Source organism: Talpa europaea (genome assembly GCF_964194135.1).
Source record: "Talpa europaea genome assembly, chromosome: 5".
Classification (NCBI taxonomy): domain Eukaryota; kingdom Metazoa; phylum Chordata; class Mammalia; order Eulipotyphla; family Talpidae; genus Talpa; species Talpa europaea.
In genome coordinates, this window is record NC_140071.1 from 48784093 (window position 1) to 48898811 (window position 114719).

At 37.2% G+C, this 114719-nt stretch overlaps 1 protein-coding gene across 1 annotated transcript; it reads left to right on the forward strand.

Moving 5' to 3' along the window:
- Positions 1-34470: 34470 nt before the first annotated feature.
- Positions 34471-110162, forward strand: ANKRD31 (ankyrin repeat domain 31; the record flags this gene model as incomplete). The annotated part of the gene is made up of 23 exons (XM_084232935.1): positions 34471-34592; positions 45350-45423; positions 47034-47077; positions 50929-51560; positions 52863-52902; positions 53445-53713; positions 58873-58982; positions 60214-60369; positions 63934-64076; positions 66831-66975; positions 67865-67917; positions 68880-70404; positions 70913-71083; positions 74057-74194; positions 77172-77314; positions 77702-77864; positions 79516-79631; positions 86100-86187; positions 87914-88010; positions 90465-91458; positions 95344-95484; positions 102875-102977; positions 110017-110162. Exons 1-23 carry the CDS (start codon positions 34489-34491, stop codon positions 110160-110162), a joined length of 5595 nt encoding a protein of 1864 aa, XP_084089061.1. The 5' UTR covers positions 34471-34488.
- Positions 110163-114719: the final 4557 nt, after the last annotated feature.

The following is a 114719-nucleotide window of genomic DNA, read 5'->3' on the forward strand; positions in this document are numbered from 1 at the left end:
CCTGTGAGTCCTGTCTTCTGGACAAGGTTGTTAGCTCTTCCCACATTTGCCTCAGCTGGACTGAACTGAAGCTCTGGTTACTCAAGTTTCTTAAGCCCATGCCCTCAGGGCCCCACTGAGCACTGATAAATCTTCTGACCTTGGTTCATTTCTAAGATCTTACTCCCCCACCCCCCCACCCCCCCCACCCTTCTCCATTTGCACCTTCCAGACTTTGGGTAACTTGTGCTACTTCAATGATGGCATGTTTTGAGATGTTCTTGGTAAAGTCTGCAGAGCTGGCTTTGAGTATCTCTGAAACTAATCTTTTTTTCTTCTCATAGAAAGTAAATAGAATTAGCAAACTATACACTCTTCTCAGGAAAGGTATTTCCAAGGTCTCTGTGCCTCTTCCAGAAAGATAGGCTATTCATCTTTCCCAAGGGAGAAAACACAAAGTACCTGCAAAGATTGCTTGGTGCCTCTCTGTGTAGAATTCCCACTTGCTTGTTTTTTGGATGTATATGTCTCTGTAAATAATTTAGGAAGAAATTTGGCCCATGCACACCAAGGAAATTTTAAGAAAATTATAACTGATGTCACAAACTGATACAGGGCTATTACATTTTTCCCTCAAGGAGGTAATGAAAGCTGGTAGGACCCCCTCTGCACAGCATGGTGGGTTGCCATAGAAGCCTTCGTATTCCTTTTACTTTCCCATTGGGCTTCTTTTGATTATAAGCCCTAAGCTATTTTAGAAGCTGCCCTATTCCCCTTGAGATTTTTATATTTCTTTCCTAATGCCTAGGCAGCAATATTCCAATTGCAAACCACTTTCTCAAGGCCTCCTATTTTTTTGCTCTGTTTAACCTTGATCTCTGAGTAAGCTTGTTCCCCATAACTGGTGGCCAACTAGAGTTGCATATACTCAAGCATGGAAAGTGATCAATATATATTTGTTGATGATTCTAGCAATAATGAAACTATGATTCTTATTATAAATACTGCTAAACAGGAACTTGTCTAGTCAAATGAAGTCAGTAATTTCTTATAGTAAGTATTTCAAAGAAAAGACAAGAGAACTGATGGGCAGTTACATAGGCATTCGTGAAGTTTCTACATGTAGACTTACTGTTTCCAGTTTCTAAATTCTCATCTCTGCTGAACAGAGGAGGCATATTGTTTGGGGGAGTTAGGTTCTAAAATCAGTGCGAAAACTGAACTCCAGCAGGATCTCGAAGTCTTTTAAAAAAAAAAAAAAAACTATGTTGGGAGAGAAAATGTCAGTGTCAAAAATATTCTTGAAATGTATTTACATTTCATAAAATACAGTGTGCATATTTTGTTTTTCACACGTTCTGACACAAATTAGATTTGAAACGTCCCCCTCCACCCCATCTATTTGAAGAGTCTGTTAGTAGTTAAACATTCCAAACTTTCTGCCCATAAGATTTAACAATTGCATCCTAAAATGAATGGGAGTAGATTTAACTATTACATCCAAAAATGAATGGGAGTTAGGTAGTGAATGCTGATATGTTCCTGCTCACCTGCAGGGTTGTCTAATTTCTGTCACTGTAACTCCTCTGTAACAATGGCACATATTGTTGTATTTATCCAGTATTTGTGATATATTTTATATTTTCTTCCAGTTCATTAGTTGTCTTTTGACTTTTCTTATGGTGATTTTTTAACCATGCATAAGTTTTTTTAAAAAATATTTTTTTAAAAGATTTATTTATTTATTTATACAAGAAGCGGGGTACAGGCCAGACGCGTGGGAGGGTGAGAGGATTCACCAGAATCAGAGCAGGGAACAGAACAGGCAGACTAAGTGAAACACACTGCTGAGGGGAGCAGCAGGCGAGACAGGAGAGGTCTGCTGCACCATGTGGGACCCTCGCTGGCCGGCCGGGATCGAACTGGTGCTACAAAGGCTGGGGACAACTTCACAGCATGGCGCTCAACCACCTGTGCCACCAGGGAGGCCCTAAAAATTATTTTTAATGTAGTCTTTTATTGAATCTCAATTTTGAATTACAGGTAGAAATTCTTTTCCCACTCCCAGATTATAAAGAAATTCACCTGCGTCTTATTTTAATACTTGCTTGATTTTATTCTTTACATTAAAATATTTGTAAAGATTTTATCTTGTGCCAACTGGATATATTCTGACTTTCTAATACTCAAAACACTGTGTTCTCTACATCCACACTATTTGTAAGTTCTTTCTTGAGGAGAGTCTGTGTATAGTGAATCATTTTATTTTATTTTTTTAATTTGGTTTCATACACTACTATTTGCCAAAACTGTTTATAGTTTCTGAGAGTATACCTTAACTGGAACTGCCTCATGAAAAGAGTACTGTTTTTACAAAGCACGTTTCTGTCTGTCCAGTATTGCTCAGATATTATGGACATTTAAATAAGGGTGATAATATGATTCCTAGGTTTAAGGAATTCAGTTTATGGAGGTACATGTGGAGTGACTAGAAAACAATTGAGGTGGCATAGAACTAGTGAAATTTACATTTTTAACGACTGCCTGAGTACCAGCAAGTGTATCTCTGCTCTAGAGTAACTATTCATTTCAGCTACAGATAATGGAGAACCTACCTCAGAGAGGCTTAAACGTCCCTTCCGCTCTTATATCAGGAAATTTGGAGGTAGGTAGTTATTAGCATTGGCTCAGCAGCTCCACAGTGTCACGGCAGCACCTCAACACTCTGATGGCCTTTGACACATGGTTTCAAGATGACTGCTGAAGCTCCAAGTGCCACATCTGGGTTCTGAGGAGTAGCAATATGTGCCACCCCAAAACATGCCACTTTGGCATAATGATTATTTTGAGGTAAATAACAGCAAGTGCAAAGACACTCCGACCTTCCCTTTTCATCCTCAGGTGGTGCTCACTTTGGTTAAACTGAAATGCGACAGAGAAGATTAGCCTGGCCCTGCCCAAGGATGACATGCAAATCTGTGAAGTGCCCCATATTTTTTGTTAGACAAAAGGTAAATCAATAAAATATGATTAAATAATCCTTCCATGTGAAAGGTGCCCTCCATACACAAGGAAGAAAAGAAAATTCTTGTTACCAAAGATGGGGAGTTGAGGCCAAGAGAAAACCGTAGGCAGACTTTGTTAGTAAGAAAAAAGTCCTCCTCTTCCCTTAGCCTCTCCACGTATCTTGGTTACTTTCCCTTAACGACGACTCTTTGCTCAGCATACATCTAACTACTTTATGGGTTTTCAGCTTCCTATTAGAAGTTCCCATGTAGTCGCCAAAAATAAAGTACATATACTTTTATCTTTTTATCCTGTCTTATGTCAACTTAATTCCCAGACCCATCAAAGACCCGGTGGACTGAGGAGAAGTATGGACTTCCTACAGTTCAAAGGAGGAGTGAAGTGAAGGGACACTCGCTGCATCTCTTGTGTCAAACAAGCAAACAAACAGAAACAGTTCCCTAAGCTTCTTCAGATGACTTCTGCTTATGTCTCTTTGACCAGAACTCTATCACAAGGCCACCCTGGTTATAAGAGGAGCTGGGAAATAGAATATTTAAGTTTATAAATTCTATTGCGGGAAACAGCGAGGGAGTGGGGAGTGGCTCCTCAGTTAGCCACGGAGTATCTCATTCTGCTTGTCAAAAATATTACATGATATGAACAAATCTGAAAACGAGGCATCAGAACTTATGAAATCTAAGAAAGAAGTTAAGTAAGTAGGTTTCAGGTTGGGTAGGGACCTCAAAACCCTAAGTTCAGGGAACTTTTGGTTAAAGCTCTGCTATTTACGATGTGCAGCTCCCAATCCTAGTCTCCATGCCCCACAAATCAAGTTCATGTGAAAGGCACCGACTGGTTCAGCTTGCTTTAGCTGCTCACTCATAACACATTCACAGGCAGGGGACTGATGTGCACTAGGGAGGCCGGGCAAAGGATGGTATATTTTATCACATATGAGTAGAAATAACAGAAGTTCTAACAACTTCAGGTGTGTTGGTATGTGATGATTGCTAGTATGTTGCAAGATCCCGAAATCAGAGAAGACAAGTACCCAAGTAGAGTGATTGTGTATACTATTAGGGATGGATATCTTGAAATTTAGCAGGTGATGCATTGGCTGCTTTGTTTTTATTTTGTTTGGGATATTGAAATGTAATGAAAAAAATTTTTGTTCCTCTTCCTGGTTCCTCGCACACAGTAATAAAACCCTTGGAATCTCCAGAGTGATGAGAATGTGCTAATAAGATGAATAGTGTCTGAGGGAACCCTAGATAGCATCAGGATGAGGGCTGGCCACCAGAAAGACCAAGACATGATTAGAGGGTTGGAGGGGGACTAGAGATTAAGCTAATCACCAAAGGGCAGTGATTTAATCAGCTGTGTCTATGTAATGAAACTTCTGGGTTGCTGAGCACATCAAGGTTTTGGGAAGGTGGCATGCCAGGGTGATCATGGAAGCTCTCCGCTCCTCATCCCAAGCATTACCCTATGTGTCTCTTCCATTTGGTTGTTTCTGGATTCTATCTTTCATTATACATGGGTAAATGTAAGTGTAGTGTTTCCTAACTTCTGTGAGACATTCTGGTGAGTTTATGGGAACTCCTGAATTTATAGCCAGTTGGGCAGAAGTACCTGTAAAAACCTGGGAACTTGAAACTTCTGAAGTGAAGGCAGTCTTGTGGGAGTAAGCCCTTCATGTGTGGGTCTGACTTCCAGGTAGACCATGTTAGACTGGAATAGAATGGAGTTGAATTGAAGGACACACAGCCGGTGTCACAGTTAGATAAGTGGTGTTAGAAAAGACTCCACACATTTGGTGTCAAAAGAATTGTGAATACAAACATCTCAGAGATACCAAAAGAGCAAAAGCTGGAGAAGACCAGTTAGAATGACCCTGAAGGCCTCTCCTACGACAAAGGAGGGCCTGCTTGCTCAGTCAGAGGGTGGCAGCCTTCATGTGGAATAGTGAGTCAAAAAGACAGATGATGGTGGAGTTAAGAACAACAATGAGGCAATGTCTCAGAGACATCAAGGATGACAGTTATGGATTAGAAGGAGTTTAGAAAGGCTTAAAACACAGACAAGTAGATTAAAGGTAAATGCCTTTGGTCAGTTGTGGGGATTAGGTCAGAGGCCTAAGAAGTAGAATAGGAACTGGAATAGATGCTGGCAGTGTCAGAGCCCAGATAGGTGACATAGTAAGGGTCAGAGTAGGTGACTGTGGAGCTGTGTCTGGGAAAGTATCTGAAAATAATTTCTTCAAAAGTCAGTTTGCTAATTGACCATTTGCTGAAAGTCACCAAACACCCCAAATAAGTCTGCCACATTATAATGTTCCTGACTTTTGGAAACCAGAGCATGGTCAGATGTGGGTCAGATGTGGGTCTGACCAGCTGATTCATTCAAATCCCAGACTACTCCAGGTGGATAAGCCACTGGGTGAACTCCAACATACATCTAATTGCCAAATTATTTTCCAAGAAACGTACGATAGCTTATATAGCTAAGGCCATTAAACAGATAGAGAAAGTTATAATTTTTCTTAAAAATTTTCAGAACATTTTGGGAACATCAGTGCTTGGGAAGCAAATTCAGAGAAATTGCTGATGCATTTCCTGTCTCTTTATCTTCTGCTCTCTTGGTACACAGCTCCAGCAGTGTTTCCCATCTGCTTTAGGCCAACTTTATGTTCTCTCAGGAGCTACAAATGAAGGGAAACCAGTGAGCCAAAGGCAGATAAAGATGACACTTGTGGAGTTGACACTTTCCTGTTTGTGAGAAATGGAGTTCATGTCTGGCTCCTAGCTCTGTGTTTACTGAGCCTAGCAAATTGCTATAAGTTCCAAATGTTGCACTTACAGAGAGTGCAGTGTTTTTGTGGCTCTTTCCTACCAGGGTGCTTTGGCTTCTGACTAAGCTGTATGGAGATATCTCTCTCCTCAGCCTTCTTTCCTGTTGCATTGTGAGATGGGAAGGCTGTGTCTATTGACAAATGGTGCCTTCTGACCTGGCCTTCCCACTCAGTAATCATTAGTGAACTTAAGTGTTTGGAAAGTGCAAAGGTCTGCCAGTGATCAGAACACGCCCTGCGCCCAGCTGTGCTCCATCCATGTTTGAAGGCAAAAGACTAGACTCAGATGCACAGAACCTTGTGGATTCCTCCATAGATTTTGAAAACTACCTGAGAAGTAGACTGATTTGTCATTAAATAGAAAATAAGGCAAATTGAGAATAAGAAAGGCAGAGCAGGGAAATGGAGGAAGCCTAAGGAAGTTCAGGGCAGGAAAGCTGGGCTTTCGAGAAAACATATCAGACATCTCCCCCTCCTCCTTTCATCCAGTGTCCTTGCTCTATAAATAGCTAAGGAAGCAAGGTGGATTTTGACTGGGACAATCTTAAAACAGACTGGATTAGAGACAGAAGTATTACATGCCTCAAAGAGAAGAAACACTGATTAAAGGCATATTAAGAAGAGCCGTCCACTAAGTAAGTATGATTGAGGGAAATCCCTGAAAACCTTGTTTCTCTCCTAGATTTGCCTGATTTCTTCAACAAGAATTCTATGTGACTTGCCCATGTCATAGCTGATTCTTCCTATTTCTGGTAGGTGATATTTATAAGCCTCTTTGAGAAAAGTTTCACCTGGTGTGTGTGTGTATGTGCATATATAAATAATCTAGATGAAATGCAGATCTAAATGTGAAAGGCATAGGAAAATACTGTTACAACTTCAGGGTAAGCACAATATACTGGCCATAATAGAAGAAATTGATACATTAGTCTTCATTAAGAGTAAAAACTTCTGTTCATTAAAAGATACCATTAAGGGCCTCCCCTGGTGGCGCAGTTGGTTGAGCATCGTACTGTGAAGCTGTCTGCAGCCTCTGCAGCACCGGTTTGATCCCGGCTGGCTGGCGAGGGTTCCACATGGCACAGCAGACCTCTCTTGTCTCACCTGCTGCTCCCCTCAGCAATGTATTTTGTCAGTCTGCCTTTTCTGTTCCCAGCTCTGTCTCTGGTGAATCCTCTCACCCTCCCCCGCATCTGGCCTGTACCTCGGTTCTTTTATAAATAAATAAATAAATAAATCTTTAAAAAAAAAAAAAGATACCATTAAAATAATGAAAAGGCAATCTACAGAGGAGAAGATAACTCTAATAAATTTGATAAATAATTCTCATCTATGATATTTAAAGAACTCCTACAAATCAATAAGGAAAGGAGAGAAAACAAAACTTAAAAATGGACAAGATTATTGAACAGGTGCTTCACAATATAGAACATCCCAGTGGCCAATGCACATTAAGAAAAGGTACTTAATAAATGCTCAGATCCACTAGAATGATTAAAAATTAAAAATATAAACAGTAGTAAATGTTAAAGGTATAAAACAACTGGAACTCCCATGTGCTTTTGTTGGTGGGAGCATAAATTGATACAATAATTCTGAAAATATTCTTTGGCATTACCTGCCAAAACTTAATATATGCATAGTCCATAACTAAGCAATCACACCTAAGCAGATATCCAAAAGAATTGTGGCTATTTGCTTACCAAAGTATAAATACAAGAACATTTTTAATAACTACAACATAGAAGCCACCCAAACTTCTGTAAATAGTAGGAAGGATAAATAACTTGTTATATATTTATGCAGTGAAATTCAACACAGAAATGAAAACAAATGAGCTGCAACCATATGCAACAATGAAGATAAATTTCACAAGCATAGCTTGATCAAAAACAACCAACACAAAATAATATTGTTACCGTATGAATCAACTTCTATGATGTTTTAAAACAGGCAAAACAAATGTGTACTGTTAAAAGTGAGCATAGTGATTACATGTTCAGTGGCAGAGAGTAGAGGTTGCAAGAAGAGGCTTCTGGGAATTGGCAAAGCTGCTTTTCTTAAATTGGTTTCATACATATCATTTTATGAAAATTTTTATATCTATGATTTGTATACTTTTCCTCAGTGATTAAACAACCTCTAAACTGCATAGAGATACTACTGTTCATCAACTAGGTCAGTAAAAATTTAAAAATAAGGCAAAACTCTGATGGGAAGGCGGTGGGGGTAAAGCAATCCCATACACTGGTGGTGGTATAAATTTACTTTGGTATAAATTGTTGTAACTCACATGTAAAGCAACTTCATATAATCTGATTATGAAAGCGCATACCCTTTTACACAGAAGTTTTATCTCTGGAATTTACTCAAAATTATACTTGTATGTGAAATGATTTATGTATAAGGTTAGACCTGGCATTATTTTTAAAAATAGCAAATTGTTGGCAATAACCCAGATGCCACAATATTGATAGATATCAATAATATATCGTGGTACATTCACACAAAAGAATACTATGAGGCTGTTAAAAAAAAAAAAAACAAAACATGAGCTATTTATTTACTAAAAATATTACATATCAGTTTAACAATGTGACTTAGGGCCTAGTTTCTGGAGTTGCTCCTCTCTCTGTTTTCACATCTGGTTCCACTACTTACTTTTCTATGCCTAAGTTCCCTAAATACACGTATACCCAAATTGTGGAAAGTGAAGGACAGTTTTGAAACAAGAATTACTCTTAGCTGTCCCTAAGACCATGGTGCTGCGGTCTGGATGGATCAAGTCAGTCTTGGGAGTCCCAAGCCTCACTTACCAAGCAGGTGAGCGGAGCACAAGACTCAGCAACAAGCCCTAACCCACTCTGCAGCGGCCAGAGAGGATCAGTCAGAAACAGTGACATATATTGCCAGTATTGCCAATAATGTAGGGATCCTCTCTGTTTTCTGGGGTGCCACATTGGCAAACTGGTCTGTAGTTACAAAAGGGCACTAGCTTACTGAGACAGTACCCCTAGCACAATTAAAAGAGAGAAAGAATTATTCTTAGAGATTTCCTATCTCAAGTCTCCCAGTGGAAGGTCGAGAGAGGTTAAATGACTCACCCAGGGTCGGCCAGATTAATGACAGAAGCCGACCTGAAGAAAATCTCATGTAAGGATCCAGCTGGTATGTAATTAGTGGATATGTTATAATAATGGGCATGGCACTGTGTCTGAGTATCTAATTTGTGACTTCTCTGAAATATTTTAGGCCTCCAAAATTGTCTAGTAAAGGAACATAAATGAATCTGTAAGTCACTGAAGATAACAGCTGTTGTATAAACTGATGGACACCGGGAGACATGGTAGCAGTATGGGCTGACTAGTGACGACAGTTGAAGTTGAACATAATCATACAACTTTAACCTGTATTAATTAATGTCTAAGTAAGATCATGACATTGGAACTATGAAGATTAATAGATTTGAACAGAAAAATAAGCATGAATAATGCCTTTAAATAAGGCATATAATTACAGCCTCTCAAACTCAGATTCTTGTATGCCAAATTTGGATCTTCTTGACACAAATTTTATGTTAAAAAGAATTTTTTTTAAGATTTATTTATTTTTATTTCTTTATGCATGCAAGAATTGGGGTCTAGGCCAGAGTCGGGGTGCAGAGGTAAAAGGATTCGTCTGCTATGCCATCTGTGGGTTAGCTCCCTGGCCTGGATCAAACTCAGGCCAGCAGTAGCTTGATAGCCCTGAGACTTTAATCCTGGTGGCCACTTTAACCAGGGAGGCCCCTTGACACAAATTTTAATTATACAGCTTTCACAACCACCACATAACCCATTAGTAAGGAAACTTGGTTGCCCTGGAAAAGTGGAAAGAGATATAAAATTTTCAGTGTTCTAGGCTACAAGAATTTAGGCCCCTGTGGTTTAGTCTTAGCCCTGCCCTAACAAGATGTGTGGGTCTTGAACAAATAACTTCAACTTTAGAGGCCTCAGTTTACTTATAAGTTAGGAATGTGCTTTAATCTCAGAGGATTGTAACTTCCTATTTTAAAATCTCGTTTTCATCACCTGTTTATAACAGGCAACATTTATAAGTAGGCGCTGATGAATTAACTGAAGCCAAAATTTGTCCAACAATGCCAGGTGGATATCAGTAATCTGGTGATTAAAGATAGGTGAAGTGTCCATGTGCCTCTCTCTCATGAGAATCTTACTTCCAGGTAATAAGTTACGATGAAAGCAAACTACATTTGCAAACAAGCAAACACAAAAGCAAGCTTCTTATAAGCTCAGGGCGGATCTTACTGACTTCAAGCACTCTACCTAAAGTAAGAGGTTCACCCTGAGTAGACTCCAGGGCACTCACTCTCATTCCACCCCCTCTGTCTGTTAGTGGTTACTGATCACTGCCAGAAGTCAGAGGTCAGATGGTGACAGGTCTGAGTAGTTCCACGTGCGTGGTCAGTGCATTGTGCCAACTGATTTCCTTCTAGATGGTTCAGCCACAAGATGTAGAGGGCCTGTTACCATGTTTGTAAAACAAACAAATAAAAATAAAAACAACACCCCAGCAACCTAAAAGCAAAAAACCCCAGCAGCAATAGTGAGGTTTGTGTATGTAGTACTGGTGATGGGAGGTGTTTTATTTTAATATTTATTTGCTTTGGTTAGACCTTTTTAGCAAACTGTCAGGCTGACTTTCCATACAAGTAAGTGGTTTTTTTTTGTGTGTCATGTAAATTATCAGGCCACCAAAGTTAATTGAGAAAGAAGAGAGAAAATAGAAAGAAAATCGATGTAGCAGAACATTTTTGTTCTTTTACACAATTCCTTACACAATGTCTTCTAAGGAAGGGGGACAGTCTTCGGCAGGTTATTCTCAACTTTAAAAGAATACATAAACCAGTTATTAGCAGTTATTAATCATGTTTTGGGGGAGATTGGGAATTGGGCAGATTTGGGCAGTGGTGGGAGAAAATTGCTTATATACATATACACATAAACACACCAACACACACATAACATGTATATATATATATATATATATATATATATATGCACACACATATTAGTTGGCTCTTCATGTTTGTGGGATTCATATCAGTTAATTCAACCAACTGCAGATCAAAAATATGTACAATGTAGAGTTAAGCTACCATGGTTACATTCCCTACTGAACATAACAACTTTTTCTCATCACTATTCCCAGTGCAATATGCTATAGCAACAATTTACAGCATTTTTACATTGTATTTTATTATCAGTTATCTAGAGATGATTTAAAGTATATGAGAGGTACCTCCCCATGAGAACAAGCTTCTCAAGAAGGACTTCCTCATTCCTCTGCAAAAGTGAAAAAGAGGAAACACAAGAAGTGCCTGGCTCAGAGCTCCAATCCTTCTTTCATGGATGTGAAATGCTCAGGATGCTATAAAATCATGATAGCTTTTAGCCATATACAAATAGTTTTCTGTGTTGGTTGTTCCTCTGTCCTCTGACTACAGGAGGGAAGGCAAGGCTTACAGGAGGATATTCCTTCAGCACCCCAAATCAAAATTAATGGGAAACCATCCCAATAAACACATTTTGGATTAAAAAAATAATAAACTACATGGGAGGCTGGTTATATGTAAATATTATGCCGTTTTATATTAGGAACTTGAGCAGCGTGTGGATTGGTGGGGGGTGGGGAGATCCTGGAGCCAATCAGCTATAGATAACAAGGAGTGACTGCAAATATTATATATATATATATAAACATATATATATATATATATAACATAACCATTCTAAAAATTGTGTATGTATCCTCCTTGTCCCACATTTCTGCTGACAGTAGTTTCCTTCTTCCCTTTTATTAGCAAATTTCATAGTGGATTCCATTTCTGCACTGCCTATAAATATACTATTTAGCCCTCTGCTCTCTGCTTTTTGGCTACCACCCCTGCTATGAGATTCCTTTCACTTCCTTGTCAAAAAAATCCCACAGACACTTTTCAATCCTTTTCTTATTCTACTTCTTAGCAGCCTTTGATCCGATTGACTCTCTCTTCCTCTTAGTCTCACCCACATCTACCCTTACACACTGTGGCCCAGCCCCACTATTTTCTTTCCTCTCTCATACTTCCTTGTCTTAAACATATTCTATCAATTTTGTCTAAAACAGTGTCTCCCTGCCTATTATCTGCACCATCTCCTTTTCATGTGGCAAAGTCTAACCCATCTTTTAGTTGTCTATTTAGATGTCACCTCCACTAGGAAACCTTCTCTTGCCCTTAGATTGCATTACCTCCCATAGTACCAGGCACTTCCTTTGTCAAACAGCACTTTTCACACTGTAGTACAATTGCTTGTCTGGTCTCCTAACTCTGCTGCTAAACCCTTTGTTCCTTGAGGACAGGGACCTTTTCTGCTTTGTCCACCATTAATGTTCCACTTCACTTCTGAGGATTTAATAAGGCCCTTCAGAGTTGAAGCTCTAAGAAACTACATGTTGAATTATACAAGCCAAGCATATCTTACAATAAGAGTCAAGAATTTCCCTTAGATTTTGATAAGACAAGATATGTGGTTCACAGTACTGACTCTCCCCTCAAATGTTGTAAACAGACCCAAAGATAGTCTTAAAGTCATGAGACATATACTCTCATTCTTAGGAATGGATATTTAAGAAATACTGGATCTTTGATGTAAAAACTCCACAGAATTGTTGACACATTTTATAGAAGACTCTTGAAAAATCTACCTCATGGAGCCTTAGACCCCTTGGTATCAATTTGTTATTATTTTTTTTTAAAGGATTTTTTTTTTAAGATTTATTTATTTATTTATATAAGCACTGGTTACAGTCAGAAGCGTGGGAGGGTGAGAGAATTCACCAGAGCCAGAGTGGAAAGAAGAGCAGGCCGACAGACGAAATACACTGCTAAGGGGAGCAGCGGGCGGCAGGAGAGGTCTGCGCGTCATGTGGGACCCTCACCTGGTGGCCAGGGATTGAACTGGTGCTGCAGAGGCTGCGGGCAGCTTCGCAGACCAGTGCTCAACCACTGCGCCACCTGGAAGGCCCCAATTTGTTATTATTTTACAGTCTCTGAGAAGCAAATGTATCAACATGGTCTTCAGTTCTTAAGCTGACTATGTTAGTTTATGTCACCTTTTATGTGTACCAGAGTGCAGTGTACATGTAAGCACTAATGCATGTAAGGCCCCTGAAAATACCCTTTTGTTGAAAAGTCATTTTTCATGCATTCTTTATTGCTACCAAAATTAAGGAGGAGCTTGACTCTCAGTGTCCTGAGTTAGGTAAAAGGCGATTATGTTCAGAAGTTATATGGTACACAGTTTATGCCCTAAGCAAAATTTTGTATTTGTATACTTAGTGTTCTTGGTATGTGTGGTTGCTAGGTTATGCTCACAGAGAACAGTATAGTACCATTGTTGCTGATATTTAAGTTCAAAAATTGAAGAATTTATGCCTCCAATCAGAGAGCAAGAACAATGTGAGCAATAGCTGAGCATTCCTTTGTACTACATTTGATGAGCATGGGAGAGTAAAACCCTGTAACCGGTCTTTTGCTATTTGATCATTAAAAAAAATAAAGGGCAACGATGTAAAATATATATAAATAAAAAATTTGTTTTATTGTGTTCAAAAGACTCAGAATATGACTTTTCTGTCAAATCTTAAAGGAGATTCATCCTTAATTCTGGCAGTTTATAAAAATTAATTCCATAAGTGGGCTTCCCCTGGTGGCGCATCGGTTGAGCACTGGGCTGCAAGGCTGCCTGAAGCCTCTGCAGCGCTGGTTCGTTCCCTGGCTGCCAGGGAGCATCCCACGAAAAAAAAAAAAATAATTTCATAAGAAAAGCACTGAACAGGATACGGCAATAGTAGGCACAAGCACACAGATGCTCTAACTCTAATGTAACTTAGAAGATTCCTTGGCTTTGAGTTTGGAATAATAGCCACTGATTGCCAAGGAGTCAACATAGCATATGACAAGGTAAATGTTACATCTCATGGCTGCCAAATCCTATCAGCATTTAATCTAAGACCCCTCCTGTGCAAGGAACTCTCCAGAGTGGTGTGCGGTTACCAAGAAGCACTAATTCAATATTGCCTCATTGACAATTTGTGAGAAGACTGGGGATGGGTTAAAACAAGATAATTGCTATAATTGTAGTACCAGGTGTTTATTGCTGAAGACAGCATTGCATGGTGGTTAATTCAGGAAGATGGGCACTTGTGTTGGATCTACGACTTTCCAGCCATTTTTATACAAGTTATTTAACTTCTGGTTAACATTGTTTTTAAAGGGGGCCATAATAAATTGCAAAAGGATTGGGTTGTGAATTTCCTATTAGTGCTTGCAAGACACTCCATACATACATTCCCCAGATAGGTTGAGTATCATTTGGCATTGGATTTGGTCCTGGGACCAAAGTAGGGGAATAACTTGCACCGAGTCTGAACTTGTTACCCACATAATGCTGTTAGCTAAAATGACAAAAACAAACGAAAAACCAAATGAGGTTTGCAGCTTTCTATCTCTGTTTCTATAAACAATGTAACTCAAATGAAGCTAAGAAAGCTGATTAATACATTTTTTATTCCCAGTAGAAACAGGGACTTGAGAATTAAGTCAACTGAAATTTACAGAGAAATTAAGTTAAAGAACCATAACAAACTGGAAGTCTGTTCAGTTGTTTAGTAAGTAGCTCTCTAGCACACTCAATGTGGTATATGTTGACTCCACCTAAAAAGGCCTACCAGGGCTTCCTTGGTGGTGCAAGGGATTAAGACGCAGCAGTATGAAGCTGTCCACAGCCACCGCAGCATGAGTTCGATCCCCAGGCCAGGGAGCTGTGCACATGGTGCAGCAGACCTCTCCTGTCTCACCTCCTGCTCCCCTCAGCAGTGTATTTCACTAGATCCGCCTGTTCTGCTCCCCACTGTCTCTTGTGAATTCTCTCACCCACCCACCCCCCACCTCTCTGGCCTACACCCTAGCTCTTGTATGCATAAATAAATAAATCTCTAAAAAAAATCTTATAAAAAATAATAAGATAAAAAGGGCTACCAGACATTCTGCCTCTGACAGGAGTAGGCATGTAAGGGTTCAGCTGTTCCTTATGTAGGCATCTAAAGAACTTACTAATCGTGGCTTAATAGAACAAAAAATACAATTAGTGTGGTGGACCTGTGTGATACCTTACAGAATTCAAGACAATCTTGCTTTCTATTGACTGATTTGCAGACGGCAGGTAAATTGAAATATTCCTGAGGCAAGACTGTGAAGGTGCTTCTTCCAGATTTAAAAAAAAAGGGAGTCCTGCTGCTGATTCCCCAAATCCAGAATCCCTGGTAAATAGACCCATATCAATACATTTGGCCTATCTCCTTTGTCAAATATCCTTACAACGCTTCATATACTTATTCACCTGGTGTGTGCTAAGGTAAATTAGCAAAATTTTGCAATTATTTTATACAGTAAGCTATGCCCTCCTATTCCAAACCTTGCACTTATCTCTTTGAAGCAATCTGAAATCTAACCCTAGTTATAGGTCTTGTGGCAATAAAATAATATAGTGGGGGCAGAGCTTGAGAAGAACTGGAATCCCTTTAAAAAGTAATCACTTCAGGTAACATTGTCATAGATTATTTAAGCAAGGAAGGCTTAGCTACTCAAACAAAGGAGAGCAAGATGTGACTTAAGAATTCAGCAATCCAACCTCATCCTAATGTATACATTCTACTCTTCCCCAGTCACTCTTCTAACTTTTACATGAGAGATTTGGTGGCGACAAGAAATTTTAAAATTTTGGGGCTACCATAGAAGATCTCTGATTTTATGACCATGACTTGAACTGAGAGTTTGAAGTTCTGGGCTTATTTTCCTTCTGTAACTGTTTCTGTGCACTCAGAAAATGTGCTTTGTCACTACATCATCAGTCATCCTTACTACTATGACAATATCAACCATAGGTGATAATTTGATAAATTGTGATATTATTGAATACAATGTAATAGACACATTATAAATAATCCCTTTCCCCCCATGGGTTACACTGTTGTTTAATTGCTTCCTGGTGTGAAAGTGACATCTGTCACTTGCTTGTAACAAATAGAATGTGCCAAGGGGATACAATATTATCTCCAGGATCACTTCATGCTATATAAGATTGTTTTGGCTGAGGCTTAGAGAGGTTGAAGATGTAAGCTGCTATATTGTGAGGGGGCCATGACAGAGTCATGTGGCAGGGAGTTTCCAGGGCCCCCAGCAGAGAAAGAGCCAGAAAAAAAATGGGGAACAAGTAATTCTGCCTGAGCTTGGGAAGGGACCCATTATGTGTTATACCTAGACTCCTCACCCATAAAACCAGGAAGTAATAAATATGTTGTTTAACTTGCTAATTTGTAGTCATTTCTTAGGCACAATGGAAAATAAATATGGACTTTGGTACGAGAAGTGGGATGATGTCCTAACATACACTTTAAGATAGAGGAGTGGCTGTGGAGTCTGAGTGAACACATACTGGGAGAATTTTAAGGAGGATAGAGAAAGCCAAAGTCACAAATTATCTGTCAGTGGGCTACACAGTAAAAGAAAACAAATGTCTGTAGATGACTAGCATTCTCTCTCTCATTGGTAAGGAGCTCAGCATTGCAGTTCAGTCTAAGGACAGACATGACTCAACCAATCCAAAAGTCCTATCCTTGAGAATCTGTTTCTGAGGTGCATTCCTGGGACCAACTTGCAAAGTTTCAAGATCCAGTTAGGAGATATAAACCACAGCAATTACTTTAACAGAGAAAACACAATATAAAGAATTGTTAACTAGGTATAAATTTGTTAACACATAGCAGAAAAGGTAAATCAGAATGTTAGGGTATCATGGGCACAGTTATTTCTCCTAAGGCTGTAAAAATATAAGAAAGGAATCACTAAAACGTCAAAGTTTGGAGTAGGGGTCTCATGGAGGTAAAACTCAAACCTCTGAGGAAGGGACATTGGCTAGTCTGTACTGATGTCTCTGAGTTCTGGCGGTGGTCCCGTGGGGGATAAACCCAAACCTCTGAGGAGGGAGCACAAGCTGACCTTTGCTAGTGCCTATGAAGGGTGTGAAGGAGCTGGGTCTATGAGTCTTGGAGAAATTGCAAACTTGCTTCAACTTCTGTGATGGGAAATAAACTGCCATTGTTAGAGTGCAGAGGTTTGTTGCGGTAACCTCACAGGAAGAGGAAGCAGGCAGGGAGTTGAGAGGATGACAAGAATAAGAAAGTCCCCTTTTCCTCCTCCAGTCTTGGGGTTTCCCTTTAGAGTCCCTTATAGGAAGATCTTCATAGGGAGGGAGCTAGAAAAGCAAAAATATGATTTATAGGGTTCCAGTACTGTACCACAAAGTGGGATATATAAAAGGGGTTTGAAGTTGAGAGATGAAGGTTTAATGACTGGCAGTCATATAATTCCATACCTCAAAATTGCAAAAGTCTGGAATGAATGAAATTATTTTAATAGCAAGTCAATTACTGACAGGAAAGGCTCAAAGTTTCAAAACCCAGATTGGGTATCCCTATTTTTTTGTTGTTTGTTTTGGTTGATATTTGGGTGCTAACTTTCCTCCTGACAGCAAGACATAATTTACTTACTATTCCCATAAGGGAATCAGAGGAATGTGTCAATTCTGCTTCTGAAAGCAAAAATTATTAACATTTCATTTTTAACATACAATTGAGGAGAATCAACTACTCTTCCAGTTCTTTTTCTTCATCTTTTTTACCTCCTGTTCCACCAAAACAAAACAGACCAAAAGGATTCATGTTTTTTTGAGAAAGAGTATAAAATTTTCTAAATAATAAAAAGTGCCACTGGTAGAGAGAAATAAGATTTTAAGAATTAGGCCTGCTGCCTGGTGGTGCAGGGGTTAAAATCAGTGCTATCAAGCTATCACCAGCCACTACAGCATGAGTTCAATCCCAGGCCAGGGAGCTAATCCACATGGCGCAGCAAACCTGTCCTCTCTCACCGGCTGCTCCCCTCAGCAGTGTGTTTCAGTAGATCTGCCTGTTCTGCTCTCCATTTGGTCTTTGGTGAATCCTCTCACTGTACCACCCCTCCCCCCATACCTCTGGCCTGCACCCCAGTTCTTATATGTATAAATAAAAATAAATCTTTGAAAAAAGAATTAGACCTGAAAAAAGTGTTTGGAAATTCGGTGTGTGTGAACTTTCTCAGGATGCAAGCAATTGTAGATGGATGGCGTTGAGCAGAGTCAATGTGTATGTCCTACGAATGCTCTTCAGGCAACTGGAGTAAAGAATGGAGTCCCTTGTTAATTCTGTTTGGTTATTTTAGAATAGAGTACTTTAAATGCGATTCTGTACTTAATACTGGATGATATGGGCTCCTAGACCTTTGAGAGTTGTACAACTTTCTTTTGCTCACAAATGTGTTGCCTGAAGTAGAATTCTCACTTACAGCTCTTGGAAATTAATACAATTATTTTTTGCAAACGATATCATAGGGGAGGTAGGCAGGGCAACGGTTATCTGCTCTAATGACATGCTGTATTGTGTCTTCTGCTTCTGTTACTTTCTTGTGCTGCATTCAAGGTGTCAGCTGGACTGCAGTCATTATAGGGCTTTACTGGGAAGAATACATAGCAAGCTCATTGTTAGTTGTTGGCAGGATTCTGTGCCTCACTAATGGCTGCACTGAGGCCTCAGTTCCTCATAAGTTATTGGCTGGAGGCTTCCGTTGGTTTCTTGTGATGAGGGCATCTCCATGGAACATTTCACAATATGGTGCTGGTGTCATCAGTGTGAGCAAGCAAGTGAGCAAGAAAGATGACAGCAAGAAAGTGCTGGTAAGACAGATATCTAATCATGAAAGTGACATAGTTTCACTTTTGATATTTTATCCATTAGAAACAAGTCACTAGACTAGGCCACACTTGAGAGGGAATTCACAAAGATGTGAATACCAGGAGGTGGATATCTTTAAGGGCATTTAAAAATTCTGCCTACTAAAGAAGGTGTGGAGAAAGGACACAGAAGAGGAGGTGACTGTGGGGATGGAGAGCAGGAGGCAAGGGAATTCTAATAGTCAGTGATAATGAATAGCTAGTGGTACTGAATAAAGACAACAACAAACTGATAATGTAAGAGGAGGAAATCCAAAACTCATTTCATCTCGTACAAATATACTGATAACTAGAACTTCTGTGAACTACTCTCATTTATGTCTAGTTATGATAAAGTCTAATAATGATTGTGGTTATAATTATGATGTGACAAATACTTTATTGAAGTGTTATTTTAATGTAACCATAACCTTTATATGATATACATGTAAATAAAGACTGTTTCTCTAATTGTAACAGATACACTATTTTATTGTACAAAATGAAGCTGCAAGTCTTTAACATTCCAATGGTTCACTCTCTTTTGTAGTTGTTCATTCCACAAAGTCCATTAATAACATATCTACATAAGTAAATAACTAAATGAATAAATAAATTATCCTATGTAGACTAATAAGACAATCAATTTACCCAGTGGAAATTCTGATTGCCATTCTCTCATAAAGAGAAAATCAGAAATTTGGATTGGTTTTTTATGGCTTCTGTTTCTTCTTTCATGCTGCAGCAACAACCTGTACGAGGGTGTGTGCGTGCATGTATGTGTTTGACAAATATACATTAGGAAGGTGAGGGAAATGCTTTTTCTTTGTTCCTGATGTTCCCTTCCATATGGAGGCAATTTTACTTGTATGTTTTACTTGTATGTTTGTCCCTTCCTTTGATCCTCCCTAGAAAGGATGACCCAATAGGTCAATAGGACTGAAAAATAAAAACTGGCTACATTTTGCTCACTTACATCCTCAGTTATACTCTATCCACCAGAAGCTCAAATACTGCTGTTTTTCCCTACTCTGTGAGGTTTTTGGGAAACGAGGAATGAGAAAGTTGGAAGGGGTAGGGCAACATGGTATTCCAGTGCTGGTTGGGTAAGTTCTTTGAATTACTGGGTTCTGAAACTGATAGTCCATTTGTTTGCAAATATAAGCCACTTTTCCAGTATTAACTTTATTATTAATAAGGGCAGTATTGTAGTGCTCTGAGTTATTATTTTATTTCTTATTTTTTCATAACATAATTAAGGAAAACAAGCATGTGTTTTATTAGGTTCTCTCAATTTCCAAGTTTACCTCTTTTTAATTCTCACAACCATTTTCTGAGATAGTCAGGGATGCATTTTCACCCCCAATTATAGATGAGGAAACTGAGACCCAAAGAAGTAAAACCCATGGTCTAATAGAAACTTTCACTTTAGAACAAGGGAGTAGGCAGTCAAAGAGGTGAATAATGGGCATACATAAATACCAAAGAACTTTACTCTGGAAACCTAGGGCAGGAAGTACCCCCATTTGACTGCATAATTATTTGTTATGCTTTTCTCTGTTCATCTTGTGTATTGCCTTCTTTACTGAACACCACATTTTAAGGAATTCAACAGAAAAATACTAAGATTGGATAGATTCCTGATTTTGTCCTACCAAAATCAGTCCACATCCCAGTTTTTGACATGCTATGCTATACCACTTACTATCTTTCAAATCCAAAAGGAAGGTCACATCTGGGGAAAATGGAGAGGATGCTTGGGTAAGCAATATCAGGGCTCCATTTACCTCTGAAACAATTTTGTCAGCTGAAGCTTTTGAAAAAATAAATGGACCGAACACATAACTTGTGCCCCCAGTCACTGTGCAGAGACAATGGGCCCAGCAGTCCTTTATTCTCTCAAGCATTTGCCTCTGGCCTGCTTAGTGTTCCTTCTGGTTTCTGGTGGAGATAATTGCCCTGAGAAGCCTGTTGTTCGAGTCTTATTGTCATTTTGATATGAGCTTGGGGCAAAGGAGCAGTTTCAACTCTGCACTTATTTGTGTTATGACTTTCTCTTGTTTTCCTTTGATTAGAGCAAAGATACATGGGTCTTGGTAATCTTTTCTCCTCTTTACTGAGACATTTTAACCAAATGCCTGATCTTTTACCCAACATAGTGCTGTTGCACTATCTGGGTTCCCTCCTCCTTGCTAACCCTGCTGCCCTACACTGGACAACTTGGAGGAAAATATGATGACCCAGGCCTTTTCCTTCTTTCCAGATTCCTGTGTTGTCTCCACGACTTTCTTCCTAATATTTCAATGTGGGTTACACAAGATTGTGAAATATATAATCGTGATCATAAAATTGTTTTATGGATAAAAATGGTTAAAACATGGTATGTGGGATTCTCCTCTAATCAGTTTAATTGGCTGATGACTACCTCATTTACAACCTCAGTGGTAGTCCTTAGTAAATTTTGACATGGTTGTGACAATGTTACTGTTTAAATGGTCTTATTAACATTTCCCCAGCCCAGGGTGTGTGGGGATATATAAGAAATTCCCACCCAACTGGGTTTCTGACCTCCTCCCCCATCCTTTTTTTTCTTTTCCCTTGTGTTCTGGAGTATTGTTGGGGGTTGCCCACTTCTAATGTTTTCAGAGACCACCAGAACAATTCTGAATGCCTCTTGAGATCTCTGCTACTACCATATAATGGCTGTCTTTTAAGACACTTTATTGAGGTAGTACTGACATGTTTAATATATATAACTTGACGAATTTGAACAGATGTATATGCCAACAATCTTTACCATAAACATATCTATCACCTCCAAAAGTTTTCTTCTGCTCTCTTTATTTATTATTGTTATGTGAGAATATGCAATAGAATCCTTACACCGTGTGGGATATTTGGAATATACCAAAAGGTCTTAAACTAGGCCCAACATTGATCCTGGGTTAATCTGCATACAACTTGACTAGGCCTTAGGCCACTATCAATCATTCAACACACCTTAACTTACCTCTGTTTATAGACAGGAACTCACAAGAGAGGAATTTAACAAACAAACAAGAATGAGGAAAACCAGAACCCCCTAACCCCTGACCAAAGCAATCATGAATCTGCAAACTTATGATATACACCTCTTTCACACCCCACCCCAATTAATTCACATAGTTTCCCTGCTTTCTGCATGTAAATTTCCCTATAAAAGAGCTTATAGCTCCTGAATCAGGATGGTAGATTTGAGGATTGCTTCCCACCATTGTGGCCAGTGCCTTCCAGATACATTCAGAGTTTGATTTCCGGCTGTATGCCAGCCCTCCACCAGTTCTTACTGGCAACAGGCCTCCTTCTGGCAGTGCTGAGCTTTTAAGTGCGTAGTCTGTGAAGTTGTACCTGGCAGCAAATGCATTCCCTGCCTCCCCCACTCCCCTCTCTCTACTGCTATCTCTACACCTTGAGGCAAATTGCTTGAGTTTTCTGAGGCTCTTTCCTCACTTGTAACATCAGAGGAATTACTTTGCAGGGTTGTGTAAGGTTAAATGTGTACATAATAGTTGGCATGTTAACACTCAATAAATAGCAACGACTTTAACTGCGTCTTAGAGTATTCCCCCAAAAATATCTTCTGAATTTTCTATAATGTAGCCATTTGTCAACTTTCAGACCGACAATACTCCTACTCTTTGCTTTAATGTCTTCAGACTGTTTCATGCAGTCATAGCCCCCAGAGTGGGAGCATAAACAGTATTTGTCCTGCAGGTATAAGCAGTTCTCAGTGTGGTAGAGAAAAAGGGCCTTGAGAAATGCAAAAGTTATTGGGAAACCTAAGGAGTTAAGGTGCAATAGCTTGGTCTGAGAGAAATGGGCCTCTTACAAAGGAGCAATTCTAATGTCATTAGGAGTGGGTTGAACTTACCTTTTCCAGGGACTTGAGGAAAAGTGGAAAAGGAAAATAAAATCTGTGCACTTAAATCTCAAAGCAACTCTGAAATCTTTGACATACAAATAGCGAGAAGTGTCAAAGACAGGAGACCTGCCAATCCTGATTTGGGGGATCTGTGAACTCAGTGCCTGGGTCTCCAATGTCTCAGAACCTGGGGTGGAACCACACAGTAGCAGGCAATGTCAAGAATTGGCTCAGGATCCTCTAGCTAAGGACACAGGAAGATGAATTCCTGTACTATTTGAAAGGGATTTGAATTGATGGAGAGAGATCATTCACTCAATTTACCTAGCGCAGTTAAGCAGAGGACTTTGATTTCAAATTATTTTAGCCCTGATCCTACCTGGCTTGATTTGGAGAAAGTGGGTTTCCTCATCATCTGATGCCAGATTAATACAAGAAAAAAAACCCAAAAAACCCTGTTACGACCGCTTCCTGTATTTCGCAATAAAATTGCCTTGCAAGCGTCACACAAACTGTGCAAATGAATGTTGCAATGGACACCTGGCTTCTCTTTGACTTGTATTTTCAGGTCCATGGAGAGACACTGCCATTGGGTTGTGCTGGAAAAGTTGCCCACTAGATTCTGGTTTTGCCATCCATTTTCTTTTTATGTGGCAATTTGGAGAGATTAAAATATGGTACGGCCAGTATTACTTTCACCTTGATTTTCTTAAAGATGTTACATAATCTGTGTATCTTTAAGTAATGTATTTTGAATAATTTAAAATATTTCTTTGAAAGTTATGTACATAGGCACATTCATACCTTCCTTTATTGGTCAAACTTTATGTTTCTGAGTCATTCATGTTGATACTTATAACTATATTTATTAATTTTTGTTGCTATGTTATATGAATATAACACAATTTATTTATTTCCTTTTGATAAACTTACTTTCAGTTTTTGCTAATTATAATAAATAAGACTTTGGTGAATATTATGTACTTATCTCCATGTATAAATACACATGTATAAGATTTTCCAAGGGAATATACAATACCTTCATAGAAGTAAAATGTTATTACTTTCAATTTCAGTTTGAATTTTCTTTTATTGTGAAGGAAGTTGAACATCTTTTCATGTGCTTAACCACTAACCACGTTTCCCTTTTGTGAAATGCCTCTTTGCACATTTTCTATGAGATTGTTTGAATTTTTCTTACTGATTTGGAAGCGTTCTTTTATTCTGGATATAAATAATTTCGTAGTTATTTGTTTTGCAAACATCTTCTCCTTGCAGAATTTGTGGATTGCTTTTTTTTTTTTACTCTTTCCTTGTCTTATCAACCTTTTATTTATGAATTTTACTTTTTGTATCTTATTTACAAAACCCTTCCCTTCCTTGAGTTTATAAGGATAATCTAGATTTTCTTCTAAATGTCTTAAAATTTCTTTTTTCCATTGATCTGTCTGAAATTGATATTTGTGTATAGTTTGAGTTATGGACCCAAATTTAATATTTTGTATATGAATAATTATTCTAACATTATTTTTTAATTATTTCTTCTTTTCCCAATTGATGTGCATTACCAGAAATTTCATCCATGCATGGATCTGTTTAGGGGTTTCTCATTTTCTTTCACTGAGGTATTTATCTATCTTTACTACATCATAAGACTACTTCAGTTAATAGAGACTACATAAGACTATTTCAGTTAATAGAGCTTTAAAATACATTTGATATCTGATAGAATAGTTTCTCCCTGAACTCCATTTCATATTTGCTGCCTCCCTACCTCAAGAATTTTCCATAATATTCCTATTTCCCTCTCCTACGAGCCAAATTTGAACAAAAATGGTCCAGGATTGCTGAAGTAGGGTTACCTAATTCACGTAGAGCTCTTAATTTTTTGGTAAAGAGAACAATGACTAGACTGCAATTATCTTAGGAAAAACTGCTGTAAGCCCAGCAGTTCTGATGATTTTATTTTATATAAAATATATATGATTATATATTCCTCTTCTTCCTCTGCTTCATCCCTACCCCTTCCCTCCTGTTCCTGCTCATCCCTCGCTCTGCATTCCTGGAATGTATCTGTTCCTTACAGATGCCATTCTGTACAAGGTCTTTGTTTTTGTTTTTGGAGGTGCTCACACTTCTCTGATACTCTTAGAACTTGTCATGTAATTCTTTTTGATAATACTCCATGATATAATGTAACAAATACTGTTTCATTCATGGCAGGCTACATGAGAAAATGCCAGCTATATATTTTTTTAAGTGTTGACATACATACCCATGCATGTAAAGTTATTTAGTCACAGAAAGATTGTATTTATCTTGAAGATTTAAGGCCATTTCTCTTTTTTTGCTGTCAATTTGCCTTAAAATTGTTATTCTTTAAATTATGTAGGAAAATATTTGTCTTGTTCTATCTTATACCCACTAGATGTTGCTCTAGGGCTGTAGAAAAAGCACCATTCTCTCTCACCCAAGGCCTTTTAGTTACTGAAATAAAGCTCAAAGGAATCTTTGAACTGTTGGAAAAAATAAGGATAAAAGCCCAAACATGGAGACAGAAAGTATGTCTGGAACTATTGGAAAAAATAGGATAAAAGCCCAAACATGGAGACAGGAAGTATGTCTTCAAAGTATAGCAAGGAAGTAAAACTGATTAAGAAGGACGAATATGCAATATTCGCATAGTTAAAACATTCATTAACATTTGACATCTGTTTGTCAACTAAATAATAAATATTAAATCTTTAAAGATTATTTCTCCAAAGGCATCTGAAACGTGGCTGAAATTCCAGGTCAGATTTCAAAAAAACAGTACAAACATTCTGGGCACCCTAAATTTGTTTTATTTAAAAAATTACGCTTTTCTGATTATAAAAGTATTATATTACCACTTAAACAACCAAGAAAATGTAGAAAACTGGGGCCTCCCTGGTGGCGCAAGGGGTTAAGATGCAACCTTTGAAGCTCTCCACAGCCACTGCAGCACAAGTTCGATCCCCAGCCTGCCAGGGAGCAACCCACATGACGCAGCAAACCTCTCCTGACTCGCCTGCTGCTCCCCTCAGTAGTGTATTTCAGTCAATCTGCCTGTTCTGTTCCCCACTCTGTCTCTGGTGAATCCTCTCACCCTCCACACCTCTGGCCTGTACCCCAGTTCTTGTATACAAAAATAAATAAATCTTTTTTAAAAATGTAGAAAACTATAATGGAGAAAACAATTACCCAGAATTCTACCACTCAGGGTGATTATCTGATAGCATTTTGGCACACCTCCTCCCTTCCAGTTTTTTTCCTTTCCCTTTTTGTTTAATGATAATATAATTATAATATATCTAGCAACATATCACACATCACACACACCTATACATGTATCTCTCATGAAAGCTGTGAGACACAATAGCAAGCACTACACAACTCAAAGCAAAGTACATTACCAATTTTTCTGAGTTACTGTGAATTCTTCCCCATACACCATTCATCTTCCTCTCCCAGAGGGGTAATCACTATCCTGGTTTTTCTTTTTAACTTATCCTATTATTTTGAGGTTTTTTTTTTAAAAAAAAGATTTATTTATTTATGCATACAAGAACTGGGTGTAAGCCAGAGGTGTGTGTGTGTGGAGGGGGGGTAGTGAGGATTCACCAGAGACAGAGTGGGAAGCAGAACAGGCAAATTGACTGAAATACTCTGCTGAGGGAAGCACTGGGCGAGTCAGGAGAGGTCAGCTATGTGGGTTGTGCTATGTGGGTTGCAGTGGCTGGCAGGAGCTTAATAGTGCTGTCTTTAACCCCTGTGCCACCAGGAAGGCCCCTATTTTGAGTTTTATCACATGTGCATGGATCCTGATAACATGTTATTTAGTCTTATTTGTGAATGAATGTTAGATACAACATTCATCTAACATTAGGTGATTGAGAAAAGGAGTGAACTTGTCAACATGAATGTTAGAAAAAAATGAAAAAAGAACCTGTCCCCCACCTTAGTACACACACACACACACACACACAAATTTGAACGGCAGCTTATCATCCAGTGATTATCCTCCTGGAGAAGCTCTGAACATTGGTACCAGGACACATGCACAATATTTCACAATCCCAGAGTGAGAACAACTAAATTGTCCCTGCATGGGAGAATAACAGTCATCCATGTTGTCATTGATTCATTCATGTTGACAAGTTCACTCATTTTCTCAGTCATAAGGTAGTCCATCATATAGGATATCACAAATTATTTATACATTCTCCTCCTGAAGAACATTTAGCTCTATTCTTCCATAGAGGGACTATTTAGTTGTTTTCACTTTGGGATTGTGAAGTGTTGTGCATGTGTCCTGGTACCAATGTTCAGAGCGTATTCCAGGAGGAGAATCACTGGATGATAAACTGCTGTTCAAATTATTGTGTGTGTGTTTATGTGTAATAAGGTGGGGGACAGGTTCATTTTTTCCTCCATATGGATATCCAGTTGTTTCAGCACCTTGTGTTAAAAGAATAGCCCTTCCTCATTTAATTGGCACTTCCACTTATTTTTAAGTCAGAGCATGTTCCCTGATTATGTCAACACCAGAAGTAAATATTGATAAAACGAAGACAATAAGGTGAGTGTTGGCCTTTTTTTTTTCCCTCATCGGTACTATGAGAAAACATGAATGTGTATAAAATATCACACATGAACAATGTTTCTGAAAGAGGAGCTGTGGCTCAGTAAAGGAAATCATTAAAGTAGATTAAGGGAGAGTGAGCAGTTTTCCATAGAGAAGGGAGAAAGGACATTCCAGGTGAAAGTCTAAATGTCAAAGCACAGAATGGCATAAAGCTGGGGCTGGCTTTTCAGATGGTAGTGTATCCCAACCAGGAGGAAAAAACATGATTTCTTTATGGGAGTTCAAAGTTGAGGCTCAGTTCATCATTTTACAAGCTAGTTACATGGTTATAGATGTAGTTATCAACCCGTGTTGGCAGGCGTAGGTTGAGGCGGTTTTGCACAGGCAATGGCTCTCTGTGAGCAAAATCCAGTGGGGCAGCCACAGCTCTGTCTTGATGCCTCTCCGTCAACAGTCATTTTACCTTCTGTTTTACTTTACTCTTCTACCTTTTACATATTCTTCCTAATATAATGTCTGTATATATTTTAAAATATTTATTTATTTATGCATACATACAAGAACTGTGGTGTAGGCCAGAGGTGTGGGGGGGTGTGTGTGAGAGGATTCACCAGAGACAGAGTCGGGAGCAGAACAGGCAGATTGACTGAAATACACTGCTGAGGGGAGCAGTGGGTGAGAGAGGAGAGGTCTGCTGTGCCATGTGGGTCACCTCCCTGGCCGAGGAATAAACTCGTGCTGCAGTGGCTGCTGATAGCTTGATAGTGCTGAGACTTAACCCCTTGCACCACCAGTGAGTCCCCTAATGTCTGTATTTTTGAATGAAAATTCAAACTCACTTTCTCCCAAGTAGGACTCTCAGAGAAGTGGCATTTCCAAAATATATTACACAGATTATTTGTTCTTTCTTGGTGGTCCTCTTCTCCTTAGCTAACCCCAAAGTTTGACCTCTCCAAGATTGGAGTGTGGGGGTAACAACAAATGGGGGCAAAGGAGGCAGCAATGCTCTTAAAACATAAAACAAGACAAGACAAGACTGAAAAAGAATAGTTGTCCAGACAGAGACTGGTATCTGATTCATACCGGAGAAACTCAATGGATAAGAAACCATGGCTGGCTCTTAATAGTAGAACAAAGAGCGCGACCAGGGTGTCCTTCCAAAATTTGTTGGGACAAAGAGCTAGGTGGGGGATGTGCTCAAGAGAGAACAAGCCTGGTTAAATCCTGACCAGAGGGCAGTCTAGAGGGAGAACAGTTCCGGCAGAGAAGATGGGGATGGACTTCTGTAGTCTATGTTCCAGTGATGGAATAAGGGCTCACCAAATGGATTACGTACTCCCCTAGTAAGGGAAGTACAGGTGAGGGATCACAGTGGTGGGTCAGGGCCCCAGAAACATCATAAAATCACTCTTGAGTGTCAATTTCAAACAAAATGCCAGCGAGAGTCATTCTGGAGCTAATTTTCACTTTTGTATGAACTGATAGCTGAATTTTCTGAAATGTGCTTAACATTAACTTAGTGTTTTTAAGTTAAATTGGTAATGGACAAATAACATTAAAAACAAAGGCAATAATTTGCAAAAACAAGGATGGAACTGGAAGGGATTATGGTAAGAGAAATAACTCAGGAGGAGAAAGACAAACACTGTATGGTATCACTTATATGTGGAATATATAAAAATAAACAATGAATCAGAAAAAGCCAAACCAATAACAAACCCTAGAAATCTGACTGTAAAATTGAGGCTATCAGAGGGGGAGGAGGAAAAAGAGGAGGAGAGAGAGAAATGAGAAGAGAGCACAGCTGATAATAGTGGAGGACTATGGGTGTCTTGATGGTGCGTGTGGTGTGGTGATAACCTCTAAATCATATGCAGTATTGCAAACCAATTTTACCTAAAAAAATAAAAATAAAAGCAGTAAATACCAAACACTCATCACTTCCTAATTATTTGGTTACATTTTATTATGGTGTCAGATTTTGTAGTAAACTAAGTAGAGGAGGAGACCCAGGAAAGGAAAAATATTGCACAGAATAAGTTCTGGAGTAAGTGCACCACAGAAATCTGCAAATTCTATAAATCAGGATATCTCCCCCAAAGGGCTAGTTGTTAAACATTTATCAGCATAGCAAAAGTGACATTGTTCTAAGGACCCACTCTCTCTGTCTGGCATTTTGTTTGAAGGTGATGCTCACGAGTGCTTTTATGATGTTTCTGGGGCCCTGACCCACCACTGTGATCCCTCACCTGTACTTCCCTTACTAGGGGAGTACGTAATCCATTTGGTGAGCCCTTATTCCATCACTGGAACATAGACTACAGAAGTCCATCCCCATCTTCTCTGCTGAAGCTGTTCTCCCTCTAGACTACCCTTTGGTCAGGATATAACTGGACTTGTTCTCTCTTGAGCACATCCCCCACCTAGCTCTTTGTCCCAACAAATTTTGGAAGGACACCCTGGTCGCGCTCTTTGTTCTACTATTAAGAGCCAGCCATGGTTTCTTATCCATTAAGTTTCTCCGGTATGAATCAGATACCAGTCTCTGTCTGGACAACTATTCTTTTTCAATCTTGTCTTGTCTTGTTTAATGCTTTCCACTACTGAGTCATATCATTCCTTTCTTAATCATTGCCACACTGTAATATTTTAAAGTAAAGGGCACACATTCACATTTTTCCATAATACCCTTGGAAGAAGAGCCCACATTCACCTTACAGTGTACTCAACTCTAGTCTAACATATAGTCTATGCTTTATCAATATTTAACCCTGGTAGTTTTCATCTATCAGGAAACATGCTGTAACTCTTTAAAATAAGTGGAAGTGCCAAGCCAATTAAAAAGAGGAATGGTTAATCTCTTTAACACAAAGTGCTAGAAAAACTGGATATCCATTTGGGGAAAAAAATGAACCATGTCATTAAACATGCCAAATGAAACTACGTCGTTAAAAAGATAAAAAATAATTTGAGATAAATCATAGAACAAAAATGTAAAGTTAGAACAATAGTATTCTAGGAGGAAGGATATCTTTATGACCTTGAATTAAACAAAGATGTATAACATAAGACACAACAAATACTGTAGTGGGTTGTTTAGTTTCTTCCTATACCTCAAATTCATGTTCTTCTAGGAACCTCAGATTGTGACCTTATTCTATATAAAACTTTTTTTTTTCATTTGCAGCTTTTGAGAAATGGTCTCAGATATCCTAATTTTTTTATTACATATTTGTTCATTCACATTGCTTATTCCTAAAAGTTTTTATTTGTGATAAACACCATGTGAATTGCTTGGCTAATGATCAGCAACTAATTTCTAAAAATTGTCTCAGTGAGAGAAAGTAGTTTCTTCTTGGAAATGTATTTAAAAATTCTTATCACAGACTACCTGATGAAAAATTATATATAGATTTATTTGTGGGGTATTATTCAGGTGAAAAGTAACCGTTGAGTTGAGACTCTTAAAGATTCATGTTGTGTTATATCTGTAATAAATCAAATTTTCCATAAAAGTCTCATTTCTCACAGCTCTGGTATTTAAAGTAAACTAGATAGGCTGTAAATGCAGTAAAACTGTTGTCAGAAAAGAATTTTAAGTATGAAAGCAAAATATATGTGTAACCACAAAATAATGAGATTTCTTTTTAAAATTTCACACTTCCAAATCGACCATTATGCCTAGTGCATAATCTACTCTCTGTTTTGTGTTAAGGCCTCATCTCACGTCATTCTATTCTGCTAGCTCCAGGCATGTGGGCCTCCTTCTAGTCCTTATAGGAAGTGTCAGAGACTGCACTAATAGTTTAGGTCTTAGGTCACCTCCTCAGAGAGACTATCTCTGACCATGTTCTCTATCTCAGTATCTTATTTCTCTTGGCACACATCACTCTCTAAATTATTTCATTTATTCATGTACTTGTTATTGTCATCCACTAGAAGGCAAGGCCAGTAAGGGAAGTGTCCTTATTTTCAGTCCTCCTTCAGGGCACCGGGTCTCACTAGCAATGTGGTTTAGCATACAAGCTATTAGATATGATTTTGGAAATTTTCTTCCTAATGAAAATTTGAGATGGCAAAGATGATATTTTAATTCACTTTTAATTTACTTTTAAAACAAGAATTCCCAAATAGGCCTTTTCTTGAAAGATGGACATCAAATGGAATCAAACAATGAAAATTCAATTATAGTTCTTAGGAATTACTTGGTTTCATTTTATGAATTTAGCCCACAATACTGTTTCTCAAAAATTCGAATTTTGATATAATTCTGATTTTATTCTGCCTCATATTATTTTCATTTTACAAATATTTGTTGACTTAAAAAAGATGCAATGCTCTTCTCAACATTTTCTGGCTTATTCACTCTGTATTAGTATTTGTGCAAACAATCAATTTCCTTTTTAACTTCTTGGATTTCACCACCTTTTTTTGAGGTCTCAATCTAAAAGATGGAATCTAAAATTCCCTCTTTCCTATCTTGTGATATTTAATTGTTGAAAGAAGCCAAATCATTTGTTCTATAGAATTTCCCACATTGCAGACTTGGTTAACTTTATCTTTATGGTGTTAAACATTCCTCTACCTTCAACCCTGCCCTCACCCCCTATATAAATACTTGATCATCAGATTTTAAAGTTCTGATTAGATTCAGGTTTTTAACTTATATTTTTGTGTCGAGAATATTTTTTATTTCATTAACTTTTACTGTATCTTGCCAGGAGGAACATGATATTTGGTTGTCTCACTTTTAGTGATGTTAAAGTTGATAAGCAGATTTAAGCATTAAATACCAGCCTGACCTATCCATTGTTAAATTCCCCAACAGCCTTTCACCTACAAATCTAGGCCTGATTTAAACATGAAGGATGTAAGTGGATAGGTGTGAAAAAACGAAGAGTTCTAGTTATTTGGAAATTTTTCATTGTTCTGCCAACTATTGCAGCTGCCTATGGCCAGTGCCTAGATTCATTGTCTCAAATGATCTAATGGTGAATTCATTTATATTCAAATGAATCTAAAAATCAAAAGGGTGATTTTTTTTTTAATTCTGCCATCTCTTCTGTTATTTATGATTTTTCTATAAAGAAACTTTTCATCGCTCCATTCTGAATTGCCAATCATGTAAGAAAAGTGGGATAAATATTTTCCCCCTTTATTATTTTTAGAATAATGAAATGATGCCTATCAATCTTCAAAAGCAGTCACTTTTTATTTTCAATTAAAAACTGGATTTTTATATTTGATATGTTTCAACCTCTTTGAACTAATTTGACCTATTTAAACTAATTTTAAAAATCCTGAACTATATTTCCTTTTAACATTATTTACCTTGTACCTGTCACATGTGAAAGGTCTGTACTCCTGGATCATTCAGGTACAAGATTCAACTTACCCTTTTTATCTGCTTGAGCCAGTTAGAACTGCATTTTTTGTCACTTAAAACCTAGATTCTTAGCACAAATCTGTCCATTCTTCCACTTTTGTTCCATACTATAATTTGGATTTCATAAAATCAACAAAAAAAGATTTCTTTAAAATCATGTTAGTATTTATGAAGATTATCTCTGCCATCATTTCTTTATGCTTTGCATCTTGGCAGCTCTCGCCAATAAAATGAAAAGAGAAGTGAAGATGTAACAATAATTGACTCTTTTCCACTAAAGGAGAAAGAATTTTAAAAAGGAATTTGAATTGCAGCCCACAAGTTTTTTGTACTTAGCTAAAGTTCCCAAATGCCTGGAGCAACTGCTTTTACTGGTGGAAAGTTATGGTGGGCATTTAGAGCAGCCAGCAGACATTTACTGGATATGTACCTTCCATTTCTGGCAATCACTTTATTAAAAATGGAAATAGAGCTGATGATCAAATGAGTCGGCTAGCAGGAGTCTGGATAGGAATTTAGGATTAGTATATACATGGGGGATGTGGGTGAAGTGTGAAAGAAAAAGTTATAGTTCTTTGCTTATTTTTGTTTCTCTTCTAATTTATAAAGTTGAGGCATATTCAAATTATTTTAAGACAGTTATCAACAAGGTGTTTTAAACTGTTGCTTACATAGTATTATCCAAAGAGTAAACCTAAGTGAATGATCTGAATAGTAAAATAAGAATAATAATAAAATTGGTCCATGTAATGAAAAGAGCAGTGAACTGCGGAGTCAGAAAGTGCTAGTTTCATCCACTTACTCCACAAATATTTTAAGACCCAAGATGTGCTAGAAGCTGGAGATTACAAAATGAATACTAAACGTTTGCTACAGCTGGGTCGTCCTGAATCTTCCTCTCCTTTGAAAGGTGGCGGCTCACTTGGCTTTGTTTTGAATATTTTAATTAAAAAAATTCTTCAATAGACTGTAACACATCATACACGTTAGTACTTCATATACTAATCCTAAATTCCTATCCAGACTCCTGCTAGCCGACTATTTTGGGAGGTTGCTAGGCACTCTATTGTTCTAAAAATTAATAAAAATTAAAGCATTCAGACTGTTTTTCCTAAATTCCTGTAATTTAGGGCGACCAAGGAAAAATTCAAATAAAAAAATCGATGATCTAAAATCAGAAAATCGATGATTTAAAAACTTCTCAAGGGGCCCTGGAGAGGGAGTGACAAGCTGATTAGGAGAAGGGCAGCAGCACTCTGAGGGCCGCAGACTCTTGCGGTCTAAGGCTCTGGTTTCAGAACGTCAGGCTGAGCGGTTGGGCCGGCGGGCCAGGCGGGTCTGGGTGTCGCAGGTGGCGGGGCCCCTGCAGGTGACGCGACCCAGGCCTCTCCCCGCGCTGCCCGCGGTCTCTCAGCCGCACCGCCGTCTTTGAGGTGGGGCGGCTGCCACCCCGACCCCGCCTAGTCTCAGCGAGCCAATAGGAAGAGCTGCCGCGGCAGCGGGCCCCGCCCGAGGCGGCCCGAAAACCCAGAGCTTGCGGTCTCGGCCCAGGGCCATTTCCGGCCGCGGGAGCCGCGTAGCGAGGCCGCACCGGCGCGCGGCGCCCCCTGCTGGCGGCGTGCGGCGAGAGCGCCGGGCGGGCCGCCTCTGCCCACGCCCCTGGGTCCCTGCGCAGCCTTCAGCCCCTGAGGGAGGCCTGGCTGCAGCCACGACTTCACTACTGACTCGCTTTTCCCCCTGACCCTCGCTTTTCCCCCTGACCCCACCCCCCTTCTTCACCCCCGTCTTTTCGCTGGAGGTGGAGGGATGGTTCATAAAAGAAAAAGTAAAGACCTCGAGTGCGAGGCGAAGATGGAGGACGACGCCCAGACCCCTGACTGGGACAGCGATGAAACGGTGATAGAGGGGTCGGTGACCGACAGCGACCTGGAGGAAGAGGAGCTGCGCTGGAGAAGGTGACCACCGTTCGCGCGGGCCTGGGCAAAGTGACCGCAGTTAGCCCTGGGCCGCGGTGCGGCCTGGCCCCCAGCCTTGAGTAGAAATTGCTCCCTGCGTTATGCTTGTGGGCACTAGAACTTGGGGGCAGGCAGCCAGGCCTGAGCTTAGAAGTTGTAAGAAAGACCACATCGTCATGCCCCAAATTAGGACAGAACCAGCTTTCTAGTAGGTGACTTTCATGGCACTTAAGAAAGGCCTTTCTCTTAACCTAGGCCTGGAAGTCTTTGCATACCCAAGTTAAGTGTTGGGATGGAAGTCCTCAGATGGATTTTGCTTCAAGCAATTTATAGACCAGGAGTAGGAGATAATTAACGGAATTTCTCTCAGGAATAAAATGTGTTCTCGGGGAACTGGTTCCTACCAACCTTTCATTTCATTAAAAAAAAAAAAAAGGTGGTAGTTCAGTTTATCAAAACTTTTTTGAATGTCTCTAGTTTTCTGTATTAGATGCTGGAAGAAGTCAGATGAGATGAGGCCATTGCCTTTGCAAAACCTAGGAACCAGGCGGGATAGACAATTTCAGTATAATGTGGGAAGTCCAGGGAAAGTATGCTGGTAGTCAGGGTAGTCTGTTACAGTTTTCTAGGGTTGAGCTTTGGATAGTGACTTGAAGGTGGGTTAGGAATTAGCCAGATGAAGAGAAGGAAGTATTCTAGGCCAGCAAAACTGCACTGATAAAGGGGTGGTGGTGAGGCCTAACATATTGTTAGGTGTGTTGGCATAAACAGTGTTAACATGAGGTGGTGATTGGCCAAAGAGGAGCTTGGAGAGGGAAGTGGGGTGAGGGTGTAAGACCTCCTACATCATTTGTGTGTCCTGATGTTACAGGGCAGCCCTGATATAAATTTCTCCCTAACACTGACTGACACAGTGCGTATAAGATGTTAAGCTGAGCAACAGTTTAATCTCTGACATGCCCTACACTAGGGCCTTTCAAATTTTAAAGTGCTGATAAATCTTTCCAGAATCCTGTTAAAATGATTTCAGTACAGGAGTTCTGGGGTAGGGTCTGAGATTCTGCATTTCTAACAAGCTTACAGGTTAAAGTGGGGATACCTTTTGCAAAGCAAGAATGTGGCAGTTGTCTTTCAAAGTAGACTGGGATGATGAGCTCAACTAGGAAAAAACTGTGGGAATGAAGGGAAAATGATAAATCTTCAGAAAGTAGATTTCACAGGAGATGGTAGGTGATTAAATGTGGAGGGTGTGGTAATGAGTGTTAACCAGGTTTCTGGCTCGTGTAGATTACATATATAGTAATATTCCCTCTTACTGCTGTCCAGGGACCATTTTGACAAATGCATGAAATCTTATAACAACCAGTCACCATAATCAATATCTGCAACAGTTTCATCACTATAAAAAACTCTTGTGCTATCCCTTTGTAATGAAACCTCCCCCCAGCCCCTTTAAATTCCTGATCCCATAGAGCTCTTGTTTTTTTCTGTGTTCTATTCTCCTCTTGTCTCTTCTTCGCTTTTGTTTTTGATTTGATTATGATGGATCTGGGCATGATTTTATGTGTTTCCTGCTTGGGATTCACTGAACTTCTTGAATGTGTAAATTTATGTTTTTCATCAAATGTGCAAAGTTTTTTGTTATAATTTCTTCTCATTTTTTTTCTGTCCCAATGTCTTTCTGTTCTCTTTCTGAGACTTTAAGTAACATGAATGCTAGGCCTTTTGATATTGTCTCCCTGATTGAGGCATTCAATTTTTTCCCCCTCAATTCTTTCTCTTTTCTCTCCATAGACTCTTTAATTTCACTATCTTCAGGTTCACTTGCTTTTTCTTTTATTACCTTCCTTTTGTTGTGAGCCTATCTAGTGAATTTTTAATTTCAGATATTATACTTTCGTCTTCTAAGATTTTCACCTGATTGTCTTTTATATTCCTCTGTTGAGAACATCAGACTTCTTATCCATTTGATAAGTGTTCACCTTTTTCATAGAGAATGATTATAATAGCTTCTTCAAAGTCTTTGTCTTGTACTTACAACATCTGGGTCAGGGCAGGTATTTGGCATCTGTTAGGTTTAGTTTTAAACTAAAGGGTACAGGGCCTCCCCAGTGGTGCAGCGGTTGAGCTCTGGGTTGAGAAGCTGCCCGCGGCCTTTGTGGCGCCGGTTCGATCCCCGGCTGCTCCCTGGCCACCGGAGGAGGGTCCCACATGGCGCGCAGACCTCTCCTGCCGCCCGCTGCTCCCCTCAGCAGTGTACTTCGGTCCTTCTGCCTGCTCTGCTTCCCTCTCTGGCTCTGGTGAATTCTCTCACCCTCCCGCGCTTCTGACTGTACCCAGTGCATGTATAAATAAACAAACAAATAAATTAATTAAAAAAAATATGCCTCTTTAAAAAAAAAAAGTTAAAAAAAAAGTAAAAAAAATAAATAAACTAAAGGGTACATTTCTAAAAAAAATTTTTGAAATAGAAACAATAATGGTGGTGTAATTAAGAATTTCAGCAAGGCTAGGTGTAATAAAAATGATAGTTGATAGTTTTTGTTTAGGAAACATGATAACAACTTGGCCTTCTATTTTGATATTTGACAGGTTGAACCTTGATCAAGAAACATCTCATGGATATGAGTTCAGTCTCCATTCTGGTATGTGTAAAGGTGGTAAATTATTCTTTTCACCAAGTAGTCCCTTAATTTCCTAAGTATTATTATTTGATTAATTTCTCCCTTTCTATTTAGTATTGTTCTTTAACATTACATAGTTAGTTTTTTATAGGCATCTACAGTAGGCCCTAGGCTATATTACTATATAGACCCACTTCAAGAGCATAAAAATATTCTTACCTTTATTTCCACTTATATGTAATGTTCTGTACAGTTGGCTTTAAGTCTGCATAGAAAGAACATTTTCTCGGGCCTCCCCTGGTGGCGCAGCAGTTGAGCGCTGGGCTCCCCACAACCAGCCTCTGCAGCACCGGTTCCATCCCTGGCGGCCGGCGAGGGTCCCACATGGCGTGGCAGACCTCTCCTGCCTAGCCTGCTGTTCCCCTTAGCAGTGTATTTCGTCAGTCTGCCTGTTCTGTTCCCCGCTCTGGCTCTGGTGAATTCTCTCACCCTCCCGCGCTTCTCACTATACCCAGTGCTTGTATAAATAAATAAAATCTTTTAAAAAAAAAAGAAATAACATTTTCTCTTCTTTATTCCATTTTGGGCCATTTTTTAAACCCATAATGCTAGTATATAATACAAAGAAAATACAACTGATTAGCCAACTGAAAAAATAAAGTTAGAAAACTACCTTCCTATATGTCAAAATATTTTAAACAGATATAAAGATATAAGTGTAAAATACAATATATACATATTCTTTCTGTTTGTTCATCCTGAAGTAAAAAATATCAGATATATTTTATTCAGTGTAATATGTGTGTTTCTTCCTCATTCATAACTTAAAAACCTTTATACTTAAAAGTAGCATTAGGAAATTTTGATTTATAAAATGTTTTTTAATGACATTTTGCAGTGTTTATAAAATCCTTGGGTCATTGTCACAGCAGAGCAATAAAACCGTTGCAAATGATTATATTTCATTCTAGACACTCCTTCTCCAGAGATTCAAGTTGGGTTCAAACTCAGAAAGGATCCACAAAAACAAATAAGTAAAAATACGATGATGTCTGTTGATAGTGAGGATGCAGTGTCACAGGTGTGTCATAATTGATTAATTACATAATTGTTAAAAATTGGAAATGCAATCTCATGGAGTGGTAAGTTATTAATGATAATTCTTTTTGCATATTATTTTGCTGCTGCTTTAATCTTTTACTCAAGTTTTCCTCCTTTCTTAGCCATTCTGTTCTTATACGACAACCTTGATGAAATCCAGTTGTTTTATATAAAGACCTACAACTCAACAATAAAAAAACAAATAACCTGATTTGAACAGGGCAAAGAACTTAAAGAGACATTTCACCAAAGAGATATACAGATGGCTGATAATCACATGAAAATATATTCAAAATCATTAATCACTAGGGAAATACACATGAAAAACACAATGAGATACCACCTCATACTCATTAGGATAGCTATTATCAAAAAAACCAAACAACAAAATAGAAACAAAATTATACCAACAAGTTTTGGTGAGGGTATGGAGAAGTTAGAATTCTTGCTCATTGTTAATGGAAATGTAGAATGGGGCACCACTGTATAAAATAGTATGGTGATTCTTCAAATTAAACATAGAATTAAGAAATGATTCAGAAATTCCACTTCTGTGTATATACCTGAAATAAGTGAAAACAAGAATTTAAAAATATATTTGCATGCTCTTGTTCATGGAAACATTATTCAGAACATAAGGTGGAGGCAATCCAAGTATCTATCAACAGATGAGTGAATGTACACAATGTGGTATAGATATACAGTGGAATATTATTCAGCCTAAAAAAGGAAGGAAATACTGATACTTGTTATAACATGGATGAATCTTGAAGACATTATACCAACTGAAATGAGCCAGTTACAAAGAGACAAATATTTTATGATGCCACTTAAATGAATACCCAGAGTAGTCAAATTCAGATACAGAAAGCAGAAGAGTGGCTGTCAGGGGTTGGGATGGAGTGAAAGGGGGGAGTTAGTGTTTCATGAGTATGGAGTTTCACTTGGAAAAGATGAAAAAGTTCTGAAGATTGATGATACATCAGACTGAATGTATACAGTACCACAGAATTATACACTTAAAAATGGTTTAAATAGTAAATTTTATGTTAGATATAAATTTTATCACAATATAAAATATAAAAGAAGCTAAGAAAGTAACATAAGAATTATCTTAACTGTTAAATTTTTAACTGGTTGCATTGGATTAGCATTCATCAATTTGAAAAAATTGTTTTTCTTCCTAGCAAAGTCAAGACAAAATGGAACAAAATCAAGTTCTGTTACAGTAAGTATCCTAATTTTTGGCTTTATTCTAGATACTTTTGTCATTTTTCTCATTTAAAATGAGTCTTCACTTATTTTTAGAGTTTTAAAATTGTGCATTTTTGAGTAATGGCTCCTTTAGCCTCATAAATATTATTTTACAAACATTCTAGGTCAATTTTATTTCATAAAGAACCAACTAATGGTATTTGTTGCCAATGAAAAAAACAAAAACTTTGAAGTGAAAATTACAGTGTTAGAAGAACAGTGTCTAGCATCTTGACATTGAGTTCTCCAATACTTTAAATTTTCTAGTGAGGTCAGTGGTATTTATGACAGTGATTTTTTTTATATTTTATAAAGAAAAGTCTCAAGTAAGGATGATCTGTATAACTCAGTGAATCAGTATTTCCTAAAAGACCAGTGCATGATGTCATAAAATCAGGCACAGGAAAAAAAAACCACTGAAAATGCAAAATAGACCAGTAGGTTATAATTTTATAGCAGACAAAATGTTCATTGATTATTTCCCTTTCTACATTTCTAGTAACCTTTAAGGAAGCTATTGCTTTTAGAATTTTGGTGTAATATTAAAAGGGAACATCCACAATTTTCTAAAAAGTTTACTAAAATACTCTTTCCTTTTCAAATTGCCTATCTTTGTGACCACATTTTTGTTATATACTTAAAACAGTATACGGCAAAATATGAAATGAAGTTAACAGATAAGAGATGACAACTGTCTTCATATTTTTGATTTTGTCATATTTTCTATATAAGTGATCTCATTCTGCAGATTACATCCTGCTTTTAAATTTTAAGTGATAACTAAAAATTATTTTCTCACATCATATTTTTAAAAAACATAAATTATCATGACCTCAAAAAATTTCATTGTACAATTTCACTGATTTGTTTAATTATTTCTCTACTATTAGATGTTTAGATTGCAGTCTTGCTTAATGTAAGTAACTTTTTAGTAAATTTTAGTTTAGTAAACTTTTACTAAAAAGTTATTTACAACATTTTAAAATAAGTTAGATGAAAGTTGCTCTATTATCAGACATATCTTAAATTTCATTTTGTAGTTAAGGGAAAAATTCTGTTAAAAATTCAGTTATTAAAAATTCTGTAGTTAAGGAAAAAAATGGCATTCTTTTCCACTTGCCTCATGGAAATTATCATTCTATATGAGCAGTTTCATTTCCATTTTCAAGATAGCTTCATATTGGTCACTATTTTTAGGTGAGCGAGAATGTTCAATTCATTATTCTTGTCTAGGATTAAAGTAGCTATGCCTGGTTCATAAAAAATGCTCTTAAGACTGTTGAAACAGAAGTTTTTTTTTTTTGTTTTTTTTTTTTTTAAGGGAGGTATCTTGATTACATTTTTGCAGTAAATTAGGGTAAAAAAAACAGTTAACTGATTCCTTTTCTTCACTCAACTTTAAATTATCCCAGGGCAGATAATCAGAATTGCAAATTAGGTATGACCCTTTTTTGCTTTTGACCTTTTCTCCTTCAGTATTGCTTCCTTTTCCTTGTCTGCTGTGAAATACAAGAATCATGAATAATATTTGAGAATTTCTCATTAGTGACTTTCATTTACACTTACAACTATAATGGCAAAATTTCAGTGTATTTGAGGATGTAGATAGTCAAACTGCCTATTTAGGACTGGTTTTCCTCGCTAATCCCACCACCCATATTTATTTATTTATTTATTTATTTATTATGTTCTTATAATAAATTTTATTTTTATATTCCCCATACAATTGCAACCCCCCCATTCTGACCCCAATCCCTCCCCTCCCGCCCCCCACCCCCACCCCCCACCCCCCAAAAAGTGTCTCTGGTTCATAGTTTTTTGTTGATTTTGATTTTCACTTTCTTATAGTTATTCATTTTCCTGGTCCCTTATTTAAGTTTTCTAGATTCCTGCTATGAGTGAGACCATCCGGTATTTTTCTTTTTCTTTTTGGCTTATTTCACTGAGCATGATCCCTTCCAGTGCCATCCATGTTGCTGCAAATTGCATGTGTTTATCTTTTTTGAATGCTGAGTAATATTCCATGGTGTATATGTACCACATCTTCTTGATCCAGTCATCTATTTTTGGGCATTTGGGCTGTTTCCAAAGCTTAGCTATTGTAAACAGTGCTGCTATAAACATAGGTGTGCAGGTGCTCTTTGGAATTGATGTTTCTGTGTCCTTTGGGTAAATACCTAGGAGTGGAATTGCTGGATCATATGGAAGCTCTATGTTTAGTAGGTCAAGAAATATCCACACAGCTCTCCATAGTGGTTGGACCAGTTTGCACTCCCACCAACAGTGCAGGAGAGTTCCTTTTTCTCCACAACCTCGCCAACATTTGTTGTTGCTAGTTTTTTTAATATGTGCCATTCTCACTGGTGTGAGATGGTATCTCATGGTAGTTTTGATTTGCATTTCCCTGATTACAAGTGATGTTGAACATTTTTTCATATGCCTATTGGCCATTTGCACTTCCTCTTCAGAGAAGTTTCTTTTTAGCTCTTCTGCCCATTTTTTGACTGGGTTATTTTCTTTGTTGTTGTTGAGTCTCATCAGCTCTTTGCAGATTTTTGTGACCAGTCCTTTATCATTAGTGTTGGGTGCAAAAATGTTCTCCCAGTCAGTGGGGTTTCTCTTTGTTTTTGTTATTGTCTCTTTTGCTGTGCAGAAGCTCTTTAATTTGATGTAGTCCCAGCTGTTTATCTTTGCCTTCACTATCACTGCTTTGGGTGATGTATCTGTAAAGATGTCTTTGATGTGCAAATCATGTAGTGTTTCGCCTATATTTCCTTCTATATATTTTATGGTTTCAGGTCTTATGTCTAGTTCTTTAATCCATTTTGAGTTGATTTTTGTGTATGGTGTGAGGTAGTGGTCAAGCTTCATTCTTTTGCATGTAGCAACCCAGTTTTCCCAGCACCATTTATTGAACAAACTTTCTTTGCTCCAATGCATAGTCTTTGCTCCTTTGTCAAAGATTAGTTGACCATAAATCTGTGGGTTTATTTCTGGATTTTCTATTCGATTCCATTGGTCTGTATGTCTGTTCTTGTTCCAATACCATGCAGTTTTGATGATTATGGCTTTGTAGTATAGTTTGAAGTCTGGGAGTCTGATGCCTCCATTCCCTTCTTTCTTTTTCAGGAGAGCTTTGGCAATTCGGGGTTTTTTGTGATTCCATATGAATTTCATCAATAATTGTTCTATTTCTTTGAAGAATGACATTGAGATTTTGATTGGAATAGCATTGAATCTGTATATTGCTTTTGGTAGGATGGCCATTTTAATAATGTTTATTCTTCCAATCCATGAGCAGGGGATGTCTTTCCATTTCTTTGTGTCTTCTTCTATTTCTTTTAACAGTGTTTTATAGTTTTCTTTGTAAAGGTCCTTTACCTCTTTTGTTACATTTATTCCCAAATATTTGATTTTTTTTGTTTCAATAATAAAAGGGATAGTTTTTTTGATTTCTTCTTCTTCAGATTTATTGTTTGTGTATAGGAAGGCTACTGACTTTTGTGTGTTGATTTTGTATCCTGCCACTTTACTGAACTGATTGATGAGTTGAATTAGTTTTTCTGTGGAGTTTTTGGGGTTCTCTATGTATATTATCATATCATCTGCAAATAGTGATAGTTTGACTTCTTCTTTTCCTATTTGGATTCCTTGGATGTCTTTCTCTTGTCTTATTGCTCTGGCTAGGACTTCCAGTATTATATTGAAAAGCAGTGGTGAGAGTGGGCATCCTTGTCTTGTTCCAGATCTTAATGGAATTGCTTTCAGCTTTTCACCATTGAGAATGATACTGGCTGTTGGCTTGTCATAGATGGCCTTTATGATGTTGAGGTATGTTCCTTGTATCCCAAGAATTTCAAGGGCTTTTATCATGAATGGGTGTTGCACTTTGTCGAAAGCTTTCTCAGCATCTATTGATATTATCATATGGTTTTTATATTTCTTTTTGTTGATGTGTTGGATAACGTTGATTGATTTTCGGATGTTAAACCATTCTTGTGTCCCTGGAATGAATCCTACTTGGTCGTGGTGAATTATCTTATGGATACATTGTTGGATTCTGATAGCTAAAATTTTGTTGAGGATTTTTTTTTTTTTTTAGAAGACTTTTTTTTTTTTTTAAAGATTTATTTATTTATTTATACAAGCACTGGGTACAGTCAGAAGCGCAGGAGGGTGAGAGAATTCACCAGAGCCAGAGCGGGGAGCAGAGCAGGCAGAAGGACCGAGGTACACTGCTGAGGGGAGCAGCGGGCGGCAGGAGAGGTCTGCGCACCATGTGGGACCCTCCTCTGGTGGCCGGGGAGCAGCCGGGAATCGAACTGGCGCTGCAGAGGCTGCGGGCAGCTTCGCAACCCAGCGCTCAACCACTGCGCCACCAGGGAGGCCCTTGTTGAGGATTTTTGCATCAGTGTTCATTAGGGAGATTGGCCTGTAGTTTTCCTTTTTTGTGTTATCCTTATTCGGTTTTGGTATTAGTGTAATGTTGGCTTCATAGAATGTGTTTGGTATTGTCTCTTCCTTCTCAATTTTTTGGAAGAGTTTGTGAAGGATAGGCACCAATTCATCTCTGAATGTTTGGTAGAATTGGTTTGTAAATCCATCAGGTCCTGGGCTTTTGTTTTTGGGGAGGTTTTTGATTACCATTTCAATTTTGCTGCTTGTAATTGGTCTGTTTAGGTGTTCTATTTCTTCTTTATCTAGCTTTGGGTGATTGTAGAGTTGTAGGAATTTGTCCATCTCCTCTAGATTGTTGAACTTGTTTCCATATAACTGTTCATAGTAGTTACTGATTATTCTTTTTATTTCTGCTGTGCCCGTTGTGATTTCTCCTCTTTCATTTCTGATCCTGTTTATTTGTGCTTTCTCCCTTTTTTCCTTTGTGAGCCTGGCTAGGGGTTTGTCTATTTTATTGATTTTTTTGAAGAACCAGCTCTTGGTTTCATTAATCCTTTGGATTGTTTTTTTTAGTTTCAATTTCATTTATTTCTGCTTTGGTTTTTATTATTTCTTTTCTTCTACTGGTTTTGGGGTTTTTTTGTTGTTCTTTTTCTAGATCTTTGAGCTTCGAGATTAGGTTGTTTCTTTGAGTTCTTTCTTGTTTCTTGATGTGAGCTTCTATTGCTATATATTTTCCTCTTATTACTGCTTTTGCTGCGTCCCATACATTTAGGATATTCCACCACCCATATTTAGCAGTCTGTTATATTTCAAGTTACTTTGAGATATAAATGTAGTTTACCTTATTTGCACTCCTGAAGTGCGTCTATTCGTTTTTCAGCTCTCTCATTTTCTCAATCACTTGAAATATAAAGGTTAGCATATCTGTAGTAATTTTGAAAATAATTATAATAGTGTAACAAAAATATTATCCTATTTGGAAATTTCCTTATTTTTAAAAAAGATTTATTTATTTATTTATTTATTTATGCATATAAGAGCTGGGTGTAGGCCAGAGGTGTTGTGGGGGGAGGTGGTGGTGAGAGGATTCACCAGAGACAGTGGGGAGCAGAACAGATCTGCTGCAGAGGGAGCAGAGGGCTAGACAGGAGAGGTCTGCTGTGCCATGTGGGTCAGCTCCCTGACGGGGGATAGAACTCATGATGCTCAGTAGCTGGCTATTGCTTGATAGCACTGTGTCTTTAACCCCTGTGCCACCAGGGAGGCCCTGGAAATTCCTTTAAATGAACAAAAAATTTTACTTTAATTTGAGAAATCATGTTTTTCCTTTCCATTTCAACATTTACCTTTATTAATTCATTGATTTAATATTTTTAGGACTACAGAGTGTCCACAGTTCACTGTGTCATTTTCCCAGCCTGAATTTTCACAGAACCACCAAAACATTCAAGGTATGTGCTCAAGACTAGGGTAATATAAATAGACAGCTTAGTTAGATGGGAATTTATTTACAACTAGGATCGTCCACTATATGATATGACCAAACATTTTTACATAGGAAATCAGTGTTGCTGTTGACCTTGGGTCATACTGAGGAAAGTTGCCCATAGGAGAAACCCCTTAAGTGCTGTCACTACTGCTACCTCAATTGCCTACTCTTTTGACTTGTAATTTTTTTTAAAGATTTATTTATTTATTTATACAAGAACTGGGGTACAGGCCAGATGTGCAGGAGGGTGAGAGGATTCACCAGAGACAGAGCAGGGAACAGAACAGGCAGACTGATGAAATACACTGCTGAGGGGAGCAGCGGGCACGGCAGGAGAGGTCTGTCACGCCATGTGGGACCCTAGCCAGTGGCTGGAGATCAAACTGGCGCTGCAGAGGCTGTGGGCAGCTTCACAGCTCAGCGCTCAACCCCGCTGTACCACCAGGGAAGGCCCCTAAGAACTTAAATAGAAAAAACTCCTTGCAAAAATAACTGAAGATGCATCTGTTGTTTTAAAATGATTCTTGCATTAAGCCTGAGATACAAAAATTTTAAATAACAAGATATAGATACTATAACATCATTGCTTGCCATAAAAGATTCTAATAAAAGGATAAGAAATTATTTATTCTTATGACTGCTTGTCATTCTTTAAGGAAGTAGAATGCCATAATATTAATCCTTTTCAGTGCTTTTCATAATCAAATAGCAAATTTGAAGTAAGAAAAATGATAGTTTTTTTTATAAGGTATAATACCTAGCAAATACTCCCCCCCTCGCCCCCCACATGTGCAAAGCCTGTCTTGTTTTTCAGGGTTCAGCAGATAATTACTTGCTTATACTCTAGTTCTAGATATTGCCTAATCAAAAGAAACAAAAAGAATGATTCATACATGCCTGAAATACCAGTGAGCCCTGAATTCTTACCTGAGTATAACTGAGTGCTTACACTTTGAATGTGAAGAGAGAAGGCAAGAGGAGTGGAGTAGGAGAAATATCTTTTTTCCTGATCTTCCCCTTCATCTTCACTTGGTGTGAATGTCTATCAGCCTGGCAGCCAGGCAGCAGGGTGAAGAGTGGATGGTGAGGGTGCAGTCACATTTAGGACAACCTCTTGCTTCCTTTGGCCCCTACCCGGGGTATTCCTTTTCATACCTAACTCCAGATAGTATTAATTCACTTCAATTCTGTTACCTATATTGAAGATAATGATGATGAGAAGTAGATAAGATTTTTTTCCTCATGTAGTTACAAATTCTTAGAATAAATCAGTCAAAATAGAGGTTTTTTTTGTTTTTTTTTAAGCTAAATTAATCCCAATTATACCTTTATCTGGCATAATGTAAAATATTTTTTTAAGAAATGAAAGAATTATCTTTTTTTAACTTTATTACCAAAATACTGATACTTCTGTATCAACATATTGGCATACTATTTATAAAATACTTGATATGTCACATGAAACTCTGAGGGAATCATTTCAAGTCACATGATTAAGAAATACTGAGTGAGAGGATATGTTCTTAGTGCTTTATTAAAACTGGAATGAAAATGCATATTGTTATCTTCTAGGGCCTGAGGCTGAAAATTCTGAAGTTTTGATATACTCAGAAAAGGTTGGTTTGTATAACATATTATTAACTATGCAGATCATGAGTTTAGAGTCAAAAGAAAATTTATATTGATTAAAGTATAGTTGAGATATAGGGTAAAATCCCCCACCCCTTTGGGTTCTTCTAGGACTAGAAGAAGAATCAAAGCAGCATCAGATGAGTTAGCAAAGGAAAAATCAATTTAATAGCATTATGTGTGGAGAATTTACCTAGTGGTAAATTCTTTTTTTTTTTAATTAATTAATTAATTAATTAATTAATTAATTTGTTTGTTTGTTTTGTTTATACATGCACTGGGTACAGTCAGAAACACGGGGGGTGAGAGAATTCACCAGAGCCAGAGCGGGGAGCAGAGCAGGCAGAAGGACCGAAGTACACTGCTGAGGGGAGCAGCGGGCGGCAGGAGAGGTCTGCGCGCCATGTGGGACCCTCCTCAGGTGGCCGGGGAGCAGCCGGGGATCGAACCGGCGCCACAGAGGTCGCTGGCAGCTTCGCAACCCAGCGCTCAACTGCTGTGCCACCGGGGAGGCCCCCCTAGTGGTAAATTCTTCAAAAAAGAAAAACAATGGAATGGGGATCTTTATCCTATGTTTAAGGATATGGTCATCAAGGAGAGAGAAAGGGGGAAACTTCATATGACAAGGAGAGCATTGCATTCCTCATCTTTACGCAGAGTGGACATTGTTGCTGATAAACCTGTACCTGGATGCTGTCCCCTAAACTGCATTCTTAGAGGGCATAGAAAGGGACAACAATGATTGCTTCTTCAATTAGGAAAATAACAAATAACTGAAACTAAAATAAAATTTCCCTTAGCTTCTAAGACCTGTACTACTCTTAACTTAAAATAACCTGTATTCTTTGAGTTATGGTAATAGACGTTAGGATGCTCACAAGGTCCCCTGTGACCTATAGTGTCCCATACCACGGTGACTTACTAGATGAAGCATACCAAGGCATTCTGAAAAAAGCCTCTCTGACCCTTTTGGGGAGACATCCCACAGTGTCAAGCCTACTTTAGACTCTTCCCTAGGAAGGAATATCACCAAATAATTTCAGTAGATAGAAATCTATTCTTTTCTTACCATTCTTTCCAATATTTATTCTTCTTTACTCCTTTTTTTAAGATTTATTATATTTATTTATGCATACAAGAGCTGGGGTGTAGGTCAGAGGTCCAGGGGGTGAGAGGATTCACCAGAGACAGAGAGGGAGGCAGAAGAGGCAGATCTACTGAAATATACCACTGAGGGAGCAGTGGGCGAGACAGGAGAGGTCTGCTGTGCTCCCTGGCCGGGGATCAAACTCATGCTGCAGTGGCTGGCAATAGCTTGATAGTGCTGAGACTTTAACCCCTACACCACCAAGGAGGCCCTTTTCTTTATTTCTAATGAAATCGTAATTTCTGGATCTGTGTTTCTTATCCAGCATTGTGTCATGTTCTTTATCTAGATGAGGAGCATATAACTAACTGTTAAACTAGTTGCTGAGATGATATAGCAAAAATGTCTTCTGTTGATCTGTTACCCTAGTTTCATTATTATTTCCTGATATCAGTAGATACTGCTCTCCCATATTCCAGTTGCTAGTCAATAACCATGCATCGAGTGCTTGCTTTGGCTTTGCTTTCTGCTTGGCAGTTTAGGGTTTCAGAGGACTTAATAATGACTGCCCATAATGAACTCAAGCAATCAGATACCTCCCAGGCTAAACCTACCATACCTGTAACTACTTCACTCCCACTGTATTTTACACATATCCACCTCCATGTCTTGGTTCAAATCAGGATCCAAAAGGCAAGGGAAAAAGCATAAAATTTGAAACCAGGTAGATGTGTGTCCCAAGGATGAGTGTGTCATTATATGTACCAAAAAACATAGACTAATATCTATTTCATAGGGCTACTGTGAGGACTGAGCAATGATAGTTCATGATATCTGACACCTAACTGGTGCTTAGTAAATATGTGCTCCTCCTTTCTTTTATTCCTTCACAAATCCTTAATTTCTGACTTAAGTCTCTTCTCTGTGGATCTATCTCAGATAGCTCAGGTCATTATAACCAAAGTAATAGCTCCCTGTCTAGCATTAATTATTTGCTGACTATATGACTGTTTCCCAGCCACTTGGCATCCTATGACATCAGTAGGTATGCTGAGAAAAAGGGTGTTTTGAACAAAGAAGTTTAGAGAACACTGTATCCTAAAGTCTCCTAAGAAATTTATAATGTACATGCTCTGAAAAGTATTGTGGTTAAGAAATCTGTTCAATTTTGTTTAACCAAGCATTTTTTAAAGCAATCACGAAACCAACCAATCATGAAAATCTTCCACTGCCTCTCTTTTGTCCCCCTATAAATGTGTACCACACTGGGTTTGATGGTTTATGTTACTCCTTTGAGTTCAGACAGTGTTTTTGATATTATTTATACTTTAATGTCTTATATATTTATTCCTTTGATTCTGTATTTATTCCTTTGATCCTCAGATGGAAATGAAGCTCCATAGGACAGTTACGTGTATATATTTTATTATATTTGGGGTCTCGAATTTCATAGATATAGGAGTTTAAAGAGATATAGGAGTTTTCATAGATATAGGAGTTTAAAGAGGAAGGATATCTTGAACTGTGACTTAAAGAATGGATAGGATCTAGTTCTTGAATTCCTTCTAAATTCCTTTTATCTTTCTGAGATATAATTTGTATTACTAATAAATAAGTATATTTTCTTAAGTTTGGTGTGTTATATACAGAGAAGATCAATGGTGGCAGGGAGAAAACGAGAAAAGGAAGAGTAAAAGTTTGTGCTTCTCTTATTCAAATCAAATCAGAATATTTGAGGGCTTACAAATTACATTGTTGGAGTGAAAGGTAGTTTTGATTTTAAGAAACAGCCAGTCATTAAAACCCATTCTGTTATTTAAGATCAAGCAAATTAACAGTTTTTAGTGTAAAAAAAAGTTCATTGTCTTTAAAGTATTGAGACTGGTTTTTTGAGTGGTATATAAATGGATTTTTAAAGCAGTGTCAAAAAAGGAAATCTGATAATATTCTGAGTATTGGAAACATTGCCAGAATAGGTATAGCGTATTGAGGTTGTTCCAGACCCCAACAAATATGGTTTTGGGGATCCCCTCTGAGAAAGAATTCATTGGAGAATATCGGATAACCAGAACAGGTTAATCAAGACTTGTCCACAAGGGAGTCTGTGCCAGAGAGGAAATTTTTTGCCTGGCTCCCCAGAGGGAGCTAGGAAGGAGTTCTTACAGAGTGGGTCTACCAAGGTGGGGCAGAGGGGAGCACTGTCATAGCTTGTTCTGAGCTGGGATACACTGGGGCATGTGCAAAAGGGCTACATATTCCTTCATACCTTGCATGTTTCATTATCTAAAGTCTCCATGCAGGAGTGTGCATGTTAGCATGCTGTGTTCTGGTCGCAGTTTGTCAAGACTTTTACTAACTGTGCATGGGGGCCCTCCAACCTCCCTTCCTCCGGGAAATTGTGAAACAATTATTTGTCATGATATAGCACAGATAATTTAAATTTAGTTGGATAGATAATTTACCATCAGTAATTATGGTCCAGCTAATTTTATCTTTGGTCAACTATTAAATGTTTAGCCACTTTTTTCAGAGTCATTAGTAGTTTGGTATAGGAAAGTAGTGAAGGCTATTTTTATTACTGGAAGGGAAGAAAAGTTGATAAAAATTTTTGGTGGTAACTAACCATCTTGATAAACTATAACTGTAGTTTGAAATTATAGTTATTATGAAAACTAAAAAACTATAAAGCTTTCATTTTAAACACTTTTCTGTATATACTATAATGATGGAATTTCTATTTGTAATACACAGGAACTAAATGAAGACAGAGAGTCTCCTGAAATTAGTCTTCTTTCAGGTACTGCTATCACAGTGTCTGATAAGATTGCTGTAAACCAAAAATTGCTAACGGAGCCAGAGAGGCTCTTAGGAGCACCAAATACATTTTCTGAGCCTGGAAATGAAGTCATATCATCTAAAACTTTTGAAGAAACCAGGGATGAAGAAAGCTCACTTGAAACTTTTGTGTCTGCCATAGAAAGGTTATTGCCATCACCAGAAATTACCAGGGAGGAAAGACTGTTTGAAAAAATGAGTGATTTTGAACCTAGAGAGTTGATGAACACATTGAGCAGATCTTCAAGTTCCATATCATTACCCTTGACATGTCACGGAGATTTACTAGAAAACACCAATGATGATGCATTACCATATGAGCTGTTAGCAGCTCTGAACACATTGTCAGAAGCCCAGGAACAACCCATCTGTCACAGAAAATGGGGAGGCAACATTCTCAACCCTGGAGATAAGTATTTAGAACTGGATCCCAATATGTCTCAGACTGATGAAGATTGTACACAAAAAGCAGAGGTGAGTTTTGATTCTCTTTGTTCTGCTCCACTATTTGAACAAGATTCTAAGTTAGCTGAGCTTCAGTGCAGCAAGTAAGCACATGTATGTGTGTATGATTTTGCCTTTTATGTAAGTTACCTTTAACTCTTCATTGCCCATATAATTTATTTTAAATTCAAGCCATCTACCCATTATCTACTAAGAAGATACAATTTTACTTGAAGCACACTGATCTTTCAAGAGATTCCTAGGGTAGAGTTTCAAGTGTTTAAGAAATTAAAATAGAGAAAAATCTTTGCAGAAGACCTAGAAGACCTGAGATTGCTTACACAGAGGATGGAAAGAACTCTTTACCAGAATTTTCCATGTTAGCTCAGAAAAGCACTATTGGTGCAGAGTTAGACCTGAGATACCCCACATTAATTTTCACTGGACATTGAATATATGGAGTGGGATTGCCAGGAGAGGGAAAAAATTTGCTTAGTTTAAGCAGAACTTTTGCCTTCTGTGCTTGAGGATTCTGTAAGGTGGCACAGTTCCTGGGGTTTAGAATTCCTGAAGCACAGGCCTGGAGACCCTGCAGTGACCTAGGACATGCTAAGTCCCTGTTTCATCTTGATGATTTTTTTCCTGTTTATAGTAGTACTACATTTTCAATATAAAAAGATCAAACAGCATGTCATTATGTAATATAGTAAGAAAAAGTCCCTCAGAGATAATAATTTAACAATTTGGTGTATATTTTATTTAATTAAATTTTGTGCATATATTACTTAAATTTTATGTAAATTGGATAGTACATAATGCCTTATAATTTGTTTTTTTAATTTAATAATGTCTTAGTTATCTTTCTGTGTCAGCAAATACAGCACTAAAATCTTTACTTCTTGAATGATATTCTACTGTATGACTATAATATGTATATATCTGTAGGTACACATATATATGCATTATTAATATATGCACATCATGTAATTTATTTAGCCAATTTATTAATGATGGTCATTTGTATTCTTTTCTATCTTTTTTTTCTTTTTGCAATTATAAAAATTCTCCTATGAACGTCCCTGGGAAAATTCAAATAATATGATACTGAACTCAAGTTGCAACATACGCATATGGAATAATATTGCATATAATTATGCAAAGGAAAGTGTCACAACAGATAAAATAGGACTAAAAAAATCCCAAAAAAGAGAAATTAATTATGGAGGGTAGGGCATGAAGATTCAGTTAAACACTCTAGAATTCTTATCTAAAAGGAGATAATATAAGTAAAGGGTAAGAAATTATGATTGGTATTGATAGAGTAAGCACAAACTTGGCAAATTTTCAAAGGAAAAAAACCCTTTTATAAGTTTGGAACAAATCAACTTACATACTCTTTCACTCAGCTACAGTAAAAATATGGAACTTATTATTTTGAGAAACTTTGTAAACTAGAGATATAAATAGCATAAGAAAGGTTTACATGCTATATCTAAAAACATATAACCTTATGAAAGTTAAATCTATAATGAATTATGGGAACATTAAAGTCACTCATGATATACTGCTACCCTTATAAAATCAGTGTAATGGAGGATATGGATATCTGTGCAACAAAATGTCACTGCTGCTGTCAAATAACAAAATGCTGGATTGAATAGACCATTTGTCTGGCCTGCTATGACATTTCTAATGTTTTCATATGATTCCCATCTTATTCTACCCATTTCCTGTGAAATGAAAGCTCCCAGAGTGACCTTAGGTTTTCCTTCAAATTGTAAGGATGAATATTGATAAGAACACAACTTACCTTAGGTTTTTAAATTTTCATTGTCATTTGTTACATTGATTATCATAAAATATTATGTTCACACATCTATGGGTTTTGTACTTGTATTTTAATGTAATAAAAGCACAAGATAAAAAATGTCCTCTAGTTTTTTTGTTGTAGTGTTGTAATTATTTGTGTATATATTTACATTTCATAGACTATAGGAGACCCAGATACATTTGGATTGCAAAATATGATTCATCAGCATGTCACTATTTGTGATCCACTGAATGAAAAGAGAAATTCAAATCCAGTAGAAAATAGCTCTGACCAGGACACCCCTTGTGTGTTAAGGCGATCATCTAGACTGAAAGCAAGAAGAAATGCAGAACACACAGATGGCATGTATACAGTATTGGAAGAGATTTTACCAAAAATTCTTGACTGTAAGGATCAAACCAATAACTCTTCAGCTGAGAATTTCAGGTATGCTACCAAATTATATCTCTCCAAGTATGCTGAAGATCTCGTAGATAATTTTGTACTTGGGACATTAAAGTCAGTGTAGTTACCCATAAGTAAAGAACTTTATTTTAAAATGTTATTTTAGTGTTTTATTTTCTGTTAACTTCCTTTTTTTAAGACAAAGTAATGGGAAATTTATTGTATTATATCCTATGCTAATTTTTTATTATTTATTTATGTGTTTATTTTTATTGAAGTAACATTGGTATACATTATTATTTGTGTTTTAAAGGAATAAGAACTTCCCCTTCAGGTATTGTTACTACACCATACCCCCCACCAAAACACCCACAGTTTATTCCAAGAGTCAATTATGCTTCCTACTCACTTGTTCTCATTCTTCCCCCAGCTACCTCCCTCATCTTCTAGCCACAATTCTATAGTCAACTTTCTAGGGTTTATTATTATTTTGGCTTTATTTGGCCCTTTGTTTTGGTTCCCAAATGCCACATGTAAGTGACAGCATCCAGTTTTTGTCTTTCTCTTTCTGCAGTGTATCACTTAGCAAAATACCCTCCAGCTCTATCCATGTTGCTGCAAATGGCAAGTGTTTATCTTTTTTTTAATACTGAGTAGTATTCTGTTGTATGTAAATACTCCATCTTGATCCACTCATCTGTATTTGGGCACTTAGATTGTTTTCATAGCTTGGCTATTGTAAAAAGTGTTGAAATGAATGTAGGAGTGCAGGTTTTCCTTCAAATTAGTGTTGTATTCTTTGGGCAAATACCTAGGGGTGGAATTGTTGAATCACATGACAGATCCACTTTTAATATTTTGGGAAACCTCCATATTGTTTTTCATAGAGGCTGAACCAGTCTACATTCCAACCAAAAGTGTGTAAGGATTCTTTTTTCTCCACATCCTTGCCAGTACTAGTTGTTTCTGGTCCTTTTTAATATGGGACATTCTCACAGATGTGAGGTGATATCTCATTGTGGTTTTGATTTGCATTTTCAACACACCAGTTATTGAAGATTCTTTCATGGCTCCCATGTATATTCTTCGCTCTTTTATTATAGATTAATGGTCCATATAGGTGTGGATTTATTTCTCGGCTCTTAATTGTATTTCATTGATCTGTGTGTCTATTTTTTAGTCTAGTGCCATACTGTTTCGATTATTATAGCTTTATGGTATAGTTTGAAACCTGGCAGTGTGATTCTGCCATACTTCCTCATTTTGTCAGAATTGCTTTGGCTATTAGGGTTCTTTTGTGGTTCTATATAATTTTCAGTAATGTTTTGTTTCTCTGAAGAATGCTATTGAAACTTTGATAGGGATTACATTGAATCTGTATATTACTTTGAGCAAGATGACCATTTTCACAATATTTATTCTTCTAGTCCATGAGCAGGGAATATCTTTCCATTTCTCTGTGTCTTCTATTTACAATGTTTTATAGTTTTCTTTGTATAGGTCCTTCCCCTCTGTTAAGTTCACTCCTAGGTATTTAATTCTTTTTGGTGTTATTGTAAATGGAATCGTTTCCTTAATTTCTTCCTCTATCTCATTGTTTGTATACTGGGGAGGCAACTGAGTTCTATGTGTTGATTTTGCAGCCTGCGACTTGGCTGAACTGACTTATTGTTTCAATTAGTTTTTTAGTGGAGTGTTTGGGATTCTTTGTGTATATTATCATGTCACCTGCAATAATGATATCTTTACTTCTTTCACTATTTGGACTTCTTTATGTCCTTCTCTTGCCTAATGGCCTTCATTAGGACTTCCAAATACTGTGAAAGTGGGTATCTTTGTCTTATGCCAGGTTTTATGGAATATTTTTAGTTTTTCACCACTGAAAATGATGTTAAGTGTGGGTTTGTCATATCTGGCCTTTATTACATTGAGGAAAGTTCCATTAATCCCCAGTTTTTCAAGTGTTTGCATTATAAATGGATGTTGAATCTTATCAGATGCTTTCTTGGCATCTACTGACTTGATCATATGGTTTTTATCTCTCTTTTTATTGATGTGGTGAATTATGCTGATTGATTTTCAGATGTGTTGAACCATACTTACATCCCTGGTATAAATCCCACTTGGGCATGGTATCTAGTGTTTTTAATGCTTTGTTGAATTCTGTTTGCTGATAGTTTGTTGACAATTTTTGTATCTGTATTCATTAGGGAAATTGGTCTTTAGTTGTTTCATTTTTTTCCTGATTTTGCTATTAGGGTAATGTTGGCCTCATAAAATGTATTTGGAAGTATTTCCTCTTTCTCAATGTTTGGAAAGAGTTTGAGCAGGGTAGGGATTAGTTCATTTCTGAAGGTTTGGTAAAACTCACATGTGAAGCTGCCTGTGACTTTTGTCTTGGGAGATTTTTGACTGCTCTTTCAATGTCCTTGCTTTTAATTTGTCTGTTTGGGTTTTCTTTTTCTTCCTTATTCAGTATTGTTTTCCAGATCTTTACTCTGAGCTTGTGTGTATCTTTGGAGCTCAGTTGTGTTTCTTGGAGACAGCAGGAAGTTGGACTCTGTATTTAGTTGTTGTTGTTTTTTTTTAATCCAAACTGATACTCTGTGTCTTTTAATTGGTGACTTCAGTCCATTTACATTTAGAGTGATTATTGATATATGAAGGCCTACTATTGCCATTTTGTCCTTAATTTTTGTGGTTTTATTTCCTTGTTTAGTTATTTGTAGATGTTCTTTTTGATTTAGATAATAGAACTCCTTTCAAGATTTCTTGGAGGGGTGATACAGTGTTTGCAAATTCCTTCAGCTTCTGTTTGTCTCAGAAGTCCTTTATTTTTTCCTCATATTTGAAGTACAGCCTTGCAGCATAGAGTGAGCTTGACTGGCAGTTTTTATCTTTAAGATTTTGATCATGTCATTCTATTCTCTCATTGCCCATAGTGTTTCTTCAGAGAGGAAACATTTCTTCAGGAAGCCCCATTGGTGTTCCTTCTTCCCTCTAGCCAGCTTTAATATTCTTTCTTGTCTTGAATTCTTAGGAGTTTCACTACTATGTGTTTTGGTGTAGGTCTCATTTTATTACAGTACCGTGGTATTCTTTTTAGTTTTGTGTATTTGCATGTTTAATTCCTTCTCAAGGTTTGGGAAGGTTTCCTTTATTATCTTTTAAAATAATAAGATCTCTGTTTTCTATCTTCCTGTCTTGGTATATCCATTATACCTTTTTTGCCTTTCCTCATGGCGTATGACAATTCTTGAAGTGTTCTTCATTCTTTTCATCTCTCTCTTCCACCTTAATTCTTTGTGCATTATCATCCTTAAGGTCACTGATTCAGCCTTCCTTTTGATCTGTTCTGTTTGCATAGCTTCCTTTGGAATTTTTTAATTCCCTCTATTGATACATACTGCAACTCTGTTATTTTCCTATTTAAGTCTTTAAATCTTTTGTTTGTTCACTTTATTTCTCAGGACATTCATCTATTTTTCTGAACTTTCTTCCATTTCTTCATTGTGGCAATTTTGAATTCTGTATTTGATAGGAAGAAAATGTCTTTCATGTCCTTTTGGTTGGGATCTAGGTATTTGTTCTCACTCTGTAGTGTAGAATTCCTCTAGGAGCTCAGATTGCCAGTTAATGGTCTTTATTTTCCCCATTATTTACTTTCTGAAAACTAAGGGTGTCAAACTTCCACTTTTCCAGCAGATGGCACTATGCAACAGGGAGAGCTAATCTCTAGCTGACTCTTGAGTGAGTGGGATCAACAAAGGGTCTGTTTGCTTTCAGGGATGCTGTGCTGGTGCTGGTTTGGCTTGTTCCAGTGTCCGCACTACTGGTGAGACTCAGACTGGTATCTCCACAGTTTGCATGATGGACCCTTTGTGCAGCCCTGGTGCACTCCAATGTGGCCTTATTATATTCACTTGGACCTGTATCTGCCTATATCCACTCGCTCTTGGGGGAACTGGGTGGGGTGAGCTGTGCCTTTCTGAACTTTATTTTCCTCTGTGGATGTCCTCTGCCTGCCTAGCTCCCCATGGCACTCATGCCCATATCTAGCCTTGACTACATCCTCAACACTCAGCTTTGCCTTCCACAGGTGTAGAGATGAACTGCAATTTCTGCCCCGATTGCTGCCTCTCTTTCTACTCACCCTTTGTTCTTGGAGGTGAAATTTCTCTTCTATTGTGCTTGGTCAACATTTGATTTTGATTTTTCGTTTCTCTGATGAGTAGGTGACGTTAGCACCTTTTCATTTACCTTTTGGCCATTTCTAAGTCTTCTTTGGGAAACTGTTCAGATTCTTTGCTCAGTTTTTAGTCAGATTGATTATTTCTATTGCATTGTATGAAGTCTTTATTTATTTTGGATCCTAACCACTTATTAAATTTGATTTTCTCCCATTTGTTAGGTTGTCTTTTCCTTTCATTGTTAATTTCATTTGCTGTACAGAAAATTTTTTAATTTGATATAATCACACCTGTTTATTTTTTCTTTTTGTTGCCTTTGCATTTGGTGTCAAATCTAACATATCATTGCCAAGATATGTTAAGATGCTTGCCTCCTATTTTTTTCTTCTGGGAATTTCATGGATTTAGGTCTAAAGTTCAACCTTTCAATCCATTTTGAGATTTTTTGTGTGTCTGATATAAGGTCATGGTTCAGCTTCATTTTTTTACATGTATGTGATTCTTCATTTTTTTCCCCAGCACCATTCATTGATGAGAATATTCTTTCTTTGTTGTATACTCTTGACTCCTTTGTTGTAAATTAATGGACTGTGTGTGTGTTGGTTTATTTCTGACATCTCCATTTTATTTCTCTCTGTGTTCTGATGCCAGTATTTTGTGGTTTTTGATCATGGTAAGTCCTTTTTTTTCCTTGCAAAATGCCTCCCCCTTTCTCCCAAGATGATGAAGAGAGTGGCATACCAACTTGGAATGAGGGAACAAGAGACTCAGAATACACAGAGAAACCCACGAGTGCAAAAAGAGAAGGCTAGAAACCATAGTGAATGGCACACAACCCCAAAATTATCTGTAGTTTACTTATGAATCATCTCCATATTTAAACCTGCCATGATGCTTGACAGCATTTCAGTAAAATATCTTTGAATTTTAAAAATTTAGTTAAAATTTGGTTTGATTCTCTGAATGCTTATAAAGAACATGACAGTAATTAAAAAAAATTTACTTTTCAAGAATACATGATCCTACTATACTGATTGAAGGTAAAGAAAAAAATAAAAATTCATCCAGACTGAAGAGTGGAGAACTGATCAGAAAAAACAAAAAAATTGCAGAAAAATATGGTGAGGCATATTTTGAGTATTCCCTTAAGTAAGTAACTTATACAAACATAGAGTTACGGTACTAGGAAGGATTTAAATGGTTATCTGCCCTGAATTTCTCATTTTGTTGAAGAGGTTCAGGTAAGTATTTTTTCTGGCATTGTATACAGTTCATTTATAACATAGGGAGGATTGTTTTTAAACTTCTTATGAGCTCATTTTACTACTTCTACTTTGGAGAGAATAATTACAGAATCCTTTTCAAATTTAAATATCTGAAATATATGTGGTGTGACCAAACTATCATAAGACTGAAAAAATCATACAAAGAAGTATAGAAAAGGAGAAGACAAAATTATTATTTTCGATGTTACTTTGTGTTTCTGTAAATGTTCAGCAGCTAGTTTGTTTCACAGTACAACTGAATGGAGTGCATCAAAAAAAGGCAAAGCAGTTAAATTGTGGTCCATTAAGAAAGCTACTGCAGTACTCAATTACCTTTGTGATGTTTTAGGTTGGGGCAGGTTAGTTGCTAGATCAAAATTGGAAAAGCTATCAAAACGATTCTGAAATTCAAGAAAACTAAATGAATATTGAACAGAAAATTTGACAGAATTAGAAGTACCTCACTGACTATTATCAGAGTTTTAAAAAGCACAGAAAAAAAATTGATACTTGATATGCATCCACTGGAAACTTATTTTAATTGTGTATTTTCTAGCTTTGAATATTACAGCAGTTGTACAGATTAGGTATGATTCTTTGTTTAATTTCATGACAGCTATTTTTAGCAAAGAAAGAAAATTTAGCTTTCTTTTTTCTGGTTTCAGTGGGGTTACTTTTTGCATCTTCCTTATATACTGCTAAGATTTTCTCATGTATTTTATAAGATGTTTTGGTATGATAACATTTTGTTAGGTTTAATAGCATCTAGTTATTAATTTAAATAATCCTTTTTACCAGAACTTTAAAAGCATGTGTTAGTTTTCTCATATACATACCTTTCAAGGTGTTTCATTTAATATAAACTGATTACATGACTTGTAATTAATTATAAATATTTTAAAGCTAATGACATTATTTCTTATGCCTTCATATATGTATATACTAGTATACTAGTTGGGTTAATGGGTGAAATGTTCTTTTGTAGCATAGTGTACTCTGTATTAGAATGTTGACTGGATCTACTCTTTTACTTGTTTTCCGATTTTCAAATGAGGACTTTTTCCTTTTGTTCATTCTCTCATTTCAGAAAAAATGAAGATGGATAAAATATCTCTTTCTACCATTAACCGGAGAAATATTTTTGGAGAGAATCTGGTCTATAGGGCTGCTCTTCATAATGACAGTGATTTTGTTTGTCATTGTATAAAAAAAGGTGGAAATGTTAATCAACAAAGTTATGCTGGTAAGTGGGGCTGCTGCCCAGTTACCTTGACAGTGGTTTGTAGTTTCAACTGGGTCATTCCTATGAAATTATGGTGAAGTGGGCCTAAGGCAAGTCTCACACAAAGCTTCCAGGTACTTTTCCTGCTTTAGGTAGGGCTTCATGATCATTCCCCAGGCAAGTGGAAAGGTGGGAGAGGATGGAACACCACAAGAACATATTTCACCTTCAAAGGCTATACTTGACAATGACCATCCAGTTACCATCCATGTACAGTGGCATTAGGGTGGGGTTCAGAAGGATGGGGCAACTGGGATTAGCTGGCTGGGTTTGCTTGGGCATTGTTATTATGAGACTCAACTTTGAATGGAAGAGGAATGAAGTAAAAAAAAAAAAGCTAAAAGAAACTGATGGTACCCTGAGTTATGGGGGAAATTAATGATAAAATGGTAATAGGGTTATTAAGGTACAAAGGAAATCATCCCACACCCCTCTGTGTTCTTCTTGGGCTGGACAAATAATCAAAACAGCATTAGACAAGTTTGCAAAAGAAAAAAAATAACATATGGAAAATTCACATGACTGTAACTTCTAAAGAATAATCGAGCAGACCATGATTATTTGTCCTGCACTTTAGGACCTGGGGCATTACAAAGGCAGAGAGGATTCTTCATATGACAGACACAAAGGGCAGGTGACCTCATCCTTACTCTGAGAATAAAGATAATTGTTAGAGAGAACATGATTATTGATATACTGATAAACACAATGAACCTAGAACTGGATGAGACAACCCCCACCCCCCAAACTACCTTCCTCTGGGTCATAAAAGGGAAAGCAGTGATTAATTCTTTGATTAGGAAAAGGGCAGAAGCTTAGGAGGTAGTCATCTCCTCTTCCATTAGGGAGGGACAAGAATTTGGGCAAGAACAGAACCTTCTCTTAGCCTTCAGAGCCTTTCTGCTCTCAACCCAAAACAACCTGCATTCTATAAATAATAATAGGTCTCCTGAGACTCAAAGAACCCTGATTGACCTGTAATTCCCATACCTGAGATGATAAGAGACCTTCTCTGGTTCTGTTGAAGAAAGTCTATTGGATCCTGTTGAAAAGGGACTGACCCCATAGGACAATGATCAAGGAAATGGTGGGACAGAGCACTTGGAACAACAATTCTGTGAGATTTGATCTCTAGTACAATCTTCCTTGTGGGAATAACCAGACATGTTCTCCTAGAGAGGAATGATTACTTACAGGCACTTAAGTATTTAAGGCACTAGGCCAGCCTGCAGTAGTTGTTTTATATGTTTATGCTTTTATCACTGTTTCTAGACTTTCTCAGTTTATGAAACGGTGCAAAAAAATCTTATGGTGTGCAGAGATTGACCTCATAGTCCATGGACAAGCAGGTGCACCTCAGGCAGTTACTTTAGCACAGCTTGTATTTATACTGTGATCCTGGTTTTATTAGGCTGTTATTCTAAATCTCACACCCAGGTCATCCACCATGGTCCTGTAACTCTCAATCTAGGATTCTTATTTGCAGTGAAAACGTTTACTCCCTTAATTTTAAGAAATAAGTGGTTCTTTCTGTTGGGATTCTTTATTAGCTGAATATAATCTCAACTATAGACAAGGAGTTTATTAGATACTCAAAGTGAGGATTTAAACCTGGGGTACAGTCTGACAGATTTTACTTTGTAAGAGGTGTTCCAATAAACACAGGTTTGAATTTAGTTTATATAGATAGGAACAGTGAGTCATATTTAGTCTTTGACCTATAAAAACCACAGTGAGATACCACCTCATTCCAGTGAGAATGGCCTATACCCAAAAGACCAACAACAACAAATATTGGCAAAAATGAGGATGTGAGGAAAAGGAACCCTAGTATACTTTTAATGGGAATTTACACTGGTCCAGCCCCTAGTGAAAACACTATGGAGGTTCCTCAGAATATTAAGAATATATCGTATGAGCCAGCAATTCCACTCCTAGATAACCTCCTGAAAAATACAAAGTCACTAATTTAAAAGGATATATGCATTCTTGTGTTCACTGCAGCACTATTTATAATAGCCACATTATGGAAACATACTAAGTACTCAGTGACAGAGCAATGGGTTAAAAAATAGTTTTCTTGGAGCAGTTTGTGGTTTGTGAGTTAAACTACTGTATATAGTTTTTGCTAATATATACACACACAATGGAATACTACTCAGCTATAAAAAATAGGAACTCATCATTTGTGACAACATGGATGGAATTAGAAGAGATTATGCTAGGTGAAATAAGTCAGAGGACCAAAAAAAAAAAAAAACATGCTGAATGATTTCACTCATGGACTATAGAGAAACAAAACAAAGGAACTGACAGAACTTAGCCAAAACAAACCCTAGAAATATGACTGCAGAGTTGAGGATGCTAGAGGGAGAGGGAGGATAGAATGGGAGCAGAGGGGTAAAGGGGCCCAATTATCTTAGGTAAAGCACTGTGGGTGCTTTGGTGGTAGGTATGGTTTGGTGATACACTCTCAAAATGAAGAGAAAACTATCAAATGTTATATGTACTGTACACCTAGGTCAGAGGAATCATCTCCTTAAGTAGTTAGAGCCTGTATTGCCACTAGTCTTCACTCTGGCTATTTCTTTTTAAAGGTGCTATAAGCTTAAATTTGGTATTGTGAAACATTCTCTACTACTCTCCAAAATGGTTCAAATACACTAATTTTTCAAATTTTTCATACTTTTTACTCTGGTTAGAATTAATTAGTCCAATTAAAAAAAACCTATTGACTATATAATTTACCTTTTTTGGTGCCCTTCATTATTTCCTCAATAAATAATAAACTTTCTAATAAATACTATAAAAAACTCCTGTCATGTTTATGGAAGTTGTCCTTAGCTGGGTGATTTTACCTCCCAGGGTACATTTGGCAGTTTCTGAGATAGTTTTTAGTAGTTACAACTGGGATGGAATGGCGCTACTGGCACCTGGTGGATTAAGGTCAGTGACACTGCTAGACGTTCTATAATGTGTAGAACAAGAAGTATCCCACCCAAAATGTTAGTGCCAAGATTGAGAAATTCTGGTTTATGGAGAAGGTATGAAAAGATTTAGTGAAATACACTTTTAACATGCCACTTTTAAGTTTTCTTAGATCAATCGTGATTTGTTGGAATTTAAGAAATATCTGTAACATCATTTTCTCTGGCTATCAAAGAAAAAGGATATGTATTAGATGACTGGTTTTCTTAGAGCCGTTTGTGGTTTGTTAGTTGAACTACTGTAGATAGCTTTTGCTAATAAAAATAAAAAATTCTTTGAACTGACTTCTGAGTAGTCCTGTCAGCCTGGCTACTTCAATGGAAATACCTTGAACTGGAAGTAAAAGTAACCCCCGCCCTTTCCTACATGAAAGTAACTTGCTGCCAACATTGTCTATGAGCTAATAATGGCTCCCTTAAAGCTGCCTTATTGAGGGGAAGAATAATTTCAATTATTTTACTTCCTTTCATATTTTTCTGAGATAACATTATTAAAATGCCAAGTACAAACAGATGCCATTTCCATTTTCTGTATGAGGTTGGACAGCACTTCATGAAGCTAGTGTAAGAGGATTTTATCAGACTGCAAGTGAACTATTAAAAGGTGGAGCAGATGTAAATATCAAAGGAATGTACCAGATCACACCCCTACATGATGCTGTGATGAATGGACATTATAAGGTACTGTGATGCTTTTGCTTGCAGAACAAACACTACATTCTGCAACTATTAAAAAATTACTGGACCAAGTGACAGATCACTGTTAAAGTGTTTCTTTTAGGGAAAATGAACATGTTCCAAAATTAGATTGTGATTATGGTCATGCAACCTTCTTAATATACTTAAAAAAACTGAATTATATTCTTTAAGTGGGTCAGTTGTGTAGCATGTAATTGTATCTCAATAAAACTGTTAAAAATAAAACATGGAAAAGTTGGAATTTGAGAATTATACATGATATGCTCAGTGTGGTTCCTTAGAAAAAAACAGGAACAAATTATTAAACATGTGGTAGAAGACATTTAGGCAAGAATATAGTGATCTTTGAGAATGTGTAGGCATCACTCAAACAAGTCATGTTAGAATGACTTTGTTTCCCCTTTTATAAGACTTACTTTGTAGAATGTGCATAACAAGTTAGTGTAAGCTATCATGATTAAATAGAGCTTTTATTTGATGAAGTGTCCTGTGACATAGGAGTATTTGAGACATTGAATTGGAAGTTGGTTAACAATGGTATCTAGTTTCACATATATTAAAAAAATATCCCTCAGACTAGTGATTATTTGTTCCATGTGTGTTTGGAATGAACTCTCTTGTGAAGTTTTATTAGCTATTCTATTCATTACATAGTCTGTTCCTATAAAACAGTCAGATCACTTCTACAGGCTGGAACATAGACTTTTATTTGTTGTTGGGTGTATATTGTGAAAATCAGACAGTACATCATTTTACCTGCATCTCTAAGAGATAAGGATATTTTTCCACACTCACAGTATCAGCTCACCTAGTGAAAATTAAAAGTTTCTTAATACCATTTAATATCCAGTCCATATTCAAATTTCCCAGGTTATCTAAAAATATCTTTTAAGATTTTATTTATTTATTTATTATTTTTACTTATTTTATTTTATATATATTTTACATTATTTTTCATTTTTGCACAATGTATGCATTTTCATATTGGTTATATTCCCCATACAATTCCCACCCTGCTTATTTTGACCCTAATCCCTCCTCCTCTCTACCCCCATAGTGAGTCTTTGGTTTATAGCTGCTTGTTGATTTTGATTTTTACTTTATTATAATTACTCTTTTTCCTGATCCCTTATTTAGGTTTTCTAAATTTCTGCTTTCTATAGCAAGTATGTGTTTAAATGGGGATACATAAAGGTCCATGCATTTCATGTGTTTGTTATATCTCTTTAGTATATTTTCACATGTAAGTGTCTCTCTCTGTCTGTCTCTCTGTACACACACATACACACACACGTCTTCTAGAACCTGGGTCATTTATCAATATAAATTCTGGATTTGGTTAATTTTACCTTTGTTGTATTGTATAACTTTTTCCCCTTGTATTGTTGGTAAATGGATGTTTTAAGGGAAAATCTATGTAGAGGTCACCATCTAGGTGAGTTCATTGCTATTTGGCATCATTGCTTTTGGGCATTTTTAGTGAAATACATGTTTTTGGAAAGAAAAATCGTGAGTGCACACTGATTTCTATTTCAAACTTAATATAAATGTACAGATGTATACAAATGTATACTAAACTTTGATTTTACACTTATATCTCTTTATGTTAAATATTTGTTCTTAATTTATAATCCTTTTTCTTTATTGTATACTATACTTACAATATTACTGCTAGTAATATTGTTATTATTAATATTATTAACATTGGAACTATTAATGGAGGGGGTTTTGTTTTGGTAGTTCTTTTTATTTTGTTTATATGTCCTGTTAGGGACAAATAGTCAAAATATTATCTTCTCAAGTACTTGAAAGAATTTTATTCTCTACTGGGGGTGGTAAAAAGAAGGCATGATACAGAGGAATATATACAGTATATGAGTACTTTTGTGAGAAAATATGTATATATGTATGTATACACACACACACACACACACACACACAATATCCCTTTTTGACCAGATTATGGAAAATTTAGCAGAAACAGTGACCAGAACTGATTCAGGAAAAAATAATTGGATGACTGGAGACCAGGAGTATATGAGGGAAACTTATTTTGAAGAAAATCATAAAATTCCTCTTCAGAAATAAATTAATTTAAAAAATGGTCCCATCCTGAAAAAAACAAAAACATAGGAAAGACATATATAAGAATTTAATATAATGTAGAGGATACAGGGTACTATGATAAGATATATACATGAAAAAAGATATATACATGCGAGGTCATTTTTATCTTGGGCAGCAGAGGATGAGGAGTTCAGGGGTAGAGGTTACATGAGAAATGGTAACAAATTAAAGAATTTACCAGTTTTTCTCTGATAAGCCAAGGAAGAGCAGCAACCACACAGTTATAGATGGAAAGCATAACTATCTCTTGGAACATATTAAAATTAATTTTACTACCTCAGGACCCAATCCTGGTATATCTATTAGGTTTATTTCACCAGCAACTGAACCACAACTCCCTCCCTTTTTTTCATTCCTCTCTCCCTTCCTGCCTCTCCCTATCTCTCTTTTTTTGGTTGTTGTTGTTATAAGATGGAATAGTGGATCAAAAATTATCCTATGGCAATTATGTAACATTAATTATATTTTATTGGGCAGAGCTATCTAGGTGAACCCAAATTCTGTATTGTTGAAGGAAATATTTAATGTTACTTAGAGTTGCATGCTAGCATATATTTATAATAATAGACCTTTTGTCTGGGTGCCCTTGGGTAAACATTCTTCCTCTAGGTGGCTGAGTTACTTCTTTTGAATGGAGCTGATCCATTACTTAGAAGTGATAATGGAAAGTGTGCTTTGGACAAGGCCAAAGATTCACGTATGAAGCGTCTCCTTGAGAGATATGTTCCTAAACATCAAAAACATCTTACATCAGGTAAGGTTAAACTGCCCTATTATATCTGTTCATCATTTTGGAAGAAGCGTAATGTAATCAATGTAGAATTATAGAAATTAAATTGATTTTCCTCTTAAATTTTGAGCAAATCTAGCCAGTGGTGTCCTCTCACCGTTCTTTCAATAAAGCATACCATTTGCAGTTGCACACAAAAATGTAATATCAAATATACTTTCCCCCATATTACATCTAGAAGACATTTACCCACTTATACCTTCCTCTGTCAAACATTCATTGAATATCTTCTATGTGCAAGGCACTGTTTCTAGGTTTTATCTTTTGTGACCAAATCCATTCTTAGCTGCATACCAAATGCAGATCCACCTTCAGTATTTAAAAGAGGTACTGAAGAGACACTACTTTATCAACTTATATTTATAATTTTCAAATATCTCTTTTCTTTCCTATGCATTCTCAAGATTTGCCTTTTCAGTGAATGTTTCATTTTTAAAAGAGGAAGGATTCAAACTAGAACCATAATAGGTTCTAAAAATATGCCATTAAGCAGCCATATTAGGAAATGATAATCTGATTAATTGTGAAAGAATTTTTTGCCTTACAAAGGTAGTTTGCACACTGTTACATATCTGATATGTCTGTGGGGAATGTAAAAAGTGCTGTGCTCATCTTTAGTGTTATTTTGTTGGGTCTGTTTTGCTTTTCCTACAGAATTGTTTTCAGCACTCTTAATCATACTTGGTTTCTATAAATATGGGAATTCTAAATTATATGAATATTTGCCAATTTTGGTAGAAAATGTTTGGCTGGTTTCACTTTATTTTCATGTGGTAAAGGATTTATGGGTTTAGAAGTGGAGAGTTCTTACCAAAGAAGGCTATTTTCTTTCATTTTCTGTTTTTCTTTATAGCTCAAAAGAATAGCACTGATCTGTTAGATGTAGAGGATACACACCAACACAAGGTATAGCTCTCTTTTACAATAAACATTTTTATGGAATAAACCCACTGGTTTTTTTTTTTTAATAGATCATCAGAAGGAAAAGATTGCAGTTAGTATTCATCATGAATAGTGATTTCACCTTTGTATTTAAGATACTTTGGAATAATTCCGTGAGAATCAGAAGGTTCTGGGCTTTCATTTGGGATCAGTAGGATAAATGTAGTGTATCTGGGTACCCTAATATAGTGCTAGCTGTTTCTTTTCTGTTTCATGCAATCTTAAGGTTTATCAACCATGTCAAATTGACCCTGGTCTAAGCATGGTAAAAGAGTCAAAGGCATCAATTCGCCCCTTCAAATCCTACGTGGTGGGCAGTTATTCTTCATCTGGTGCTGATGATTGAGAGGAAGCAGTGTCCCTGTTTTAATCTTTGCAGCCCACAGTGGTCCATACACACCAACTTGAGAGCTTACCTGCTTCTTGTTTTTAAGTCTCTTCTTCCACTGTCCTACTTACAGTTTCTCACAGATACCAGGAGAAGAAAGTCTTAATTTTACCTCTATCTATATAACAATTGGGAGAGGAGAGTGTTTCTAAAACATTCTTGTAGAACAAGGACACTTTTAATTTTTAATTCATAAAAATTAAGCAGATAAAGTTTTTTATTGTTTAGTAAGCTTAAAAGTGTGAAAATACTGGCAAATAGAAATCAAAATGTACAGCAGAAAGATTTGTACAATACCAAATCTGAGTATTATATTTACCTTCTATCAATCTACTTTTCTGAAATAGAAAATGTGTTTTATATATATATGTGTGTGTGCAAGAAACATATATTATATAACATATAACCATAGACCCTATGGTTAGATTCAAAAGTAAAATTCAGTGGAATAATAACTTGATTTATCAACCATTCAGAATGATTGACTGTAGAACTTCATCTAAAAAATTAAAGCTAACTGTATATTTTGTTTCTATAGAAACCAAAATTCAGTTCTAAAAATTGCGTTGAGTTCATTTGTGATGAACAGTCCAACAGACAGAAACCAGAACATGTTAAAGTTGATAATGGAAGCAGAGAGAGTTTATTTATAAGTGAAGAAGATATATATGAACATTTCCAAGAAGATTCCAGAAATATAAGACTCGGTACATCCAAGCATAAACAATCAACTCTTAACCAGAAATACCCAACAGAACTCAGAAAGAACAATCTCCGTGTCAAAGATCCCAGCACAAATGTATCTACAGATAAAGGGAGAAGAAACATACAACATAAAAGCACTCAGGTAGATGATGAAATCCAAGAAAGCAATCCAAGAAAGAATAGTGCTGTCTCTTCTTCCAGTTCATCAGCAACATATTCTCATGAGCAACATATTCTTCAAATCATCAGTGACCTTCCAGAAGAGTCATGTAAACCTTCTAGCTCAGCTCTGTTAAACCTGAAAAATGGGTTAGGTAATAATATTGAGATTTGTTCAGTTTCCAAGGAGACATGTACTCAGAGCCTGAATTCATCGGATATTGGTCAAGAAATAAAGTTCTTGGAATTAGGATCCACTGACCAAACTGAAGCTATTTTTTTCTCAGGACTTTCTTCACATAAAGGCATTGAATTACCACTCATTAATACAGAACAGCTGCCTCACACTCACAAAGGACAACAGCAAATTAGCCATTATAAATCTTATGAAAATAGTAACTTAGGTCAAGAAGATGGGAGCCTTAGTAAGAGGGAAGACTCTTTCCCATCTTTCATGAAGGAAAATTTTAATGGTGACAATGGTGATTGTTGTACCTCTGAGAAAACTGTAACATCCGAGAAGATGGTAAGTTCTACAGCTTACAAAAACCACTATAATCCTAAAGAGACTATAACAAATAGAGTTAAAATGGATTTTCAGCAGTTTTTACTTTTTGAAGACCATTTTTCACAGGAAAATGAGTTTAAATCAGCTAGCCTAACCAAACTCCCACAACAGGAAGCTGTTAATTTTTCTCATTCAGATAATACAATAGTTTCTGAAGAACATGTTGCAAATTATGAACAATACATGAATGTAACTTCTTTTGATCACTCAAATGGCAATCCTGAGAATACTTCCTTCACTTGTACAAAAACACTTTCAACACATGAAGTTTCACCGTTGACTGGTCATGTGCAGCTATTCACAAGGACTCAGGATTATAGTCCCAGGGTACCAACTCCTTTAATGAATCAAGCAGACACACATATTGTGGAAAAGGTGAATAAGAAAGAAAAGACTAAAAGGAATTACACAGACAAAGGCCAAAAAACAAGTTTTTCAACTAGGTCTTTATCCACAGTTTTTTCTCCTCAAGTAACTGAAACAGCTGAAGTTGAAAAGGGGGAACAAGACCTTCCAGATAGCAACACCATACATAATAGAGATTTTCATTTTACTGACAGCCTGGATAAAAAATTGACCAACATCTCACAACATAGTCAAAGAGAAGAGAAAGAATGCTCTCTCAAACCAGGTACTGGTAGTGCTGCTCCATTTGTATGTATTTTTCTATAGGCTATTTGTTTTATAGACCAACTGATGCCCAAACTGACAAGAATAAGGATATTGGGCCATAATTTGGAGATGCTGCTAATTATTTAAATGATAATGTTTATTTTGAAAGTCAAACCATTATAATAAAAGATGATTGCTAAACTGATATGGGCAGAAGTTAGTAAATACTATTTCTATCAATTTTGTTTCTTTTAAGTATGTCACTTATTTAATATCAGGCAATCCAACATTTTCAAAGCAGGAAATTGTTAGTTCCATTGATATCAATAATTCACTGTATTCCCAGCAGAATTGTATCTAACAACTTTTGTTTTTTATATAAAAATATTTTTTAATGCCTTCCATTCCCTCACAATGGTATAGCTAGGAATAGATACTTGGAGCAGTTACATGATTAGATCCTTTTCTAGTCATGTAACCAGTAAGAAGAACTACAACACTGATAATACAAAATTTTTATTTTTCAGATGAGCAGTTAACTAATAATACCAATGAAGATGAAAGCACTGTGAGAAATTGTGAGGAGAAAGAAGAAAAAATAGATTCAGAAATTCACATGCCTACTTATATCCAAGGACACAAAAAAATTCAAAATGTGAGAAAAAGACAAAATACCTTAAAAACTACCTACAGCCAAGGTTTGTATTCGTATACTTATATGGGTAAAAATTCATACAGTCAAGCCTAGCTATCCATTGTCTGTCAGGGCATTTTAAACTTTCAGATCATTTTCTAAATTACAAGATTATTTCAGTTGTATTTGTCAACCAAAAGATGGTTTTACCATAAAGCACCTCTTAAGCATCTTTTAGTCTCCACATACATTCTTGTTATACTTCTGACTTTGATTTCTAATTTGTTATGTTAGAGGAGATAAACAACAGAGACAGCCAAGATATTGAGTGGGAGCAGCAAGGGTGATCTCTGTCAGATACCTTCCACTGAACCCTTGTAACAAAGAAAATTGAAGGAACATAGTGCTAGTTTCTTTGTGTTAGATTAATAAATTGTATGTGTTTGGTAGTATGGGCAAGCTAGCTTATCCTTTGACAGTCCTTGGAGCTAGCACTGTGGTGAACAGTAGGCTGGGGCACCTCAGGATAAATATTAAACATTGAAAAGTGATTTACCTACTGTCTAATAAGAAGTAGGAAGGATAGTGGACTAGGGATTCTCTGTGGACATTCCCCCAATTGCTCCTTCTCCTATAAACTGAGCCCTTCTATACATACTTCTATGTAATGGATTGAATAGTAGCCCCCAAAGCATATGTCCTTGTTTTAATTCCTGGAATCTGTGATATTATCTTATATAAAAGAGTAAATATTACCTTACTTAGAAAAAGTATCTTGCAGATGTAATTAAGTTAAAGTTCTTGAGATCATCCTGAGTTCCCAGATGGGCCTGGAACTAGAGATGTGTCCTAATAAAAGGAAAAAAAAAAAAAAGAAAAGAGCCTCATAAAAGCAAAAGAGAGAGCTCTGAGACATTCCAGACAGAAGACAATGTGAAGATGGAGACCGAGGAGCAGTATGGCCAACAAAGACTGATCTTCACCAGAAGTTAGAAGAGACAAGGAAGGATTCTTCCTTAAAACTTCCAGAGGAAGTGCAATTTTACTGAAGTAAAACCAATCTCCTCTAAGTTAGGAAAACCCAGTCATGTGTCCTGTGATCATAATGTGTTTACTGCAAGGAAGTGTCCTTTGAGCTGGTCAGCCATGGGTGTGTTGGATGCCTGACTGTTACAGAGCAATCCCAGGGGAAAACAGGGTGACCTAGGTGTCAATCCTCACTGATGCAGTTAAGAACTCAGGACAAGACCCAGAGAAAAATGGAAAGAAAAAAAAGTCTATTTACAAGGGGAATAAGAAAAGTGAAAGGGGAAAGAGAGGGAGACGGAGACATGTCCCACCAGCAATGTTGTCTGAGCTGACAGCTCAGGATGCAAGTTGAAGCTAGAAAAGCAAGAAAGGCCCAAACACAGATGTGTTCAGTTGTGAGCCAAGCATGGCTGCTTAACTCCACCTCTAGTTAACTCTTCTCCATCAGTGACTTTCCAGTTACCCAAAATATGTTGATATCTTTGTCCTCTATTATTTCCTCTTCTATTTTCTTTATATGGCATTTTAAAATACTTTAGCATGGTTTTGGCATGGTTTTGGGAGGAGATGAGCAAAAAATGTAGTCAGTTTACTATTTTTAGCTCCAAATTAAGTCTCTAATTTGTGTTGCAAAAAAAGATTTTTAAAAATCTTTAGAGAATGAGACTGGATTGCATTTTTTAATGACAGAACTATTTAAAAACCAATAGGCCAAAGTTTAGTTCTTGGCATATTATGTGGTCAGAAAATATACCCATTGAATTAGAGAATAGCTGTAGAAACTTTTGTGTTTTTTTTTAAATAAAATCACAATCTGTTTTAAGAGAAATTTTAAGATGTTCAACATCACTAGTCATCATAGAAATGCAAATCACAACCATAATGAGAAGTCACCTTATATCTGTTAGAATAGCTTTTACCAAAAAGACAAGAAATAACAAGTGTTAGTGATAATATGGGAAAAAGGAAACCCTTTGGCAATTGGTTATGTGAATTGGTGCATCCACTATGGACATTCCTCAAAAAATTAAAAATAGGGCCTCCCCGGTTGCGCAGCTGTTGAGCACTGGGTTGCGAAGCTGCCCGCAGCCTCTGCAGCACCGTTCAATCCCTGGCTGCTCCCCGGCCACCCGGAGGAGGGTCCCACATGGCGCGCAGACCTCTCCTGCCGCCCGCTGCTCCCCTCAGCAGTGTACTTTGGTCCTTCTGCCTGCTCTGCTCCCAGCTCTGGCTCTGGTGAATTCTCTCACCCTCCTGCGCTTCTGACTGTACGCAGTGCTTGTATAAATAAATAAATAAATGAATCTTAAAAAAAAAAGAAAACCTGCACTGTGCCCCTTCCTGCCCCTACAGTCTCCAATTCTACTTTATGTGGAATCTAAAAACAAACAAAAAGCTCATAGATAACAAAAAAACAGGTTGTTAGAGGCACATGGTGTAAAATGGTGAAATAGGTTAAGGAGATGAAAAGGAACAAACTTCCAAGTATAAAATAAGTAAGTCATGGGAATGTAATGTACAGCACAATGACTATAGTTAATAATACTGTATTGCATATTTGAAAGTTAAGAGTAAATCTTAAACCTTCTGTATGGGGATGGATATAAGTAGAATAATTGTGATCATTTGTAATATATGGAAAATTAATATGTTGTACACCTGAAACTAGTATGTTTTATGTCAGTTATACCTCAGGAAAAGAAACCCATTGCTAAAAGAATATTGAGTGAAATGAGTGTAGAACTCAAGCAGATTTGTTTGGTTTAATCAAGCTCATGATAGAATCACTAAACAACTAGAGTGCATTTAATACTGCACTTAGGTGCTCAATAATATTTTTTCAAGTTATATTTTATAATAGTAACCACATTGATAGTATTAATGACATGTGTTTCAGTATATCCTACTTAGGACATTTAAAGGAATTTGCTGTATATATTTTAAGTTTTTTAATAATAAGCAGTATTTGTCAGCAAAAAAATCTTAGTTTTGTTTGTTAAATTTACAGAAGTGAAAGCAGCTGGAATCAATAAGAGAAATGCCCAAGGGGAGAGCCGGCTTCATTCAGCTGCTAGAAGAGGAAATTTGTCTCTGGTGAAAGTTCTAATAGAATCTGGAGCAGATGTGAATTTAAAAGATAATGCAGGTTTGGATTCTTTTAACTTTAATTGTCTTTATAATTTGAACTCACTGAAATACACATTTCATCCCCTACCTCCAATTTTGATCCTGGTATAACTGCTTACTTTGAACTATCTTTTTTATAATACATTATTATTTTGTTGGATTGTAAGATTTGTTTGGGTCCTGTAAAGGCCGGACTGACCACAGTGCAGGTTTTCTGATCCCATGCAGACCAGGTAAAGGAGGAGTCAGAGTCCTCAATGATTTTGCAGGTTTTTTATTGGGGTTGACCAGGCATATGGCAGGCAGGGGTGCTGGCTGGGGGGCTGGGAGGCTGGCAGGCCTCCCAGCCCCCAGCAAGTCTTCACTCTATCTGAGCTCTCTGGAGTTCGTTCTGCTGCTTCTCGGCTTCTCTTTCGGCTTCGGCTTCTACTGCTGCTGCTGCTGCTGCTGGCGTCCCCGTGATGCCGCCCTTAAAAGCACAGTCTTAGCTCAGCTGAATCCCATCTACCTATGCCCACACCCTACTCCAGGTGCCCGCCATCAGGCATGCATTCAGGACAAGGATCCATCATCTATCCTGATGGCGGAAGGGCAGAAAAACCTGATATTTTCTTTACCCTACCAGTCCACCCCCTCAGGGTTTTCTGCCATACAGTCTATACATATATATATATATATACATATATATATATGTATATATATATATACAATTTTCTAAGCAAACAAACAATGCAGCCATGGCTCACAAAAGCAAATACATCAAATATAATAAAATACAATATAACAAAATACAACAGAACACAAATAAGTCCAGGCAGGGCACCAACCTAGTGCAAAAGACAATTATTGGTACCAGCAGATGAGCCACCAAATGTGCTGCCGAAGGCACTGCTCATATGAGGGAGAGGAATCACTCACGGCATCTATTGCAACACACCAGGAGCCGTCAGGCTTCCTGGCCTTCTCTGGCTGTAGTCTTGGCTACAAGCCACACACAGCATCCACCCCCAAGATGCACTAGCTCTGGGATTGGCAATTTTATTCTGTTGGGGGTAATCGCCAACCCTTGGTTTCTGTCTGCAGTGGCTCCAACACTCGGCCTTCACAGCCACCAATGCGACTCACAGACCCCTGCACTCAAGCCAACCCACTGCACAAGCACATGGGTCAGGGATCCAAACTCTACATTTGGCTTGGGCTCCACCCCAAGCCACGTTCCCCACCTGTCCCCCAAGGACAGGATCCTCAGCTCCTCACCCTCACTCAAATGAGCAGGGCATCACCCACAGGTGATTTTACCAGACTCACAGGGCTTCAGCATACCCAGGCTGCTTAACAGCCGCTTAGGGCTTCTCAACTTAGCATCAGCACCAGCTTTTGCCTTCTTAGTTGGCTTTTCTCCTCCACCTGGCTGCTGGGCATACACAGGTTGCTTTTGGCCATCAAGGCCCACTGGCCACCCCCAGATTCTCAAAAAAAAAAAAACATAACCTGCCAAGGTCCTCCGCCTTCTGGCGGGATTGTCAGTCCAAGTTTATCAGTCCATGTCCATCAGTTGAAGTCCATTGGCCTCTCCCTGCATCAGCACTGGCAAGCGCTGAATCGTGGTCCTCTCCTCCCTGACGATTCTGCTGCCTCAGGGGTCGTTGGCCGGTCCTTTCGGGGGTCGTTGGCTGGTCCTTTCAGGTGTCGTTGTCTGGTTCTCTTGGGCGTCTCCACGCCAGGTCTCGTCCTGTAGCTCGTGGACATTGTCCACCTTCTGTGCCGCCATGGCGCCTCCAGCGTCATCACAGGCAGTCTGTTCTCCTTAGTCCCTCCAGGTCTTCGGAGGGCTCCAATACCCGTCTACATGGATCCTGCCGACTACGCCAATTGTAAAGGATGGCCTGACCACAGTGCAGGTTTTCTGATCCCATGCAGACCGGGTAAAGGAGGAGTCAGAGTCCTCAGTGATTTTGCAGGTTTTTTATTGGGGTTCACCAGGCATATGGCAGGCAGGGGTGCTGGCTGGGGGGCTGGGAGCCCCCCAGCAAGTCTTCACTCTATCTGAGCTCTCTGGAGTTCGTTCTGCTGCTTCTCAGTTTCTCTTTCGGCTTCGGCTTCGGCTTCGGCTTCTACTGCTGCTACTGCTGCTGCTGCTGGCGTCCCCGTGATGCCGCCCTTAAAAGCACAGTCTTAGCTCAGCTGAATCCCATCTACCTATGCCCACAACCTATTCTAGGTGCCCGCCATCAGGCATGCATTCAGGACAAGGATCCATCATCTATCCTGATGGCGGAAGGGCAGAAAAACCTGATATTTTCTTTACCCTACAGGTCCCTACCAATTGCTAAAATAACCTCCTTTAAAACAGTTTTTAACATACATTTGGGAATGTTCAGGCCTTTTGCTGTCTTAATACCATTCACTAACTTCAGAGAAAATGAAAAAGTTTTCCCATTTCCTTCTTTCTTCATCTCTTCTTTCTGTATATTGTTCCTTTTTTCCCCCTTCCCTTATTTTATATTATACATCATTTTAAAATTGATCTTCTAACATTTTGTTTAAGTACAGAGGAATCTTATATGAGGAATTCCAGGGAGAAAAACTTAAACGTTGATTAATTCAAATGTCATTTGAAAGAGAAATATGACAATATAAAAGTATAAGTAGGAAAGTCATACATGATCTTATTCCATCTTAATATATGAGTGAAACAAATTGACTTGATTAGTAATTCGTCCCTTGAATCTGACCCCATTGTGTTTTAGTTCTGAGAATTCTGTTTTGTCACTTGCATCAGCAGATATTTTTCATGAAATCAAATTTACTTGTTTTTAAAAATGAAACCATTATATTTTAAGACCATAAGTTTTAATATTACTCATTCTTCAATACTTATTATATACATTTTGAGTCAATAAGGGTATAAATTTCATTACTGTAAATAAACTTAATAATGAATGCACTTACATGTTGATTTGTAAGCAGCCGCTTTTTTTTTTTTCCCCTTTTAGGTTGGACACCACTTCATGAGGCATCTAGTGAGGGATCCAATGATATAATTATAGAGTTGCTAAAAGCTGGTGCTAATGTTAATTGTGAAAATTTAGATGGGATTCTGCCCTTACATGATGCAGTTGCAAACAATCATCTAAAGGTACAATTCACTTCAGATTAAGTTTCTGTTACTTTTGTAGGAAAAAATGATTGAAAATATGAAGATATTTCAAACTGAGAACTAAAGTGATTCCCTAAAACAAGTGATTTTTTTAAAAATCAATAAAATAATATGAATTGTAAGCCCTAGAGTAAATCATTCCAATTGCATCTCTTATAGATAATAAAAACTTCTCTAGTCCCTGTGGTGGGGCAATTATAAGTTCATCTCATTTGCTTCCTTTCTCTCAGGGGTGATTGCCCTGTACTGCAAGTTGTCCAGTGTCTCAAATCGCTATTTTATATGTTTTGCTTACTTTTCTAGTTGGGTGGGGCAGTATATCTTGTCCCTTGTCTATGGAAATAACTGTAGCAAAATACTTAATAGGCAGCTGAGATTCTTCTACAACATGGAGCAGACCCTAATCAAAAAGATCAAAACCAAAAAACTGCTTTGGATGAAGCTGATGATATAAAGATGGAAGAGCTGCTAAAATCTTATGGTGCTATAGAAACTGATAATAGAGATGAGACTAATGCTGTTGTTACTGGTATGTATGTTAGTATTGCTTGCTATTTTATACGGGTGGTATACCTCTGCTTAGAATATAAAATCTTATTTGTGGTTTAGTTTCATAATTGACAGATATTTTGTTATGTTTATTAAACTCTTGAAAAGCATTATTTGTTTTTAGAAATTTGCATCGCTAAGCTTGGTTTAATTTATAGATCATATGATAATATTGGATGGAGTTACATATTGAAATGAAACCCATTCATTCATGAAACATGCTGATCTCCCTAACTTTGGGTCTAAGTTCAAGGTATAACTAAAACTACACCAATTGTTTTACTTGTAGTAGAGCTGGGAAAGGATAACATTTCCACAAACTCTTTACAAGTAATATTCCATTACTTCAAATTTTGTAATGATTCATACAAAGGCTGGATCAATAACAGCTTTTCAAAAATCTAATATTCTAATGCTAGAATGTGATTATGTTAAGTAAAATATGCATATGTCTATAGCGTAATAGAAAGAATGTTTCAAGAAATACAGTCAGGAAAAATTTTATGAACCATTTTTGGGCAATAGTTTGCATTTAAATAATAAAACTAATTTTTTCATAAGTACTGAGCATATAGTGAACACTAATTTAGAAAACAGATTTGTTGCTATGAACTTGCTTGCCCATGAAGAACTTCAAGTCTTGTGGGGAGACCAACCACAAATTAGGCAATTAAATACAACTTAAGTGTTAAGGAGAGGGAATTGTTTTTCCTTTTTCCTCATCCTTGAACCTTAACTCATAGAAGAAAAAACCATTTGCCTGCTCTCTATGAGGACTACATTGGGAAGAGAACCCTGTCACATAATTCTCTCTTAGCTGACTTTTGTCCTTATTAATAGTTGATTTCCAAGGAGGAATTATATTACCAGTATTTTTGGCCAGAACTAAGGATAATCATTGTGCCATATATCAGTAGGCAGCTAGAGAACATGTAGGTAAGGTAAGGCTGATCTGAGATTCCCTTTTTCATTGCCTGCTACCATATGCTAAGTCTCTGGAGGCCAGGGTCTTTCTTAGAGCCTTTACTATGGCTCTCTCCCTCTGCACAGCCATATCTGAAGGTTTTTTAAGTCCCATGGTTTATATCAGCTCAGCTTACCAGAGAAGCCTTGCATATGGAGTTGTGGGCACTCTGTTATAAAGTGGTGTATCTATGCCTACTTGTCTGTTGCTTCTTATGTATATATTTTCTTGGTCAGGTACCCCAAAGGGAATTGAAGGGTATAAGGTACAATAGTTATATTGAGAAAGGGAGTCCAGAATTGAAAGAGGGTCAGAGGAAACTTTACAGAGAGAGTCAATTATAGAGGACTTTGGAATCATCTACATCAGAGAAAGCTTCACTTTCTTTTGTAAAACGAGTATAACAAACTATCTTACAATGTAAGGCTCATATGAAGATTAAATAAGATGATTCAGGACAAGAATTTCATATCTAACATGTGATAAATATTCAGTCAGAGTTAGCTGTAATTAGTCCATTGATGATCATAATAATAAATAGATCCTGATGAACATTAATGTATTATAATTGTAGTCTTAATTTATCCTTTCCACCCTATCACCATTACAATTGATAAAATGAAGCTAAGTTTTTGTATGCTCTTATTATATTTTCTAATTTTTAAAGAAAAAATTCCTGCTGTTCGATCAAAAAGAAATAAGCAGTGTTTTTGTGATGATTGCAAAACTGTTGATCTGTCTTCTCTTGCACGCCAAAAAAAGCCAAGAGAAAGCCCTCCTGTGGTGAGTGAACTTGAAATCCTTCCAGTCTTCAGCCTAGAAAATGCCATTTTTTTTGAATAGCCAACCATTGACTATTGGTAGACCGCTTTCCATTTTAAGGACATGCAGGTTGAAAAAGGCTTTTTTATCATATGACAATAGCATAGTATAGTCAAACAAAAAGAGCCAGGAGGATATATTATGTGGTTATCCCTCAATACTCTGCACTAACTACAAAAATCATGGATTAACTGCTGTCCCTTACACCTAGGTTGAGTTCTTTGACTACTTCTTGTCTCTTAGATGCTGTCAATGTCATAGTGTGTCTAAACTGATTTAGTCCCAGAAAGTGTCTAGAATCTCTAGTAGGCAGAAAGAACATGGACATCAGACAGAGAAGAGGAAATCAATCTGGTTTAGTCAGCTGGATTGCACATGATTTATAGCAATAGTGTCTGCTATATGTGAAACCCCTCAGTAAAGTTGTATCTTTGGCTAAAATCATATTATTTTGAATCAGATTATATATGTTGACTAGACTTCTTACCTACTTTTGTTAGTTACCGTAGAGGGGGAAATGTCAGTAATTCAATGTAAATTATGATGAATGAACTAATTTAGACTTTCTTTTAAGAGATAATCAACCTAATTGCATTTGCCTCAGCACTTCAGAAATATTTTGCATTATTTCCTAATATCTGTTGTAATAAATGAAAATGCAGTAGTCAAACTAATTATTCCCATAGACAATGTGTCTTTTAATTTTGCAGTTATTAAGATTTTTCCTTTACTCTTTTATGTTCTATAGCTTAGTTTGTAGCTAAATGTGGATGTGTTTTTATTCATTTACTCTGGACTAGATGTCCTCCTTTAATCTGGAACATGTTTCTCATGTGTATTCTGGGAACTCAGCTGTTACATCTTTGGATATTACCTCTCCTCCATTCTCAGTATATTTTGGAATTCCTAGATGTCTGGAAAACCAGTCTCCATATCTCCTAAATATCTTTTTTATATTTTCCATCTCTTTCATTCTCTGCACTGTATTCTGCGTGATTTCTCTTTAAATTCATTATTTCTTTACTCAAATATTTCTAAATATTTAACCTATACATTTGAGCTTTTAATTTCAATGACTTCTTTATTTTTAGAAGTTTTGTTTGCTTTTTTGAATTCTTTTGAAAATAAAGCAAAGCAAAATAACACTGTCCTGCTTTTGCCTTACAGTATTGGTATCGTTAAAAAAAAAACAAAACCCTTTACAAATACTTTTAGAGGATTTTAAACTCACCTTCTGACTTTGTCATGATAACATGATTCTTTCAGTGGTTTGTAATGTTGTATTATAGTCTCATTTCATGGAAGATTGTTTGCTGTGGGAACTTTGGTGTGCCTAGATTTTGTATTAACATTTGCCTCTACTGGGTCCCTGGAGGTTTATCAGTATCACACCAGTTTGTATGCTAATTTCTCAGTTTAGTCTCTTGAACCACACAGATTATATAAAATTAGTTCTAATATACATGTATGGCTTCAGTTTGGGTCTCTAATTTTCTACGCAAAGCCCTAGATAGGTGACAAGTTTTTCTAACCCTTATTTACTCTAAAGGGTGCTTATTCAAGGTCTCTAACTTTATGTAGAGACTTTATTCTAATGCCTGTCTCATGTGCACCTGCAATCTTATTTTCTGTTCCTGTATGGATATTAAAAACCCAGCCCCTAATACTTGTGTTTGTTCCAAATCTCCCATAGGCCACTGCTAACTTAGTTTCTGGAACCAGGAAATTTCCCTTTCTTTTCTTATTCCCTGTACTAGGTATGGGAGTGTGTATGGGGGTCTCAGTCTCTCTCTCTCTCAATCTCGCTCTCTCCCTTCCTCCCTTTCTCATTTCCTCCCTGCCTCCATATCCTACCCTCCCTCCCTCTCCCGCTTCCCCCGCCCTTGCCCCGTTTCCCTCCCTCCCTTCTCCCAATTCCCCCTCCCCCCATCTCTCTCCCATGTTTTCATGTATTTGGATTAGACAGGGATCCTTGTGTATCAGCTCAACCCACCATATTGACCATAAGTAACATTAAGTTAAATTTTCATATGAAGATTAGAACATTATAGGAAAACCATCCTGTTGTTACTGACTATATGGGTATTTGCCTCAGAAATAATGTCTTTGGGCCTCCCTGGTGGCAAGTGGGTTGAGCACAGTGCTATGAAGCTGTCCATAGCCTCTGTAGGACGTGTTCGATTCCCTGCCAGAGATGCCCACCTGGCACAGCAGACCTCTCCTGTCTCTCCCGCTGCTGCTGCCCTCAGCAGTGTTTGTTTTTTTTTTTTTAAATAGAGGCATGTTTTATTTATTTATTTATTTTATTTGTTTTGTTTGTTTTTTGTTTATACATGCACTGGGCACAATCAGAAGCGCGGGAGGGTGAGAGAATTCACCAGAGCCAGAGCAGGGAGCAGAGCAGGGAGAAGGACCGAAGTACACTGCTGAGGGGAGCAGCGGGCGGCAGGAGAGGTCTGCGCGCCATGTGGGACCCTCCTCCGGTGGCCGGGGAGCAGCCAGGGATCGAACCGGCGCAGCAGAGGCTGCGGGCAGCTTCGCAACCCAGCACTCAACCGCTGCGCCACCGGGGAGGCCCTCAGCAGTGTTTTTGGTCCGTCTGCCTGTTCTGCTCCCCACTCTGTCTCTGGTGAATTCTCTCACCCTCCCATGCTTCTGGCCTGTACACCAATTCTTGTATAAATAAATAAATCTTAAAAAAAAAGAAAGGGGCCTCTTGGTGGCGCAGGGAGTTGAGCGCAGCGCTGTGAAGCTGTCCACACCCTCTGCAGCATGGGTTTGATTTCCCGCTGGCCTGGGAAATACCCACATGGCACTGAAGACCTCTCCTGTCTGCCTCTGGCCTGTACTCTCATTCTTGTATAAATAAATAAATAAATAAATAAATAAATAAATAAATAAATAAATAAATAAATCTTTAAAAAGAAAGAAAGAAAATAAAAAGAAAAAATAATATTTTAGTTGCCAAGACTCAGAAAATGCAATGGAAATATGAGTCTAAATAAACCAACTTAAAAAAAAGTTCAGAAGAAATATAAGGACTTTAATGATTATTTCTTTGGTAAATGTAAATTGTTTTTGAAGATTAGAAATTTCAAACCAAATTGGAAGTAGGGGGTGATTGTATGACCAGATACTAAGGAAATGAGATGATTTTAGTTTTATGCTGCTTTGTATATAAGCAGCTACATGTAAGCAGCTTCCCTCTCTATCTCCTTATAGATTAGATATAGAAACAATAACAGAATTATAATAATAGTTGGCATTTACTGTGTATATAATGTGTCATGCTGTGCTCACAGAGTACTTTATATTAACTCATTTAATATTCATAGTAAGCCTTCTAGGTGGGTTTTATTATTATCATTACCTCCCTCTTTACAGATGAGGAAGCTGCAGTAAGAGAGATTAAATAACTTATTCCACAATCACATTTCTATTAAGTAAATAGCAATACCAGAATTAAACTCCAGGCAGTCTAGCTCTGGAATCTGTGCTCTTAACCACTGCGTTATTTTGTGCAAAATTACAAAAGAGGTCTCAAAGGCAAAAATGGTCCTGCCATAGTAAAAATAGCAAATTTGGAATAAAATCATAGTGAAGTTTTACAGTAAATAGAATATAAACTGTCTAAAGCTGCTTCTTCCAAAGAAAATTCCTAGTTTAGGGTTTTCTTTCTTTCCTTTTTTTTTTTTTTTTAAACAAGCTCTAATGAAGGATTGAGAAGGGAGATCTTAATGGGAAGGTTATGCCGGACACTCTATGGTAGAATGTGGAGTTGGAGTGGAGTAAAAAATATGGTCCATTATGGTCGAGATTGAGTGCATCCACAATATGAGGCAAAATGGAAAGCAAAGTTATTATCAAAAGATGTTTTCCTTTATCCTAACATGTACATAGAGGCTTAACCAGACACAAATTCAGACCTTTAGTTTATTTTTATAACCATTGCCATCCAATATAAACAGGTAAACCTCAGTTTGTTTTGCATATTTATATTTTGTAGTTTCACTTTAACACATTTCATGAAAGAAGCAGTGAAATTTCTGTTCCACATAATTGGATGATTTTATTACATGCATTTTCCACATCATTTTCGGGCATTAAAGTAAAATTTCAGAGCAATGTACCTCAGAAGACTCTGAGAAGCTACACATTTAAAAAAAAGTCAATGAATATTGAGAATAAATTAAAGGGCAGATAACATGAATCAACTCACCAGTTGTCGTTTTTTGAGCAACTATACACATCCAGCAATGTGAAACAATTTACAAATATAAAAATCATGCTCCTACCTGCATGATCTTAAAAAATTATGTACAAGGTACTGTACATACTAATGTTAAATTATGTTGTGCTGACATTCTTTTAAAAAAATATATTTATGTATATATTACATCATTGTTCATTTTTGTGCAATGTTTGCTTTCTTCTGTCAGGTGTAGTCTCCATATAACTCCCACCACCAATTAACCCGTGCACCATCACCATAGTCCCCTGTGCTCTTCCCACTCTTACGGATCTCTCTCCCTCCCCCTCATCTGCAGAATGTCTCTGATTTATAGTTGCCTGTTTTTTCTTTTTTAAAGATTTATTTATTTATGCACACAAGAGCTGGGGTACAGGCCAGAGGTGTGGGGATGGGCAGTGAGAGGATTCACCAGAGACACAGTGGGGAACAGAACAGGCAGATTGACTGAAGTACACTGCTGAGGGGATCAGTGGGGCGAGTCAGGAGAGGTCTGCTGTACCATGTGGACTGCTCCCTGGCTGGCTGGGATTTGAACTCATGCTGCAGTGGCTGTGAATTGCTTCATAGGTTTCGTCTTATCTCTTGCACCACCAGGGAGTCCCTATAGTTGCCTGTTAATTTTGTATTTTTTATTTATTATAATTTTTTTCCTAATCCCTTATTCGGTTCCTCTATGTTCCTCCTATAAGTTAAACATCCATATATTTTTTTCCTTCTCTTTTATTTCACTGTACATAATCCCTTCTAGCTCCATTGATGTTGCTGCAAATTGCTGAATAGTATTCCATTGTATATATATACCACATCTTGATCCAGTCATCTATTTTGGGCATTTGGGTTGTTTCCATATCTTATCTATTATAAATAGTGCTGCAATAAATAAATGGGTGCAGCTATCCATTTGAATTAATGTTTTTGTAACCTTTGGGTAGCCTAGGAGTGGAATGCTGGGTCATACTAGAGCTCCATTTTCAGTAGTTTGAGGAACGTCCACACAACTTTCCATAGCGGTCCATAGCGGTTGGACCACTTTGCATTCCTACCAGCAGTGTAGGAGAGTTCCTTTTTCTCCACATCCTCACCAACATTTGTTGTGGCTAGTTTTTTTAAAATGTGCCATTCTTACTGGTGTAAGGTAGTATCTCTTTGTGGTTTTGATTTGCATTTCTCTGATTATAAGAGATGGTGAACATTTTCTCATATACATGTTAGTCATTTGCATTTCCTCTTTGGAGAAGTGTCTTTTTAGCTCTTCTGCCCATTTTTTGGCTGGATTGTTTACTTTGGTGAGTTGTATGAGTTCTTTGTAGATATTTGTGATCAGTCCCTTATCAGTTGTATAGAGTGCAAAAATTTTCTCCTAATATGTAGAATGTCTCTTTGTTTTGGCTAATTGTGTACTGAAAGTAACTCAGTAGAGATTTTGTGTATGAGATGGGTTTTATAATAATACTAAACAATATTTATTGAGCTTTTACTTGGTGCTGACACTGGTCTGAGCTTTTTACATGTATTACTCAAATCAGGCAAAGAAAGGATAAGTAACTTGCTGGAATAATCAACTAGGAAGAGGTGGAGCCAGAATTCACATCCAGGCAGCCTGGTTATAGGGGTTACTCCATGATTCCATCCCTTACATGAAAGAGGGATCGATGCAATGTAAATTGAAGGCATTCTGGACAGGAAGTATAGTATGAACAAGGACATAAAGAGGTGGTTTTAAATCACTTTTGTGAGTTTTGAGACAGTATTTCGTATTTCTAAGACTGTTCAATCTAAGTTTTATAGTGTACAAGTCATAGAGTCTGAACATGAATTTGGTGTGTAGATATGATCTTTACGTATTATATACTGAGTTGTTTATTTTTTGTCCTACACATATAATTTTACAAGCTAGTGAAAAATGATTCTTTATATGGTTGCTGCTCTTACATTCTATTTTCCAAGAGTTATATCTATAGAAATCATGACATACTGATATTTAAGTTTACTTTTTTTCCAATTATGCAACATTTACACAGTTAAAATTAAAGCATGACTACATTTGAACATAAAAAAAAAATGAACATTTTTTAGCAACTCTTCCTTTAGCCTTTTCACTGCTTATTTGTCAGTGGTGTATCAAAGGGAAATATCTACCTTCTTGTAATGAAGCTTTTAATATTTTAATCTGATAGCATCAGACCATCAGTGCCATTCTACAAGATGTAGAAGAAAAGCAAGAAAATTTGCTGGAGTTTGAAATAAGAACCCCTGAAGATGCAGGTAAATAGGACTTGTACTCAGGTTTGAATATTTTAGGCATCCAAAGTCTTTCTTAATTCATCTACTCTTTAAGGTGTATGTTTATGCTAAAACTCAGTAGCTGAAAAAGTGGCTAGAGTATTTAAGTGCTAGCAATGGTAACTAGGAATTAGTGATGCAAACACAGTAGTTTGTGTAACTATAAAGGTATTTCTAGACAGAGTGTAGTATAAATACTTTGAATTTATAACCATAATCAGAGATAACTACTGGTATGTTTAGATGAAGAGTAACAAAAAAGCATAAGATAGTGACTTGAGAAAAGAGGGAGGAAGGGATAAAGAAAGAAAGAGGATAGGTATTCAAGGGTGGATTGGGGGAGGGTGAGTGACGCATTTAAACATACGAAGGAGTAAAAATGTAACCCTAAAATCATAATAAAAAATTTTAATTAGAAAAAATGATAGTCATTTGAGATGAGATTATATTATTCTTTGGCTCCTCAGCTTTGTCTAGCTCACCTAAACCTTAAAAACAGATAAGAGAATGTGTAGCAGTGACACTAACCTTGTCTGATACAATTTGGAGATTGTAAATTGGCATGGAAATTTAAAACAAGTTCTTGTTACACAGCACAAATTAGTTCTATATGGGGATGGTGCTTTTTCATTTTCACTTGTCTCTGATGCAGCTTATATGAAATAATTATTAACTATTCTGTTAACTGAACATTTAGTTCAGTTAGTTAACATTAACATTTAGTTAACTAATAGTTAACACCATTTAGTTAACTATTCTGTTAACATCACTCTGTAATTGAAAAAAAATGTTGAAGCTGTTTTATTGATATTCTGAATGCTTCTAAGTAAATATGAGTTTTTATTGAAAAAATAAAAATAAAATGTATTCCTTTAAACCTTTCAGCTTTCTATTTGTCAATATATAAATGTACATACATGACATTTACATGTAAATTCTGTAGATTTGTGGTATGGTGAGGTCATGATACTTTTTCTTAGTAACAGTGAAAGAAAGCAAGAAAAATTTAAGAATTAATAGTTATTATAAAGTAATTTATGGGATCTATAAGTGACCATAGATATTGTATGGCTCCATCTAAGTATTAAGAGTAAAGAATAATTACTTGTAACATGATTTTTAATTTAAAGTACATATAATATAGATACTGATATAATATAGATATGTAAACAATAATTTAAATAATAAAGAATTTTATACTCACACCTATTGAAGTATTAACAGCAGTTTCCTTTGCGGAGAAAAGTAGATCAGAAACAGGAGGGTGAGTGGGATGCTCTTTCATTTTTGTTCTGTGTGAACATTCTTGTTGTTTGAGAAATGTTTGGTAATGAGAAGTAGACCTTTTGTATTTTAAAAAATAAATATTTTTTAACTTTTTTCACTACCCTCATTTCACAAATACAGAAGCTAATTATAAGGTCATGTGATTTGTCTGGGTTTCATGGAGCTTACTCAGTGGAGTAGCCCAAATTAGGATTTGGGCTGACCTATTCTTCCTGGGTATAGTGTACCTACCTATACACCTCGGGGTACTTTCATAGGCTGACAATTAAATACGACTTGACTTTTGTATCTGGCTGTTACTATTGGGGAAAATAATATGGAAATGGCTTTTAAAAATTAACAGGAAGATTAAGTTCTGTGTGACCGAATTTGACATTTGCTAGCTCTCAGTTAACTGACTATTTTATCACTATGTTTCTAGAACAATATATTGAAAAGATGTTAGAGATAAAAGAGGTTATGAACAGCATACTTGCCAAACAGAAGGCAGAGAGAGATGATCTGGCTAAAAAATACAGGTGAGTGAAAAAAATAGGAGTGTTTAAGAGTTTTCAGAATTTATCCGTTATTAGCTTACAAAAGTTAGACCTAGAATTTTTTAAGAATGCAAATATTGCTTTGGACCAAAATGACTTTATTGGGTCATCTAAACTATAACCTCCATTTGTACCTTTCAGAAAGATATATTAGAGCATAAAGAAAATCATTCTGTACTCCTCTGGTTTCTTCTAGGTTGGCAAATAAAAATCAGATCGATAAGGGAAAAAGTCATAGAGAAGTTTAATAATTACATGTATATCTCTTGTATACTTATAATCATTTGGCATCTATTGAACATTTAATATTTTTTAAAAGATTTATTTATTTATGAGTACAAAACTGGGGTGTAAACCAGAGGTGCGGGGGAGTGGTTATATGAGAGGATTCACCAGAGACAGAGTAGGGAACAGAACAGGCAGCTCTACTGAAATACACTGCTGAGGGGAGCAATGGGCGAAACAGGAGACGTCTGCTGCACCATGTAGGTCAGCTCCCTGGCTGGGGATCGAACTTGTGCCACAGTGACTGGAGATACCTTGATAGTGCTGAGACTTAACCCCTTGCGCCACAAGGGAGGCCCTGAATATTTAGTTTTTTTCCTGAACTTATTTAAAAATGAGCTTTCTATTTTTAGTTATAAATATACTATTTATCCCCATTTTGTCTTTGTCTCTAGTGAATAAGTATCATATTCTTTTCTATTTTTCTCTTAATATGAAGCAAAAGAACATATAGGAACCACAGGTTGACTGTAGGATATTTCCTAAGGGACTTTGGACAATATTAGCTACAATTTTCCTCTTATGGCCCATGGTTTAAAATATACCTTATTAATATTGCTATAGTGCTTAAAAGCTTGTGATCTAAAAAGCAGATTTATTTTCTACCTGAATTCTTCATTTTACATATTTTTTTAAGATTTTTTTATTTATGCATACAAGAATTGGGGTACAGGCCAGAGTTGTGGGGGGTGAGAGAATTCACCAGAGACAGAGTGGGGAACAGAACAGGCAGATTGACTGAAATATACTGCTGAGGGGAGCAGCGGGCAAATCAGGAGAGATCTGATGCACCATGTGGGCAGGGGATTGAACTTGCACTGCAGCGGCTGCAACAGCTTCGTAGGTTGCATCTTAACCCCTTGTGCCACCAGGGAGGCCCCCATTTCACATATTTTTAAGTGTGATGTCATGAATTTTTTTTTCTCCTCTATCAGCTTCCTGCATTTTATATTTGTTGTTTGCTTATCTGATTTTTCTTGTTACTTATTCTACTTACACCTACTACTCACTTTAACACCCAGTCTGCTTGATGATAATAATTCTAAATTGTGAGAAGAGGGGCAAATATCTTTATGATTAGTTCTCCTTAAAAGTACCTGCTATTAAAACATGGTCCGTGTACCTTTGGGGGATCCCTGATCATTTCAAGTCCCCTGTGAAATCAAAATTATTTTTATGATGACATCTGGATGTTATTTGCCTTTTCTCTCTCGTTCTTTCATGACTGTACAGTGAGATTTTCTAGAGGTCACATGACATGTGATATCAATCTAATAGCCAATTTAATGTGTGCTTTTTACTTTTACATTTTTCTTGGTTTTATTTTTCTAAAACAGCAAATGTGATATGATGCATATAGAAGCAAAAACTTTTTGGGTTCTTCAATTTTTAAATTATAAAAACGTTCTGACACCAGGAAGTTTGAAAGCCACTAGAAACAAAGTATTCAGTATTCTGGGAGGTCTGTGTGCCTAGATAGGTATAACTGAAAAGCAAAACTGTTGAGCCATTGCTCCCACTAGGTTCTCAAACTCCTGAGAGATGTGGCTTGGGGAAGGCTCACAGGATAATGCTTATCTCCATAGTCCCTCTGTACTGAAATATTTCTCAGTATGGTTTCAAAACACAGCTATAGTTATTACCTAATTAATACATTTTTCAGGTCTACTTTAAGTATGATTGCTCACAAAACAATCTTATTCCTCCATAGCTAGGGGAACTTATGTAAAACTTACTCCCAGATTTTACTTCCTGTTACACATTTCCATTGGGTAAGCAAACTCCAAGTTTAAAGACTGGTGTTCCTCTGCTATCAATCTGTACCTTCTAGCTAGAGAACTAATAGATATCTGGACAGAAAATCCAAGCTTTCGTTTAGACTTTAAAAGTCTAGAGTCAGTCCTAAACTGAATAGTGATAGGAATATGAATGTAGATAGCAATCAATATATGCCATCACCTCCACAAAAACAAAGGCAAACCCACTTAAGTAAAAAATTACTTTCTTCTTAAAGGACATACATTGCACATGTAGACCTCTGTGTACTTCAAATTGATTAAATTTAAATGGAGAGAAAGTATCTTTAAAATCTAAATGACTGGTAACATAAGTTTTCTGCTGTTTTTTCCCTCTTTCTGTTTCTCTCTGTAGGGTATCCATAGAATCATTTAAGCATGGAGTCCTGAGAGAACAACTGTCTAACCTGGCCACAAGACAGAAGAGTCTTCTTGTTGTTGCAAAAAAACAGAAAAAAATAAGTCTGAAAATTCAAAACTATAAGAATATTACATCACTGTCTGATTTTAGTTTGAGGAAGCTGTCATCCAGCTCAGAAATCTCAAGTGAAAATGCCATTCAAGAACTTACCAGTCTGGAAAATTCAGTGCCGCCTCAGTCGTGTTCACTTTCTCCCATCAGCCTTGTTCATGGAAACATTCAAGAAACACAGTTGTCTCTGGAAGTGAGGGACAGCCAAAATACCAGCACTCCTCTAAATAAGGAGACAGTGAGAAGGACAGACTTTCCTGGAAATGAGCTGAATTCTAAACAAGATGTCAATAACTGTACCTCGGATGGGTTATCAAAATCCAGAGAGTCAGTTGGTACTAAAAAGATTAAATTACCATCCAAACCTGTTGCTTTCACTGCTCGAGCAGAATGTTCACATGATAAAATTACAGAAACTATAGCCAAAGAGCATGAATCCTGTGGTCCTTCATCAGTAACTGGCACATTAAATAATTCAGAAACTGCAAGCCTACTTGCCCAAAATGACCATTCATCAACTGTTATTTGTAATCAGGCTTTTTCCAATTGTGGCCGTAAAAGAATGAACAGGAAAAAAACTTCCCAGCAACCCTCAAGGGGGACATCAGAACACTTGGCACATCAAATGATTGCTGCCTTACCTAGTGATACTGAGCATCAGATCAAACCACATTTTAAAAAGTCAGCTTTTTCTATTTCACATGCAAATGACAGCCAGCGCTGCTTCTCTGGGTCAGACCCTCAGCATACTATTAACAAATCTTTAAACCATAACACAATACCTAAAAAGAAACGTATGAAACGTATGCAAATAAAGGATCTGATATTACTAGGAAGAATTAATCCAGGAAATAACATTCTGGAATTCAAAACACAGGTATTCTACTATTTTTCCTCTGAAACCAATGAATTTTATAAATGATTGATTATTGGCTGGGCTTCTTGAATGAAGGCGCGCAACTATTATGTTCTTAGCAAGTGAAAATCATGCTTCTAGAATTGCTTTAGGCATTGTAGTCATGAGAACCTTTAGGCTCTCAGATCAGAATTAAGTCAACTATTTTGCAGATTGAAGGATTTAAGACAAACACAAAAATAATATATTGGAGTTGTCTTTGGTTCCAAAGTTTTGGGAACATAAATTGATTTACTGACTAATCCAATCAGATGTTTGCTTCCTTTAAGGGATAGTTCTCTAGGTTAGTAATTGAGACTTATTCTAACTATAGCAAGGCTCTTCTTTCTCCACAGTTCTCTCTTTAAAGCCAACCTATAGTTTAACCTGTATCTCTCAAGTGAATCTACCAGTTTACTCCCATTAGTCTTTCACCACAACTTTGCTGTTTTTGAGAGTGCCTTTGAGCTTGAAGTTCTCCATACTCTGTTGCAAATGAGGTCATTTCCTAGGGTAGGATATTAGGAACTATCTGTTTTAAGGCTTGCTACCTAGCTCAAGCAGAAATCTCTGTGCCATGGTTTGGGAATGGGCATATGGTATCTTTTCTATGAATGTCACCCTTACTTTGGAGCTGAGCATTTGGTGGAGGGGCCAAAGTGGCTTTATTCTTGTTCACATTCCCTCTCCTGACATGACACTACTACCTTACAAGCCACAGTAAGGGTGATTGTAGTCCTGAGGTCTCAGTGATGACATTCCAAGGGTTGAACCTCTGTCTCACTGGTGTAGGCTAGGCTGGAGAAGGGAGTCCCCACCTCTTGGCTGCTCTTACCCACAACTTCGCTTCAGCAACAGTAGCTGAGGGCAGAAATGCTGATGTCCTTCAGGACATCAGGAAGATAACTCCCTGACTGAGAGCTGTAGGGAGAGGGAATCCTGGTTTTGACTGCAGCAGTTTGAAGTGGGCTCTCCATTTCATTGAGCTGGGAATAGAGGAAGGGAATAGTTTTGCTTCAAATAACATAAATTCTTGCCTTTTTTTAAACCTAATTTTCATACATATTGTTGAATAGATGCTTCTTCATTTGCCACATACTCTTATGACCAGTGTATTTCCAGAGACTTAAAAATAATTTTTTTATAGTGTTTACCCTTTACAGTATCATGCCAGACATTGGTTCTAAAATACTTTTATACTGGGCCTCCCCGGTGGCACAGTGGTTGAGCGCTGGCTTGCGAAGCTGCCCTCAGCCGTTGGAGCGCCGGTTCGATCCCCGGCTGCTCCCTGGCCACCGGAAGAGGGTCCCACACGGCGCGCAGACCTCTCCTGCTGCCCGCTGCTCCCCTCAGCAGTGTACTTTGGTCCTCTGCTTGTTCTGTTCCCCGCTCTGGCTCGGTGAATTCTCTCACCCTCCCGCACTTCTGACTGTACCTAATGCTTGTATAAATAAATAAATAAATCTTTAAAAAATAATAAATAAAAAATAAAATATTTTTTATACAGTGTCTTTTGACATAGTTAGGTTAAAATCTACTGTGTAGTATTTGTTTTCAGTTTCTCACAACCCTTACATTTTTTTCTGCTTTATCTCTTTTGTTGGTTTATTAGCTATAGCTCTTTTTATTTTAGCTATAGCTTTAGCATTTATACTATGTATTTTTAACTTCTTACAGTCTACCTTTAAGTGATAGTATACCATTTCATGTATACTATAAGATTCTCAAAACATACACTTCCATTTTCCCATGCTTGACTTTTGTGTTATCATATATTTTATTTTTGCATGTTCTATATTTCACACAATGTAATTATTTTTGTTCAAGCAATCAGTTTCTTTTAGAGGTTTGAATAATAAGGAAAGATGTCTTCCATGCAGTTGCTATTTATGGTACTTCCTTTCCTATGTGTAGATCTTAATGTTCATTTGCTCTCATTTTCCTTCCATCTGGAGGATTTCCTATTTTAGGACTACCTAATATTTATTGTATTGGAGGTCTGCTGATCCTTTTGAATTTTCCTTTTATGAAAAAGTTTACTGTACCTTCATTTTTGAAAGATATATTTGCTATGTGTAGAATTCCAGGTTGGAAATTCTTTTAATACTTTATAGATGTTGCTGTACTGTCTTCTTCCTTAATTGTTTCCAAAAAGAAATATACTTTTGTTCTAAACTTTGTTTTCCTAAGCAATGTCTGTTTTCGCATCTGGCTGCTTTTAAGATGTTCTCTATATCTCTCCTTTTAAGCAAATTTGATTCTGATAAGTCATGGTATAATTTTTTTCATGTGTTTTATGCTTTGGATTTACTCAGCTTTTTGGAGCCCTAGGTTTCATCAAATTTGAAAAATTTCAGACATTAGGGCCTCCCCTGGTGGCGCAGGCGGTTGAGCGCCACGCTGTGAAGCTGTCCGCAGCCTCTGCAGTGACGGTTCTATCCTAGCCGGCCGGCGAGGGTCCCACATGGCACAGCAGACCTCTCCTGTCATGGCCCGCTGCTCCCCTCAGCAGTGTATTTCGCCAGTCTGCCTGTTCTGTTCCCTGCTCTGTCTCTGGTGAATCCTCTCACCCTCCCATGCATCTGGCCTGTACCCCAGTTCTTGTATAAATAAATGAATAAATCTTTAAAAAAGTGTTTAAGAAAATTTTTTTTCAGACATTATTTCTTCAGATATTTTTCTCCTCTCCTCCTCTTTTAAAAACTCCCCTTATATACATACTGGATTGCCTGGAGTCATTTCACAACTCACTGATGATTTGTTAATGTTTTTAAATTCTCATTTTTCAGTGTTTCATTTCTGTGCAGTTCCCATTGCTGTGTCTTTGAATTCACTAATTTTTTGTCTGCAGTGTCTAATTGTTAACCTCATCCAGTGTATTTTTCATCTCATACATTGTAATTTTCATTTCTAGAGAAGTTTGATAGAAAAAAGACTCATATCTTCCATATCTTCACCTAACTTTTGAACATGAGAAATAAGTTATAGTTCTTATTTGCTAATTCTAATATTTGTCTGTTCTCATTTTCAATTGATTGCTTTATTTCCTTTGTTTGGGTTGTATTTTCCTGTTTATTTCCAGGCATTGTAAAATTTACCTTGGTGAATACTGGCTAGTTTCGTGTTCTTATAAATATTTTGGAGATTTGTTGTAGGATGCAGCTAAGTTACTTGGGAATAATTTGATTCCTTTGGGTTTTGTTTCAGATATTTGTTATTCAGGTTTACAATAATGTTCAGTGTGGGGGTAATTATTTCCCTCTACTGAGGCAAGACTCTTTTGTGTATTCCTCAGCCTCTCATCATTTTTGAGTTTTTTCTAGTCTTACTATTTATTAGGAACAGGTACTATTTCTACCCTTTGAAAATGCCAGGCATCATTACAGCTAATCATTTCACGTCGTTCTTTTCCTAACCTTGGGTAATTTCCTTACACACATAACCAATCAGAACTGCTTAAGAAGACCCTCTAAAGATCTACAGAATTCTCCCTCATTGTATTTCTCTCTTCTTCAGTACTCTTTACTGCAAATCCTAGCCACCTCTCTAGACTTCCTGCACCATTATCAATTTAAGGGAGACCACAGACTTTGCCTAGAATCTTTCTTCCTACATCATGACCTGGAAACTCTCTCAAGCAAGGAGCTGGGGGCAGTTGTAGGGCTTACTTTATTAATTTTTCATTACTTAGGGAACAGGCAACAAATTAGGGAATACCATAATTTGTTGCCTGTTTGGTATTTTACAAACCATTGTTTAAAATGTTTTCTGTTTTTTGTTTTGGTTGTGTTGGATGTTAAAGCTGTCCCGTTTGCATGTATTTCAACTCCCTTTTAACTTTAATTTCTGTTTTATTTTTCACTTCAGGAAACTACCCACAAAGCCAGTATTTTGTTGAGTGGTAAAATTAAGGTAGAAAATGGTCAGATATATCAAAACCCAGTCACCTGGCTCAAGGATGTCCTAGGAAGCAACAGTTGTGTGACCTGGAACTATGCTTGGAGTAAGGTGAGCCATTTTTAAGTTTATCTTTAATTCATATTCAAATGGAAAGTATGTTTTTTTCCCCAGATTTATTTATTTATGCTTAAAGAGCTGGGGTACAGCCAGAGATGTGGGAGGGGGGAGGTGAGAGGATTCACCACAGACAGAGCAGGCAGACTGACTGAAACACACTGCTGAGGGGAGCAGCAGGCAAGACAGGAGAGATATTCTTTGCCCTGTGCGTTGCTCCGTGGCCAGCCAGGCATCGAACTCGCGCTGCAGTCTGCGAATTGCTTCATAGTGAGGTGCTTAACCCTTTGTGCCACCAGGGAGGCCCCAAGGAAAGTATGTTTCTTTTTTTTTAATCATACAACTCTTTGTTTTTTTAAAGCTCTGGAAGTTCTCCAAAGTTAAATCTTGTTCTCATGTGTCCCTTCTGTGATATTCTACATGCATTCTCCCACAACTTCTATTTGCCAGAATTCCTCAGTGGCAGGTTTGCACGGCTGACTGAGTCTTTCCTTCCTGTTTCTCACTGGTGCATTGATAATTTAGTTAATATGTTATTAGTATACTGCAAATCTTTCCCAAAAAAAAAAACAAAAGGAAAGAGCATGGGGACCAAGGTCCACAGAAGTTATGATATACTTTTATGTTTGAACATAGCCTTATCTATGAATTGCTAGCTCCACAAAAGAAATACTTCTTTTCATTTGCACTTCCCAGACTTAGTAGCCTCCTCCTTAGTTCTGTCTTCTGATTTTAACCACTAACTTGAAGACTGTTAATGACTGACATCCTTTAGGTCCAATGGTCAGCCACCTCTGATGTCTATGTCTTGCCCGGAGAATAAAGTTTCATAAGACTTCACTGCAGATACTTTCAGCCTCTATTGGTCATTATGGTAAGCCTAAGTGCACCAGTAATAGGAGGTACAGCTTCTTCTTCTTTTTTTTTTTTTTTTGTCCAACTTGGTTGTGCCCAACCTCCCTCCTAACTGTTCTTGGTCTTTGTCCCCAAACTACATTCAGGTTTCTTAAATCTCTGTGGCAGGTGTGTACAGAACTATGTTTCAGTTTCTTTGCTTACATTGGCACCTTTTGGATTTTCTCTGCTTTATAGTCTCTCTGCCCTTTTTTTTTTCCCTAAAGATTTTTTTCCTACCACTGGCAATCACCAGACCATATGTTTTAATTGCCCAGTGCTTTCCATAGACTTATAAATCATATTTGTGTGTTAATAATTAACATTTCACTCCTGGAAATCCCTTTTTATTGCCATGTTTCTTAAGCTTATGATGGATTGTATCATTTTGCTGAAACTGAATCTATGCTTATAGTGTGAGTGTAGTACTGAGAGTTTTTAGAGCAGGGCATGCCTGTGCTACAGTGTGCCAGTGATGACTCAATTATCCCATTTTTTTTTTCCTATTGTAACTACTGTGTTTGAATAGCTGACATCATTTGCTGCTCACTCTGTGTTTATACCTTATTTACATATCGCATTGCTTCTTGTCTCTTCCCATCAGCCTTTCAATTAGGGTCATACTGTTTAGCACCTATGTACAGCGAAGGCAATTGCAAATGGGGGGACTAAAATTTGGGCAGTTATTGAAGATAGGATATTCATACAGTTTATCTAAATAGGCCTAGGCTTTTTAAAATGATGCTAAAAGCAAAAACAGTTTTAAAATTACTATATGGAACCCTGGTACTTCTAGTAAATACCCCATACTGAGAAAACACTAGCCCAGCAAGTATTTAAAAGCTTCTTTTAAATTTTACCATGAAAATCTCTTCTTCCACATGGGTGGAGCTGGAAGGGATCATGCTCAGCAAAATAAACCAGAAAGAAAAAGAAAAATACCGGATGGTCTCACTCATAGCAGGAGTCTAGAAAACCTAAATAAGGGACCAGGAAAAATAATAACTATAAGAAAGAAAAAAATCAAAATCAACAAACAAGTATGAACCAGAGACACACTATCGGGGGTGGGGGGCGGGAAAGGAAGGATTGGGGTCAAAATAAGGGGGTTGCAATTTTATGGGGAATATAAAAATAAAATTTTAAAAAATAACAAAAAAAATTTCTTTAGACATTTTGTTAACATGCAATGAGTTGTTAATATTATTCTAAATAAAATAAAAACGTTTTAAATTAAAAAAAATCTCTTCTTCCTCTTATCTTGGGGTTACTGTTGAATTCTTTTTTTTAATTAAGATTTATTTATGTCTACAAGAACTGGGGTACAGTTCAGAGGTATGGGAGTGAGAGAATTCACCAGAGACAGAGGGGGGAACAGAACAGGCAGACTGACGAAATACACTGCTGAGGGGAGCAGCGGATGAAACAGGAGAGGTCTGCTATGACATGTGGATTGCTCCCTGGCCGGCTGGGGATTGAACTTATGCTGCAGAGACTGCAGATAGCTTCATAGTGCTGTGCTTAATCCCTTGCACCATCAGGGACACCTCTGCTTCTGAATTCTTAGTTATGTGTTGATGAAAGGAGGTTGTTGCTACATTGGTAAATGTGAACATTTCTTCTTACTGGTTCTGAGAATGATAGTGGGGTTTTGGGGTCAGGAAAGCTTGGTTGTCAGGCAAGAAATGCCAGAAAACTAGGTCTTGCCCTATATCAGACAGAGTGACAAAGCCGGTAGATACAAAAATGACTCATAACTCCTACCCAAGCAGCTGGTCTGCTGTGTAGCTCTGCTAAGGGAATCCGGATGCTTACTCCCACTGTGCATCACTAACTCCTTTTGATGCTGCAGTTTCTAGTTGCTAGGCATCATCCTAATGTGGCAGAGTAACCTCTAGGTAAGAGACAGGAGACCAGCTAGTTCCTGGCCCCATACTTGATAAGTCATATGATCTAGACAAAGGTTTTCAACCCTGGCTACACATTAGAATCATATGGAGGAGCTTCTAAAAACTACCACTAGTGAACTTCGCCCTCATAGCGTCTTATCTAAAAGTTTGGAGACCAGGTTGCAAATTTCTAATGTATAGCTTGGAGAGAGAATAAGTGATCTGAGTCAAATTATTCAATCTCTTTAAACCTGTCATCTTATGTATAAAATAAGGAGTAGTGTTAAATGGTCTTTAAAGACAGTTCTAGCTTAGAGACTCTAGGACACATGGCACTCTGGTTTGTAACACAGTGCTTTTGCATCTGTTGTATCAAAACAACTCTAGGCAGCAAAGTCAACTATTCTCTCTGTTTATGAATATAAAAATAGAGTTGCTAGAGATTAAGTGACCTGCTTATGCTCAAGGTGAGTGCTCGAAGTGCTCGAACCAGGTCTAGAACCTGAACTTCTGATTTCCCACATACTATTTTCTACATTTACAATAATGACACAGGGAGCCCACATTCCTTTCATTGGAAACAGGTTACCTTGAACTCAAGTACATACATAGCATCATTTACATATTGCCTTTATGAATTGGCAAAACCCTTCTTCTTTAGCAAAAATCTGCCTGCTTCACAGAGGAAAAAAATGCCTTCTGTTATATAATTGTAGTATGAGAATAATAGGATTTTTGATAAAGTTCATTTTTGTGAGTGATCAGGATGGGATGTAAACAGATGAAAAATGTGCTGCCATTTTGAGCAGTGACTCAGATCTCTTTTGCAGACATACTTCCCATCTGGCTACCTCACTATATGAATTTCCCCATATAAATTCACCTCTGTGGTTCACTCTTTGCCTTACACACTTAAAAAATTATTCCTACCACCATGATTAAGAATTCAAGGTATGGAAAGGTCGAGTATAAAAGGTGATTGAGATTGTTCATTAGGACAGTTAATGAAGTTCTCAGCATATCTTAATTTAAACCTCCTGAGCCCACCTACTACTGTTCAGGAGAAGATGGTTGGAGATGTTGCCCCCTTTTAACATACAGATATCCAGAAGACGTGAATCCTGAGGATATAGGTAGTATGAAAGATCTGCTGCCCTTCTGTTGCCTCTGGCTACGTGGTGTATCTGAGGGAACAGAAGGGCAGCAGATCTTTCACACTACCTATCAGAGAAGACGGAGATTGGGAGGAGGCTGGCAGTGTGAGAATGAACCTCACTCATTGTTTCCCCAGGATCAGCGCTTTCAAAGAAGTTCTTACACTTTGATACTACTTTCTCTGCCATCTTCTGAATTCCTAGAGAACTATTTCACTTGAGAAATATTTTTATTTTCTTAGCCAGAATCTGCTGTTGTATTACCATGAACCCTAAAGAAAATATACAATTTCCTTTTGTTTCTTTGCCTTTTTCCTTCCCCTGAGATAAAACAATTATCCTGTCTTCTTTCTTCTAGTTGGGGTAGCGAAGTTGTTAAAACTTCTTAAAACTTGAGGTGGAGGGAGCCTCCCTGGTGGTGTAAGGGGTTAAGACGCAACCTATGAAGCTGTCGGCAGCCACTGCAGCACATGTTCAGTCCCTGGCAGGCCAGGGAGCAACCCACATGGCACAGCAGACCTCTCCTGACTCTCCTGCTGCTCCCCTCAGCAGTGTACTTCAGTCGGTCTGGCTGTTCTGTTCCCCACTCTGTCTCTGGTGAATCTCACCCCCCACATCTCTGGCCTGTACCCCAGCTCTTGTATGCATAAGTAAATAAATCTTTAAAAAAAAAAAACAAGGTGGAGTCAAAATAGTTATTTGATCCACGAATAGGTTCCCATTAGTCACTACCATCAAATGGTTTTACTGAAGACAAGAAAAGTGGATTGATACTTTCAAATAAAATGGAACTCCAGTAGGAAAGTAAATTCTGGGACATTAACATTCAAAGGCAGATTATGTTTTGTATTTTTCCTTGATGCATGTTAGTACATAAAATAGAGAAAAACATTTGCTACTGCAGTTAATAATAATGACCCTATATTTTAATTCTTTAGAGGCCTTGCCAAAATAAATTTAATTGATAATTTCATTTGGCTTGTTAACTGTATTTCCAGAATAGCAGCTGGCTGAATCATCTATTCACCACAAACTTGCACATGCACACTACACACAGACACACCCCACTTCTTTCCTGAGTATGATATTAAGGAATCAGCATAGACTGCTTTCTGATACATAATAGACCTTCTGCCTTAAGAGCTTTAAGAAAAGTGTCAGTGACTTTAGAATAAAGCACTCCGGCAGTTCTACCTTCTACAATAGTGAGAACACAAGAGCATACAGTATTCTCACAGAACACACCTAATCCTAAACTCCAACTCTTTTTCTTGCTCTCATCCTGGGGAAGCTGACATGCCATCAGCTGCCTTCACCAAAATGGGTTTGGGATAGCCAAGTGGCTATGTAGTCTAAGGCCCTAAGAACCTCATCTATGGCTGTTTATACCTGCCTTTTTCAGAGCAGGCATTTGAACTAGATTTGGATACAGTAAGATTTATCCAATCTGATCCAATAAGGATTCAGAGTTTGTGCCATATTCAAATGTAACTATTTAATACTTTAGCCAGCTGATGAATAGACACCTATGAAATGTCTGGTTTCTTGAAGTGGTCTAATGCCTGTTCATTTGATGTCCATTCATTATTATCCTTATTATGTCTAGTAAATCTCTCCTATTTTGTGGAAAATAGATTTTTGACTTTGGATTTTCCTAAAGCTGTGTTCTTTGTATGAGTCATATGTTTAGACTCTATGGATCAGCTTATGACCTCTAAAGTTTCTAAAAGGTGTAAGATAAGAAAGAGCTCTGATGAGAATACACTTTAAATTGAGATATACATGAAACCATACTGAGCCTGCATATTGATGATGCATAAGGAATATTGGATATCGTCAGGGTATAGCGTTAACAAAATCCATTGTTTCTAATTGTTGTTTTGTTGGAGAACTGACAGATAGCAATCAGGGGCCTCACCTCTTCTTTCATGGCCAGTGAGGAGAGGTTTGCACACTGGGTAGGCCATGCCTGTTCTATCTCCATTATCAGACTTTAATTGCTCATGGTATTTGGGCCCCAAGGGCACCTGTACCTTCTACATCCTTAGACTTTCCTCATCTGTTCTTTTTTTTTTTTTAATTTTTTTAGATTTATTTTTATTTACTTATGCATACAAGAGCTGAGGTATAAGCCAGAGGTGCAGGGAGTGAGAGGATTCACCAGAGACAGAGTGGGGATCAGAACAGACAGATCTACTGAAATACACTGCTAAGGGGAGCAGTGGGCGAGATGGGAGAGGTCTGCTGTGGCAAATGGGTTAACTCCCTGGCCGGGGATAGAACTCATGCTACAGTGACTTGCAGTAGCTTCATAGCTGAGACTTTAACCCCAGCACCACCAGGGAGGCCTCAATCCATTCAGTTAAATAAACATTCATTGCACATTCAGTATGTTTTAGCCAGTATGCCAAACTATTCACACATTATCTCATTTAATCTTCAAAACAACTTAATAAGTTGTACGTATTCATTTTACAAATGTACAAACTGAGGCTCAGAGAATTTAAGAATCTTACTTAAGAGCTGGGAGTTTAGAGTTTCTTTTCCTGCATCATCAGGTGGTGAGGGTGGTGAGGGTATAAAGACAAATATGACACAGGCCCTGTCTTCAATGAGTTTGTCATTTTGTGGAAACAGACACACCAGAACAATTTCATTTAAATGGGATAAGTGCTGTGACAGAAATATGAGCATAAAAGTTATAAAAGCCTAGAGGAGGATTAGAACTTGAACTTAGAGGTTATAGGAAGGCATCTTGGAGGAAGAGATGATCTAGTTGAGGTTTAGGTACATTGAACCTAACTTCTGGGGAGTGTATTGTCAGACTGCCCTAGAACTAAGCATAGAGAACCCCAAGACCCTTGAGCCTAGAACTTTTCTGGGGAGGGTTGCTAGTCTGACTCAGCATTAGCTCATTCATATGTAGGTATTTCTAAGCTCTGAACTGAAATAAACAATTATCTAAATTCATGAACAAAAGTTAGGATGCATAGATATTAGATCAGTTATTAATCTAATCAGTTATGTATCTGATTTCCTTAATGTTTTAATTTGTTAATGCAAGTTTAATTTTTTAATGTTGTAAAGCATCAGGTGCTGGATTAATGGTTATGGAATAAGCAAACAGGTGAGAGAATTAATGATACACAGTAAGATCAGCAAATGTTTTTTCTATAAGAACCAGATAACATATTTCAGACTTTACAGGCAGTTCTGTTGTGGCACAAGGCAGCCATAGATTAAGTCAGCAAGTGGATAACAGTGTGTTCTAATAAAACCTTATTTACAAAAAAAAGGTAGCAGGCCATATTTAGCTATTGAATATAGTTTACCAATTCACATATAATATATAACAATATTTGATAGAAGTTACAATTTGTAAGAGAGCAGTGTATTTGCATCTTGTAAAATGGATGATTTTTAAATTCTATGCTTAATTACATGCAGGTAACATATCTTGGGAAGGAGCTTTTAAAGTATGTTTCTGAAGAGGAGCCCACATCTCCAGAACTAAACTTGGCACCTCAGCAAGATCAGCCTTGCCTTCCAGGTATGTGCAGACTAATGGCCGTGTCTTAGGAGTGGGGTTAAAACACCTAAACCCACTGAAAAGGCACTCACTTGGAGGGTAGTCATTTTTTTCACTGACCTGAAATTCATTTACCATGCAAATAACTGTTAAGGTGAACAGTTCGGTGGCATTTAATACATTCACAGTGTTATACAACTGTCACTTCTGTGTTGTTCCAAAACACTTCACCACTCCATAAATAAATTCCATACCCATTCAGCAGTTACCTCCTATTCTCCACTCCCCTCAATCCCTGGGAACCAGTAGTCTGCTATTTTTCTGTATGGATTTGCCTGTTCTGAATTTTTCCTGTTCCATAATGGAATCAACCTTTTGTGCCTGACGTCTTGTTACTAATCCCTTTCTGGAGGTCCTGATTTTTTCTCCTTTAAATATTTCAGAAAATATTAATACTTTGAGAACTGTGGAGGTGCCAATATGGCAGTCAGCTTCTTGCTACCTAGGAATCTACAGGCAGGACCCTGCTGGCATGTGTAGGCTGCTGTTGCAGTTTTGTTTGAACCTTCTTGATTTAGGATACTTTGTACCTGATTTTGTGTCATCTGACTGAGATCCAAAGACTGTCAAGTTAGAAAAATACAAACTCACTGGGCCTCCCCTGGTGGCGCAGTGGTTGAGCACTGGGCTGCGAAGCTGCCCGCAGCCTCTGCAGCGCCGGTTCAATCCCTGGCCACCGGCGAGGGTCCCACATGGTGCACAGACCTCTCCTGCTGTGCCCGCTGCTCCCCTCAGCAGTGTACTTTTCACTCTGCCTGTTCTGCTCTCCACTCTGGCTCTGGTGAATGCTCTCACCCTCCTGCGCTTCTGACTGTACCCAGAATAAAATAAATAAATAAATAATAATAAATAAATAAATAAATCTTTAAAAAAAAAAAGAAAAAGGAAAATACAAACTCACTAACCCTACTTCAAGCAGAGCATTCAGGAGAGAATCTTTTTCCTTTTTCTGAATATTAAAATGTAGTTATGCAAATCATTACTCAGATATTACAGAGACCCTGAAGTCTAAGGAAAATCAAGGTGATGTGTATTTCATCTCTATCTCAGATCATGAATATAATATATTCTCTTACATTTTTTGATGATCACGCTCTTCAGAATATTAGTTTTGGGGAATAAGGGAAACTAGGAAGAGCTATTTATATTTCCCATGACTAGGATGACCATGCATCTTGTTTTGACCAGAGCAATCCCTAATCTAGCAAAATCATTAGTAGCATTCCATTTCACGTTCAGCAGACCTCGTGTAGATGACCCAGTATGGGAACTAAGCAGCTAGACGTTGAAAAAATGAAATTTGGATAAAGTTTAAAAAAAAATAGACTAGGGGACTATTAGTCCCCTAATAGACTAAGATCTTTGAGTTCAGAAAAACTTGTATGGCTGTGACTTCCTTTATTTCTCAGTGCCTGTCATACAGCAGCTTCCCAGTAAATGTTCACTGAATAAATGAGTGAGTGAGTGGAGCATGTCTGAGCCAAAGGACAGCTATTTTAAACCTTATGATTGACTGTCGAAACAGGTGTGTAATCCTACATCTAATGGACTATGGTGAAGTATTCCACAAATAATAAATGTGAGTTTGGTTAAATATTATCTCCTTTATCCGAATTTTCTGCTTCTAATTGTGCAGTGTAAGAGTAATGCCCTTCACATGGTCTTAATCACAAATTTAAATGAAAACTATCTTCCCTTTCCCTCTCCAACCTCCCCCTCTTTATGACAAATCATAAAGAAGTCTGTTTAGCTTTGTTAATTAACATTGCCTGAACTTATTTAATCAGATGATATTATTAATACTTCATGGGACAAATAGCAGCAATCTCAGTATCCAATTTATTTCTACATACCATTTTAGATATGTTAAGAAAATCCTAATTCATGAAGGTAAATAAGTTTTAATTTTCTCTTTTTATATTTTCTTCAATCAGTCAAAGTCAATGGAAGGAACTATTTTCTTAGTTCTGTACAAAAACTAGTTAATTTGGTAGCTCAGCTCAGCATACTGACAAATTCCAGAGTGTTAAAATGTGATATATTAACGCATTTGAGAGTCTGTGTTGTTTCTAATTAAGATTTTAGACATACAAACACAGACCTTTAAAAATGAGATAATGTTGATGAAATCCTAGAAGTATCACTCTCTCTAAAGTCATCTTGATTCTTAAAATGGAGATAGTCTATGGTGCATTTTCCTTTAAAATTTTATTTTTTAATTTAAATTTTTAAAAGATTTATTTATTTATTTATACAAGAACCGGGGTACAGGCCAGATGTGCAGGAGGGTGACAGGACTCACCAGAGACAGAGGGGGGAACAGAACAGGCAGACTGACAAAATATACTGCTGAGGAGAGCAGCGGGCGAGACAGGAGAGGTCTGCCGCGCCATTTGGGACCCTCACCAGCCGGCCGGCCGGGATCAAACCAGCGCTGCAGAGGCTGTGGACAGCTTCACCGTGCTGCGCTCAACCTCCTGTGCCACCTGGGGAGGCCAATTCCTTTGAAATTTTACAACTTCCTCCCAATGGGGCCTCTTCTCTCTCTGCCTGTGGAGCTGTAGTCCCTCTCATTAAGGGGCTCTTCACTGGTACTTCAGTATAGATTAGAAGGAAAATAATTAACATTTCTTAAGTTTTGCATACTTTGTGATTGCTGTGTATGGGACATATCAACATTTTTTAGTTTTCTTAAAAATTATTGTATTAAGTTAGATCGCATTTTATTATTTTACCTAGAAAGCTAATTTTATGTATTTATGTACCCTGTCACCATAGCATGAAAACACTCAAAAATACTTAAGCCAAAAAAAAAAGCAATTAAACCAAATGCATTCATCAAAGAAAAAAAGTATCTTCTAAAGTTTTCTTTTCTCAAGTTATCATTTAATGTGCACTAATTATATAATTTTCTTTTATGGGAGCGTAACATCATATATTTATTTGAAAATAGAACATACCTTTCCAAGAAAAATAGACTACTCTTTGTTTTTAGTAGAAACGGTCCTTGACATACTGATCATCTGTCATAAGTAAATTTAGTTTAAGAAAAGAGTTTTCTTCTTTTTGGTTCTGTTATTCAGCTTCATTTCTCTGTAAAAGTATATGTAACAGAGCACAGACATTCACAGGTGTTTCTCTTTTATGTGGTTAAGAACTTCGTAAACACTCAAGGAAGATGAGTTCCTGATAACAGAGCAAGAGGATGTTTATTTCAACTCTTATTTACCACTTTTGATTTTTTTATCATTTTAATTATAACTTTTCCCCAGAATCTTATTAACACTTCTTTGACCTAATTCATAAGAGGAAGGAGAAGAAAACTAAGTATTTGTTGAGCACTTGCCATGAGCTGGGCCCTCTGCCAGATAATTTTGCACACATGGGACCATTCAGAAGCCTAGTAGAATTTTAGTAAAAAATTTAGTAGAATTCCAGGGTTGATGTCAATACAAGAAAAGCACAAAACCCTGAACTCTTTATATGTAAAATAAAGTACCTCAAACCCAATTCAGCTTGGGGAACAACCTATTTTCAATGATTCAGGGTTTAAATAGTTCTAAACTTCTCAATATCTAATGTTTAAGTCTATTTCTTGATTCCAGTACAGTTTTCACAAATGATATTTATCTTATCAGTGTAAGTCTATATCAGATTGTTAATTTAGTTTTAAATATCAAATCATATAAACCCTTCCACTGTATCTCCTAGCATCCCTTTATTTTAAAAAGGTATTGAACTTAATATTTGAATGAAAATCTTTCCCCAGCAAAAATGGAGCAAATTTATTTTTTACAATGTATTATATAATTGTTAATCATTTTGCCTTTGATTAGGATTTTATTTCTGATTCAGAATAAGAATGTATACATAAGTATATTCATTTCCATTTGATAACCAGAGTAATAAATGTTTCACTTCATAATTCTAATGAAATGTGGAATGCTTAACTTATAAGAACAAGTTCTGCAAGTCTGAGTTCAACAATTTTTGAGTTAGAAGTGAACCTTATATGTCAACTAGTCTTGAGTGGGTTTTATAGATAATGAAATAGAGCCAGAGAAATAAAATGGGTTCGGTGAAAATTCATTGTTTAGCGATGTTTCAAAAGTGAACCATCAGTTAAAAGATTGAATCTTATTATTTTTGCTTTTGGTCTATTAAGGGAAATTAAAAACAGGAAAAGAAGAGTAAAAGTTAAAATTATTTTTAACCTTACTAATTAGCTTGTCATTTTGAAGTTTTAATTTGAGCAGGAAGATAACATGAATAGTTAATTGCATGAACCCATTATTTTGCCTTGTAATGAATCTTGCAATTCAGTTGAAGTAGATTTGTGCATAATATCTAATATTTGATGATATTACTTAAGGAAAGTTTATTACCCCTACCTTATACATGATTACAATTATTCCTTCACTGTGCAATTCTTGATCAGGGAAGAAAGGCAACAACAATAGGCTAACATCCAGATAGATGACTGCTTTCTAGTTGTATTGAGCTGCTAAATGTGCTACTATGTAGAAATTTTGTTTTAAAGATCTCAGAGGTTACTGACTTTGCCTAGTAAAAATTAAAGGGAGAAGAGCTTCTACCACCCACCCCATCGTCTACCATGGTGTAGATTAGTGGTCTTCACAGATTTTGATGGAAAAATTCTGCCCCAAAGCTATATGTAAAGGTCCTTGGTGACCATGGCTAAACAATGATAATTACTTCAGCAAAGAAGTGATTGACTTACTAACTCCCAAGGAATTTCTTTCTACCTCACTCAAGTCTTTCAAAGATAGAACTCCTTTAAAATCCTTCTAGTCTTCCTCATTCCTTTCATTTGAATTCGGATCATAAGTTGGAAATCAGTTTTGCTGTATTCTTCCATTTCCTTATATGGGTATTCCCATGTTTAGTTCAGTGTTTTGTTTTGTTGTCCTCTTCCTCCTCCTCCCCACCCCCATGTATTGGGAATGTTCTCCTGGGTAGCAACAATAGGAAATGGGTGCTAGGAGTTGTGATCAAAGATTCAGGCTTCTGGTTAAGTAGATAGTGAGGGGTAGCACTAGCTGTAATGAAATGGATAGGAATGACTTGGTGGGCATTCAGAGACACCTAGTGCAATATAGATGGTAGAGAAGGAAGAGGAAACAGTTGCAGATGAAAGCTAAAGGTGGTGTGAATAGGCGTTTTGTAATTGTCTCTTTCTTCAGTCTGGTTGGTAAGAAACTAGGAGATGATCTTAATACTATGTTCCTAGAGTTTCATTTCCATTAGTTTACCCAGGATGTGTCACCATGTGCTATGGAAGAGCCCCTTGTACTTTTGTAAAGTCCTAGATTATAGGAAATTGGGAAATAATGCTGACAGTGAACTTCGGTGGAGATCGGGGTGGGATTTTAGTTGTCATGCCTTTTGTCCCTTAGAAGAAAAAGCCATGAATAACTACTAGCTAAGAATATCAAACAAAGAAGGCTAGTGGTTATAACATGGCTAACCTGTTGAGAAAGATATGAATTAAAACCGCCATACCCTACTGACTTTAATAATGTAGTCAGTTCTGCTTCAAATAAGAGGAGGTAGGCAGAAGATGGTCCCTTTTTCTTAATTCATCAACAGCTCTTAAGGGAGAGAGTGAGCCCAAGTTCATCAAAGTAATTCTGAATAACACTTTCCCTTTCTTTAGCAAGCTTTCATATATGTGGCATCTTTACATTTGACAAAGATGAATAAAGCAAAAGGGAAAAAAGTTTAACATTAGCATGACTTTTTTGAAAACTCCACTTCTAGGAGTTTCTGGATTAACAAATGTCCAGGCTGATTTAACTCTTCCCACCAAAGGTATTTTATTGATTCATGTACATGAAAGACTGAATTGGTCTTTAGGACTAAGCCAAGGTTCAAATAGCATGACTAGTGTCCAGGTTCTCTTGGTTTCCATTTCTCACCTCCATCCTGACAACCCCACCATTCCAAAGACACATGCTTCCAGGTTCAAGTCCAGAGTAGAAAAATATAGATAAGACTCTTTCCCAGAAGACCCAAAAAAGATCTCATTGCATCTCACTTTCCACTGAATGAGTCATGTTCTCATTTGTGATTCAGTGCCTGTTCACTGATTGCCTTATATCTGTATAAATTAGGAGGTTGAGAACAATTCCACCAGGACCCCATGGCCTGGGGAAAGGGATGGTCATCCAGAGGCAAATTGGGACGGGGCACATTTGGAAAGATAAATGAATACTAGGCATCAGAAATGCCAGATGCCCACACAGACATGTAACTATGTAAATGTATTGCTTAACATTATTAAAACATATAGTCTAGAACTATATGACGCCTCTAACTGAAACTGCCTGGTAAAGATCACACCCATCTTGGTGCTGTCTGTGGAGTAAGATTCAATTTACTCAATGACATAAAGCTCCTAAGCTAATGCCTAAAAAAGGAAATATCTGAAACTGTCAGAAGAAAACAGTTTTAGGAAACTGGCAGAATTAAAAGGGACCTTGCTAATCATTTCTTTTGCCTCTCCAAGGAGATGTAAGCCTAGAAAAGCCATCTGATTTGCTCAAACACACCAAGTTGGTGTTACAATTCTCCATCTTCTAGTCTAATACTCTTTTCACTAATAAATAATGTAATGGTAATAATATAATAGCAGCTGGTATGTGTTGTTTGCTATACTTTAGATGGTAAATAAACATTTTACATGTAGTATCTCAATACTTACAACTGCTTTATTCTCAATTTATGGAAGTTGAGGCACAGAGGGGCTTGTACAGCGGTCTTCAGAAGCTTCAGTCATCTTTTCATATTTTAGAGTGCAAACAAACTTCTTTCTTCCAAGATCAGTTAATGCTGTTTTACAGCTTTAACTCAGGTATAGAAAATGGAGTGTGTGAAGAATGACCTGTTATATGTGCTCATCAACTTGACTAGAGTCTAGGACTTATAAGAAGTAAATTTGAAAGGCATCTTTTTAACTTGTTGACACTTCCTTACACAGAAATTTCTGGAGAGTCAATGCAAAGCATCCCACATTATCTACAAATAAATGAAATACTATTAATCAGTGATCAAGAGTTTCTCCCATGCCATGTCATGGATCAGCACTGGAAGTTCTATGTGGAATGTGAGGAGCTAACACTCTAATGCCTTGTTTTCTTAATAATTTATTAAGATGTTCATATTATTAGCCAACATCCATATTTTATCTTGTGTGGTCTGATAGACCTATTTGATCACAGACTATGGATTCCTACTTGTGAGGTGTGTTTATTTTATGAAAAAAGTGTAACTCTTCAACTCTTATATTAATACTTTCGGCATTGAAATAAAGGCATTTTTGAAATAACGTATATTGACTCTTCTGGCTTTTTTTTACTAGCATAAATGTAAAACCTCTTTCAATCAACACCCTTACCTTTGCGTAAATAACAGTTGTTCTTGGAGAAGCAAAGATAAATAATATGATTTTTGGTCCAAAATGGCCCCATTAAAGTAAGTCTACTTAAAAGAAGAATGTAAAAATCCCAACTACCTCCCTCATTTATTTTGAATTTTGTCTTGAAATCAAAATGTAAATTTTTTTTGAATGTTTATTTATGCATATAAGAGCTAGGGTGCTGGCCAGAGGTGCAGGGGTGACAGAATTCATCAGAGACAGAGTGGGGAGCAGAATAGGCAGATCTATTGAAATACACTGCTAAGGGGAGCAGCAGGCCAGTCAGGAGAGGTCTGCTGTGCCATGTGGGTAGCTCCCTGGCCTGGGATCCAACTTGTGCTGCAATGGCTGCAGATAGCTTCATAGTGCTGCGACTTAACCCTTTGTGCCCCCAGGAAGGCCCCAAAATGTAAAATTCTAAAGAAAGTTTTTGAAGTTTAAAAAATTCTAAGTACTATTTAGTGTTAATAGAATTGTAACTGTACTAAGTCTTGGGACCTAGTACAAGTGTTGATTTGGGAGCTGACTGATTTAAATAGGCTGTGCTTTACCTTTGACTTTTGCTGCATCCTTGTGAATTTATTCTTTTAGAGAAAGACATATTCAAGAGCTTTATTAGTTTACTCAAGGAACTGTCTTGATCCTTTGATACCTTTATGTTTTTTTACTTATCTGTCATCACCTCAGTTTCCTAAATAAGCTAGTTAATGCTGTGATCTAATTCTATTTCTTCTTTCTCAGTTGGATAGAGAAAATTAAATTGCAATAAAAATTACTCTAGTAAATGCTAGAATGGGGGCATGCTATGGTTTTTCTTTTTAATATAAAATCTTAAATACCTAGAAAATATAAGAAACTGGTTAACAATTGCCTGTGGAGAGAAAAATTATGGAGAATGGAGGGGAAAGATTTTAACTGCCAAACCCTTTGGCAACTATTGAAATTGTATTATGTGTGTATTCTTCCTGTTCAGATATAAAATTTTAAATGTCTGCAAAGAAAGCACTGGAAACATTTGCTTATTAATAAGACTGTAAAGACATACTAGATTATTTTGAGAGTTAACTGTAAATGTTCATGACCCTACATAATAAAGTTTGAGAATGGCAAGAATCTTCTTATTCCGGTACCATCTTTTTATACTACCCTGATTTTTTTCCCCTAATTCTCAAATGATCTATAGAGATAGTCTATGAGATAGTCTATACAGCTTTTATTATTTAAGGAGATGTTTAAAACATGACCATTTGGAAAAGTATGTACTAACACAGGAAATCATAAATGTAGGAAAGTGAAAAATGTGGCTTGCTAAATAAACATTGTTCAATACAAAGTGCATATGTAACATTGCTATATATATTTATAGGCTATGAAATGTGTATTTGTATGTATAATTATGTGTGTGCTGGTGTGTAGTGAAAGTTCTAGAATGCTATAAAAACAAACATAGTGCCTAAGGGATTTGGATTATGGATGGTAAAAGGATACATTTGTGGTTTACTTTGAGCTTTAAAAACACATTTCTTTCGTAATTTATAAAATATTTTAAAAGAACTATTTAAAAGCATGCAGTTGGTTTAGTGATTACAATTTGCAAAAGTCATACATTCTAAGTTTATAGTACAAGAGATCTTGCTATTCTAAATGTTCATTTTAGTGTCAAATTATTAAACTTAATTTTCCAAATCTGTTTAAAATTTTATATACCAACTGGTAACTGACATAACACCTTCTGTTTGAGCATGCTGAGCATTATCCAAACTAAGTAACAAAAGGGTCTACTGCAACCAGGTTTGGGGTCCAGAGAGTTCCTTACCCCAGATCATCCCTGTGAGAAGACTGGGTAATCTGAATGTTTGCTCGATGTTTTGCTAATTCTGGGTTCAAAATGAAGCCCTTCATCAGGATGTTTCCAAGCACAGTAACTAAAATGACTTAAACAATAAGGGGAAATTATTTCATATAACAAGTCTAGTCATAGGGGCTTCAAGGCCCATTATTCAATTCAGCAATGTCATTATTGTTTCCATCTTCCAGCTCCTTTAACAGCCATCTGTGCCAAGATGGCTCTGCTGTACAAGTGTGCATGCAGAAGCAGTATCATTAGAAGCCGAGTTTTCTTCCAATGCAAATCTTTTGGGAAGAAACCTTCCATGAATATTGCTACCACCTCAGGAAATTGTGACTCGCTGACCAGAATTATACCTTCTTCCCCAGGGAAATCCGGTTACCTTCATGACCTGAGAGACGTACATGCCATGTGTAGGTGTGTACTCCACTGTCCAGAGTCCAGACTCTGCCAGTAAAAACCCATGTGTGTGTGAGGGGGAAGAAGTTAGGGTAAAAGCTGGTATTTATTGAGCACTTAATATATGCCACACATTACTGTAAGAACTCATTTAATTCTCACCACACCCTAAGAGGTAGGAAATATTACCTCATTTTACACATGAGGAAACTGAGGTACAGGATGAAGTAACTTGGCCAAAAGTCACAGTGTTAACCAAATGTTGGAACTGGTATTTAAACCTGATGATCTGGCTTCAGAGTTCATTTGTTTGGTATCATAGTTCCTTTCCCAACCAGAAGTATCAGCCTGGGTATGTTTGTTAAATGTTTAAAACAGTGTCGACATCATTCTGGATGATGGTGACCTTATTGACTCTTTCCTTCTACACATTCTGAGGGAGTCAGTGTTTGCTCATACTGATGAGTGGCAGGCAGTGAGGACAAATGAGACATCATTGCTAGAAAATGGAATGCAGAAGTCTTGATAGTTCCTGTTCATTGGTATCTGCTCTTGAGTTTCTCTTTTTTAATCTAGGAAGTTCTAGGCATAAAGAATGAGTAAAATTGTTCATTTTAGATGTTGCCCAAACTCAAATTTCAGGGGGAACTACCCTGTTGTTTTTAAATGAATGCCTGTGCCCATGGGACTTTAAAGTTCCTTTGGATCCTCCATGCTGTTGCTGGCTAACAGCACATAACCCATTTGTGTTTCTTTGGACTTTTTTCCTTTCTGTTTCTTCTTATGTTGTGTTTATTTTGAAGCCAATTTTACAGAAGGAAACCAGAGCTGTATCTCTCATAGACATATAAAAGCCAAGAAAAGTGGCGAGTTTTTGCTTAAATGTGATCAAATTGTTTTTTCCATTCCTAGTTCTTTTACCACCTTAATGAAGAGGAATAAAATTTAAGGACATGTCAAAGCAACCTGCCTCAGTCTTAAAATGCCCAAGTACAGGCTACCTGGTCAGCCTCTAAATTCCTTGGGCATTTTGTAAGTTCATATTCTTTCATTTAGACTACTTTGCCAAGGACTCTATGATAGAACAGCAGATGCTGTTGAAGCAGTAATGTAATAGTGGTATTTTCAATGGCAAAAACAATTAACATTTCTGTTTTTAGCTTTACACAGACAACCTAAAATTTCCATGACACAGAGCAGTTTGAGATGAAGTTGGGCTGTGTCCTTCAAAGCTGGAGGCAAGGATGTGGTAAGACAAGTTACCTAGCTAGCTTTCATCTAGACAAGTTACCTAGTTAGTGGGTGAGCATTGCCAAAATAGCCTTCAATCCAGCAGTTTCATCTCAGCACAGCCTTTTTTGCCTTCTGTTCATTATCCATTAACTGTCATGAAATGATTAAACAGAACAAAACAAGCTATGTTTCTGTAAAAAATGGCCCAAAAGGAAATGTGGTTTATGGAGATGAAGATTTAAGAAAATCTTGCATCTTGGCAAAAAAAAAAAAAAAAAAAAAGCCATTTGGGACAAATGAAAGGATAGATGGTCAAACTTGGGAGAACCCAGCTCTGCTCTGGAGTGGAGACCGTGTGTTGGTATTAATTAAATCTCCAAATGGTTCCAGTGAGTAGCCACTGACCTCTGAGACTTGTTCTGATCACTTTTCTCTCCCACCCACCATCAATCACTTCCTTGATACTTTATTTCCCAGACTGCCACTTACAAGAATCAGCTGGAATGCTTTTTTAAAAAAGAGATTCTTGGGCCCTACTCCAGGCTTAGTGAATCAGAGTCTCCAGGGTATTATTTTAACAGGTGCCTAGGAAAGTCTTGTCAGGCAAAAGTGGGAAATATTACAGTGAATCACAATAGACTCAACAGCATTCATCCTTAAATATACCTTTAAAGACAGTAAACAGAGGGTCCATGAAGTTACCTGCTTGTTAAGTAAAAGATATTCAGCCCCAAACTAGGGCCTCTGCTGGCTTCCAGTTGAGAGTGATAGTTTCAGATTCTTA